The following is a 110218-nucleotide window of genomic DNA, read 5'->3' on the forward strand; positions in this document are numbered from 1 at the left end:
GTCACAGGTTCGATTCCTGGTCAGAGCACATGCTTGGGTTTCAGGCTCCACCCTAGTGGGGTTACATGTAGGAGGCTGATGATGGATGATGTTTCTCTCTCATCGATGTTTCTATCACTCTATTCTTCTCCTTTCCTCTCTCTCTAAAAGTCATTTTTTTAACAAGTGAAATAAAGATGTTTCCCATTTAACAACGAATAAAAAAAGAAGAAGAAGAAGAAGTAAACGTCATAAAATGAGAACATATTTCTAAGTAGTCAGGGTTTGTCTCGAATGTTGTAAGCCTGTGCCAGGAGCTCATAAGGGGGCATAGAGGACCGTTTCTTTGTTTCTGAGCACTCACCGGCTTCTCCCTCTCTGTTCCTAAATCCTCATCAAATGTGTTTTTATAGCATTTGACTCATGGGAGGTCATCATTAGTTCCCGGTTCGTGGCACCATCCAGGCTGCGAGTGCCTATGGAAGAGAAATGGTGTCTTAACTGTCCGGCTGTGCCCAGGGTCTGTTGGTGCCTCAGGTTCGGAAGGTGACCAGGGAGCCACCTTCCTCTGGTCCCTTCGGTGACGGCAGCAAAGATGCTGAGGGTGGTGTGGGTGTGGAGAGGCAGCTGAAGTCATGGGGATTGGGAACAGAACAGATTTTTCCTCCCAGGCAGCCACGGGTAGTTAACAGACATGTGACTCATCCACACCTTTCCCCATCCAGCCCTGTCTGCAGCGTGGGAACCTCCAGCCTCTGGACTGTTCCGTGAGGTTGCTCCCCTCGGCCTCCCTCCCCAGCTGGGAGTGCAGCTGTCACTGTGAAGCACCTGTCCTTACTCAGAACACAGAGTGAGAACAGCCCCGGACAGGTCCCCACAGCTTTCTCGAAACCCAGAGCATGACTCACACACAGCAACTGAGAGAGAGAGAGAGGGAAGTTTCTCCAGAAAGAGAGTTTTTGGAAGCAGAGATCCTATTGGGCCTCTGCTAGGACAGACCTCGGGTTTTGCCCTGACCAGAGGGACCTGCTCCCCACCCCCCAGAACTCTGCCCCTGCCTCTCCCACATCTCCTCTAAGAGCTGCAATCCTGGGCCACCGGCCCAGGACGCTGGGCCCACAGCCACGCTTCATCCCTCCCCATTCCCAGAACGGGAACACTGAGGGTCTGTTCCAGTTTCCAGAGCCCGGTCAGCAGTGCCAGGGGCCAGGTGTGTGGCCCTGAGCGCCAGGTCAGGACGGGAGGACCAGAGCCAGCTGGACAGTCCCTTTTTAAGGTGCAGCTGGAGTTCGTTGGGTGAGATCCCAATAGGGCCTGCCAAAGCCGAGCTGGCTGCCCTGTGGCTGCCTCAGAAGTTGTGCTAGAAACGTCTCCAAAGATTGTCTATTCTCTTCCTCCCTAAGTTGTTGTATTTTCGGTGTGTGTGTGTGTGTGTGTGTGTGTGTGTGTGTGTGTGATTTATTTTTTGTTCTTGAATGAATGGGAACTTGGCTTTTCTCTTCGAACAGCTTCGGGTCTCACAAAATGCTCGCTGCTACCAGGTGGCAAGTTTTCTGGGGCCTCTTTTCCTTTTGTCCATCTAGTTCCCTCCCCCCATCCCTTGATAGTAAAGACATCTAGTAAGGCCCCAGTAGATACTGACTGAGTCAGCGAGGGTCACATTAGCATGGTACTCTCTGTTTTACAAAGCAGTTTCATTTAATCTTCTCAGGAGAGGCAGGCCCGCCCTCTACATTCACGGGTCTGGCAGCTGAAAGTGTCTATTGAGCCCTGGCCTTCTCTGAGGAGGAAGAGAAAACCGGACGTGTGTCCCCATAAGCCTCACCACGGAAATGAAAAGACTGAGGCCACGCTCTGGGGCCTCAGTGACCCGGGACGCAGTCCTTCCACAGAGCTGAGGGGAGAACTACCCTACGGATGTCATATTGGGTGCTACTGTGCGTTAGGCACTACTGAAACCAATTTTTACATTTAATCCACACAGGAGCTTGGCGAACAGGCAGTCTTCCCATTTCACAGATGGGAAGATGGTGGCCCAGAGATATCAGCTCACTTCCCCAGGCTCACACAAGTGAGCTTCAAGACCCGGTCTCACCATCTACAGAGAATAATTTCACGTTTCATTTGATTCTGTTTCTAGCCCATTTTCATTTAGAGCAGGCTCCTCAGACTGCGGTCTGTGGATCAGGGTCTAAAAAATGTTACCCGTCTGCCTAGAGGTAAATACAAAAACTACGACTGACCACTTAAAAGGCAGGGCCTGGCCGGTGTGGTTGAGCATCAACCTATGAACCAGGAGGTCATGGTTTGATTCCCAGTCAGGGGACATGCCCAGGTTGTGGGCTTGCTCCCCCAGTGTTAGGTGTGCAGAAGGTTCTCTCTCATCAATTGTTCTCTCTCATCAATTGTTCTCTCTCTTCCTCTCCGAAATAAAAAAATAAAAAATAAAAACTTTAAAAAAATATATTGAAGGTAGGGTTTTTCAACATCAGCACCAATAATACCTTGAGTCCAACAATTTCTTCATGTGGGAGGCTGTCTGGGCACCTTAGCGACATTGAGCAGCATCCCTGAGATGCCAGTCAGCACCACCCTCTTCAGTGTAACAGCCACAAATGTTTCCAGGCATTGCCAAGCGTCCCCCGGGGGGCCAAGGCACAGCTCCCCACCCCCGCTGAGAACCACCGTTTAAAAGTAATTTGACAGAGGAGTTTTATGTCTGTCTGTTCGATCTAATAATAAAAATATTGGGCCCTGAAGTCTTTGTTGTTTGTTAATTTCATTTTCCCAGTAATTCGTTTTTATTGATTTTATTAAAGTATCGGTCTGCAAGGCATTGGGGAAATAAAAAGCAAAATGAAGCTTCCCTTTCACCATCAATGGTTTGAGAAACCCTGTTTGGAGGAAGTATGCTGCTAGACACCCCAAGTTCTGTCAGTTCCTGGCCTATCTTGATCAGTGGTTGGGTTTGTTAACCTAAATACAGCCTTTCAATATTTTAATTTTCTTTTAACATGCTGCACAGACAGCTAGATTATGTTCAAGCTCTTTGCAATACTATTTTTATTATCTATGTTATCAACTTCAGCTCTGTATATTAATCTCTCTGATTACAAAAGCAATATATGCTTATTATCAAAATCAAATATCAAAAAAAAAAAATCAAATATCACTGAAATATATAACAAAATGTAAAAATACCTTATAATCTCACTCTGCCCTGCTCCTCATCACTCCACTGTGAAGTTAGTCCTCCAGAGTTTTATGCATGTGTGTGCACCTATAAATGTATATGGATATACATATTTATTTTAAACAAATGGAATCATGTTGTATGGTTTGTCCTATAACTATTATTCTTATTAGATAGTAAAGGTTACATACAAAATGCCAAACAAAGGTCTCTGATATTACAACAAGAACAATTCAGAAGAATCTATTTGGAAAGCAAAGAATTCCTCCACACATATCTCCAGATTTTAGATACGTGAACACCCACCAATGTATAGCCATCTGGTAGTGTATTTATTTCCTTGAAGTTCACCCAAAAGGGTTGTTCTCGTGCAGTATTTATTAAAATGTATGTTTTCTAACATTATTGAACAAAACAAATATTTCCCTGGGCCAGCCTAACCATCTTAACTGTAAATTGCATTATGTGAAATGCAATCAATATTCCCCGGGTATGCGGTGCTCCTAACATATAATTCCAAACCACATCAGTCGAAGCAGAAGCCTGCATGAGATGTAACAGGCTTTGTCTTGTCTAGCTATTGTTCAGACTTCTCCATCCAAACCCTGCAGTCTGCACTGAGCATTAATTATCACCGAGAGCGGGGGACATGTCATTAACAAAAAACCACCGGTGACAGTCATAGGCAAAGAAATGGCACTTTCCGCTTAGATACCCAATCAAGCATTCCTTCAAAGAATATGTTTCCAGCATATTTTATATTCTGTGCTCTGGGCTCGGTGTTATCGGAAATGCAAAGATGGTTAACGTGCAGCCCCTGGCCTGGTGCACGTTTCTTAGGAGATGGTGTCTCTCCTTAAGAAAGAAGATACTTCAAAACATGCTACTCTTTGGTGAGTTAAGCGCAGGTACTGGACCTCAAGCAGCAGTTTTCTACTTAGGGACACATTAATACCTCCTGCTCAGTGTAGACGCCTCTCGCCTAACACAGAATAGAATTTCTTTAAGTTTTTTTTTTTAAGTGAATTTATATTAAGTGAATTCTTCTATTTAAAAAAAAAACAAAAACAAAAAACAAGGCTTTCTAGGGGGAAAAAACAAAACACAAACACACACTCACACACACCAGAAAAACAAAAAGCACTATCTCTGAATGTAAGAAAAAAATAATTTAAAAAGCAAGCATCTAAAAACTGCATATTCAGAAATGAGTGCTGAACAGTGTACAGCATTTAGCAAGCACTTAATAAATCTTCATTGTTGAATTAGCATATTAACAACAATAATATTGGCCATACTTTTAAAATCCCCCTTTGTCCACAAAAGGCTCATGCACTTAGTAAAGCTGACTCAGAAAACACCAGCACTGCAAAGGGAGCCAGTCTAAGTTTATCTAGAAAAAGCCCCGACAGTAACCACGTCTCCCTGTTCCACATCCTCGTCCCACCAGAGATATTGTCGTTTCTGGAATTTTATTTAGGATTTGATTAGGTTCTACTTTACCTTCAAGCCTCTGTGCATATTTAGCTGTGTCTCCAAAGCAGTTTTTTAAAATAGGTTTTGCTTTAATTCCTCTTCTAGAATTTAGATTCATCTTACCAATTTATTAAGTAAAGAGATAGTATATAGATAGTTGATTCATTTCCTAAGACTACAGATTCTAATTCCTAAACCTTAATATGAGTAGTCTGATTTCTAAAAACACACCTAGCTTGCCCTGGTCAGTGTGGGTTCAGTTCCCAGTCATGGGCACATACCTGGCTTGCAGGATCCATCGGCCCCAGTAGGTGTGTTTGTGGGAGGCAACTAATTGATGTGTCTCTCTCACTGATGTTTCTCTCTCTCTCTCCCCTGCTCCCTTCTTCTCTTCCACTCTTTCTAAAAATCAATGGGAAAAATATCTTCTGGTGAGGATGAACAAAAATAAATAATAAATAAAATACACCTATTTCTTCACTAACCTGGTGAATCTGACCCAACAAACACCTTTCCTCTCACTGAGGAGGCAACTCAAAGACCTCTGGGACTTTCACCGTCATCACCAGGTGACCAGAGACCATGGGTGCACACAGTCTAATAGAAAATGCACCCTTATGGGTACAGAAAACATTCAAAGCTATCGGAGCGCTAAATTTAAGATGACACATTGTTGGAGCAAATTTTGAAATGAATACTAACTCTGCAGTGCATAACTGAGCCTTTCCTAGTGGTTCTTCACTTTCCCCACAACAGCTTGTATGCTCTCTCTCCTCTTACCCCAGAACTTTGTTAAAAAGATAAGCTTGAGCCGAAACCGGTTTGGCTCAATGGATAGAGCATTGGCTTGGGGACTGAAGGGACCCGGGTTTGATTCCGGTCAAGGGCATGTACCTTGGTTGTGGGCATATCCCCGGTGGGGGGTGTGCAAGAGGCAGCTGATCGATGACTCTCTCTCATTGATGTTTCTAACTCTCTATCTCTCTCCTTTCTCTCTGTACAAAATCAATAAAATATAAAAAAAATTTAAAATAAAAAAATATAAAAAATATAAGCTTGATAATTCACCCACGCCACTCTACTTTTTAAAAAAACAATTTTTTTTTAAATTTTTTGTTTGTTTGTTAATCTTCATCTGTGGATATTTTTTCCATTGCTTTTCAGAGAGAGTGGAAGGGGCGGGGGCAGAGAGAGAGAGAGAGAGAGAGAGAGAGAGAGAGAGAGAGAGAGAGAGAAACATGGATGTGAGAGAGACACATCTGTTGGTTGCCTCCCACATCCCCCACCTGCCACCCCCAACTGGGGGTGGAGAGCAAAACCACTACCCAGATATGTGCTTTTGACCAGGAATTGAACTCACGACCCTATGGTGCACGGGCCAGCTCTCTAACCCAGCGTTTTTCAACCGCTGTTCCGCGGCACACTAGTTGTGTTGTTGCCTGGTGTGCCATAGGTGCAAACAAGACAAGAATTTTATAATTTTATAATTTTTCACTATTTTGTTTACTTAATATTTCATAATAAAGTAATTATAAAATACTTTCTTTGTGTTTATTTGATTCCTATTCAAGAGAATTACTTTATATATAGTCAATATAGGCACAGAGTTAAATTTTTTAACATTTTCTAATGGTGGTGTGCCTCGTGATTTTTTTCATGAAACAAGTGTGCCTTTGCCCAAAAAGGTTGAAAAACACTGATCTAACCACTTAGCACACTGGCCAAGGCTATATATAACTGAACTTTTGATGTCAGGCGCCTGGGGAACACTGACCCATTTGCTTTTTACTCAGGTTGATACATGTCTGTCTGTCTGTGTTTCCCATATCTTCTACCTCCCTCCCCTCTATTTAAGAAGTCTTATTGCTTCCAGCATTTCTCTAGCTTTCTCTATTTTTCTTTCTGCACTCACATTTTATAGCCAACAGCTTGAATCTAATAGGTAGATCAGAGGTTTGTGGAAAAAGAACCCATAAGAAGAGAAAAATAACTTAAACCACTACCATAAATTCACTGTAATCTTCAAATTTATATGCTCAAATTTATAGGGCTTCCATGTTGCAATGGACGTCTGCAAAAATTCTGAGACAGTCAACTGATGGTATCATCACACCTAAACCTTGAACTCACATACTCAGTGCACACACACACACACACACACACACATACACAAACACACTGACACAAACACATGCTCCCACATACATATGCACACGAGCACAATTACACTCTTACACACATTCATACACTCATACACAATCACTTAACATATGAGGTTTGAAGCCTATAGGAATTTAAATAACATTGGCTGATACAGTAGCTCAGACTACCACAATTTTCTGGGCTGGCAAAATCCACAGACAAGAGCCTTAAATGTTTTAACGGTAGCCAGCAGGCTGGTACTACAGTGACCTGCTGAGGAGGGCACCCCATTGGAAACTTCCTTGGGATGTCTCTCCTGTAACAATCCAGATTGGTCCGACAGGTTCTAGGCCCAGGTCCTCCTTCCAAAAAATTTTTTGGGCACCCAAAACTATTACTTACCAAGATCATAAGATGTTTTTAGGGGGAGCAGAAACAGAAAGTGAATCATTATAAGTTTAATTTGGTGGGGAGGGAAGACGATAGATAACTCAAGGTCCAGCTTTGGCATGTTGTTATAGGTTGAATTGTGTCTCCCAAAACTTATGTTGAAGTTCTAACCCCCAATACCTCAGAATGCAACATTATTTGGAAAGAGGTCTTTGCAGAGGTAATTACTTAAGATGAGATCATATTGGTGTAGGGTGGGCCCTTAATCCAATCTGACTGTGTCCTTATGAAGAGGGAAGACAGATACACAAGGAAACTCCATGTGATGATGGAGGCAGAGGCAGAGGAGGAAGTAAGATTCGGATCATGAAGCCACAAGCCAAGCAAGGTTCCAGCAACAACACCAGAAACTGGAAGTGACTAGGAAGGATCTACCTAGAGTCTTAGAGAGAACATGAACCTGATGACTCCTTGACGAGAAAACTCTGCCCAGCTGCAGTGGCTCAGTGGTTGAGTGCTGACCTATGAACCAGGCAGTCAGGGTTTGACTCCCAGTTTGGCCCAGGTTGTGGTCTGCCGATTGATGATTCTCTTTCATCATTGATGTTTCTATCTCTCCCTCTCCCTTCTCTCTGACATGAATTTTTTTTTTTTTAACTAGAAAACTCTGTTTTTGTCTGTTATATTTTGTCTGTTAATTCCATTATGCAACAAGCCTAGGAAGAGTAAGGTGGTGATTAGCTGGGTCATTTGGCATTTCATGTTTCTACTCAAGACAAGTTACTGTACACTCTGATGGCCAGAGTTACAAGTTCAGGAAGCAACGGTAGAAGCAGCACTTATCTTAATCCTCGAGTGGAAGACCCATCAAGGACACATATCATTTAAGATAGCCTAAAACTGCCCTGGTCAGTGTGGCTCACTGTTGGGTGTTGTCCCGTGCACCAAACAGTTGCTGCTTCCATTCCTGCTTAGGACATGTGCCGGGTGAGGTTTCTTTTTCTCCCACTCTCTAAAAATCAGTTTTTAAAGAATCTTAAAAAAAAAAAAAAACTAAGTCTATCTACCGTGTTCTTAAGAACTAACCTTTCTCATTTTCTAGAAGGTCTAAGTGTCTGATAATACTAGCTGTGTTGAACTTGGTATTTGCCTTCCTTTAATTCTTTTATTTTTTTCCCTTTAATTCTTTTAAATCCACAAGTAATTTGTGAATATATTCTCCATTTAAAATATTCAAACAATAAAGAAAACAAATAAAAGATTCATACAATACTACCCTGTTTCCCTGAAAATAAGACAGTGTCTTATATTAATTTTTTCTCCCAAAGTTGCGCTAGGTCTTATTTTCGGAGGATGTCTTATTTTCAGGGAAACACAGTAGATACTTAGGGGAAATGTTGAAAGCCCCCTCCCCTCCGCCTGTCCCCACCGTCCTGCTCAGAGGTAACTACTGGTGATGGCATTTACATGTGTGTACACGTGCGTAGGCACACAGTAAGTTTTTGTTTGTTTGTTTGTTTTAAATAAATGTCACATCTGTTCTAACCCCAAACCTCCATATGCCCGTAGGCCTTCCTTTTCCTCTTAGACACATCCCACATTACACAATCTGCATTTTTTCACAAGATAAGATCATCATGTAGCACTCGAAGAATTCTGTCCTTTTAGGGGTTAGGTTGGGAGTTCAACAGGGGCTATCTGTAAGTGCTATTTTAAAGCAGTTTGTATTTAAGTTTAGGACATGTTCATTATCCAATTACACAGGTCCTGAGACACATGAAAATAGACATTGTAGAGAAGAAGGTAAGCTATACCTCCAAAACCAGCAGCATCTGAAGTCCGCATGAAAGTCCCAAACGTTGTTTATATGTCACTATCACGTCTGCAAATTCAGCGATTAGAGTTAAAAGTTTCCAGCCTGAGTATGGACTTTAAGAAGATTCGAAGATACAAACTGAACAAGTCATCAAAACAGTTCCCTCTTCACTTTCGCTTGTCTCTCCCCCACCCTCCTCTCTTGCGTGTGTAGGCTCGCACGCCCAGAGTTCTTCCAAAATCCTCTTTCCCTTGCTCTCTGCACGCAGCCCATCACCAATGCTCTTCCTGGATGTGTGTTGGCTTCGACCTTCTTTTTCTCCGCAGACCCAGCAAGGGGGCTTCATGGCCTCTCCTCTAAATTGCATCTGCCACGTCCTGACCAGGCCTTGCCTGCTCTGCGCTCTCTGGCAACCTGGTGCCCTTGAAGACCTCCAGGCTCAAATCCTGTTTGCCATTCCACATGACATGAAGTGGGCCGGGCAGTTTTCCGGGGTGAAGAGTTTAGGTACCATGCAATTCTCATGAAAACAATGTGGCCGTGACTTAAAAAGTGGGCCACTCCATCAGAAGGCCCCAGTATTGTTTATAATGAGAATCAGTACTATAGTTCTATGGGAAAGGAGATCCATAATATTCTAACATAATCTCAAGGGAACCTCTGATGCCACAAAATAAGCATAAGAACCACTGACTTTAAATATTAGATTCTCTTCTGGATTTCAACACTGGCCAGAGGTAATGAAATTGGTTCTTCATCCATTTCCTCATTAGAATAAAGTTGACCAGGCCAAGAACTGAATGTGGTCAGGGCTACACAGGAACATGACCTTCCAGGATCAATCCTTCATCAGGGGAGATCACCAGATGAGCACTCTCCTAGGTAGCTGAGCCTTCCTGGGGAAATGCCATGGTTAAACTATGGTTCAAGGTTATGACCATGGCTTTTTTTTTTTAAATATATTTTATTGATTTTTTTACAGAGAGTTAGAAACATTGATGAGAGAGAATCATTGACCAGCTGCCTCTTGCACATCCCCTATTGGGGATGTGCCCGCAACCAAGGTACATGCCCTTGACCGGAATCAAACCTGGGACCCTTCAGTACACAGGCTGACGCTCTATCCACTGAGCCAAACCGATTTCGGCATGCATTTTATAGTCAGGTTATTTTCAGGATTGCATTGCTGACAGAAGCCAAGGTAACTCATAGAATGAGACAGCACTTGCCTGTGAAACTGTTGGAGAATCACCAAGTCTTCCTGGGTCAGAACAGTTGGCAATGTGCTTGACCTCCTGTAATGACTTGACCTCCTGTAATGACTGAATAGTGGCCCCTTCATAGTCCACATGTGCTATGAAAGACGTCTCCATTCGGAGCCTGTGAATGTGACTTATTTGGACAAAGGGTGTTTAGAGACATACTTATGGTTCAGTTGGTTGGAGATCATCAGGTACACCAGAATGTTGTCAGTTCAATTTCCCATCACAGCAAATACCTGGTTGCAGTTTCCATACCTGGTCAGGGCATGGATAGAAGGCAATTGACCCATTTCTGTCTGTCTGTCTGTCTGTCTCTCTCTCAGCTTGTCCTCGGGTGAGGATTACAAAAAAGAATCTCAAGATGAGACCTTCCTGGATTAGGATGAGCCCTACATCCAGTAATAAGCATCCTTAGAAGAGAAGAGAGGCAGTGTGAGGACAGAGGCAGAGATTGCAAAGATGAGTCTACCAGCCAAGGGATGCCAACAGTTGCTGGCAGCCTCCAGAGCCTGGGAGAGAGACAAGAAACAGATTCTCCTTCAAAGCCTCCAGAAGGAACCAGCTTGGTTTCAGACTTCTAATCTCCAGGCCTGGAGAATACTTTTCTGTTCTCATAAGCCAGGCACAGTTGGTGGTAATTTGTTACCAATACCCTAGCAGGTAACCACCCCTCCTCTTTCTGTGGATGCACCATTTTCTCCTGTTCCACTGCTATCCCTCTCAGTCTGTCCTCAACATGACAGCCAGAATCAGAGTCCTCCTTCTGCTAAAAGCCCCTGCTGGCTTCCCTCTTCTCCTGGTTCTGTCCCTGTCACTTCCTTCTCCTTGAGGGGGTGAAGGGGGGAGGTAACCAGAGGCTCACTTCCTCACTCATTCCAGCTGTTTATTTAAAAATGCCCTCTTTGAGATCTTCCCTGGCCACTCTGTTTCAAACTAAACCTACCACACTCCCTAGCTGCTTCCTTTCTTAATTTCCCCTCATAACACTGACTACCATCCAGCACGCTATGTCTTGTAGTTATTTACTTTACTTTGTTGTCTGTGAACCTCAACACAGTGAGGTGGTTAGTACTAGATACGCTTCTGTTGAATGAATAAATGACTTGATGATGTTCATCCAGTAGAACTCTCTGGGTCACCTTTAAAAAAATTTTTTTAATTGATTTCAGAGAGGAAGGGTGAGGGAGGGAGGGAGGGGGGGGGGGGGGGAGGGAGAGAGAGAGAGAGAGAGAGAGAGAGAAATATCAATGATGAAAGAGAATCATTGATTGGCTGCCCCCTACATACCGAAAACTGGGAATAGAGGCCACAACTTGGGCAGATGCCCTGATCTGAAATCGAACGTGGTTCGTAGGTTGACACTCAACCACTGAGCCATGCTGGCTGGGCTCTACATCACCTTGAACTCTTCCATCTCAGTCTCACACCCCACACTGACGTTTATCTAGACTTTCTGATTCTTTATTTCTAATGGCCTCAAATCTATTCCTTCCTCCTTTTGGTCATTGCTGCCACTAGCATTTTGCCCAGTGACCCATAAGTTAGTTTCTTAAATAGTCTAAATAATGCCTTAAGTGTTCTTCCCTTGGTATATCCTAAATCCTAAATTGCCACTGTCATGGTAATATTCCTGAAAATAGCACTTTGATAATATATCTCTCCAACCAAAAAAAAAAGGGGCGGGGTGGTGGCCACAATGGCCCTGAAAGATGAGATTGTGAGTGATATTTAATATATTCTTGTCATTAGAATAAGCTATTGAAACTAAAACCTGAGCCAGTCTGCCGCCATCATGGGTCACATACACGCTCCCAGGAAGGGCCTGTCCCAGTCGGCTCTGCCCTCCCGCCGCAGCGTCCCCACCTGACCGAGACTGACGACGTGAAGGAGCAGATCTACAAACTGGCCAAGAAGGGCCTGCCTCCCTCACAGACCGGTGTGATCCTGAGAGACTCACATGGCGTTGCACAAGTACATTTTGTGACAGGCAATAAGAGCTTGAGTATTCTCAAGTCTAAAGGACTTGCTCCTGATCTTCCTGAGGACCTCTACCATTTAATTAAGAAAGCTGTTGCCGTTCGAAAACATCTTGAGAGAAACAGAAAAGGATAAGGATGCTAAATTCCGTCTGATTCTGATCGAGAGCCGTATTCACCACTTGGCTGGATATTATAATACCAAAAGAGTCCTGTCCCCAATTGGAAATACGAGTCATCCACAGCCTGTGCACTGGTTGCATAAAATATCTATGCACTCGAGCAATAAAATCATTGTTTAACTAGGAAAAGAAAGAAAGAAAGAAAGAAAGAAAGAAAGAAAGAAAGAAAGAAAGAAAGAAAGAAAGAAAGAAAGAAAGAAAGAAAGAAAGAAAGAAAGAAACTAAAACCCCTAAATGGCTCCTTCTTGCCTACACGACAGCTCTCCATCCAAAGTGTGGCCCCTCCCCACCCCCCACCCTTATCTGATGTCCTGAGCCCCCCGGCACTTCCCCTCTGAACAGGCTCTACCCTCTCTGCATACACCAAGCTGAACCCCGATCGCACTTCAGTGAAAAAGTCTCCCTCCAACCCCACGAAAGGCAACCAGATGGGCTGAGCAGTTCCGAAGCACGAGGGGTTACAGATGTGGTCAGATGGAGCACATATGTTACAGTCAAACCTCTGACCAAGTAAGAATCCCCAGCGGCAAACACCCCAGGTCTCAGTTACATTACTCACTCCCAAACTCTGGAACACCTTCCCTCGCTCTATTATTCTTAATTTGAGTTTGGACTGTTGTACTGGTTTTTCTTGTTGCTTGCTTTTTTTTTTTTTAATGCTGGCACGATCATTGGGCTTTACTATTAAATAAACCATAAGAAATCTAAAATGCAAGCCCTACCTCTGATGATAAATGAGATTGATTTTTCAAAACCCTTCAGATTCACCAGAAGCAACTGCCTTTTAACACTCCTCTGAACTCCCACCTAATTATTTTTAGGGCTTTGGGCTAGAAAGCAAATTGCATTATGTTCTTCTAAAAGTATATGCTTACAGAACCGTCTGTAATCCCGTCAAAGCGATCTTTGCAAGTCACTACTGGAATATTTAATGTTATAAATTCTATTAGATCATAGAGTTACAGGGCTGGAAGTGATCTTGAGAACTGACAGATCCCAGATCTGACAGATCCCTGCTGTTCTCAAAACCACATCTGAACGAGGCCAGAAAAATAAATGACCAAATGCATCTGTTCCAACATTCCTTTCTGCTTCCACCTCCCCAAGCAGTAAAAAATATTTTCGTGTCGAATGAGAACAAATCCATAAACATTTAAATTTAATCAGGGAATTGGAGAAGAGCTTTCCAGGGTCCATGGTAATTTCCCTTACTGTGCACATCTGTAGGAACCATAAGTGAACACTCTGAGGCGGGCCCTGCCCTGTCCACTCATCTCGTCACCAGGTAACCAGACAGAGAAGCCAAACATAGTTAAGTGAGTTGACCACACTCATGACAGAAGCTAGCAGAAAGAAGAGACAGAATTGGTGGCATTTATATTAAAACAAGGGCTTCTTATTACCAAGGCTAGACTCATTCTAACTTGGGCAAATGCTAAGGAGCATTTTTCACACGGTAAAGGCAGATCAGGCCCTCTCTTGAAATGAAATGTATACTACCAAGTGACAGCACCACCTTCATTGCCACCCCACTCCCCCACCAAACCCTTGCTTGCTTTCCCCCTCTCTCCTCAGACATTGGGACCTCACAGAACCTTCTAACACCCCTCAGTCAGAACAGCCAGACAGATGCATTCATCGTTCCTTCATTCAGCCTGTGGTTTTTGAGGGCCTCACTGCTCTAAGCACTTGACATAATGTTCTTCTCTCTTCTCATCTTCACAGCGCGACTCACACGTGGATACTGCGGTGATTACCATTCAGTTGATAAGGGAATGGAGGCACTGAGAAGCTTGATAACTTGCCTCCAGTCACAAAGCTAGTTAGCAGATGGAAGAGACTTGCACCCAGGAAGTGCAGCGGCTGGCCACGTGTTCAGGCTGCCTCCTTCCGCCTCCTCACAGGCCTGGGGCCCCCTGGTGGCTGCGAGGAGCAGTGCTCAGTGTTAGGAAGAGGAAGACCTAGAGCTCTTCTGGGGGGTGGAGAATAGCTTCTCCAAGGGCAAGGCATTAAACTGAGGGCCAGCAGACAGGCGACCCAGCAGTGGAAAGAAACAGGCCAGAAAATAAATCCATTCATTCATTCATTCGTCCAGGGTATGACACCACACTGCCAGTGAAGGCTGCTTGTTGGGAGGTGTTAGCCCTGCTGCCCACTCCCTGGGCAGGAAGCAGAGGTTGATAGTCACGTGCTCATTAACCCCGTAACCACGCATTTGCCGACCCCTATGCTGCGCCATTGTTAGGGTCGTTTTGGCAAATGGGTAGGAACCCTTCCTTCCCTTTCTTCCTGAGGTCTTCGCACGAAGGCACTTGGCAGGTGAGGCCAAGTCCGGATGAAGGTCCTTCCCTGGATGTACTGGTCACTAACAGCCTCTGTAAGACAAGAGGCCCGGTGGTTCCTGGTGCCCTCAGAGCGATGGCAGAGCGGGGGTCTAAGGCGCCTCTGCCGCTGTGCGCGGGGCTGCTTCTCCTTTTTCCGCGTCCCGCACACAAAGGGAGAAGGACAGGTTCCCGAGTGGAGGAGCTGGGGATTAAGAAAAGAAAGAAAGAGACAAGAGGCAGAAATAGATCCAAGAGCTGGGTGCTGGGTGGAGACTGTCACTCTGATGGAGGGATAGTCAACACCCACCCCCACCACAGACAGCACAGCGCATTTATTGATTTCCAGAGGGGGTTTAAGGTAAGGTGACCAGATTTTAACATTGACCGGGCGGGGGGGGGGGGGGGGGGGGGGGGGGGGCGGGGTTGATGAAAAATTTGGTCTATATGGAACAACAAAAATTTTCATAGAATGCAAAAATAGTATTATAATATATTTTTTAAAATTTCAACTTAAGTACAATTTACAAATATAATAAATAAAAAAATTATGTATAGTCGTGTCACGTCCAAGGCCAGCGCTAGACTTTTTGCCGCCACTATAAAATATAAATAATACGAGTACTGTCTGCTAAATTCAAGGAAATTTATGTATTTATGAAATAAATTACTTACCTAAATTATCTGAATAGCTGATCTGTAATGACATCACTTGTTTAACTAGCTTACTAGCACGCAGTACGTTGTGTATCGTCTGAGAGACAGATGCAAAATGTTTTCGTCGTTGCCAATCCCAAAAAATGCCATTGTTCATTAAGTCCAAACAATGGTGGTCGAATTCTAACAACTGATCAACATCTCGAACTGCTAACTGTAAAAACGCATGGCTGTGCACTTTCTGTATCTCTCTTCTGCTTGAGTTGAAACGTTTATTTAAAGATCAGGCAATGCAATTTGCTTTCTGGTTATCAGTGCTTCATGGAACCTTGGCCCCGGGACATGTTTTGCCAAGAAGAAATAGATTATAGGTCAAATCGTCTTAATGAAGGCTGCACACAATTTATTTTAGGGATTTTGCAGCGTCAGCTCCAAATGGAGCTCATCGGTCTCAACCCGTCCCTGTCATCACTGACTCATAAACATTCTCCACATCAATAGCCCTTGTTCCATAGTCCAGGCACCGGTACCAGGACCCGTCCACCCCACAGTGTGAGCCCAGAATCTGGGAATTCATTCTGATTCCTCTCTTTCCCTTATCTCCTAAAACGGCATCTCCAAATGTCTTCTCCGTTTTCACTGCCATCACTCAGCAGCACCAGCATCTCTCCTCGAAAACACTACAGACCTAACAGCTCTGCCTCCATCCACCTGAGCAACCAGAAAGATCTCTGCAAACGTGTCAAGTTCACTCCCCTGGAGGTACAGTCCAAAATCTCCCAAAGGAGTCTAAGTTCCATGGAGATTTGACTTCAGCCGGGACTTTGACCAGTTTCTTTAATGTTTCAGGCTCTTGCTTTTGCCACTCATCCCCTAACCTGAGCAGCAACCACCCCCACCCCCACCCCCAAGTCTCTTTGAGGGCATGCACCCCCTGCTGGGTGTCCCTGATTCCCCTCATTGACACGCTGACACCCTTGGTGCCGGCCATGCCTTGCTCAATGTCTGTTTTCTACACAGAATGAACTCCACGGGGCAGAGACTGTGTCTTGGATTGCAGGCTCTACCCCTTTGGAGGCCTAGCTTGGAAGGCATTCAATAAATGCATCTGAATGAATAATAGGAAAGGGAAAATAAAAGGAAAAAAAAAAAAAGCCTTTTATTCATGGCCGGTGAGGCTCGGTGGTTGATTATCGACCTATGAACCAGGAGGACATGAATTGATTCCCGGTCAGGGCACAAGCCCGGGATACAGGCTCCATCCCCAGTAGGAACATGCAGGAAACAGGTGATCAATGATTCTCTCTCATCATTGATGCTTCTATCTCTCTCCCTCTCCCTTCCTCTCTGAAATCAATAAAAATACAGGTATATTTTATAAGTCAAAGATAAATATTTAAAAAGAGAAGAAAAAAAAAAACCTTTACACTTTACATAACTCAGAATTTCCCGAATGAAACTGTCCACAGAATCCTTTTCTCATTCAGCCCACCGGGCTTAGCTTTTCCGAATCCTCCGGGAGAAGGGGGATCCAGCCCAATGCTCTCCTTTCACAGGAGATTGAGGCTCACAGAGGTGAAAAGAGCAGCCCAGTGAAGTCAGCGTCTCAGATGCTAGTATTAACTTAGGTGCCTGCTCCACTTTTCACAGGATGTGGTCCTGGGGAAGCGGTTTACTTTCTCTGACACAACTACCTGATGTGATTGTTTTGAGGGTGAAAAGAGATAATACTAGTAAAGCTCAGATGGTAAATCTCAATAAAACGTTGAAGAGAGCGAGGGGACCGAAGACAGAGGACTAAGACTATTTCTCTAAAGACCTAGAGCTGAACTCCGCCCCCCCTCCCACAACCTCCTTAGCTTCTTGGAGGAGTACCCGTTAGTGCCTGAGGACCTGTGAATTAAGATAACAAAAGGCGGAGTGGTGGTGGTGGTTCGGGAAAGCCAAAGCTTATTATGTATGTAAAGCTTATCCATGCTGGAATATTCAAAGGGATATAAAGCTGATATACCTAATTTAGGAGGGAAAAGGAAGGGAGAGATAAGGCCAAGGTCGGAGGAACAAATGGGTTTCTTTAGGGGAGACAGATGGATTTTCCAGAACAGAGATAAGAAAGCTTGTGATAATGTTGGTCTCTACAAGTTTGAGTGGACTTTCCTGCTTTCTTCGGAGCCTTAAAACTTCCCCAGAGATGGCATTTATGAGTAGACCCACCCAGAGAGGGAACTTATAGCAGCCTCATTTCCCAGAAGCTGCTGCTTTTGGTCAGAGGAGGGAAACTCCAAAAAGCGGGTTTTTTTGTTCATCTGTTGATTCTCAATTGCTTCAGCTCAAAATAATTTTATGCCAAAGTGGCATATTTTCGGGCAGTAGATCCTGATTCCCTCCAAGTCCAATAGCATTACAAAGGAGGGGGAAAATGTGTCCTACCAACTACTAGATAGAGATACCAGCAATGTAATATAAATGTAAATTATTATACAAACTACAATGATTACTACTATATAAATTCCCATCTTAGTCAAAAGACAAAAATCCCCAAATTTATAAGGTTGTCACTAGGATAATTATTAGATATCTTTTATTAAATTTGAGGTTTTCTCTATTTTTCTGAAATTCTCAACCCAGCCTCAATATTCCCAATTTCCAAAGTTTTTCTCACTAATCACAATAGGTAATTAGGAAGTTAGTTTGGGCCTTTTTCCTGGTTTTGTCTTTACAGGAAGAAAGAACAGTAAGTTACTAGAAAAACCCTAAAACATATTAAATAAGAGCTTTTGTTTGAGTAAGTGCAGGAAACCTATTGAACTTTCCCAAAAAATAGTTTAAAAAAAAAAATTAAAAAAAGGTGTGTGTGTGGGGGAGGGGGAGGCAGGAAGGTGGAGGATGGGTGGAGGTGAAAGACGGCATAGAGGGGATAAACGGTGATGGGAAAAAATAAAATAAAACAATTTTTAAAATAAAGTAAAATAAAAATACAAAAAGCAAAACTGTCCTTGGAAAAAAAAATAGCTCATTGCACTATTCCAAAAGGTTTATTTATTACATATATTTCGTATTTTAGTTTTGGGGGCATCATTTCTTTGATATATAAAACCAAGCTTCAGTCTCATATCCTCAGGTCCTCAACCAAAAACCTCGTAAAGGAAATAGCTTCACGTTTTGTTGGCAAAGTTTTCTATGTTAAAATATTGGAGATAATTTCTCAGTTTGTCCTTAAATTTCAAAGGTTTCATTTTCCCAGTCCTTTAAAGAAATGGGTTTTCCCTGCTGTGGGTTGGGGGGGAAACAAACTCATGGGTGATTTAAGCTGCTGGATGCTTCCCTTTTCGCACCGGCGGGTCCCGGGTGGAACCCCAATGCCCAGAGGGGCAGGGGCAGTCCTGCGGGAGCCACCGGTTCGCCTCCCCGGACCCCCTCCCACTCCCGCCCCGGAGGGCAGTGGGGGCACGGGGATTACTGAGGACGGGGCTCGCGGTGATGAAAAGAAGCCCCGGTGGTACCTGCCAGCGCCGGGAGAGGGAGAAGAACGGCTCCTTCCCTCCCCCGGCCCGGCTGCCTCCCGCGGCCACGTGCTCCTGACACAGACCCGGACAGCGGGACCGGGGGAGCTGGGGCGGGAGTCGAGCACGTAACGTGCTCTGCTCGGTCCTAGAGACGGTCCCGCCCGGCTCGCCAGGGCGTGGCTCCCAGCGTACCAGCCAGCAGTCCTCACCCAATCGCGGCTGCCAGAGACCCGCCCCTTTTACTTTTCTATTTAGCTATGCACTACCCACAATGCATTGGAAATGACATGCCAAAAAAAGGTCCGTTGTTCACATAATTCTTAAAAAGACGGCTATAAAAACGGAGATTTTGTTATGTAACATTCTATTTAATAGGAGAGAAGTACACATATTTTTTTTGGTTCTTACATTAAAGCAGTACAAACTCTTCTAACCGTAAAGTGAATCTGAATTGGAACTATAAATACTCATGGACCTACCAGTCATTGCAGTTGGTCCGAAGGTTGTGGGTTATTGTTAAGCTGATTAACATTGTCTCCCTCCACACAACCACACTTGACTGACTTCGTATTTTGCTCTAACAGAGAGCAGCTGCTCTCACTGCTTACATACATTAGTCGAAATACATTTGAAAGTAACTTTTAGTTTATTATCTGAAAAGAAAAAACATTCAAAATAGCCTACTTAGTTATATTTTCTAGTAAAGTTAATTTCCCAGCAGCTGTTAGGCATTTACCTGTGCTGGGGTGGGGGTGGGGGGCAGATTAAAGAATGTATTTGGGTTTTATAAATCTTATCATGGAAATTATTAATTCATAAACAACAATGAATATCTACAAAAATAAAAGCATAATATGCTAATTAGATTGGTTATCCTTCCGGAAAACCTTCCAGACAAAGACAGGACTACAAAGGAAGCTTGGGTAAAAAGGAAGAATATCCTACCATTTGAAACAGCATAGAGCTGGAGAGCATTATGCTAAGCGAAATAAGTCAGTCATATCACATGATCTCACTCATTTGTGGATTATAATGAACAGCATAAAACTGATGAACAAAAACAGATCCAGAGACTGAGAATTATTGATCAGATGCTCAAACCTCTAAGGGAAGAAAGAGGAGGGTGGGGGTAGGGGAAGAGATCAACCAAAGGACTTGTATGCATGCGTATAAGCATAACCAATGGACAGATACCAGGAGGTAAGGGCATGAGAGGGGTTGGGGGCAATGGGGGCATAAGGACACATATATAATACCTTAACCAATCAATAAAAAGTCCTAGCCGGTTTGGCTCAGTGGATAGGGCATCAGCCTGTGGACCAAAGGGGCCAGGGTTTGATTCCGGTCAAGAGCATGTACCTCAGTTGCAGGCTGCTAACTAATCCAGGCCCTGGTTGGGACTTGTACAACCAATCGATGTGTATCTCTGACATCGTTTTCTCTCTGTCTTTCCCTCTCTCTTCTACTCTTCCTGGAAAAATATCCTTGGATAAGGATTAACCAAAAATAAATAAAAGAGAGGGCCTCAAAGAGGATGTCTGTTGGTGCCAGCAGCTGGGGGAAGGAAGACCTACTCTTGCGTGAATTTTGTGCATCGGGCCTCTAGTCTATATACTAATACATAAAACCCTAATATGCAAATAGTACTGAACAACCAAACAACTGGTTGCTATGACATTCACTGACCACTAGGGCACACACATGGAACATGGCGGGTGTCAGCAGCAGGTGGCCAGCTCGGATCTTGGTGGGCATCAGCTGTGGTGGGATGATGGAGCAGGTGAGCGGGGGCTCCAGACCAAGGCAGAGCGCCAGTCACTGTTATTGGCTCATGGGGCTAGCCTCTGGTGGTTTCTTCCGCTCCCATGTACCGCGGTCCTGCCCAGCACTCGCACCTGCTGCCAGCACTGGCCCTGCCCACACCCTCTGCCTGCACCAGGACCCGGGCTTCCCTCCCTCTGGCCGGCCACAGGCACCCAGGACCTGGGTCAGCTTCACCCAGGCCAGCCGCAGCCACAAGGGACTGTGGGCAGGTGGCTTCGCCTGGGACGCAGCCACTGGCACCCGGACCACCGGGCAGGCAGCTTGTCCCTCTCCCAGGCTGCAGCCTGGCTGGTCCTCATTCCTCCCTCCCCACTGTTGAGTGTCTGAGTAGTTCCAGTGTGAGTGTGTGAAGACTATTTGCATATTAGCGCTTTATTATTTAGGATACACATGTGTTTGCAGATGATCAGAAAAAATCTGAAAGATATACACCAAATTACTAAGTGTTTACATAACTCTAGGGCACATGTGTCAAACACAAGGCCCGTGGGCCAAATCCGTCCCGCCAGGCCTTGCAATGTGGCCCGCACCGCGCTGTCATCACTGCACTCCGCTGCGTTTCCATCACAATGACAGTTTATGACTGTTCAGTAAACCATTCGGCCCGCGATTTAGGCTGGATTTTAGATTTTGGCCCCTTCTCTGATTGAGTTCGACACCCCTACGTCTAGGGAGTGAAACGTCAAACAAGAACATTTGAAGAAACTTTTTTAAGATATAAAAACTTTGTTGCTATAAATTTAATAATTTTTTGTTGCTTGCAAATGAGCAGCTAATGTTTACTTTTCCTCATCAGCTTGTTTCTTTGCTTCACATATATAAAATACATAGGTTCAGAGGCCCAGATCAATATCCAATTTAAAGCCAGGTCGTAAAGGAAGTGTAATCAGTTTTCTGCTCTGTGGCAACACTTCCTAACTCCACATTCATCCATCTCTTCTGTCTCCAGACATCAGCCAGCAGTTGTCATCTCTTTAGTTCAATTGCTCTGGGCAGTTAGACTCAATCAACAGGTTCCAGCACACTGGCTTCTTCATTAGCAAATAAAACTTGACTGCGGAGATCCAAGATGGCTGCGCCCAGGTGAACACCTAGCCGCAGCCGCACACAACAATTTCAATAAAATACAACTAAAATATAAAACGGACATTGCCCAGAACTACTGGAAGGTTGACTGACTGGAAATTCTACAGCGAGAAGCAAGGAGAAAACCAGAAGGAGGCGCGGAGGAGCTGGAAAAGCCCAAGGTACGGAGACGCGGCTCGCGGAGAGGACGGAGCCGGAGAGGAGGGAGGCCGAGTGCCTGGCGGGCGTTCGCGAGCGGAAAGGAGAGAAAAGCTCCGACTGTGCTGGGCCCCCAACTGCTCTGAACCCGGTTCTGGGCCAGACCCCGGGGACTCAGGCTCAGCCATAGGGAGCCGGGCTGTAAGGCGGAACCCGGGGGAGAGGCGAAAGGAGGTCCCGGAGGCGCGCACACTGCCGCGGGATTGCCCTGACGGGAAGGAGACAGGGGCTCCAGACTGCTCTGAACGCCACCTCCAACTCCATTTCCAACTGAACTGAACCCCAATACCGGGCTCATTGTGGGAGAGCATAGACTGTTTGGCAGCAGGCGAAAATCGAGGGCACCTTTCTCTCAGAGGCGCTGGCAGCAGCGAGCACTGAAGGACCCGCATAGGGCGGGGCTGACAGAAGCCAAAGCTGCAGGCTCCACCCTGAAACCCCGTCCCATCTGTAACTGCGAAATGCGACAACAAAATAGATCACAAACGAAAGAAATGGAGGACAAAAAGCGTCTGGATATAGAGTTCAAATCTACGCTTATAAGTTTTTTCAAGAGTTTCTTAGAAAAGATGGATAAGGGCTACGAGGATATGAAAAGAGATCAACTAGAATTAATAAGGAGTCAACAAGAAATGATAAGGGATCAACAAGAAATAAAGAATACATTGTCTGAAATAAAAAATATTTTACTGAGTCCTAAAAACAGAAGGGAAGATCGCAAGAATCAAGTCAAAGATTTGGAACATAAAGAGCCAGAAGACACTCCTCCACAGAAGCTAGAAGGCAAGAGAATCCAGAAAATTGAAGATAATGTAAGAAACCTCTGGGACAACTTCAAGCGAACCAACATCAGAATTATGGGGGTCCCAGAAGATGAGAGAGAGCAAGATATGGAAAACATACTGAAAGAAATAGTGACAGAAAACTTCCCCTACCTGGTGAAAGAATTAGACTTACAAGTCCAGGAAGCGCACAGAACTCCAAACAAAAGGAATCCAAAGAGGACCACACCGAGACACATCATTATTAAAATTCCAAGAGCAAAAGACAAAGAGAGAATATTAAAAGAAGCAAGAGCAAAGAAGGTAGTAACCTACAAAGGAGCACCTATACGATTGTCAGCTGACTTCTCAACAGAAACCATGCAGGCCAGAAGGGAATGGCAAGAAATATTCAAGGTGATGAATAGCAAGAACCTACAGCCAAAGATAATCTATCCAGCAAAGCTATCACTCAGAATCGAAGGCCAGATAAAGAGCTTCACTAATAAAAAAAAGCTAAAGGAGTTCATCACCACCAAACCAGAATTATATGAATTGCTGAAGGGGGTTCTTTCAGAAGAGAAAGTAAACAAAGATAAAAATTATGAACAACAAATACATAACTATCAACAAGTGAATCTAAAAACCAAGGAAATTAAAAAAATCTGATGAACAATATTAACTGTTGAATATAATAGAATCAGAGGTATGGAAGGGGAGTGAACTGACGATTCTTGGGGTAAAGGGGAGAGGGGGGCGTGGGAAGAGACTGAACATAAACTGTGCACCTATGGATGAGGACAATGGGGAGAGGGGAAAGGGCAGAGGGTGGGATGGGAACCTGGTGGAGGAGAGCAATGGTGGGTGGGGGGAAAGGAACATTTGTAATAATATGAACAATAAAAACTTATTAAAAAAAATAAATAAAAAAAAAATAAAATAAAATAAAACTTAAAAAAAAAAAAAAAAAAAAAAAAAAACTTGACTGCTTTTCTGAGAAGCCCTCTATTGTACATGTGCTCAAAACAAACAAACAAAACACAAGACTTGGAGTGAAGGCTTTGTTTACTAAGTTTTGATACTTGAAAAGGGCATCCATTGTTAGCACCTACCATTCCTAGCTGGAGAGCCCCTATCACAGCCTACTAGGAGCTTGTTGAAAACGGGTGCTTTGTGTCAGTCATGAACTTAATACTTAAACTAAATCCAGAATTTAAAAGCATTAACATACAAAGTCCCCAAATTCTAGGCACCTGGTATTCCAGAAATGTTAGAATACCAGAATCATGTTCAACATTATAAGCATGATAGGCATTTTAATAATCCATTTCAGATGGTTTTATTTATCAGGCCCTGGCCAGTGCTCTCAGTGGTTAGAACACCACAGGTTCACTTCCTGGTCAAGGGCCAGGGCACAGGCGAATGTTCTAACCATGGGCCAGGACACATCAGTAGTTTCTTTTTTTTAAATTTATTTTTATTGTTAATAGTATTTCAAATATCTCCCATTTTCTCCCCCTGTTCCCCCATCCTCCCAGCCCCTACCTAATCCCCCCCCAGGTCTTCACTACCCTATTGCCTGTGTCTATAGGCTATGCATGTAAGTACATAGGTTCTTTGGTCCATCAGTAGTTTCTTGTTCATTGTAATGAAATGTCATCTCTATCCAAATAGTAGCAAGGCATTGTTTTTTAATTTTTTATGAATGAACAGTTTCCATATCCAAGGATCCATGGTATCAGCTATAGACAGGCTCTAGGTTGGCTTCAGAAGTCATACAAGCACCAGAAGATGCTCAATTTTTGATCTTCAAACTGCTGCAAATATCCATGAAACTCAGCAGGACTGAGGACTGGTCTTAAACTTGACCACTGGAAACTTTGATGAGCTCCCAGACGACTAGTTATGGGACCCTATTATTTAAAAAAGGTGACTTGATTTATACATAGTTGTGCATTATTTAGCAACATACATAATTGCAGGCAAGACTTTTTTTTATTCAAGTGCACATCTCTTAATCCCTAAGAACCTGAATTCAGAAAGGATTCCACACATCTGTGAGCTGGCCCTCGGTTCTCCTTTTTCCATCCTTTACATAGAGGCATAAACACTGTCATTTGAACAAGGAGACTGCCAACAAATATTTATCGGCCCTGCTATTGACAAGCACCGTGGCAAGGAATACACTAGAGAAATGACCTCTGTCGCTGAGTAAATAATGAGATGGACCTGCCACTGTGTCTCTAAAGTACAAAGTGATACCGAATGATGAAGTAAGGTCCCTGTGGCACAGTTTACAAATGAGGAACACCAGACTGGACAGGTTGGGCAGCTCACCCAAAGACTCACCGTGGGGAGAAGTGACCCAATCAGGACTCAGCTCTGGCTTTCTAAAGCACATTGCTTAAATTTTGGGGGAAGTTGTAGAAATATACGTTCAGTCTGTGGAATTTCCAAGGAAAGGGAGAGACTGGTCACAGTTTAAATAAAGAGTTTCTATTCATTTTTATTATTTTTTTAATATATTTTTATTGACTTCAAAGAGGAAGGAAGCCGAAACCGGTTTGGCTCAATGGATAGAGCGTCGGCCTGCGGACTGAGAGGTCCCAGGTTCGATTCTGGTCAAGGGCATGTACCTTGGTTGTGGGCACATCCCCAATAGGGGGTATGCAAAAGGCAGCTGATCGATGTTTCTCTCCCATCGATGTTTCACACTCTCTATCTCTCTCCCTTCCTCTCTGTAAAAAATTAAATATCCACAGACCAATGCTCCATCCACTGAGCCAGTAGGGTTCTATTGCATTTTAAAGAAAATTATAAGCACAGTCCAATTTCTAGCAAAGGTCATTCATTCAGTTTGTGAAAATGACTACAGGGAGAAAAAAATTCTTACATAAAGTTATTTACACTAAATAAATATGTGTTAATGGTGAAAGAATATATTTCTAAAAAAAAAAAAAAAAAAGAGCATCTGCAATTTTTGACTGACGACTGCTGATGGGAAATCCATGCCACTGTCCAGTGCTGGCCTCAGGCTCAGCAGGATGTGCTCCTGACTAGGAGGTTAGTAGAGGGACCCCTAGAGCAGGGGACAGAGGTCCCTGAGGCATACCGGGTCACTGCTCCACAGGGAAGAGAGAGCTGGAGATCTGGCATTATCTCTGTGTGGCCTTCCTTGAAATAATGTGTCATTTCCATTTGCCTCCTCTGGGAGGTAATAAGCAGGATGACCCAGCAGGGCTTAGGTCACATGCCTGTAGCTTCCTGTGCATAGATTCTCAATGGATAGTCTTGACTAAATGAAAACTGCATTCTACACCATAATGCTGTCAGCATCCAATGATGTAACTGCAGGTGTCTTAATCCAAACGTCACATACAGAGAAAAGCCCTGAGTGCCTAGGAAGGCTGATATGTTAAAACCAAAAGACTGTTGCACCTTGCTATGGACTGACTGTTTGTGTACCCCCAAATTTATATAGTGAAACCCAATATGATGGCTTTGGGGGTGGGGCCTTTGGGAGGTGTTTAGGTCATGAGAGTGGAGCCCTCGTGAATGGGATTAGTGCCCTTATAAAAAGAGACACAAGAGAGGTTCCGTCTTCTTCTCTCTCTCTCTCCTTCCTCTTCCTGCCCCCTGCCCTGCCATGTGAGGATGCAACCAAAAAAGACTTTCTACAAATCATGAAGAAAGCCCTCACCAGGAATCAAATTTGCCAACACCCTGATCTTGGACTTTCAGCAACTGTGAGAAATAAATGTTTGCTGTCTAAGCCACTCAGACTACGGTAGTTTGTTATTGCAGCCTGAGCTGAGACACACTTTATCCAATTCCATTCCTGCCACTTGCTAGCGGTGTGATCATGCACAAGTTAGCATTAAAAGGTTCAGTTTTCTCATTATTAAAATGAGCATAACAAAACATAGGCAGTAAGCTCCTTGAAATTGCTCGTGGCAATGATTTTTTAAATTTGACACCAAAGCAAAGGCAATAATAAACACATGGGACTACATCAAACTAAAAAGCAAAGGAAACAATCATAAAATAAAAAGGCAACCTAATGATTAGGAGAAAACACTTTCAAATCATATGTCCAATAAAGGGTCAACAGCCCAAAATATATAAAGAACTCATACAACTCAATAGCCACAAAACATTTTTAATATATTTTATTGATTTTTTACAGAGAGGAAGGGAGAAGAATAGAGTTAGAAACATGGATGAGAGAAAAACATCAATTAGCTGCCTCCTGGGGATGTGTCTGCAACCAAGGTACATCTACTGGGGATGTGCCTGCAACCAAGGTACATGCCCTTGACCGGAATCAAACCCCTGGGACCCTCCGTCTGCAGGCCGACGCTCCATCCACTGAGCCAAACCAGTTAGGGCCAAAAAAATTGCTTTTTTATTAAAAAATGTGCAGAGGATCTAAACAGAAAATTTTCCAAAAGGTCAGATGGCCAACAGGTACATCAAGAAATGCTCAGCATCACTCATCATCAGGCAAATGCAAATCAAAACCACAATGAGACATCACCCAACCTCTTACAATGGCTATTACCCAAAATACAAGAAATAGTAAGTATTGGCAAGAATATGGAGAAAATGTAACTCTTGGTGAGAATGTAAATTGGTGCAGCAACAATGAAAAACACTTAAAAATAGAACTACTATTCAATATATAATCCAGCAATTCAATTTCTAGATATTTTATTCAAAGAAAATAAAAACATCAACTGAAAAATAGATATCTATTTTTATGTTTATTGCAACACTATTTATAATAGCTAAGACATGGAAACACAACTTAAATGTCCATTGATGGATAAATGGATAAAGAAAGTATATATACTAGAGGCCTGGTGTGCAGATTCATGCACCATTGGGGCCCCTCAGCCTGGCCTGTACCCTCTCAAAATCCAGAATCCCTCGAGGGATGTCAGACTGCCAGTTTGGGCCCCATCCCCACAGGCCAGGCCAAGGAACCCCACCAGTGCACGAATCCATGCACGAGGCCTCTAGTGTGCATTTAAGATCTTTGGCTAATCCCTTCCTGCCCTCCCCTCTCCCCTCTTTCCTTTGAGATTCATCAGTCTGTTCTATGTTTTCATGCCTGTGCATTGAGCATCTGCCACTTGATGGTCAGTGCATGTCATAGTGAACAGTCAAACAGTCGAACGTTCACTCAGGCTTTTATATATATATACATAGACTAGAGGCCTTGTGCACAAAATTTGTGAATTGGGGGGTCCCTCTGCCCGACTGGCATCCTCTCCAATCTGGGACTCCTTAGGGATGTCCAACTGCCAGTTTAGGACCAATCCCGCAGGGCCTAAACTGGCTGTTGGACATCCATCTCGCAATCCAGGACCGCTGGCTCCCAACTGCTCACCTGCCTGCCTGCCTGATCACCCCTCACCATCTCTGCGGCAGCCCCCACCACCGTGGCTTTGTCCGGAAGGACGTCTGGAAGGATATCCGGTCTAATTAGCATATTACCTTTTTATTAGTATAGATATTAGAATAAAATACCATTTAGTCATAAAAAGCGACAAGGAAATCTTTGGTGGCATTATGCTAATGCTAAGTGAAATAAGTCAGACAGAGAAAGACAAATATTGCATGATATCACTTACATGTAGAATCTAAAACAAAACCAAACGAAACCAGAGCTCCTAGATGCAGAGAGCACTTTGGGGGGTGGAGGAGAAAATGGATGAAGGTGGCCAAAAGGCCGAAACGACCAGTTATAAAATGAGTTAGCCATGGGGATGTGATGTTACAGCATGGTGCCTACAGTTAATAATACTGTATCGTGTATCTGAAAGTTGCTGAGACTAGATAATGAAAGTTCTCATCATAAGAAAAATATTATAACTAAGTAACAGATGCTAACTAAACTTACAGTGGTGATCAAATATCAAATCATGTTGAAACTATACGTTATATGTGAATTGTCTTTCAATTTTTAAAATAGAAAAAAAAAAGTATATAGTAATAGTATAGAATGATTAGGAGAAAACACAACTGTACTTAGCGCAGACCCGATGAGCAAGAACTCAATTTATGCTATTTATCTACTATAATGATAATGATTATCACCTCCTCTTTACACTCTTTATTTCAGACATGATATTTGCTATATTGCATAGATGAACTTTGTTTTGGTAGAAGATTATTATTTGTTGTTAATCCTCACATGAGGATATTTTTTCCATTGATTGTTATTTTTTAAAGGCTTTCTGTCTTTCTTTTTAAAGATGTTTTTATTGATTTTAGAGAGAAGCCAGGAGAGAGAGAGAGAGAGATGGAAACATCAATGAGAAATTGATTGGTTGCCTCCCACAGTGCCGGGGCCAGGGTCAGTGATGATGGTACCTGCAACCTAGGTACATGCCCTTAACCAGATATCAAACCCATAACCTTTCGGTGCCCTGAGAGGCAGGGGCGATGCTAACCATTGAACAACACACCGGCTAAGGCAGAAGCAATATTATTTGACTCTGTGCTGATTTTAGGGGCAGCAAAGGAACATGTACCTTCTCTGCGGGCCCAGGCACCATGCATGACTTGTTCCTCGTTTCTCAAGCTTATTCTCATGTCTGTTCCTCTGCCCTGGGCCAATCCTGGTGTCTCACCCACCAACTCCGTTTTCCTCCACCCACTCTGGGCCTGGGACCAGGGCCTGGTGATGCCACCGTTCCACCATCCAGACCTGAGGCCTGTGCCTGGGGAATGCCCCGAGGATCACAGAGGGTGCAGGATCGTGTGGTAGCAGAGGCACAGTCTGTGGGTGCAATGAAAACGAAGGCAAGAAAACTCCCCTGCTGACACCCCTAGTCACGCAGGACTCACTGAGAGCCCGGGACAAGGCCCTGGAGCTGGCTTTGAAGCTGAAGGAGAAAGATGAGTGAGAACGGAGGCCATAGCAGCCAGGAGGGCGAGTAGAACAATGGCCACAGCAGTCAGAAGGATGGGTAGAGCAATGGTCACAGCAGACAGGAGGACGGGTAGAGCAATGGTCACAGCAGTCAGGAGGACGGGTAGAGCAATGGTCACAGCAGTCAGGAGGACGGGTAGAGCAATGGTCACAGCAGCCAGGAGGGCGGGTAGAGCAATGGTCACAGCCGTCAGGAGGGTGGGTAGAGCAATGGTCACAGAAGTCAGGAGGACGGGTAGAGCAATGGTCACAGCAGCCAGGAGGGTGGGTAGAGCAATGGTCACAGCAATCAGGAGGGTGGGTAGAGCAATGGTGCTCACAGGGTCCCCCACAGGGAGGGCCTCACACAGTCCCCCTTCCAGTCTGTTGGGCCTGAAATCGTTCTCATTCCCACTGTCCAGAGGAAGAGAGCGAGACCCAAAGGGACGAGGTGCCTGCACACCGCCAGGACCGGAAGGTTGGCTGCAAACACGGGCCCGAAGCCCGCCCAGCCCTCCCCACCCTCCTGCCCCTGGAGCTGGGACCTGCCCCAGAGGGGGTGCTCAGGGAACAGGTCTGGGCAGAAACAAAGCGGCCAGTCCGGAGGAGAAAGGATCACGATTTTAAAACATGATTTTAAAAACCCGTCCAAACCAGCACGCAGGAGGAGCTCCTGTGCCAGGCCGGGGCTGGGCGGCTGCCTCACCTGCCACCGGAGATTCTGCAGAGCCAGTGCCTTCCCAGGACACAGGCCGGCTTGTTCCCTGCAGCTTGTGGCTCTGGGCTCCTCACGTCCCTGCCCTGACCGGGCCCACAGGCGCCACAGCTGCGAGGGAAGTGCCAGGTGGAACCTATTGAGAGGGAAGCTTCTAAAGGCTGAGCTGGCCCATGAGGGTTGGGGTGGGGGGAGTCAGCTGTGGTCCCACCCGCCTGACCCTGCCTGTCCCACAGCCCACCCCAGCCACAGGCCGGCCTTCTGTCCCTGGCCCACACCCTGTCACCCTTGCCTATGAATAACAAATACCCTTCAAAGAGAAGACTAATGTGGAAGGAACGCCAGGAAAATACGGTCGTTCAATCTGACTTTTCCCTTTTTCAAGTTAAAAAGCAATGCCCAGAAACCCACAGCTCAGCTTTGCAGAAGGCCCGTGACACGCTCGCCGCTGAAAGTCCTTCTCCGGGTTCATTTTGGGCCAGGGGAATCCCTTTGAAATCAGATATAGGTGTGTCTATGGGGTTACTGGCACCATATGGGAACCTGTTTGCTCTGCTTTTTTTCATCCTCACTACCTGAGTAGCTGCAGCAAGAGAGTGAGATTTCTTATTACCACACGGACAGCTCTGAAACACTGTCTAATAACAACAGGCCGTTCCCAGTATGTTACACCTGTGATGTTCATCTTCCTTTGCTCTTATTTGTTGTGGTGTCAAACCCTGGAGTCAAAAATAAGACCACCGGAGGCTAATGATTGATTAAAAAAAGCAGGCAAGGATTTATTGAGCAGTGACGGTCACGAGAGCACCACACACAGGAGGAGTCCACCCTCAGGACTCCACTGTTCCAGGTGTAGGCAGTCCTTTTAAAGGTCTAAACCACAAAAACGTTCCTTTGTTCTAAATTCTAAATTCCTGCTGGACATTGGAATGTGGCCCTATCTTGTGAGAGCAGGTAGTACAGAGACAGACCTGAGCAAAGTTAATCTCTAAAGGTTATCTACAGTTCCTACCCCTGGAGCTACTGAGTCAGTGGGAATCAAACTCCCGTGGTCCGGGTCCCAGGCCCAGGAAAACTGCCTTAGCCTCCAGGTCTCCATCTGGAAGCTGAGGCAACTACCCTATTGTTTAAGCAAGTGAGTGAGTGCCGAAGCCAGAATAGCAGGGTTAAAATTCAAGCAGCAGTTTTTACCTACGTATGGTTGCTACCATACTTCATTATTCCCATGCAATTGTCTGCTTCCCTGCCTGCCATTGGGCGGTGTGCCATCGCCAGGGTGGGTGGGTGAGAAAAGGCCAGGGAGCCATAGCCATTCTCGGGTCTGGAAAGCACAGGCCACAGGCCATGGGCAGGAGCGGGGGCGGCCTGCAGAGACAGACTGTGGGAGACAGAACCCAGAGGAATTAGGGGATGGATGGTTTCCGGCATGTTCTGAACAACGAATGGCACAGGTTAGCACGTGAGACATTTTCACCCCTATGGCCCCTGTGACCCAGTGGCCCATCTCCCTAAAGAAGTGCTGTTTGTCCAGGAAGACCAAACCCAACTGTAGAGAGGGTCAGTTAGGACGTCGACCCTCCCCCTCCTCGGAAGCCCTCCTTCCCCGTCTCCCAGCGCTCACCCTGGGTGCCCGGTTTTAGGGCCTGGGTCTCTGCACCTATGAAGCTCCAATTTGAAGTCATAGATAGTCTGTCTCTGCCATTTGAAATACACCTCATGGGTTTTGTGAAATCCAAGTCTCACTGTAATGGTTATTTACACAATATTTTCTTTCTTTTTTAAAATATTTTTTATTGATTTTTTTCTTTTACAGAGAGGGGGGAGAGAGAGAGAGAGTTAGAAACATCTATCAGCTGCCTCCTGCATACCTCCCACTGGGGATGTGCCCCCAACCAAGGTACATGCCCTTGACCGGAATCAAACCTGGGACCTTTCAGTCCACAGGCTGATGCTCTACCCACTGAGCCAACTGGGCAGGGCAACACAATATTTCCTTTAAATAAATGAATTGAATACATGCTTCCTTCTGTCCTTGAAAACTTCAATTCACTTTAATGTTTACTATTTTGAAATGTGAAGGTTTTAAAAACGGGAAAATAACGATTTGACAGGCAAAGGTCATATTTATTGATCATTTCCTAATCCTCCTCTTCCGGTTGATGTGGGATTTCTTACCTGGAACTTGGTGAGGGTCCTTATTGCTAATCGGGGAGGGGGCTTTCCCTCCAGCCACAAAGCCATCGGGAAGAGACTGTTCTCAGAACTTCGTGACAACCTCTATAAAGCAGCAGCCGTCTTTCTCGAAGGTGAAGGACCGGCTGTATCAAATTTGACACAACTATTTGACTGATTATAACTACTAGGAATTATTAGAGGAAAAAGTCTAGGAAATAACAAGGATGCATGAACACTGGGTAGTGTTCTCTAGGAGCTCTCTAGCCAAAGCTCTCTGTACAAAGTGGACGGAGAGCGAGTCTTCTGTGTATTACTGCCACCTGCTGCTTTGAATCAGGAAGGCATTTTACAAATCATGGGAAGACGATGAAAAAAGAAAAACCAACGCTCCTTTTGTTGACACAAAAGATCTTATATTTTTATTGCTAAACATTTGACCCAAGCATGTTCTTTATTTTTTTTTTCCTGTGATCCTCCCTGAGTGCCTCACCTCATTGGTGGGTGACGAGATGCTTCCATTTGGTAATTTGCTTCTGTTTCCCATCATGCAACTATTGTACATTCACCTTGAATATCCGTTTGTGTTAACCTGTTTAAAATCCAAGGAAAATCATCGGACATGTATTGCTTTCTGTAGCATTATATTGTGTTGTCCGTATAACATTAAATCATTTTTTTAAAAATTCTTAAAACAACTCATCGTAAGTTATTTAGAGTAGCTACTTAAGAGACTTATATATTGAAAGTGAAAAGGGTTTTTTGGCTAGTCCGACAGTAGTGGGTTATCAGAACTTAACTAAAGTTAGTGTCACTAACCCCCCCACTGCTAAACTTGACTGGCTTTTACCATTTGATTTTTGTATTCAGTTAAAATACAAAGCAAAATATTTACTTTGGGGGGGAACGTTCTTCAATGAATGCACGTATAACAACTAAGAAGAGAATCATTCTGTTTATGGAGGAAATAATACATCTGTTTCTTTTTCATTTTCCTGCAGTGGAAAGAGTCCGAATACCAGGGTCATTAAGGCTCTTCTATCTGAATAGTGTTTTCTCAGTTGCCTAGACTGTGACCTCTGCTCCCCCAGCATGTGATATGTGTATGTGTGTGCGTGTGCGTGCGTGAGCATGTGTAGGATGAGTGTTCCAGACACCAGCACAGCAAGAAGAGTGTGCACATCTCAGGGACCTGCACTGCTTCTCTGTGTGGTCCCTTGAGGGCCAATAATTGCGTTGATCTGGATATCAAATGTCGTGCTCTCCGGGGGCCAGAATGGAAACTGATTCCTTATAGAGATGCATGCTTCTAGGGCCCACCTCTCTGGTCCTCCCACCCCCTCTCTGAGATCCCAGTCACTGCCTTTAGCAAAAACACCCTACCCAATCCGGGCAGAGTCTCTGGGCTGACTTTATCCTGCTACCTAATGCCTCATATTCTCATCATCCACCCTTTTTTCTGCCCCCGCCCCTGGCAACTACAGAGCAAGCATTTCCCAAGTTCTTTCAAACATGCATCCCTGCACCCAGCACCCAAACCCCGGCTTCTCAGATACTCAAGAAGTGTTTTTAGAATAAATGAACAACTGAGTGAATAAACATTTCAAAAAACTCACTGACTTTAATATACAAAATCTTCCAGGCCTTGGTAGAGTCCAGTTATTCCTGATGAATGGGCTAAGCCACGGGCCCCTCTGCAAGTCACAAGATGGCGGTAAATGACAGGATTCAAGGGGTGGGAGGAGAGAAGGACAGAATGCAGTGACAGCACAGAAGACAGCATGGTCTCTCCGGGGCCCAGGGTTGGAGGGACCAGATGGATGTTTGTAATGCTCCTCTCCTGACCCCACACCAATCAGCAGCAGCTCAGAGCACCTTCATAGCCTAAATCCAAAACACTGACAACACCGAGTGCTGAGGAGGACCTGGAGCAACAGAAATGCCCTAGCTGTTTTGGCTCAATGGATAGAGTGTCAGCCTGTATACTGAAGAGTTCTGGATTCGATTCCAGTCAAGGGCACATGCCTCTGTTGTGGGCTCAATCCCTAGTAGGGGGCGTGCAGGAGAATCAATCAATGATTCTCTCTCATCATCATTCAAACTCACCATTGATGTTTCTTTCTCTCTCTCTCCCTCTCCTTTTCTCTCCTTTTCTCTCTAAAATCAATAAGATATATTAAAAAAAAAAAAAAAAAAAAAAAAAAAAAAGGAATCCAAGATGGCTGCACAGGTAAACACCTAGCCGCATCCGCACACAACAATTTCAAAAAAATACAACTAAAATATAAAATGGACATTACCCAGAACTACAGGAAAGTCAACTGACTGGAAATTCTACAACGAGAAGCAAGGAGAAAACCAGAAGGAAGAGCAGAGGAGCTGTAAAAGCCTAAGGTACGGAGACACGCGGCACAGGGAGAGGACAGAGCCGGAGAGGAGGGAGGCTGAGTGCCTGGCTGGCGTTCCCTAGCGGGAAGGAGATAAAAGCTCCAACTGTGCTGAACCCCAGACCCAACAGCGCTGAACCCCAGTTCTAGTCCAGGGAGCCGGGGCTGTGAGGCGGAATCCCAGGGGAGCGGCGAAAGGCAGAGCCCCCGGAGGCCCGCACATTGCGCGCAGAGGAGGGACTGTTGACTCTGCTGCCAGATTGCCCTGCCGGGAAGGAGACAGCGGCTCCGGACTGTGCTGGGCCCCAGTTCCGACTGCTCTGAACCCCAGTTCTAGGCCAGACCCCAGGACCCAGGCTCATCCATAGGGAGCTGGGCTGTAAGGCGGAAACCCCAAGGGAGCGGGGAAAGAAGGTCCCGGAGGCGCGCACATTGCGCGCAGAGAAGGGACGGTTGGCTGTGCTGTGGGATTGCCCAGGCAGGAAGGAGACTGGGGCTCCAGACTGCTCTGAACACCACCTCCAACCCCACTTCCAACTGAACTGAACCCTAGTTCCGGGCTCATTGGGGGAGAGCCTAGACTGTTTGGTAGCAGGCGAAAATAGAGGGCACCTTTCTCTCAGAGGTGCTTCCAGCGAGTACTGAAGGACCCTGGGGATTACTGAGACCCAGGAGCCGCATAGGGTGGGGCTGATGGAAGCCAAACCTGTAGGCTCCACCATGAAACTCCGCCCCAGGGAAGCTGCGAAAATGCAGAGACAACAAAATAGATCACAGACGAAAGAAATGGAGGACAAAAAGCAACTGGATATAGAGTTCAAAACCACACTTATAAGGTTGTTCAAGAATCTCCTAGAAAAGGCCGATAAAATAAATGAGACCTATGAGGATATGAAAAGAGATCAACTAGAAATAATAAGGGATCAACAAGAAATAATAAGGGATCAACAAGAAATAAAGAATATATTGTCTGGAATAAAAAATATTATACAGAGTCCTAAAAACAGAATGGAAGATTGTAAGAATCAAATCAAAGATTTGGAACATAAAGAGCCAGAAGACACTCCTCTGCAGAAGCAAGAAGGCAAGAGAATCCAGAAAATTGAAGATAATGTAAGAAACATCTGGGACAACTTCAAGTGAACCAACATCAGAATTATGGGTCCCAGAAGATGAGAGAGAGCAAGATATCGAAAACATAGAAAGAAATAGTGACAGAAAACGTCCCCCACCTGGTGAAAGAATTAGACTTACAAGTTCAGGAAGCACATAGAACTCCAAACAAAAAGAATCCAAAGAAGACCACACCAAGACAAATCATAATTAAAATTCCAAGAGCAAAATACAAAGAGAGAAGCAGCAAGAGCAAAGCAGGTAGTTACCTATAAAGGAGCACCTATACGATTGTCAGCTGATTTCTCAACAGAAACCATGCAGGCCAGATGGGAATGGCAAGAAATATTCAAGGTGATGAATAGTAAGAACCTACAGCCAAAAATAATCTATCCAGCAAAGATATCACTCAGAATCGAAGGCCAGATAAAGAGCTTCACTAATAAAAAAAAAAAGCTAAAGGAGTTCATCACCACCAAACCAGAATTATATGAATTGCTGAAGGGGGTTCTTTTGGAAGAGAAAGTAAATAAAGATAAAAATTATGAACAACAAATACATAACTATTGTATCAACAAGTGAATCTAAAAACCAAGGAAATTAAAAAAATCTGATGAACATTAACTGTTGAATATAATAGAATCAGAGGTATGGAAGGGGAGTAAACTGATGATTCTTGGGGAAAAGGGGAGAGAGGGATGGGGAAGAGACTGAACATAAACTGTGCACCTATGGATGAGGTCAATGGGGAGTGGGGAAAGGGCAGAGGGTGGGGTGGGAATCTGGTGGAGGAGAGCAATGGAGGGGGGGAGAGGAACATTTTTAATAATATGAACAATAAAGGTTTATTTTAAAAAATAAATTTAATAAATTTTTTAATAAAAAAAAAGATAAATTAAAAAAAAAAAAGGAACCCTCATTCAGTGCCAGTGGGAATGCAAAATGGTACAGCCACTTTAGAAGACAGTTTGGCAGGGTTTTTTTTTTTTTACCAAACTAAATATACTACTATTCTTACCACATGATCCAATATCATCATGCTCCTTGGTATTTACCCAAAGAAGTGAAAAACCATGTCCACACACAAACCTGCATATGGCTACTTACAGCAGCTTTATTCATAATCACCAAAACTTGGGAAAAGTCCCTCAGTAGGTAAATGGATAAACTGTGGTACACTGAGACAATGGAATATTACTCGCTCAGTGCTAAAAAGAAATGGAAAGACACGGAAGAAACTTAAAAGACATATTACTAAGGGGAAAAGGCCAACATGAAAGTCTATAAGCTGTATGATTCCAACCACAGTAAATGACAGTAGTCATATTGGAAAAGGCAGTATTATGGCGACAGAAAGGATTAGTGGTTGCTGTGAGTTAGGCGGGAGGGAGGGGTAAACAGGTGGAGCAAAGAAGATTGGAGGGCAGTGAAACCACTCTTCGAGTATAGGAAACTCTAATACCCGTCATCATACCTTTGTCCAGACCCGTAGGACGAACACCAACGGCAAACGCAGCGTAAATTAGGGGCTTGGGGAGATGAGTGATGTGTACTTTGTGGATTATAACTAACGTGCCTCTCCAGCTCAGAATGCTGATAGTGAGCAAGGCTGTGCCTGTGGCAGCAGGGGGTAGGCACCTTGGAAATCGCCATATTCTGTTCTTACAATTTTCCTTGAACCTAAAACTGTCCTAAAAATAAAGTCTATCAAGAAAACAACAAAACAAAACACAACACCGTAGTCCCTGGGGGCTGTGGTTCAGCTGGTTGGCGCAGCCTCCTGCACACAGAGGGGTGGTGGGTTTGATTCCCGGGCAGGGCACACACCCATGTTGCGCCTTGGATTCCTGTCTGGGCAGAGTGGGAGACAATCAGTGTTTTTCTCTCTCTCCCCCTTCCCCTCTCTGCCTCTTCCTCTCTCTTCCGTCTGGCTGGCTGGCAGGCAGAAGCAGTTAGGGGCAATCAGGAAGGCCTAAGCAGTTGGGAGCCAGCAGTCCTGGATTGTGAGAGGGATGTCGGACTCCCCGATAGACGGAGGTTTAGATATAGGGGTGTCGAACTCAATCAGAGAAGGGGACAAAATCTAAAATCCAGCCTCAATCGCGGGCCGAATGGTTTACTGAACAGTCATAAACTGTCATTGTGATGGAAACGCAGCAGAGTGCAGTGATGACAGCGCGGTGCGGGCCACATTGCAAGGCCTGGCGGGACGGATTTGGCCCGCGGGCCTTGTGTTTGACACATGTGGTTTAGACCGACTAAATGGGAAGTCAGACATCCCTCAAGGGGTCCCAGATTGGAGAGGGTGCAGGCTGGACGGAGGGACATCCCCACCTCCCCCGGTACAAATTTCACGCACCAGGCCTCTAGTATATTTATAAAATATTATATATAAAAATATTTTCAAGTGGAAACTTTTTTTTTTAAACTTGTTAATTGTTTTAAAACTAAAGGACGAATGAAGGAAGTAGTGATTATTACTGATGATTACATGAATATTACTGAAAATAATTTTATCCTACGAAAGAGAGTTCAAAATGATCCGCTCTGGGGCGGGGTGGGGGGTGTCAGGTAGTCGGTACCTGCGACTGACCCTCGAAAGAAAAAGGCCCGAAAGCCGCGCTGCGTGCCCATCGGTCTCTGGTCACTTGTCTGGGTCCAGAGCGTCCGCCCCGCCCTGGGCTAACCTACAAAGGGGTGCGGGGCCGGGCACCTGTAATACTCTCACCAATAAAGATACACTTTAAAATATAGAATAATAAGAGAAAGAAAGGCGCCCTCTGGTGTTGGGGCCGCTCCTCCGGGGGGGCGGAAAAAGCAGGCAGGTTCCCGGTCGCGGTACCGCTGCCTGCGGCTGCCGTGCGCCTTTTCCCATAGGCCCACTTTTCCATCTCACTGCTAATACGCAGTTCTTTTTGCAGCCTCCGTGGACGAAATTCGCTCGCCTCCCTTTCTGTTTAGATGGGGGACCCCCATCTTCCTCCGGGGTGATTGCCTGAAATCCTCTCCAGAAAACGCCCAGCCTCTCAGAGATTGACCGCTGACCGCGCGGCTGCATCGCACCCAGAACCGCCGGGACCGCCTTTCTGATGCTAGTGGATGTGACCCGGGATTGTTTTGCATGGAAATATCCCACAATGCTCCAGGAGGGCTATCCGGTGCTCCTTCACCTCCACTGGAGAGGAAAAGGCTCTTTCCTTGAGAAAATTCCTATATATAATGCTTTAATTTAAAAATGTATGGTTTCTTTATGATATGTAGGTTTATGCTTTGAAAAATAACCTGTTACAAGCAATCACCATAACTGGAAAATGTATAGATCTTGAGATCTTTATATATGCAACACTGTAAGTGTATTTTTGGCTGGTCCGAGTGCAGTGGTATCTACAATTAATTGATCACAGCCAGTTACAGATTTCTTTGTTCCTTCTCCACCCCCACTGCTTCACTTGACTAGCCTTTTGCTGCATAGAAGGATAAAGAAAAAATTTTTTTCTAGGTCTTGCCTGACCGTAATGCATTGTGCATGATTTCCTGCCAGCAAAGACCAGTGGACAGCAACAGATTCAGCTTTCATGAGTCTACTGAAAAGGGAAGTCCCCTTGTCTGGAGTGCTCTTTGAGAAGAGGTTTAAGTGACCTAAGAAATGAGCCATGTCTCATGCACCTTTCTATCCAGTGTCAGACATGAAATATTAGCTTACGCCATGGGTCCACCAAACTTTGCTTTTCTAGTAAAACGTAAAGATTTGGGGCTAAAAAAAAAAAAAAAAAATTTCCATTCTCTTCTCAAATACAGGCTTTTGCAAACCAAGATTCTTTTGGCTTCAAATTATGGTGTATGCAATGATTGCAGGGCATACCATGCAATATTTAGGATATATTCATACTAAAAATGACTTATTTGAAATTCAAATCTAACTAAGCATCTTGTATTTTATCTGTTCACACAAGTTTTAGAAAATAGCTAACCCCACCTATCCCACCCCCCACACTTTTATTATCTATGCTTTCCTTCCTTCCTTCCTTCTTTCTCCTTCCTTTCCTTCCTTCCTTCCTTCCTTCCTTCCTTCCTTCCTTCCTTCTTCCTTCTTTCCTTTCTTCCTTTTTTTTGGGGAGGGCGGGGGCAATGTTTCTACTGCCTGGGACACCACAGCAATTGGTTTTATTTGTTGCCACTCTTTCATTGTGGGTTTTTCATTATGGAGTAGCAGAGAGAACTCTTAAAGAAGGAAGATTATTCTGGCCCTGAAAGGAATGATCTCTGGCTGGCCTTGAGCTGCCCATTTGATCTCTCAGAAGCTCAGTCTTTTCATTGTAAAATGAGTTTTCCATACCAACCTAATTGGGTTGTAAAAAAATATTAAGTTAAATAAATAATATAAAAATACTTTGCACCTTATGAAACACAACACAAACATAAGGTTTTTTGTTTTTGTTTTTTGGGTGTGTTTTTTTGTGTCAAATACAGAACACTGGCTGTGCAACTGGACTGTTATTTTCTCACAGTACCACTTATGGCCAGTCCTCACAGAGTCCTGTTGCTAGTGTGTGATTACAGCATCATTAATTGGCTTGAACAATCCACTGTAACTAAGGTGGTTCATGTCTCAATATATGCCCTTTACCGAGGAAACAGTGAGCTGTACCAGAAAGGGGGAGAGATCTAGATTGGGAACACCCACAGGGAGCACTTGGTCTCTCTAAGTCTAAGCCCTGGGTGGCGGTCCTAAAACCTCAGTGCCTCTGGGTCAGGTTGCTGCCAGACTAAATAGGATGATACCCATGGAACTGCTAGGGAAATCCAATGATCTCAGGGTGCCTTGGGTTGTCTGCACCTGCAGGGACAACCCAAACTGTTTCCTTTACTAGATATATACCCTGTTTCCCCAAAAATAAAAGTGTCTTATATTAATTTTTTTCTCTCAAAGTTGCGCTATGTCTTATTTTCAGGGGATGTCTTATCTTTCCATGCGCTAGGTCTTATTTTTGGAGGATGTCTTATTTTCGGGGAAACATGGTACCTATTTGTGGCATCCATCCCACAATGCTACTCCTAGTTCTGATGCTGTTAGGGGACTGCACTTCCATCTCACAAATGAGGAAAGAGGATCGATCGTTGTTCTGACCTCACTTTCAAATGAGGAGGCAGCTTAAGGTTACACTAAAAGCTAAGTGCAGAACCAAGAGCAGGAAGTGGCTTGGAGGCCTGATCTGGGTATCCCAAGAGATGCTCTGCCTTTCTCTGCCTTCTCCTCTAGTTGCAGACTCTTGTCTTGGACTTGGTTTTTCTTCCTGCAAAATGTTTTCTCTATCTTCAAATTTTGATAGCATTTGCCAACTTTGAAATTTCTCCTAATTTTGTTTGTGTTGTATCATCAAATATTAGATTTTCATCCTGGCCCGGGGGCTCAGTTGGAGTTGGGAACACAGAATTCTAAGCTGAGGGTTTTTACCAAAACCGGTTTGGCTCAGTGGATAGAGAGTCAGCCTGCGGACTGAAAGGTCCTGGGTTTGATTCCGGTCAAGGGCATGTACCTTGGTTGTGGGCACATCCCCAGTGGGAGTGTGCAAGAGGTAGTTGATCGATGATTCTCTCTCATCGATGTTTCTAACTCTCTGTCCCTCTCTCTTCCTCTCTGTAAAAAATCAATAAAATAGAAATACGTTCCTTGGATCACTCCTTTCTGCTGCTGAACGCCGCGGTCGTTTGAATCCCCCCTGTTGCAGGCATCATGTCTAAGTCTGAGTCTCCCAAAGAGCCGGAGCAGCTGAGGAAGCTCTTTATTGGAGGTTTGAGCTTTGAAACAACCGATGAGAGTCTGAGGAGCCATTCTGAGCAATGGGGAACGCTCACGGACTGTGTGGTGATGAGAGAGCCGAACACCAAGCGCTCCAGAGGCTTTGGGTTCGTCACCTACGCCACTGTGGAGGAGGTGGATGCAGCCATGAACGCAAGGCCACACAAGGTGGACGGGAGAGTTGTGGAACCAAAGAGGGCTGTGTCAAGAGAAGATTCTCAAAGACCTGGTGCCCACTTAACTGTGAAAAAGATTTTTGTCGGTGGTATTAAAGAAGACACTGAAGAACATCACTTAAGAGATTATTTTGAACAGTATGGGAAAATAGAAGTTATTGAAATCATGACTGACCGAGGCAGTGGCAAAAAGAGGGGCTTTGCTTTTGTAACCTTTGATGACCATGACTCTGTGGACAAGATTGTCATTCAGAAATACCATACTGTGAATGGCCACAACTGTGAAGTAAGGAAAGCCCTATCTAAGCAAGAGATTGCTAGTGCTTCGTCCAGCCAAAGAGGTCGAAGTGGTTCTGAAAACTTCGGAGGTGGTCGTGGAGGTGGTTTTGGTGGAAATGACAACTTTGGTCGTGGAGGAAACTTCAGTGGTCGAGGTGGCTTTGGTGGCAGCCGTGGTGGCGGTGGATATGGTGGCAGTGGGGATGGCTATAATGGATTTGGTAATGATGGAAGCAATTTTGGAGGTGGTGGAAGCTACAATACAATGATTTTGGCAATTACAACAACCAATCTTCAAATTTTGGGCCCATTAAAGGAGGAAACTTTGGAGGCAGAAGCTCTGGCCCTTATGGTGGTGGAGGGCAATACTTTGCCAAACCACGAAACCAAGGTGGCTATGGCGGTTCCAGCAGCAGCAGTAGCTATGGCAGTGGCAGAAGGTTTTAATTACTGCCAGGAAACAAAGCTTAGCAGGAGAGGAGAGCCAGAGAAGTGACAGGGAAGCTACAGGTTACAACAGACTTGTGAACTCAGCCAAGCACAGTGGTGGCAGGGCCTAGCTGCTACAAAGAAGACATGTGTTAGACAATACTCATGTGAATGGGCAAAAAAACTCGAGGACTGTACTTGTGACTAATTGTATAACAGGTTATTTTAGTTTCTGTTCTGTGGAAAGTGTAAAGCATTCCAACCAAGGGTTTTAATGTAGATTTTTTTTTTTTTTTTTGCATCCATGCTGTTGATTGCTAAATGTAATAGTCTGATCATGACGCTGAATAAATGTGCTGTGTAAAGTTAGTTTGCTCTGAAGCCATCTTGGTAAATTACCCTGACAGTGTGAAGCTAGAATTCCTTCAGGGTGATGCCAGGTTCCATATGAAATTTACTCACAACCTGCCGTTGTCTTCAGAAACTTTGGTGTAGTTGAATTGACAGTTACTGTGTTGTGACCTGGAGTTCATCATTAAAAGGGTCACCCAAGCAGAGTCGTGGAGTTCATTTGGTTATTAATGATTGTTGGCACATCCTATGCAATATATCTAAATTGAATTATGGTACCAGATAAAATTATAGATGGATATGAAGCTTGTGTATCATCCATTATCATGTGTACTCAATAAACGATTTACTATCCTCAAAAAAAAAAAATCAATAAAATATATTAAAACAAAAAGAAAAGTTGAGGGTCTAATTCCCAGTCAGGGCAAATTCCTGGGTTGATGGGAGGAGATATTTTGTTAATTAGATTCCACATGTGAGTGAGATCATGTGATACCTGTCTTTCCCTGACTAACTTATTTCACTTAGCCTGATACTCTCCATGCTGTCTCAAAGGATAAGCGATTCTTGTTTTTTACTGCTGCATACTATTCCATGATATAAATGTACCACGGTTTTTTTAATCCACTAATCTACTGGTGGGCACTTGGTCTGTTTCCAGATATTGGCTATTTTAAAATGTGCTGCTATGAACACATTCTTTCTGATTGGTGTTTCAGGTTTCTTAGGATATATCCCTATAAGTGGGATCACTGGGTCAAATGGCAATTCCATATTTAATTTTTTTAGGAAATTCCATACTGTTTTCCATAATGATTGCACCAGCCTATATTCCCACCAGCAGTGTATTAGGGTTCCCTCATGGTCATTTTAATTTGCATCTCTCTGGTGATCAGTGAGTTTGAGTATGTTCTCATATGTCTCCTGGCTTTCTGTATGTTCAGTTTGAAGAAGTGTCTATTTAGGTTCTTTGCCCATTTTTAAGTTGGATTGTCTTCTGTTGGTTAAATTGTATGAGTTTCTTATATATTTTGGATATTTAACACTTTACCAGATATATCGTTGCCAAAGATGTTCTCTCATACAGTGGTCTCCTTTTTATGCAAAATGGCTAGTCAAATGCAGCAGTGAGAAGGGAGGCATATATAGAAGGAGGACTTCAATCTGTAACTGACTGTGTACAACCATTTGTGATAACTCACTACCTCCGGACCAGCTCAAACCCTTTGCAGCTACTTGAGTTATTTAAATCCCTAAAATTTGTTAATTTTTAAGTTACAGTGATAGTTCCAGTTTTAGTAAATAACTATATTCACAGTATCAATTATATGTTTCCTCCAAGGATCTCCCAAGAGCATCTACTTACCAACAGATAGTGTTAAATATTTGTCTTTCACAAGAACCAGCAGCACTGCTGGGCATCCTGGGAAAAGACATACAAATTAGCATCTCGCCAGTAAGGCTTCCTTTTTTTCTCTTGCAGTTTGCCTGGACTGGCTCAGCAGGCTCAGGGACCTGAGAGCTGCCCAATCAGCGCTGACTGCCTTTGTCTATTTACCACGTGTGACCTGCTCAGGACGGCTCTGTGAAATCTGGAGAAAACTCTAAGCTGGAGTAGATGGAGCCTTCTGCTTCCCCACATCTGCAAACCTCCGCTGCGCTCCACCCTGGAAGCAGCCGCTCCCCGCCTGGGCAGTCTGTGCCCTACCGAAGGGCAGAGCTACTGCCCAAGATCACCGGCCTCCTCGTTAAAGCCGAACTGATGAGCCCTGACCTGCATCTGATGGAAACCATAAACCACCAGCATGAGGACCACAGATTCTACAGGGACAAGAGACAGAAGCAAAGGTGCCTACATGAAGGCCAGTGGAACATATTTTTGTAAAAGCATCAGAGAAGCAAAGCTCAGAAAGATCTGAAGATTGCCCTGACGGAAAGAACAGGGAAGGAGAAGTGTGTGTGTGTGTGTGTGTGTGTGTGTGTGTGTGTGTGTGAGAGAGAGAGAGAGAGAGCGCGAGCGAGAGCGCTAGAGCAGGACTATTTTGGGGGCAGCCAGTGGAGGGGCAGCAGACTTCTCAGCAACCAAAAAGAGCTGCCCCCATTGTAAGAGTTGGGGAGGATTGGCAGTATTTTGTCTAATTTTATGGTGGAGAATAGGAGGCTGGGAGAATTGGTTCAGGGTTTGCCCTGCTAGTAAGTGAAGTGGCCACACTGGGTTTTGATCAGTTAGCCGGCCCAGTACCCACCATCCAATGCACCCTGCTTGCTGTCACAGGAGGATGGAGGTGTGCCCCCCTGCCACCTCACCACCTCGCCCTGAGGCTCAGAATCCTCCCTTAGAGGTGAGGTGGGAGTCCTATAGCTCTTATGAGCAGCCAAGGGAGCTTCTGCCAAGGTTTTTGTTTTTTAATATCAGAGATGAAGGGAAAGAGACATCAATGATGAGAGAGAATCATTGATCGGCTGCCTCCTGCACACACCCTACTAGGGATCGAGTCTGCAAACCTGGTATGTGCCCTTGACCAGAATCGAACCCAGGACCCTTCAGTCCACAGGCCCCCGTTCTATCCACTGAGCCAAATCTGCTAGGGCTCTGCCAAGGTTTATGCTCCCTTGACCTTGTGGACCTGGTCAACTACATGGAGTGTGCAGTGTGGGCAGGGAGAGCTCTTCCTTCTCAGAAGGCCTTGTGTGTGCACTGAACACAGTGTGTGCATGTGTGTGTCAACCTTCAGGGGGAGGTCCCTGTGGCTGAGGCAGTTACCTAAAGTTATCTTAAACAGGCAATATAGGTATTTATTGAAAACCTTTTTTACTATGTGTGTCTTAAGGTTCTAATCAATTAATTTAAAGCAAAAAGAATGGAGTTTTTCTTTATTTCCTCCAAAACACCCCTCAAGTGCTTTATGAGGATTTCTTCCCATTGCCCATCTATGTATTCTCCCAGGCCAAGTGGCATTCTTTCAAGCTTTACTTCCCTCCCTTCATTCAAAACCCACCTGTGGCCGAAACTGGTTTGGCTCAGTGGATAGAGCATTAGCCTGTGGTTCTAGGTTTAATTCCCGTCAAGGGCATGTACCTTGGTTGCGGGCACATCCCCAGTAGGGGGTGTGCAAGAGGCAGCTGATCATGGATATTTCTAACTCTCTATCCCTCTCTCTTCCTCTCTGTAGAAAATCAGTAAAATATACTTTAAAAAAAATAAAAATAAATAAGAAATTTTAAAAAATGTCATTCTTTAAAACAAAAACAAAAACCCACCTGTGGAGGGCCCCATTTCTGCCACATATCCCCCCGCCTTTCCAAGATGGGGGACCTACAATCTGACAAGATTATTTGTCTTCATATGAAAAGTCAGGCGTTTCTGCCACACACTTTGCCAGTGTTCTTCCAGAATCTGGTTTTTCAAAGTCCCCAGAAGCTGGTTTCTCAAAGTCTCAACTGCCGTGTCTCTGGGGCTGGGGCTGGGGCTGGGGCTGGGCTAGGTGAGTGAGGTGCTTGGGGCACTGGCTCACTCCCTGGGTCTTAAAGAACAAGGATCCTCCTGTATCTCAGCTGTTCTCAGCCTCTTCATGGTACTGACCCGGATTTTAGGGGAATCAAAATAAACCAACAAAAAAACAAAACAAAAAAAAGCCTGTGGAAATAGTTAAAATTGTATGAATAATAAAAAGTAGGGCACAGCCCTAACCGATTTGGATCGGTGGATAGAGGCAATATCTTGGTTGTGGACACATCCCCACTGGGGAGTGTGCAGGAGGCAGCTGATCAATGTTTCTCTCTCATCAATGTTTCAACTCTTTATCCCTCTCCCTTCCTCTCTGTAAAAAATCAATTTTTTACACAAAGAAGGGCACAGATAGGCCATGTCCTTTTCTTATGATTCACCAACATCCACCTGGAGAAACTGGCCAGAAATCAATCATCACTCTTCTGGAGCCTTACCCAAGGGTATTTTTCCATTGATCTTTAGAGAGTGGAAGACAGAGAGAAACATCGATGTGAGAGAAGCACATCGATTGGTTGCCTCCTGCACCAGCCCCAACCAGGGGCCGGACCGGGGAAGAACCTGAAACCACTGTACTTACCCTTAACTGGAATTGAACTCTGGATCCTTTGGTCTACAGGCCCATGCTCTATCTACTGAGCCAAACCGGCTAGGGCTAGAGCCTCCTGCTTTTGAATTGTGAAAATAAAACTAACAAAAACACACAAATGAAATAAGATACCCTGGGGTTTCCACAGTCTCATGGGAGGGAGGGAGGTCTGCCTTCAACACCAGCTGACGAAAGCCCTGTGGGTCTGAGTGGCCTCCTGCAGTGCACTTCTTTGGGCATGAAGGTTATGTAGTAAAATCTGTGACGCAAAAGTGGGTTTCACTTAAGTCTACAGTTTTGTTTTTGTTAATCCTCACTTGACGATATATATATGGGGAGAGATAGAGAGAGGGGAGAGAGAGAGAGAAGGGAATGGAAGGGAGTGGGGAGACACACACACACACACACACACACACACGCACATATTTAAAAAAAAAAGAATTGGCCAATGAATGCATAAACATGTGGAACAACAAATTGGTGTTTCTCCTTTCTCTCCCTTCCTCTCCAAAATCAATCAATAATTTTTTTTTTTAATTGGGGGATTTCACACAATGTCTGGCTTTTCTTTAAAAATCTGAACAGCAACAGCAGGACCAGATTCCCATGGACAAGAAGTACCCTCCCCAGGTGGAATGCAGAATCTCAGAGTATGCCCGGTCACCATCACTCCCTATTGCCCACATCCAGCTGTTATTAACCTGCCTGCTGGGTTCCTTGAACACTGGAGTTTTCAACCTGGACTCTGAAGGTCTCTTGAGACTCCAGTCCCCCAAATAGCTATGATTTCTGAGGGCACTTTTGTAGCAGGTGGGAAGAGAGAGGATTTGATTCCCATCGCACCCAAGGCTGAGGCGTCTGCTTTCAATCCAATCAGAGCCGAGCCCACTTTCCTTCATGAGAAAACCCAGGGAGACAGGAGAGCTCCTTTCTCACATGATTCCTTCTCCAAGCCATTGCCACCTCTTTCTAAAAGGCCCCTTTCTCAGTCCTTGTAACAAGTGGTCTTTTGTCCTCTCTCTGCCACAGTATCCCACAGTCTAACATGGGAAGGTATTGAATTAGAGAACTGTGCTCCATGCAGGGTGAGTTGTGGTCCAGGGGGACCTGCATCGGGGGAGGCCCTCACACTGGGTGGACCCAAGATCTCCCGTTCTCCACGGGGTCGTCCACACGGTATTTTGTTACCATGTGCACGGCCCTCTGGGGCTCCCCGTGGCTTTCTTTCTTTCTTTTTTAAAAATATATTTTATTGATTTTTTACAGAGAGGAAGAGAGAGGGATAGAGAGTTAGAAGCATCAATGAGAGAGAATCATCCATCAGCTGCCTCTTCCACACCCTCTACTGGGGATGTGCCCGCAACCAAGGTACATGTCCTTGACAGGAATCAAACCTGGGACCCTTCAGTCCGCAGGCCGACGCTCTATCCACTGAGCCAAACCGGTTTCGGCTCCCCGTGGCTTTTGCTTTCCCAGCCCTCCCCTTGGCACAGCCAAGTGTCATGTGGGTAACAAGGCAGACTCTAAGAAGGAGGGTTCTTTGCCTTAGTACTGGTCCCACAGATGTATTTTACTTTTTCAATATATTTTTATTGGTTTCAGAGAGGAAGGGAGAGGGATAGAAACATCAATGAAGAGAATCATTGATGGGCTGCCTCCTGCAAGCCTCCTACTGGGGATTGAGCCCATAACCTAGGCATGTGCCCTTGACGAAAACTAAACCTGAGACCCTTCAGTCCACAGGCCGACATTCCATCCACTGAGCCAGAGTGGCTAGGGGCCCACAGATACACTTTAAATACCTACCTCTGATCTATAATAATAAAAGTGTAATATGCTAATTAGGCCAAACATCCTTCTGGACGTCCTTCCAGACAAAGGGTGCTGCAAAGGAAGCTGATGCCCGCAGCAGGGGAAAGGAAGGCCTGCTCTTGCGCAAATTTCAGGCATCAGACCTCTAGTTTATTAAAATATCTAATCAAGGAATTACAGTAGAGATACCCTTTCAGGGCTTCATCTCTTTTCCCCACCTGACAGCGTCAGAGATGGGGTAAGATACCCTGTAACTTGCTATTGACGTGCACTGGGATGGGCTGCAGGGTCAGGTTTGACCAGAAGAGAGAGGGATAGGTAGAATACAACTGAACCGACCCACCCAATTGACCCTCATCATTTCTGCAATGAGTTCAAGATGTGGGGACAGGAATGCTCTAGAACAGTGTTTCCCAAAGTGTGGTACGTGTACCCCCAGGGGTACGGGAAGAGTTTGGTGGGGGTACGTGTTGCACCGGAGTTTGGTGGGGATATGCACTGCACCGTGCTTAGCTGCGCCTAATCCTATGTTCTCATGGGTACAAGAGGTACTCAGCGTCACAAAAAATTATAGAAGGGGTACACATATGTCAAAAGTTTGGGAAACACTGCTCTAGAACAAGACTTAAGAGACGAAGTGCTGCCGAAACTGGTTTGGCTCAGTGGTAGAGCGTCAGTCTGCGGACTGAAAGGTCCCAGGTTCGATTCCGGTCAAGGGAGGGCACATCCCCGGTCGGGGGTGTGCAAGAAGCAGCTGGTCGATGTTTCTCTCTCATCAACGTTTCTAGTTCTCTCTCTCCCTTCCTCTCTGTAAAAAATCAATAAAATATATAATAAATAAATAAATAAATAAATGAGTCATAATTACATTAAAAAAAAAAAAAAGAGAGACAAAGTGCTGACACTGTTTGCCGATTATTCAAACGGACCAATTGTAAAAAGGTGTTTCTGAGGAAATGGGGGAAATCCGATTATAGACTGGGTACTGAATAAATTCTTGTTTATCTTAGCTGTGATAAGGTACTGTGGCTCTGTAGAAAAATGCGCTCAAAAATGTAGGGGCAGCCTAACCGGTTTGACTCAGTGGATAGTGTGGCCCTGGGTTTGATTCTGGTCAGGGGCATGTACCTTGGTTGTGGGCTAGATCCCCAGTAAGGGGTGTGCAGGAGGCAGCCCATCGATGATTCTCTTTCACTGATGCTTCTCTCTATCCCTCTCCCTTCTTCTAAAAAATTTAAAGGGGGATGAACAGTTAAAGAAAATGTAGCAAAATTTGGTAACTGTCTCAGGTGGGTGTTGGTTATATTATGTCCTTTGGCTTTGTGTATGGAAACGTTCCATAATTAAATAACAAGCCGGAAATCTGGATGCCACCCAGTCTTCTTTGGTGGACTCACCCACCCTCCACTTCCAATCAGCTGGAGCCCTGGAGACCCCTCTGCTCACCCTGCTAGAGCCCACCCACCTTCTAACAGAAACGCAGCAGTCTCTGCAGCTGCAGAGAGCCACCTGGCAGAATGAGACCTGGGGCTACCCGCCCTCTGCCCCCCACCCCTTCAACTGTAACATGAACACACTTAGAAACCACCTCACTTAAATGGGATGAACTAGCAAACTGTTCACACGGGGTCTGGCTTTTACTAAATGGCCAATAAGTGTGAACAGTCACTGTCATGATTAAAATCTCACTGATATCACTTCCCCACCAAGTTCTAGTATAAGGCCAGACCCCTTAGAACAAAAAGACCCCCGGCCTCTGGCCCTACCTCTTCCAGCCTCAATTCCCACCCTCACCCATGCTTCCCTCTACTTGGGGTTTTTTAAACACCTTGCAGATTGATGTCTCGGCTATGCCTCCACTTGAAAAAGTCCACGTCCTCCTCCTTTTGGCTCCTGCATCAGCCCCCCTTAAAAGCTGCTCCAGGCTCTGGGCTGTGACAGTCCCCTCTGGGCCCTGCACATACATTCTCCACTGCGCAAACCCGACTGTAACTCATCTACTTGTCCATCCCCTTCCCTGGTCCCTAACCAGGCAGGTAGATTCCTTCACAGAAGGCCTACATTCTGCAGTCAATACAGGGATCGCTTACTCAGTTAAGACTTCCCCAGAGAACCTTGTCTCCAGACTATATTTCAGAAGAGGGTGTATTTTTGATTTCTGCCAATGTGCCCATGCAATAATTCTCTTGGGAATCTTCTTAAAATGCAGATTCGGGTTAGCAGGACTGCGGCCCCACCCTGAGATTCTGCATTTCAGACAGACATCAGGGAGTGCGAGGTCACAGGCCCCTGGGCCACTGAGAAGCCAGCATCACTCCTCTGCTTTCCTGAGCTCAAGCCTTGCTCACCCCTGGGTCTCAGCTCCGTCACCTAAGACAGAGGGGCTTTCCTGAGGCCATGCCGTGCTTCCCTCCTGGTCGGCTTCGTGCACGTCGCAGATGTTTCCCCGACCAGACCCAGAGCTCCCGGGGAGAGGGGCTCCTGTTCTCCTGCGGGTGCTGGATAAAGAAGCCTCTCAGTTAAAGGCCATGAGCACCACACCCACATCTCCTCCTATGAGCTTCTGGCACCGAGTGCCAGGGTGGGGGTGCTCCTTCTCCCGACAGAAGAGGAAAGAGGGCGCCGAGGGCACATACATCCTGTCCACTGGAGAGCCTGAGAGCTGACCAGACACCACTTCCCACAGGCCCGTCCTTCTCAGCCAGACTCAACGTTAGAGCAGATCACTTAGAAAGGCCCACCTCGCTGCCCCTTCCAGGCCTGCTAGCTGCCCCCATCCCAACCCTGCAACCATCACGCCAGTCACAGCCGAGAGCTGCCACCAGCTCAAGCAGCTTCCACCCCACCACCTCTGCTGCAGTCAAACCAGGAGCAGGTGGCAGGGCAGGGAGATGTAACATCCGGGGTCACAGCTTCGGAATGGGGCTCACACCACACGCAGACCCCCACCATCTTTGGAAGGGCTGGTCCGACATCCGGCCCGGGCCTATCCCCAAGCCCAGCCGCACAAGTGCTCGGCAGGTTCCTTGTCCTCCATCCTCATCCCCCGTCCTGATGGATGTGTCACTGCTCACCTCCACACAGCCTAGAGCTGAGGCCACCAAAGCCCCACCCCTGGGCCTCCGTGACCCCCCCACTCGCCCGTGTTGAGGTGTTAGATGGGAAAGCGCTCCCAGTCCACCCAGGTCGGGTCTCTCCACCTTCAGCTCCACCGAGGCTCTGGGTGGAGCTGGTGCCCCTGACATAGTCATGCGGTTCATTTTCAATATTTCTTTTATTCCATCACAACAGCCTACCCAATCCTTACCATCCCCTAAAGTACCCGCCTGTGCCCTAGGCCACCTCTCCTCTGGCCACGGCCCTTCTGGAGAGTGGGTGGCCTCTCCCTCTGGGAGGAACCTCAGTTCCTGGCTCGAGGGGCCTGGGGCCCGGGAAGAGGGCCTCGTCCTGTGGTCCCGGGGGAAGGCGGGTGACACACAGTCCCCTTTTGACGGCAGCACGGCTCGGCACTGCTCGTCTGGACTGCGCAGCTCAGAGGTCGGGCCGAAGCTTGGTCCTTGGCAGGTTGCTCAGCGAGGGCTCTCACTTCGCACAGTAACAGGAAGAAACAGAAAATGAAAGCATTCCAACTAGTAATTCCTCAGACGACAACAAAATTAAGGGCAAAAATCAACATGATTTGGCAAGAGTTTTTAAAATTTTTAAATTAAAAAGAAAAAAAACATTCACACAGAAGAGATTTAACTTGTCTGCTTCGAAGAAATATATTAAAGAAAGTAGAAAGTTAAAAAAAATAACCTCCAAATAAGGATAAAAATAGATGTAACCTCTGTAAAAATCTGGGCAAATCTACTGAATCATTCATATCTATTCAGTATTCAGAGCATGAGGTGAAATATTTGAGTATAAAAAAAAAAAACAGCAAAAAACTCGACACTGCCCTTGTGCTCCGGCCGCCGGAAGCGACAGTGTGTCGGGTCCCTGCTGCCTTCCTGCCCTCAGAGCTTAAAGGTCTTCCCTGGTCCTGCTTGGCTTTGTGGCATGTTCGTCTATAAACTTGCTCAAGTGTTCCAGGTCTCTGTTTCCGTCCTCAAACTTAATTGGGTTCTTTTTGTCCCCGCTGGGCGCGAAGTAGATGGTGGGGAAGCCCTCGACCTTGTAGCGGTCGTGCGTGATGTCATTGGCGGTGGCGTCCATCTTGGCGATGACCAGGTTCTTGTGGCTCTTGTACTTCTTGCCCAGGGAGGTGTACACGGGCTCCAGCTGCTTGCAGTGCCCGCACCAGGGCGCATAGAACTCGATGAGGACGTCCTTCTTGGGGTCCATCACGATGGACTCGAAGGTCTTGCCCACCACGACCTTGACGGGCCCCTTGTTGTTCTTGGGCACAGGCTGGGATTTGATAACCGGCTTCAGTTTTCCTGCGGAGGAAAGAAAGCAGGGGAGGTGTGTGAGTGATGAGAAGGCCCCGGCCCTGCCTGGACTGGGAAGGGCCTTGTCTCCAACAGCCCATCCTTCGGTTTCCGGTCCCCTCAAATCTACTTTCCCAGCCCCTGCAAAGGCCAGAGAGGGGCAGGTGGCCCCACCCAGGCCTCTTGGGCCACTGGGTCCTGTCCAGGGAGGCGATCACAGAGGGATCTGTGAGGAAAAGCATTGAGCAGGGCGGCAGACAGGGAGGTCTGCCCATGACAGGCTGGCGCTGTGGACTGGGCCATGGGCTCAACCAGACCAATAAAGACATGCATGTAATGCCTCAAAGAAATTTCCACAAACACCAAAAGCCTGTTTTAATTAAGTAAGACTCCTTGACATTTCCTGCTATTTTTCCTATTACAAAATAATAATAATAATAATAATAATAATAATAATAAAATAATAATAATAAAAAGAAAGGGGTTTCTCTGTCTCCATCCTCCCTGAGAAACCCAGGGAACAAAGCAGGTTTGGGCTCAGAACAAGTGATGGGATTGAAGAGCGCCCTCACCTGGACGCCAGGGGCACCCACAGCCCGCCGAGGCTCACGCAGGAAAAGCCCGGCCACACGCAGCTCACCTTTTTTGAAAGCTTTGACGAACTCTCGGAGGGTGTCAGAGTCAAACTCTTCAGGCTCCATGGCAAACTTCCGCCCGCCCTCGTCCAGGATGGCAGCATTGACGTCCTCCCCGCTCTCGCTGAGCCCCAGGTCCCTCACCTCCGTGGCAAAGTCGTCCTCGTCAGCCACGGCGAAAGTGTACTCGGGGAAGTCCTTGGCCACATCCAGCACCTTGCTCCGCCAAAACTGAGTAGCTGAAAACAGGACGGAGGACTGTGAGCCTCAGAGATGAAGGTTAAGATTCTGCCCCTTCGATTCTAACAAGGCTTAAGCTCCCATCAGAGAGAAAAGCATTTCTGAAAAAGCCACCTCTGTGAACAAGGGACCTTGGTCGAAAGCTCAACCAGCCCAGGAGGCCCGTGCCTGGTGGCATTAGCCCCTGCCTGGAGCGCAGGACAAATGCCCCGAAGCCATAAAGCAAACACACTCCCGACCACCCGCGCACAAGGCCTGGGCCCCTCACCCGCTCTGTAGTCAAAGCTGAAGTCCACGCTGTAGTAGACGACCACCAGGGGGCGGCGCGTGTAGCGCTTGGCGTCGTTGGAGGGCTTGCGGTGGCCCACCAGGGGCAAGGTGTGCTTCAGCACGAAGTCCTTGACGGCAGAGCCCTCCGGGGCGCCCTGCAGAAAGGGAGGACAGGTGAGGGTCGGCCTGACCTAGCACTCCCACCACTTGCTGCCACTGTTAATGAGTAAAGACGGGAAGGAGCAGGGGAAGAGGGGATCACTGAAGGTGAGATGCTCTGGCCTCACGCAAGCACTCCCCAGTAACGCTTTCTCCGGTGAACCTTGAGCTTGTGGGGTCCTCCGGATGGACGGTTGTCAACACGGCCAACTGAGCGGAGGGCACGTCTTCCCCACCTGATCCTCACGACTGCCCTGTCAGGACATGTCAGACAGGACACAGCACGGAGGTGCAGAGGGGCCAAGTGCACCCAGCTGGTGAGTGGCCACGATGGGCTTTGCGCTCCGCCTAGAGAAATCACCCCCGTGACTGCCCACTCCAAAGGACAGCGTGGTCTCAGGCAAGAGCATGGAGCCACAGCTGTGACTGCCCCGAGATGCGGCAGTGTGGAGACTCAGCTCAGACTGGCACCCAGGTAACTTCCAGGTAAGATGGAGCAGTGTGAGGCCCTGGCATTACACAGAACCTGTGCTCGGCTGGGCACAGCGGTAATCGCTTAGGGACACTGAGCCCAGGCTGTCAGAGGTGAAATGACTGTCCTGAGGGACGGGCAGTGTGTCCTGACACAGGGACTCACACTGAGTGAGGATCAGAGCCAGGTGCACGCTGAGGGTGGGCACAGCCACTTCACGTTATAGATGAAGACCCCGAGGGGCAGAGAGGTTAAGGGGAGAGGTTGTACAGCTGCAAGTGGAGGACGAACACCATACCTTCCCCCACAGCCTGAGTCCCACCTGGACAGGACAGTCAGGGCGGTGGCCCTGTGCAGCCCTGAGGATGGGCAGGACTTGCCAAGTGACAGGAAGAGCAGGAAAAAGCAGGGGATAAGGCAATGAGGCTCTGGTCCTAGGGTACCAGGAAGGCGGCAGGGGTGTCACCCAGAAGGCCATCTCAAAAGTAAAGTGGCAGTGCCCTGGCCAGTGGGGCTCTGTTGGTTGGGGCATCATCCCATGCACAAGAAGCTCACAAGTTCGATTCCCCGTCAGGGCACACACTTAGGTTGTGGGTTCGGTTCCCAGTTGGGGTATGTATGGGAGGCAACCAATCGATTTTCTCTCAGATCAATGTTTCTCTCTCCATCCCTTTCTCTAAAAATAATTTAAGAAAAAAAAATTTTTTTTTAAAGCCCTAGCTGGTTTGGCTCAGTGGATAGAGCATTGGCTTGTGGACTGAGGGTCCTGGGTTCAATTCTGGTCAAGGGCACATGCCCAGGTTGCAGACTCAATCCCCAGTAGAGAGCGTGCAGGAGGCAGCCAATTAATGATCGTCTCTCATCATTGATGTTTCTATCTCTCTCTGCCTCTATTTCCTCTCGGAAATAAAAAATATATATATATTTTAAAAACACTACCTTGTTAAAAAAAAAAAAAAAAAAAGAGAGAAAGAGAGAGGGGGAGGGAGGAAGGGAGAGAGAGTAAAGCAGCAGTGACAGCAGGCGAACTTGCCAGAGTTGAGCACACACCCGAAGCTGAGCCTTAATGTGATTGATATCTTTCCAGAGCAGACAGACAAGCTTCACCTTATCTGTCTTGCCCTTGACTTTCCTTTGTCCTGATTTCTAAATCCACTTTTTAAAAACATTGCTTTGCCGAAACCGGTTTGGCTCAGTGGATAGAGCGTCGGTCTGTGGACTGAAGGGTCCCAGGTTCGATTCAGGTCAAGGGCATGTACCTTGGTTGCGGGCACATCCCCAGTTGGGGGTGTGTAGGAGGCAGCTGATCGATGTTTCTCTCTCATCGATGATTCTATCTCTCTATCCCTCTCCCTTCCTCTCTGTAAAAAATCAATAAAATATATGAAAAAAACAAAAACAAAACAAAAACATTGCTTTTCATTATATTGTGTGAATTTTTACAAAGTAGCCTTATGTAACTTTTGGAACAAAGGTGGTATATGAATACCAATCCATTTAAAATTTTAAAACGCAGGCAAAAGACAAAAGTGGCAGTGATACATACACCAGACTGGACTGCGAGGACCTTAACACCTCTGAAGACAAGGGCCTCTTCAGGAATCTGCCAAAAGCTACAGACTCCTTTCCTGGGAACACGGACACCACACAGGCTGAGCCCAACTCCAGAGGTCACTGCTCCACAGTCATCAGGGCCCCTCTTTGGACGAGAGACTTCCAGAGGAGCAATGGGAGTCAGAATCAGGGCTGTCTCCAAGGCCCTGCTCCCCGTTCATAAAAAGACCAGAAGGGCACGGCTGCCCCTGCAGTACACGTCCAGGGGACTCAGTCCCACAGCACATCCTCCAGGGCCCACCGGAGCCCTCAGCCCAAGTGGTGAGGGTCACGGCCCCAGGGCGCAGCCTGGTCCAGGAAGAACACCTGTGTTCTCCCTCAGTTCTTCTAACTGGCCGTGGGACTCAGGGTGAGACAGCTCACTTCGCTGCATCCAGTCTCTCTAGGAAAACAAAAGCTTCGGGTTCAAGATCAAAGGTCTCTTCCAAGCCTGAAGATCTGCTCCCTGGAGCACTCAGCCTGCTGAGCTGGGACCTCCCTTCCTTCTAGAGGTGAAGGTCAGATCCTTCAGGAAGGTGGGGGGTGGGGGAAATAGAGGAAAGAAAGGCCAAATCCACAAGCTACGCTGCACAGTTTCACAAAGTGAACAGAGAGGCCTGCCATTGCCCCCCAGGCAGCATGTCCTGGCCTGGAGCAAGGCAGACACACAGGCCGGAGCCTCAGTGGGGGGCACCTATGGGAGGCTGCTGCCAGGAGGTCTGAGTGGAGTGAGAGGTGGACCTCTCTCTGCCAGGGGCCAGGGCGCTGCACCTGCCGGGTGTGTGAGCTGCCTGGGTCCCTCATGTACCTCCTGACCAGGAACCTTCCTGCTGGCTGTGCTCCAGGGCCCAGAGCCTTCGGTGGAGAGAAATCTCTATCCTTCAAAACCCCTGAGGTGGCACCACCAGGATCCTCATGCCAATAGCACGCCCAGGGGCTGGCACTTCAGAGGGGCCATTGAGGCCTGAGCGCCCTCACCCACCTGGATGTCCATCATGTTGCTCTTGGGCTCGTATTTGGACTGGAATTTCTCAGGCTGCATCATGACCAACTTCCCTGGGGAGACTTTCAAGAACTTTGCAATTTCAGTGTTGAAAGTGTGGTGGAATTTGTAATCTTCTCTCAGGTTGTTAGCTGAAAAATAAACCGAATGATAAATATATGATTCATTAAATTGCTTAAACAATCAAGTTTTGCCATAACCGGTTTTGCTCAGTGGATAGAGCGTTGGCCTGCAGACCCAAGGGTCCCAGGTTCAATTCCAGTCAAGGGCATGTACCTTGGTTATAAGCACATCCCCAGTAGGGTGTGTGCAGGAGGCAGCCAATTGATGTTTTTCTCACCAATGTTTTTAACTCTCTCTCCCTCTCTGTAAAAAATCAATAAAATATATTTAAAACACACACACACACACAACAACAAACAATCAAGTTTTAATTCATGACCCACATCAACCAGAGCAAAGGCCCTGAAAATAATGTAATGACCACCTGAGTTCTGTGTGGACAGCACCTCAAGGTTAAAGGTTGGGTTTTGAAACTTGGTACAGGCCTAATACCTTAAAACTTATATCTCAGAATTTATTAAAAAAAATCTAACAAGCCAAAACCGGTGTGACTCAATGGATAGAGCGTCGGCTTGCAGACTGAAGGGTCCCAGGTTCGATTTCAGTCAAGGGCATGTACCTTGGTTGCGGGCACATCACCAGTGGGGGGTGTGCGAGAGGCAGCTGATGAATGTTTCTCTCCCATCGATGTTTCTAAGTCTCTATCCCTCTCTCTTCCTCTCTGTAAAAAAATCAATAAAATAGATTAAAAAAAAATTTTTAACAAACTGAACATTAACAGAAAAACTTAGAGCTAATCTGTCAGGTGTTCCGGTTGACTCCAATTGATCACAGACGTGACGGTGAGCATCGCACACTGCTGTGCGCACATGGTGAGCTTGCACACGCAGCACCTTTTGGGGTCTAATCTCTCCTCAATGTGTGTGTGTGTGTGGGGAGGGGGTGGGAGCTGTTGGTGGGCTGGGGTCCTAAATGTGGTTCCCTAACTATATATTTAAATCTTGTCAAACTCACAAAATTAAAGCCTGCTGTCTGAATACTTAAGAACTTTTTCCAGAAAGGACCAGACAGTGAATGCCTGTGTCTTGTGGGCCACATTGCCACAACCACTCCATTCTGGGCTCACGTGTGAAAACAGCTAAACAATGTGTGAACAAGTGAGTGCAGCAGTGTTCCAATAAAACCCCAAATCCAGGTGAGGCCTCTTTGTCAGCCCTGCCCTCAATCTGGGTGACCAGACCTCAGTCCCTCTGCTGTCCTGGCTGAGGAACCTAGACATCCCCCACCCCACCTAAGGCACCTAGCACATCACATGACTTGGGGGAGGCAGGGAGGCAGCCTGGAGATGCCATAGCTCTCAGAATCAGACAAAGCCAGATTCAAATCACAATAGTGCAGCCTGCCAAAGGTGTGACGCCAGACCTGCTCATTGTGCACCTGCCCAAGCCTCGGTCCATCCTCTGTAGAAACTGGAGTCCACCGCATAGATCACTGTGAGCACCAGGAGGCAGCCCACCCACATCCACTCGCAGGCTAGTCTCCCACCCTGTTCTAAGCCTCCCGGTGCCCCAGATATTGGCAGTTGGCCGTGAACAAAGAGACAAAATTGCCTCAAGAATTTGGTTAGCGGCCCCCATACTCAGACCCCCTTCTCCCATTATCCAGACTGCCCTGCATCCCTAGGGCTGCCTAGCTCCTTCCACGCAGCCCAGTGAACAGGAATGGGCAGCATAGAAGGCCCAGTGACTCCCTCTCTGCCTGCAGCCTAACCAGGCCGAGCCTGTGAGGCACATCTGTCTGACTTGAAGTGTGGGGCCTGGACTGGCAGCGTGGGCAGCACCTAGCCCACCCACCAGCCAGCCTACTGCCCCAGGCCTGAAGGATCACAGACACCACATCCCTCCCCCCAGCATGTGCACGCGTGCACACACACACACACACACACACACAGATGTGACTTGGGTCTAGAGTTCCCTGTGCAAGTTTCTTCCTGATTATTTAGGAGTGGATGACAGGGTTACCTAATCAACGAAGACCAAGGAGCATGAGGGGAATTTAGCTCTACTGTAAGTTGTACTCCATTAATCTGCATTTGACATGTGCCTGACTGTTACAGGAGTCAGCACATTGCAGCAGTGCATTTAAAGGATGACAATCAGTACTCTAAAGCAGAAAAATGAGCCCTTTTTGGTGTGAGTGCAGGGAGAGGATAGAGGGTATTCAGAAGGAAGTGATGGGGATAGAGAAGATCCTGAGTGCCCCTGAATAAACCAACTTTCATTCACAACCTAAGGGCCATCCTGGAGCCAGACGTGGGCAGACAACTGTGCCCACCCCCACAAAACACTACTACTGACAGCTGGTCGTAACAACTTCACTTCTCACATTAGCAAGACTAGTACTTAAGGGTGCTTATTACCAGGCACTTGCTGGCACTCCGTTTACATTATCGCAGTTAAGATAACAACCCTTGAAGTAGGAAAGGTCACCACGGTGGATAAGAGAACACCAGGTTGATCAGGTCACAACGGCAGAGCCAGGACTCAAATCCAGGTCTGATTCCCTCACTTTCTGGGGAAGAGCCACCCCTTGCAGAGAGGCTAGCTTTGGGAAGGGGGTCCTGGAAGGGAGGTAGACAATGAACTTGGATGAACTTCACTGTGTCCTCACTTACTCTCCATGCATAATTAAAGGCAACAGAGAACTAACCTCCAAAGCTGACCTGTGGGAAAGCTAAGCCTGCTCCCATAGATGATATGCAATCCATCAAGCCATCCCCTAGATCGACGGCCAGGGCAGTTACGCTAAGGCAGCCCGCTCCCCGGCGGCAGTCTGTCCAGTGCAGAGGGCCACTACTCACCAGCATCCTGGTACAGCTGGTAGGCCGGGTCACTCTCTGCCTTGAAGACTCCGATGATGACGACATCATCTCCATCCTTCAGGAACTCTTGGACCTGCTTCAGGGCCAAAATCTCCTTGGAGGGCGGCCCGGACTGCTCAATCATGTAGTCAACGATCCCTGGGAGCAGAGCTGGGGCTGAGGAGGGGCTGGGGCTCTAGGGCGCTCTGCCCCCCGCCCACATTCACCAGGGAGCTTCCCCACCCCGATGAGCTTGGAGAAGGAAGTGGTCCCTACCGTATTTCTCCCTTGGGCCATTGTATTCAAAAGGCTTTCCTTTGCGGAAGATCTTCAGGGTGGGATAGCCGGAGACACCGAACCTCTTGGCCAGGTCTGTTTCTGCGATGGCGTCAACCTTTGCCAGAGGGATTGGGGGAGAGCGTTTGCTCAGCTCCTTGGCGGCCTTCTCGTACTCAGGGGCCAGCTTCTTGCAGTGTCCACACCTGCCAGAGCAAGCCAGTTTGGTCAGGAGCCTGTTCCAGTATGGACACATCCTCGCAGTTACACTATGTGTAAAACCCAGCCTGCATTCCTGAGCAACTCAGTGCGATCCAATGACCTCTGAATGTCTCTGGGTGAGGGCGCTGAGCCAGGCCCCTCAGAGCCAGCTCGACATGGCTTCCTCCGTGGCATACACACACGAACACACAGATGCACACAAACACACACAGGCACACACACACACAGGCATACACACACACACACACACACACACACACACAAACACACACACATACACCAGAGTGCAACTATGAAATGGAGTTAAGATGTGGGAAAGGCCAAGACAATGTCCCAGAAAGGAAGATTTGGATCAGGCAGGGACACAAGTCAGGGACGGCTTCTTACAGGATGTGACAGTTGAGCTGGGACACGAGGGACAAATAGGAAGTGGACAGGAGCTGATAAAGGTGGGTGAGGGGAGGGACACACGGCAGGAAGGGTGTGGGAAGCCTGGGGCTCTAGCATGAGAAGGGCACACATGTCGAGTGTGCAGCAAGGCTGAGGGTCATCTTCCAAAATTCACTTTGGAATCAATAGCCATGAGCAGAGACAAAGACAGATAGAACCCTCAGGAGGGAGACAGTGAAGCAGGGATGACAACCTGCAATAGGTAGAGCAAGGCCACCAGATGCCACCCCGATCTTCACCTCTGCTCTTTTCTCTCTCCCAGCTGGTGAACTTCCATGCACAGCACTCCAACCCCCTACCAGAGGTGAAAGATGTCACGGCTCTCAGTGCCTAGAGAGCCACACGCTATCAAAGTGCTTTCACACATGTTTGCTCAGAGATGCTCTCTGGTCGGAGTAGGTGTGTGGTGATGAACATAAGCATGGGCCAGGTGCTCAGCCGTGTCCTCCAGCCTTGAGGGACCTGGGAAGCCCTTTCATGTGGGTCATGTGGGCTTCCCCCATACCCTAGGCTGATGTTCAGCCTCATCATACCCCCAGGAAGTCTGTAAAAGGCCACCCCTTTCCGGGACACTTAGCAGCTCCATGTCGCCCTCGGTGCAAGGTGGGGATGCTGCCCTCAGGCCATCTCTGCCACCCCGCCCAGTGCTGGCAGGGTACCCAATACAGGATGGGCCTAATGAATCTCTGAATGACATGAGACCAACGTTATCTTACCAGGGGGCATAAAACTCCACCAGAATGATGTCTGCGTCGTTTACCACTTCATCGAAGTTATCGTTGGTCAGCACAAGTGTGACTTCTGGTGGAGGCGTCCAATTGGGCTGGGAGATCTCTTTGACCTTGGCAATAATTTCTAAAAGAAACCCAAGACTGAGCACAGGCAGATTTCCCAAAGCCAGCCTGACAAATGAGACTCTATCCTTGTCAGACTACAGTACCAACTGCAAGTTAACACTGAGAAGTCACCTCCCAGGGCTGGTCAACAGTTTTGGGAGCATCCCCTTAACATGTACACGCCCAGCACTAACACTTTACGGCATCACAAAACATTGAGGAAAATGGAGAGCAGCGGCTCCCAAATGCTTGGGCTAAACTGCATCACCTGTGATGAAGAGAACCTTGAGACCCAGTCCAAGCGACTTCCTCTCCTTGATGTAGAATCCAGGTCCGACAAGGGGAGGCACTTGTCTAGGACACAGGGCTACTGCATGACTAAGACCCAAACCTTATCCAGTGCTATTAGCCCCGGAAATGAACAATGGAGCATGGGTGTTTATTAAATCGATTAAAAGAGCCCTAGCCGGTTTGGCTCAGTGGATAAAGCTTTGGCCTGCGGACTCAAGGGTCCCAGGTTCGATTCCAGTCAAGGGCATGTGCCTTGGTTGTGGGCACATCCCCAGTGGAGGATGTGCAGGAGGCAGCTGATTGATGCTTCTCTCTCATCGATGTTTCTGATTCTCTCTCTCCCTTTCTCTCTGTAAAAATTCATTAAAATATAAAGAAAAAAAATAATAAATCGATTAAAAGAGATATGCTCTTCCTAAAGGGTACCATGATTTTATTTGTTCATTCGTGTAATAAAATTTATTTAGTGCCTAATGTGAGCAGGCTGGGATGCACAGGCCTGGTTTAAGAGAACCTCCTGGCTCCCCCCACCATGGTCCCCAATGTGAGGTCTGGGCCCGAGGCCTCAGCAACCCCTGGGAAATGCAAATTATCTGAAACTTACTGAGTCAGGGAACTATGGCGATGGGGCTCTGTGTCTGTCTTAAATGATCGCCCCTCCCGTTTTGGTGATTCTGATACAAGATGAACACTGAGAACCACTGCTCTAGGACAGTGATTTTCAACCTCTGTCATCTCATGGCACACAGAGACTAATTACTAAAATGCTGCAGCACACCAAAAAATATTTTTTTTTGCTGCTCTGATAAAAAAAAAAAAAGGCAATATTTTGATTCATTTACACAAGACAGCCTTTGTTGTGTTGCATGTTGTCATATTCTATCTCTTGTATCATTTCTTGTAAAAAAAAAAAAAAAAAAAAAAAATTCTGCCCTAGGTGGTTTGGCTCAGTGGATAGAGTGTCCCAGTTCAATTTTGTTCAAGGGCATGTACCTTGGTTGCAGGCTCAATCTCCAGCCCTGGTCAGGGCACATGCAAGAGACAACCAATCGAGGTATCTCAATCAATGCTTCTCTCTGTCTCTACCCCTCCCTACCACTCTCTCAAAAAAAAAAAAAAAAAAAAAAAAAAAAAAAAAAAAATCAATGGGAAAAATATCCGGGGGATAGGATTAACAAAACAAAAAAATTTCAATTACAGTTTATCTTATGTCATTAATTAACACATCTATCCCAGATCTTGTTTCATGGTCTGAAATTGGAAGATACCACTCCCACCCAAGGACAAGTTTATTTTGATCTTGGTTAGCTCAAATATACCAGAAAGGATCACTCTCAGAAGCTGGTGCTCTGAGGGTTCACTCCCAGTCCTCCCAATTTGTCTTCCTTACTTTTTTATTTTTATTGATTTCAGAGAGGAAGAGAGAGGGAGAGATAGACACAGCAATGATGAGAATCACTGACTGGCTGCCTCCTGCATGCCCCCTACTGGGGATCGAACTCAAAACCCAGGCATGTGCCCTTGACTGAAATTGAACCTGGGACCCTGCAGTTCACAGGCTGACACTATGTAGTGAGTCAAACCAGCTGGGACTTGTCTTCCTTCCTATTACTCAAAATCTCCTCCCCAGCTTCTTCCTGCAGCTCAGGTACCACTCACCGTCCTGGGTCCTGGAACCTTCGTAGTCAACAGCCTGCCCCTTCTTCAGGATCTTTATAGTGGGGTAGCCGCTCACATCAAACCTGCTGGCCAGCGCCGACTCTGAGGTTGCATCAATCTTAGCGACAGGAATGGGAGGGTCGTTCTCCTTCAAGGTACTGGCAATTTTTTCATATTCTGGAGCGAACTGCTTGCAATGTCCACACCTAAGAAGGTTTGGGGAAAGATGAGCAAGTTGATTGTACCTCTGGCAGCTTAACTCCAGCAATGCACACAAAATTGGGGCATCAGGGCGGGGAAAATCTGCAGTCAAGAGGAGTCACACGGAATATCATGGGGAGGCCAAGCTGGCTGGAAGTCAAACAGATCAATTTTCAGCTTCCAGCTCTGTTTTAGATACAGACTGTCAATGTATTTAAACCTTATATTTTCATTTATAAGATTCCCAAAATTTGGTCCAGAGACCCCTTGCGAGAGGCCTATGAGTGACACTCTTTACATAAACATTTTTTGTTTTCACTCATTCTCTAAGAAGTATATTGTGGAATTTTCCACTGACTGACAATGGTATCAGCATTTGGATGTTATCGTGCAATGGGTTACTGTTACTTAAAAATGAGTACTTTTTATTTGTTTATTTTAAAATATGTTTTTATTAACTTTAAGAGAAAGTGGGATGGAGAAGAATAGAGAAATAGGCGTTGATGAGAAAGAAATATCCTGCGCGCCTCCCACTGTAATCAAGTCTACAACCCAGGCATGTGCCCTGACCGTGAGTCGAGCCGTGTCCTCTTGGGTTCTTGGGTCTATGCTCAACCATTGAACCGTATCAGCTGGGTAAAAATGAGTGACTTTTAAATTTCTGTTTTAATTCCTAATATGGTAAATATGATAAACATGACCCACATGAAAACTATTTGGGGGTCCTCAAATTTTAAGTGCTAAGGGAATCATTCCCAAGACTAATGTTTGAGCACTGCCTTGGCTGTAGGTCAGCTGGTTAGAGAATCATCCCGCTACAACAAGGTTGCCTGTGGGTTTGATTCCCAGTCAGGGCACATGCAAGAATAAACAGATGAATGCATAAATAAGTGGAACAACAAATCAATGTGGGGTTTTTTCTTTCTCTCTCAAATAAATAAATAAAAATTTAAAAATTAGTTTGAGAACTGCTGATCTATAAAATAGGATTAAAACCTCACAGACTTGTTCATAGAACTGTTGAAATTTTTATACAAAGTACCTATACTATACTCGAACACCAAGCACTGGACACACATGTACATTTTGACTATTATGTTTTCAAAGTGAACCAAGGAGGGTGGGTAACAGAGGAAAGAAGAGATTACGAGATAACAGAAGAGAGATGGGTGGAGGCATACAAGATTGATAACATACTGCACTGTGAGAGTGAAAGACAGGAAAGGGAGTGGGCACCTTCTCTGCCTTTCCCGGGGCTGTGTCAGGCCTACACATGGGAGCCGGCCTGACCACAGGCAGGAGGGAGGTAGGTGGCCTTGACATGGGTCAGATGTCTGTCACCAACACAGGTTTCCATATCACCAGTTTGTTAAACACCCACCCCTCCCCAGGTTCATATCTGAAACCCCTTATATTCCATAAGGGCTGAGTGCTTATGGGATGTGCGGTGCAAACTGGCAGAATTCGGAGGTCCTGGTGATCCTGAACCAAGGGCTGGCATTCCTGCACCCAGCCACTCCCACCCTGCCAGGGTCAAGCACGGGAGCAGAGCAATCTCGCACCCACCCTAAAGAAACCAGAATGTGGGTCCTTACCATGGAGCGTAGAACTCCAGCAGCACCGTGTCTTTGTCAGCCACAAAGTTATCAAAGTTTACGTCATTTAGGACTAAGACACCATTTTCTTCCTTAACTTCCAAGTCATCTTCCTCCTCTTCCTCCTCTTCCTCCTCCTCCTCATCTTCCTCTTCAATAGCTTCTTCTTTATTAGAATCTGAACAGGAAATATCCAGAATGGTTAGAAAACTGGTGACTCTCCTCTTTAAAATTTTTCCTAGAAACCTAAATCCTTCAAAATGTGTCGAGAGTCCGGAGTAGTCTCTGGGAACTCCCACTAGATAGGGTGGTGACATCATGACTTTCCACCCCAGAAATTCTGCTTTGAGTTTGCATACTGGGTGGCTGCTTAAGATTTAATTTAAAGGAAGGCCATCCTATATAATAAAAGTGAAATATGCAAATCGACCAAACAGCTGAACAATGGAATGACCATTGGGATGACACCTGGGACCACGCTATGACACCTACTAACGCCAGGCCAGCCCAGGCGGATGCAATGCGATTGGCTGGGGCCTGGCCATGACCCCATGATGGCCCCGCAGAGGGAGACCCAGGCCCAGGATGGAGGGAAGCCTGGGACCTAGGTGCTGGAAGGAAGCCAGTGCTGGCAGCGGGGGGAAGGAAGGTCTACTCTTGCACGAATTTTGTGCATCAGGCCTCTAGTAGTTAAGTAAAATGCCTGAACACCAGACCTAGAAGTTAAAGTCTAAATACCCCAGCTGGACCGCCCCCATCCTTAGAGGTAGCACCCCTTGCTGACCCCAACATCAGCCCCCTGCTGTTCTGTACTGAGATCTAACTCACTATCCCTCAGCAACCCCCTGCAGTCTCTAGGCCATGGCTCCTCTACTTTGCCTTTTAGGAACACCTCATTTTAGGGTTTCTTCTAGTTTGTACTCCAGGGCATTAACTTTCACCTACGTGCTTCCAGCCTAGAAGCAAATCTCTCTTCCCAGAACACAGAATCCAAGTACATCTAATTTCAAGGTCCAGTTAACTTTTTTGCCGAACTACAGATACAAATTGGCATTGTGGGACCAATCACAGTTCTTATTATTCAGGTTCTCCAGCTTCAGTCACACCAGCAAGTGCACTTGAATCAAGCACGAGGGCTTCATTAACTCTGAAGCCATAACATTTCAAGGGGCCAATTATTTGTGTTTGGAGATGCATCCCAGGAGATAAACCAAGATGGACAGTTTCCAAGTCTGGTGCTGAGGATGAGATCAAAGCATGAAAACCTTCCTTTGTTTGAAAATACAAACCAAGCAGACTCCCCTGTTTCTTGGGACAAGTTCCCTTCCCTGTCTTCAGCTTTCCTCCTAGCCCACACCTTGCACTCTGAACCACAGCTCTGCAACATCCCTTCCCCTGGCCACCTTATCACCCCCTCCTCCGTGGCAGCTCTGTGGGGTAGACAGACCTGCAGGGGCCCCAGGCCCCCAGCACTGTCATCAGGCAGCACCAAAAAGATCGAGGCTTCCTAGATGTGAAGGGGACCAGAACACAGGGGAAGACATCTTTTGCAAGTCCTACCCAAAATGACCTGCAGGAGGGGGCTTGATGCGGGGTGCTCTGCTTCAGCTGGGGTGCCGCCTCGGAGGCACCACCACCCTGGCCAGGATCGGGGAGCTCACTTGGACTGGATGACCTGCTATGGGCAGTGAGGTAGGGCTTGCGGGCCGTGCATATACTCTCTCACCGCCTGGCTGCTCTGCCCAGTCAGACCTACTTGAAGAGCATCAAATTCACTTGCAGGCAAATGGGAAGACTGGAGGAAGGTTGAAAGAAAGCACTGGGGACCTAGTCTGCTCTTCAAGCTAGGAAATACAGCTAAGCGGGAAAGAGGGACTTGGTAATCTGCTCAACTCACAGGGATAAGGTGAATTTTACAAAAAGGAAAAGCAAAGATGCTCCCTGCCTATGCTGGCCCCGAAGTGGTCTGTGAGCACTAGTGATGGGGCTCTCGTGATTAAATGGGTTCGTATCCATGAGTCACCGTGGGCCAGAGCTAAGTGAACTCCTTTCTTGGATTTTATTTTATTTATTTATATATTTTATTGATTTTTTACAGAGAGGAAGAGAGAGGGATAGAGAGTTAGAAACATCGATGGGAGAGAATCATCGATCTGTTGCTCTATCCACTGAGCCAAACCGAGTTTCGGCTCCTTTCTTGAATTTTAAAAATATGCTTTCCATTCCTCCCCAACTCACAAAGGACTGAATCCCCTTCACTTTGAGAAGGTGCTGGCTCTGTATTTCCACCAACTAGAAACTCACATTTCCCTGCAAAAAAAGTATCTACTTTTTAGTGGGGAGACCACTCTTCATTGGGCTTCACTTTTAAGCCCAATGGATAAAAATACAGCCAAAGCCTTCCGGCACCTCTGGAAGCATGCCATCCTCAGGCCTGGGGCGAAGCAGCCTCAATAGTGCTGAGCCCAGGTGGCGAGGCCACGCCTACAATGGGCCCCTCCTCTAACCAGGTCACTGCAGCGCCTGTCCACTCCCAACAGCACTTGTGGTGCTAAGAATGGGTCCCTGCCCAGCCCGGATGCTAGCAGCTCCTTGCAGGATGTCCTCATCAACTTCCTCAGCCGGCTGCTTCCAATCCCCACTACAGATGTCCCTGTAACAGTTGGATAAACTCTGCCATGAGGTCAATACTGAGTGGTTTATATGAAACATGGAAAAGAGAAACTTGTTATCAGATGTAACATTCTAGCTGATATGGTTGAGAGGACTGTGCTGAGCTCTTAAACATTCCCTCACTCTTTGAGGGAAACACATTCCATGCACTCGCAGGCGAAGAAACTGAGGCACAGAGAGCCCAGGTCACCTGCCCAAGGATCACAGAGCTACTCAGTGATGGCTCCTAACCAGTCCACTTCTGTACTATATTGTCACATGAGATTTTCTTCTCAATAAGGTTTACGATTACTTCCTCAGGAATGAAAAGAGAGAGGCAGTTGAAGAGTTCTTTAATGCTTGTGATTTTCAATTTAAAATCTAAACCCATCCCAAATAAAAGCAGGCATCAAAATATCTTCATTCTGATAGCTGGAAAGACGTAAAAGAGAAGAAATGACGTCTAATTTGAGACATGAGCTGCAAACTGAGGCTTAAGTCATCAGAGCTCAAGCTCCGTTAGAGACTGTATTTTGGCAGGGGTGGGGTGGGGGCATCTATAGAACCCAGACACCACTGCGCTGTTTGCATCTAAAATGTAGAAAAAGCACACAAAACTGAAAACCCTGCAGACCTGGAATATCTGGGGAGGAGGAAAGTGTGGCCCCAAAATAAGTCCACAGGACAAGTTATCTGTGAAAGTGAAGGGCCAGGGATCCCCATAGGGATGGGCAAGAGTCCAGATGAGGGCTAGAAGCTCCACTCCACCCCAGAGGATGCCCTGGGAACCTGCCTTGGCCATGACAACTCCAAAGGCAACTGCTTCCCAAGCCTCCACTGCATTAGGGACCTGTGACCCAAATGATAAACGTACTGGTCATCAGTAGCCCTTGGTATCCAAATGATTTGCTTTTTAGCTACATAAATTCCAAAAAGTACCCTCCGTCCCCACTGGTCCTCAAACTTCAACGCACCTCCCCAAGTTAATGCTGTGAGTCCACGAAGATAGTGTTTGAAATGCAGATCCCAGCCCTCACCCCAACTTCCGCTTTGGTGTATTTTTGGGGCTCTGTATTTAAATAAGCACCAGGTGATTTGGATAAAGGTCCCAAGTCACACTTGTAAGGCCACGCTGCTACACAGTTCCTTTCGGCAGGTGTTTTTCACCGGGTGCTGGCTTTTACTTCCTTTTCTATTTGGGTAGAGATTCGTGATTCAGTGACCCCAGAGAAGTTACTCAATCTGTTTGAAAGAGTCTAAAGTTCACACTTCCTTACACACTAACCTTAGAAAAGGGCGTTATTTATATTGGAACGAACTCAATAGGAAAAGAAAAAAAAAAAAAAACTAGTCGTGGGCAGAAAGACGAGAGGAAGAAAGCTGAGACCAGTAACGGACGCCCTGTTCTCTAGGAGTAGCTCCCTTTGCTTGCATTGCACTTTCTAATTTTCAAAGTTCCCTTAGCCATGTGTTCTGAGCTCGCTGATTTCAAAGCAAAATGCAGGACCGATGACCAGTGGCTGCCTATCGTTCCAGCGAGAGGAGGTGTTTCATTCGTGGGCACGGGCCACAGGCCTCATCGTGGACTCCCAGGCCCAGCGCGGTGACTGGCACACAGTAGGTGCAGAATAAATGTTCGCTGAGGCACTAGTACCTCCGGTTTTTTAAAAAAAGATGCAAACCAAGCTATCCATTTCTCCCACCAACCAGAACAGAACCCTCAGGTTACTTGTTTCCAAATTTAAAGACATTAAAGAAAAAAAAAAAAAAGTACAATGCTTGCTGCCCACGACTCCTCGGGGCTCCCACTTGGGCCTTCACGCCCCGGCCTTCTCTGAATCCTGTTTGCAAAACATTGGCCCCCCTCTCCTCCACACTGTCCCTGGGCGTGTTCGCCTGGACAGTTTTAGCAATTCCCAAACTCCCCTTCAAGGCAGCATGGACCTGGGGAAAGTCTGAGCAGAATCGGGACGAGGAAACCAATTGCAAAGAAGGCACTTTGCACCCTCCCCCCTTCGGTCCAAGCCTCGGCGGCAGCCCCGACCAACCCCTTCCCCGCCCTGCCATCCCGGGACCCGTGCGATGCTGGCCACCCGCAACCGTCCCTTAGACTCCAGCTTGCCGGCGCCGGCGTCCGTCTCGGAGGGGCACCGCGCGGAACCCGCTGGGTTCCGGGTCGCACCCACCCCGGATCGCGCGCGAGACGCGCTCTTCAGCCCGCAGGCCCGGCTCACCTGCGTCCGGGCCCCCGGCGCTCGCCACGGCCAGCAGCTGCACCAGCGCCAGGAGGAGGACTAGCAGGCAGGCTCTCCGGAGCCTCATCGCGACGGCGTGAGCGCGGGCTCCCAGCACAGGGAGCAGCTGAGCGGTCCCGGACCTGGGGCTCCGGCCTGGCGGGCGAGACGCGAGGGTCAAGAAGAAACTGCCCCCTCCCCGCTCACGGAGTCCTCGCGGGAGATTGGCTCGGGGCGCGAGCCGGCCAATCCCAGCGCAACCAGGGGCGCGGGCCGCGGGCGCCTCGCTGCGCGTCCCAGCTCCCGGCGCCGCCCTCCACGCCCGAGCTCCGCCCCAGCCTCCTCCGCGCGCGGAGAGGGGGCTCCGGCGTTTAAAGCTCGGAGCCCGACCGTGAGGTGCCCCCTTCTGATTGGCTGCGCCGGGACCGCCAATCAGCAGCTGCCACTCGGTTTGCCGGGAGCGCACAGGCTTAGAGAGCGAGCGGGGGAGAACAAAGGCGGCCGGCAGGAGCCTGAGGGGCGTGGCCGTGCTACGTATCGCGGCGCGATTGGGCATCGGTGAGGTGGGCGGGGCCGTGCGTGCGTGCGGGGCGGAGCTCCGGGGAGGCTGTTGTGCTTTGCAGGAAGAACACGTGTCCTTAGCAGAGCGGTGAAGAGCGTGAAGGCTGACTGTGCGACCGGGCGGCGGTCCCCGGAGGCTAGGGATGTGTTCGGCGGAGGGGTCCGAACCAGTCTGCTGATGGGAAGAAGAAAACGAGACTCCCCAGTCGGTCCCATGCTCATGATCTTCTTGTGTTTTTTCTTCTCCTTGAGCAAATAAAAGCTTGCATTTCTTTCCTGGGCGTGGAGAGGGGATGAGCAGGTTTCTTTAATGCCCGAGTTTTAGTATGCCTGAAGAGTTATAGAAGACAGGAGAAAAAATAAAACACAAGAGTGCGAGAGTATTTTTCCGTGAGGAAGAAGGAAAGCAGGCCTTTCACAGGCTTGAGTAATTAGAGGTTTTTTGTGTTTTTTTGTTTGTTTGTTTTTGTTTTGTTAATACTCATCTAAGAATATTTTTCCATTGATTTTTTTTTTTTTAGAGAGAAAGTTGAAGGGAGGGGGAGTGAGAGAGAGAGAGAGAGAGAAAGAGAGAGAGAGAGAGAAACATTGACCTATGGAAATCAAACCCAAGACCCTTTTGTGCCAGGGCTGATGTTCTAACCACTGAGCAGCGCTGGCCAGGGAAACAATAAGAGTTTTTAAACTTAATATATTCTTATTGAGCTCCTGTGGACCTGATGGTTCCCCCTAATTTTTGAAGGGTAGAAAGACCTCAACACCAAGAGTTTATTAGAATGCTATGAATATAGAATGTAAAACAGTTAAATGTCTTTTTTTTTTTTTTTACCCTTCACCCAAAGACATGCTTATTGATTTTAGAGAGAAGAGGAGAAAGAGAGAGACAGAAATATTGATCAGTTGCTTCCCATACTATCTGGGGGTCAAACCTGAAACCTGAGTATGTGACTTGACCAGGAATCAAACCTAGGAGCTCTGGGTGCACTGGACAATGCTCCAACCAACTGAGCTACACTGGCCAGGGCACAAAAGACAAAGGGTGGAGGGGAACATGACTAGTAGCTGTCATAGTGGGGAGGTCTGGTAGACATAACCTTCATTAAGTGATCAACGTGAACATCACCAATTGTGGAACAAACAAATCACGTGCTACCTAAATAAGATACAATGAAAACACAGCATCACTTTTTCAGCTATCCCCTCCCCCGTCCCCACAAAAATAAGTAACCTGAGCCAAATAATGAAGGCACATATTGGGGGACATGATACAAAATAACTGCCCCATGTTCCTGAAAAGTATCAAGGTCCTGACAGCCCAAGGCCAGTCTCTGTTTTTCTAGAAGCTTACTGAGGGCTGAAGCCAGCATACTGCAGAACCTATGCTTTTAAAACTACCTGCCAGGTCCCCGGTGCTTCATCCAGGTCTGAGTCCCAAGATACAACTGGAGACAGTTACTATCTAATAAAGGCTGCCAACCTCTCAGGCCAGAGAAAAGTCAACTCCAACATTAAGGAAATGTTACTTATCCAGGGATAGTGTAAGTTCACGTATAGCTCAAATAATGTTAACAGAACAAGGTTTCCCTGGCACTCAGTTCCGTTTCCATGTGTTTGGCAGTTCTTAGAGGACTACATCCTTCCTCATTCATATCCAGCAGGAAAGAAGATGTCTTTCCCCATGTAACTTGAACAGAATAAGGAAATTATGACATGATTTTAAATAGTAAAATTACAGGTAAGTTTTTCTTCTCCCTGCATGAAAACTGGAGGAGAATTGTGGAAGAGGATAATTTTATACTCTTTCACCACTATGTGAATCACTCACTATATAACTCTGCATCTTCAACTGCAAAAGAGATGTGAAAATACATATCCATGATGTTATAACTCATTGGCTATGCCCTAGCTGGTTTTGCGCAATGGGTAGAGTGTCAGCCCTCAGACTGAAGGGTCTTGGTTTTGATTCCCTTCAAGAGCACCAACCTTGGTTGCAGACTTGATCCCTGGTCCAGATTGGAGTGCGTGTGGGAGGCAACCAATCAATGTGTCTCTCTGTCACATCAATGTTTCTGTCTCTTCCCCAATCTTCCACTCTCTAAAAATCAATGAAGCCGAAACCGGTTTGGCTCAGTGGATAGAGCATCTGTCTGCGCACTCAAGGGTCACAGGTTCAATTCTGGTCAAGGGTCTGTACATTGGTTGCAGGCACATCCCCAGTGCGAAGTGTGCAGGAGGCAGCTGATCAAAGTATCTCTCTCATCAATGTTTCTAGCTCTCTATTTCTCTCCCTTCCTCTCTGAGAAAAAAGCAAAATATATATATATATTTTAAAAATCAATAGAAAAAATATCCTCAGGTGAGGATTAACAAAAAATAAAGGTCATCAGATGGGTAGGGCAGGAGATCCTGCTGATAAAGAAAATTGCTGTCCATGAAAGAAAGGCCAGCCAAGCAGCAAACAGAAAGAGCAAATGTCCTGCAGAGATTTGTGACTTCGGGAATTATTCTCATTTTTTCAATAAAAACATGATGCCTGGAGAGAGAAATATCTCTTATTTAGGCATTCACTGGTTCATATTTATATGTGCCATGCTGGGGATTGAACCCAAAACCTTGGTGTATCAGGATGATGCTTTAACCAATGAGCTAACCAGCCAGGGGTATTGTAGGGTACTCTCTGATGCTCATCAGATTCTTGTACTCTTGTGCTCAGAAACAGATGGCCAGGCACATCATCAAAGGGCACTCCACCTGGACCCATGAACACATTTTCTTTTGTCTCAGGATGGCTTCATACCTGCCCTTACCAGTAATGGTTATAAGTCTTCTACCTTTGTTTATATCACATAAGGAGTTCCCAAAAGGATCTTGAGAAGTCAGACTTTTCGATATATAAAACAGGCAAGGTTTTGGTGACATAATACCAGGAAGAAGTTGTAATCATTCTGTTGGTCCTCTTTGCAAAAGTTAACATTGGCTGCAAACAAATCAGATTCATACCCAGGAAGAAGCGGATCACTGAATAAATAGGTTTTTTTACAGGCATAGTGGGGAGAAAACATAAAGAAGGAAATCACCACAACCTCAGAAAACACTCATCTACAATAATAAAAGCGTAATATGCTAATTAGACTGGATGTCCTTCTTGACGACCTTCCTGATGAAGCTGGGGCTGCGAGGAAGCCCAGGTCCTGGGTGCCAGATAGAAGCCAGTGCTGGCAGCTGGGGGGAAGGCAGGCCTACTCTTTCACAAATTTCGTGCATCAGGCCTCTAGTTTCTAACTAAAGAAACAGGACCCAAAACTAATACTTTGATTCATTAAATGAACACAAACCATAAGACCGTCTTATAAGCAGTGGGTGAGTCTTGTAGGACATAGTAATGTAAACATGTTATAGTACTATGTGATAAAGTTGGCATAAAACTGTCTTCAATGCTTTCTGTGTGATACCTTAAAAACACTGTGTTTCTAAGAAAGAAATACAGAAAGTTACATCCTCAGAATCTTCTACAATTGGTACTGTTTTCACTCCATTAAAATGAAATTTAAATTGAAAAGTGACTATTTGCCCACAAGAACACATTAGACATATCAGAAAGAAATGATGGATCATCAATTAACTTCTTCAAAACTTTTTGCACCCAAAATCAAAATATCACTTCCCTAGCAGGTGACAAAGAGGAGTAAGGAAAATGGCCCATAGCTTCCTGGTAAGCTGAAAAATGTGAGAAAGAAGCTTGGCTAGGCAGCCACAACCCCAGGAAGCAATACTGTGAATAATATTTAATATTTATTAAAGGAAAGAAGTTCCAACAGATATTTGCTGAAGGCAAGGAGGAAGAGCACAGAATAGGAACTCCAGAAACCTAAGCTGTATTTTCTATTACTAGCTGAAGTGATCTGGAGCAGTCATTTCAACCTGTTTGTAACTCATTTTCCTCTGATAAAGGAAATTGCATGAAATGAAGACGTTAGCTTATGATCTCTAAGGATTCTACCCTGAATACTATTTATCTATCTATCTATCTATCTATCTATCTATCTATTTTTGTGTTTGTGAAAAAGACAATAAGAAATTGTCATATTTCTTGGGAAACATTGTTTCAATTCAGGCTAAAGGAAACTGAGTTCCTGTCGCCCCAGGGGTTCTTTAAGAGACTTAAAACTAAAATAAGAGTTGCACCCATTGTTACCATACTCTGAAGAACTGTTATTAAAGTGACAGTCCTGATCACTGCAATTTAGTATGGTACTACATATGTCCCTCTCTGGGACTCCTTTTTTTTTTCTCAGCCATAATGCCTTCTGTTCTTTCTTCCATTCTATACCTCGCCAACAAGCTGAGTTCCAGGAAAACATGAACACTCTGAAAGCCCTGGGTTGACTGTAAAATCGGCCATGAAGTGTAGGACTCTCATTAATCCATGGATTGATTCAACGAGTGTTCACAGAGCGCCCTCTGGGGGCCACACGCTGGATGGATAAAGGTAAAAAGTCCATGCTCCCACCCCAGACAGTTCCCAGAAGCTTATGGGAACTGTCTGGGTGGGAGCATGGATTTCCCTGCACTGCCCTCCGGGCCCCAGCGCGGGAGCTCCAGTTTGAAGGCTGGGCCAGGGCTCCTGCGCGGGCCACCCTCTCTGCCGGGCCCACATGTCACCACTCCCACCTGATGGTTCTGCAGAGTCCTGCAGCCGGAGCTTTCCAATACCTGCCCGGCTCCGGGCTCTGGGCTCTGGGGTGGGAGGCCCTGGTGTCCTGCGGTGCTCCGGGCGGAGCCTGCACCTGTCAGCCCCGTCTGGCCAACTGGGGGACACGCAGGGCATCCTGGGAACGTTCAGTTCTTTTGTGTTTCTACAGCCAACAGCTTCCTGTGATTGGTAGCACTGTGTATCTTTTTGTTTCTTTAAGCATTTTTAAAAACTCATTTATTCTTTAGAGAAAGAAACATCGATTTGTTGTTCCACTTATTTATGCATTCTTTGGTTGATTCTTGCATGTGCCCTCACGGGATAGAACCCAAAACCTTTTTGGTATATAGGAAGCCTCACCAACTAACTGAGCTCCAACCAATTGAGCCACCTGACTAGGTCTGATCTATTTTCTTCTTTTTTAATTTTTAAAATATATTTTATTATTATTATTATTATTATTATTATTATTTTTTTACAGAGAGTAAGGAATAGTCAGAAACATCAATGGGAGAGAAACATCGATCAGCTGCCTCCTGCACACCTCCTACTGGGGATGTGTCTGCAACCAAGGTGCATGCCCTTGAGTGGAATCAAACCTGGGACCGGAATCAAACTCCAGGCCAACGCTCTGTCCCACTGAGCCAAACCAGTTAGGGATTCTTCTTTTTTTAAATCCTCACCCAAGGATATGGTTTTTTTGTTTTGTTTTGTTTGTTTTTGAGATAGAAAACATCAACGTGAGAAACAATTGCCTCTTCTCTGTGCCCCACCTGGGGATCAAACCTACATCCTAAGTATGTGCCCTGAATAGAATTGTGACCTTACAATTCTATTAAACCAACTAAGCTATAATACACCAGCCAGGGCAGTTCCTATTTTGAATGGAGACAATGACCAGCCTTTGTGAACAGGGTCTTTTTTCTTATTTCTGATTCTGTTGGGTGTTCTATAATATCAAGATAATAATATAGTGCATTTCATAATTTTTAAATATCTTTTTATTGATTTCAGAGAGGAAAGGAAGGAGAAATAGAAACATCAATGATGGGAGAGAATCACTGATCAGCTGCCTCCTGCACATCCCACACGATCAAGCCCACAACTTGGGCATGTGCCCTGATTGAAAATTGAACTATGACCTAATTCATAGGTTGACACTCAACCACTGAGCCATGCTGGTCGGGCTCCATAATTTTATTGGGATCTTTCCCCCCCTCCCCCATTATGTCCCTTTAATGTGATCTTCACTATTGGGCTCTTCAGATTTATTACTTTGAAGGACAAGCATGTCAAACCCATGGCCCACAGGCCCGCATGCCCCATTTATTTGGCCTGTGCTAGCCTTTTGAGTTTGACATGCTTGTAGGAGATAGGCTTCTTTGGGCTGGCGGTGATGGGGTTCTTGTAGGCATCCTTACTTATTCTTGAAGGACTGGGATTGCACCAGCATATCTCAGCACTGATTTTCCTTTGAGGAATTGGGGCAGAACAGGAAGGGGAGTTTTACGAACCTGTGCTTATGCCCCGTTTCCCAGAAGTCCCTCTATTCTTTAAACATTGCTCTGGCTTCTTTTTCATTGCCAGTGTGGGCAACCTGGGGCACTTGGGTTTAGTTGGGACTTAGCATTTTTCTCAACTTCCCCCAAAACATGCCATTTCTAACAAAATTCAAACACTGTGGATCTCTTAACACCTCTGAGTTCCTTCACTTAGGACAGTCTGCGAGAACACCAGCCTCGAGTCCCTGGCATGCAGTTTCCTTCAAAACCACTACCTGGTTCACAGTCACAGTCTCTTCCTCCAGGTCCCCACACTGCAGTGCTCCTCCGGAGCAGGCCTTTCCCCTTCTTAGCTATGCTGAGCCTATCTCTACGCTTTATGAGGTTTGCAATGCTGTGAACACAACAGACATCAGTGCATCTCTGAGTGATCAGAAACCTGCCTAAATGACACCACCTCTTAATATTATCAATCACCCTTGTTAGTGTCCCATCACTTAAGGAGACATCGGGTGCTCTAAAACTATTCAAGTTTAATCTGACTTAAAAGTCTTTTTTCTTTGTTCTCTAAAACCCCAGACCTTATTTCCTGGGATTCTCCCTCTTCTGAACAGACTAAGGGTTATTTTGTTGGAACTAGGACTATTCTTTGGTAATGTTTTTAAAAATGAGTCCTGTGGGAGATTCATTGATCACAGTGTTTAAAAAAACAAACAAACAAAAAAAACGGATCCCAAGGCCAAGTATATTCAGAATATGATCACAATATGTCTTCCCCTTGTGTGTGTGGGAAGAAGGGTGAGGGAATTGTTCAACTTTATTCAAACTAATTGGCCATGTCACTTTTTTTTCCTTAAATAAGAGTCTCTTTGGAGCTAGTGTTCCACAGAAAATAATCTGTGACATTGTTTCATAGTAATATCTATTACAGTTTACGGACAATCTCATTTTCTATCAGCCTTCAGAATTACAAGTCAGCCATTCTGTTACATGAAATGTGAACCCTCTAAAAGCCAGGAATTCTTTGTATGAAATAAAACTCTTTCCCTGAAGTGTAAACATTCTTCATGCACATAGAACCCTCACTTAATGTACCAAAGGTGGTATTTTTCTGGACCTCTACTTGTATTGTGTTTACTGTTACTTGCTTGAAAACTCTCCACACTAAGCTGTTGCTGCCTGTTATTTTTTCTCAGCTTGGAACTTAGTCATCTGCTAAATGGGGTGAATGGGAATCCCATTTACTCTCTCAGCTTCAAATGGCATCTTTGTTCTGGAACTCCCGAATCGACATCTTTCCCAATCTCTTAGCTAAATTCTAGTCCCATACATTTTAGCACCTGCAGTTTTATATTTCTTCAACTCAGATTAGCCAAATCTTGCTGAAATTAGCAGCTTTTCCTTAGGGGAACTATGCACAATCACTGTGGAACTGCTGTGAAACTTAAGCACTCTCTCAAACTATTCAGAAAACTTGTTTTATTACTATCAGTTTCCAAACAAGTCAATCTAACCAAGTCTAATGTCTGCAACAAAACTCATTGGATTGAAACACCCAGTTTAGGATCATACTATGAAAAAAGAAAAGGGGAATTGACATGTAACAGCCAGTACTAGATGGGTTTCCTGTCTAAATTCAAGCTGGAATTTCAAAGCTAGCTAAGCATTTTGGGGAAAATTGCCACATAAGATGGTAGGAAAAACAAATGTCTCTTTTCATCAATGCATAGAAAATATAATTGGTGACTTAAGAAAGAAAATTCTTGAGTGGGATTATCACAAGGAAGAGCCTGAAGAACTTACGAGAAAATATGAGGCTCAACTCTATATTCTTCAACAAGCCCGAAGGGATCCACTTATCAAACACATTTCTGATAATCAAATACTGCTTCAAGAACTGGGTCCTGGAGACGGGATCGTGATGGCGTTCGATAACATCCTTCAGAAGCTGCTGGGGGAATACGGTAGCGATGACACGAGGAACGTGAAGAAAGCCACGGAATATCTGAAAACATCCTGGATCAATCTCAAACAAAGCATTGCTGACAGAACAGACAGAATTCCTTGGAGGCTCAACTGAGGGGCAGTGCAGGCCTCTCGCATGGACCTGGAGAATTTCCTAAAGTGGCTACAAGAAGCAGAAACCTAAGTGATGTACTGACTGATGTGTCTCAGCGGGAGCATGCTCCTGATAAAATCTTCTGAGGAGGCTAGTGAACTGTTTGAAGAAAATAGAGCCAAACTACATTTATTAAGACCTATTACTTAATACAGGTCTGTGATACTTTGCTGTATCTTAATATTGAGTGGCACTTTAGCCTTATGGAAATTTTGGTAAATTTAAAAGAATAGTTTAGAATAATCTTTCAGAGGTTACTTAAAAACTGTGCTTCTCTTTATAGCTAATTGTTGTTGTTTTTCCGATTTGAAAAATTAAAGCACATCTTCAAAACTAAAAAAAAAGAAAAAAAGAAAGAAAATTCTTGCCAAAACCGGTTTGGCTCAGTGGATAGAGCATTGGTCTGTGGACTCAAGGGTCCCGGGTTCGATTCCGGTCAAGGGCATGTACATTGGTTGCAGGCACATCCCCAGGGGGGGGTGTGCAGGAGGCAGCTGGTCAGTGTTTTCCTCTCATTGATGTTTCTAGCACTCTATCCCTCTCCCTTCCTCTCTGTAAAAAAATCAATAAAATATATATTTTTTAAAAAGATGAAGAAACTCAATGGGTACAATACCTATGAGTGTTATAAAAAAAAAAGAAAAAAAAGAAAGAAAATTCTTAGTGGTTTCTTATATTCCTAACTTGTATTACATTCTTACATTCTTGCTCCAAAAAGGGCCCTTGTTCCTCAAACCTGTGCCTGGAGCGTGACAAGAGCTTCCCCTGAGCGGCCTGCTGGAGGTCCACCAGCGGTGGGTTCAGCTATGGTTGCTGTGGACCCCCGGACACCATGAACCCGATGGATGACTGCTTATCTGGCTAGCTGCCACTGTCTCAGCTCCAGTCGGCCTCGATCATTGCAAACAGCTGGCTGAGCCGTTTCTGAATGTCAGGCCCACTCGGAGCACGACAGGATTTTGTGTGCACTCGGATGTGCTCGGCAAGTTTGGACTTATAAATGAAGCCCTTCCCACAGTCGCCACAGGCAAACGGCCTTTCTGGCCTGTGGATGCGCTGGTGCCTCAGCATGTGTCCCTTTTCCCGGAAGGTTTTGTCACACTCGGGGCAGCGGAAAGGTCTCTCCCCGGTGTGCAGGCCTTGGTGGCTGAGCAGCTGTGCCTTCAAGCGGAAACTCTTGGCGCATTTCGGACACCGAAAAGGCTTCTCCCCCGTGTGCGTCCTGATGTGCTCCACGAGTTTTGACTGCTTGGCAAAGCCTTTGCCGCACTCGCAGGAGAACGGCATCCGCCCGCTGTGCAGCAGCTGGTGGGCCTTCATGTCGGCCTTCACACGGTAGCTCTTGTCACACTGCGGGCACTGGAAGGGCCTCTCCCCGGTGTGCAGGCGCCGGTGGCTCAGCAGCTGCCCCTTGAGGCGGAAGCTGCGGCCGCAGTCGGGGCACGGGAAGGGCCGCTCCCCGCTGTGCACGCGCAGGTGCTCGGTGAGCTTGGACTGCCTGGTGAAGCCCTTGCCGCACTCGGCGCAGGAGAACGGCCTCTCGGTGCTGTGGGTGCGCTGGTGGGCCTTCAGGATGCCCTTCAGGCGGAAGCTCTTGCCGCACTCGGGGCACGGGAAGGGCCTCTCCCCGCTGTGCACGCGCAGGTGCTCCCGGAGCTTGCACTGGTGGGTGAAGCCGCGGCCGCACTCGGTGCAGGAGAACGGCCTCTCCCCGCCGTGTCGGAGCCGGTGGGCTCTCAACATGCTCTTCAGACGGAAGCTCAGCTCACACTCGGGGCACTGGAAGGGCTTCTCGTCCGTGTGCAGCCGCTGGTGCCTCAGCAGCTGTCCCCTCTGGCGGAAGTGCCGGCCGCATTCGGCACACCAGAAAGGCTTCTCCCCGCTGTGCACACGGGCGTGCTCGGCGAGTTTGCACCGTTTGCTGAACCCCTTGCCACACTTCCTGCAGGAGAAGGGTCTCTCTCCTCTGTGCACACGCTGGTGGGCCTTCAGCAGGCCGCTCAGGCGGAAGCTCTTGCCACACTCCAGGCACGGGAAGGGCTTTTCCCCCTGGTGCACCCTGCCGTGGCTGGTGAGCTTGGCCTTGGTGGAGAAGCACTTGTCACATGCCGTGCAATAGAACGGCCTCTCTCTGGCAGGGCAGCGCTGGAGGACCAGCTCCGTACCCCCCATCAAGCGGCAGGGCTCCTCAGGAGGTGGGCCTGGGCCTGGGCCTGGGCCTGGGCCTGGGCCTGGCCTTGGCCCCGAGTGCACACCGCTGAGCCCGGCCTTCTCACAGGAGGCCCTGCCACCTTCTCTCCAAACCACTGGCCTCAGCCCGCTGTGCTGGCCCTGGTGAGCCTGTATGCCGGTCTTCGGGAGAAAGCTCGTGTCACATCTGGGGCACTGGGAAGGGTCCTCCCCCTGGTGCAGAAGGTGGTGGCTCAAAAGGGTCCACTTGTGATGATGGAAGCATGCATTACCTTCAGGGCACTGCAGTGGGCTCTTCCCTGTGTGTGTGGCCAGATGTTTAAGTAAATTCCGCTTTAGGCAGAAGCTCCTCCCACATTCATGACACCGGAAGCACCTCTGTCCCCGGGGGATGCTCCACTGCTGCTGCCGGTCAGCTTGTTTACTGAATTTCTTCCAGGCCCCACACGCCTGGTCCTTCGAGTGGTTCCCCTGGTGCTTCTCATGATTCTTCTTCCCAAAGCTTTCCCCACAGAGAGGGCAAGGATGTGGGGTGCCCTCCCGGGAGGGCACCTCCTGGAGGCCTGGGGGACCCAGAGTTCTGGGGTTTGGGGTTCTTTCTCTGTGGGTGGGTTCCCAGGAATGGTGGGCTGCTGGGAGGAGAGCCTGTGGATCGTGTGTGTCTGGCTTCACGAAGGGGATGCCTCGGTCGGGCCTGAAGGAAACATCTCCACTTATTCTTAGTAAGTATTCAGAGGAATCCTGGCCCTCAAGAGGATCGGCCTGAAAATGGTATTCAGATTCTCTTGAATTCACAGCTTGCTGGCTTCCTGAAATTGAAAACAAAAATTCAGTCAGAATTCATGATCAAAGGCTAGGTCACTAGGAAAGTGAACCACAACAAAAGTTCTGGTGGCCTGGAATCCAGTTTCCATGGAACTGTACACGGGCCACATTTCAGTTTGGTTCTGTTTCATGACCAGGAGTTTGGTGAGTCTGCTCAGAGTAAACGGAACAGACTTACTCAGAATTTACTGAAAAGAGGAAAACACAGGTCACAATGTAGGGCCTAAGCTCTGAGTCCAGAATGTCTGGGTTTGACTCCTATGTGTCCATTGAAACTTTTGTCAAGCTACTTTGGCTTCAGATCCTTCTCCTGTAGAAACAGGGAACAGTGAGCCTGCTATGAGAATGAGAGGAGCTAATGTGTGCCGGGTGCCCAGCGTGAGCCTGGCGGACTGCACGTCCTGTCAACATTCACCATGGCCAAGCCTGCAGAACATCTGACTTGCCCCATACTGACGTGCACATTCCTGGAGTCAGGAAGGAAACCGCACGGACAGCCCTGACTGACGTGTGGCTCTGTGTGATCCACAAGCTGCCCTAAGCCAGGCCCGCAAGGCCTTGTGTCTGTTCCTCCCTTTTCTAACTTCCTTCTATTCCTTCTAACCCTCCCCCCCGCCCCCCGCACCTTCTTGTCTTTTCTTTCTTCTTCTCTTTTCCCTTCTAACTTTTTAAAAATGTTTCTTGAAAGAAAAGCAAGTGGCAAAAATAATTTGTGCAGAAAAACTTTTATTCTCCAGAAAGCAGCAGCTAAAAGCTAAACAAATTACTGACAAGATTTCTTGGAATGATGCCCACATTTGACTTCATTCCATACCTAACACTGACTCTGAGGAGTCCACAAGTCCCAGACTCTCCATCAGGAGAGGAAATAAGAGGAGAGCTAAGGTTTAGCCAGAGACTACAGTCTCTAGACGGGAGAAAGCAATTTTCCTCCACCCCTACTCAGAATCGATCACACTTACTGAGCTCTTACTATGTGCCAACTATCATTTTAACACTTTAGCCCTATAATGTATGTACTTTTATTACATTCATGTTATAGTTAGGAAATGAAATACTGAGAGGCTGAATAACCTGCTCAAGGTCACTCAGAAAAGGCAAGATCTAGACTCAGGCTCCAGAACCCAGATGCAGGCCTCAGCCCAGCCAAACAGGAAAAGATGAGATAATTAGAAGAAAGAAACCTGAATGTGACCATCATAAGGACAGGGCCCTGATTTCTTTATACTTACTCCAAAGTGGCTGTCCCTCAATAACTGGATCGAAATGCAAATCAGCAGGGTTGAAAACTGTGCTTCCTGACTTCTGTGGTTCTCCTAAATTCCTGAAGAGCTCTCTCCCCTGTTCAATCCGGGATATCAGCTCCGGTTTGGGAAGTCCACCATCTGTACAGAGAAGTCAAATGGGAGTTTGGTTTCCTTGAGTGTGAAATTTAAAGCACAATGAATTTATTTTTAAATTTCTTAAAATTTACTCGGGACAATGTAGGAGAAGAGATTTCAAAAAATAAGATTGTAGCCCAGCTGGTGATGCTAAGTGGTTAGAGCGTCGGCCCATGCACCAAAGGGTCTCTGGTTGATCCCCAGCCCAGTCAGGGCACATGCAGGAGGCAACCAATCCATGTGTCTTTCTCCTCCCTTCGATTCTCTCTTAAAATTGATGGAAAAAATATCCTTGGATGAGGATTAGCAACAACAACAAAAAAATAATTTACACAAAGAAGAACAAAACTTCCCACACATAGCATGAGATAAGCTGTCTTTTGTCTTTGTCCCCATATATCCAGCAATGCTGTGTTTTGTCATGGATTTCATAAAATACACTACGGTAGTAGTATGCTCTGAAAATGGTGGGACAACTGGAGACTCCTGGGTACCTGGGAGGTATACAAAAATGAGAACTGAAATGGTTGTCCCTGGAAATTTCAAGGTAGGTGGCTCCAGCAAAAATTCTCTCAGAAGTATTTCCAGTGACAGTGCTGACGACAACCTAAACCATGGCTAAGTTCTGCCAGAATAGAGTGGGCTGCGATGAATAAAATCAATGAAATAAAAGTTACAAGATTCTTTCCGAAACCGGTTTGGCTCAGTGGATAGAGCGTCGGCCTGCGGACTGAAAGGTCCCAGGTTTGATTCCGGTCAAGGGCATGTACCTTAGTTGCAGGCACATCCCCATTAGGAGGTGTGCAGGAGGTAGCTGATCGATGTTTCTCTCATTGATGTTTCTAACACTCTATCCCTCTCCCTTCCTCTGTAACAAGTCAATATCTTAAAAAAATAAATCTGTGATGAAAGGAGACAGAAAATTTACAGCATAAGTGGCTAATGCCTTTTTTTTTTCATAGTAATGAGTTCATTAATGCTGCTTAAACATGATAAATCAAAAAAGAGGTGTAAGCCTGAGTTTTACAGATAGAAGAAAACCACAGTAGGAACTAAAATAGAAATGGTTAGCCCTAGCCGGGTAGCTCAGTTGGTTAGAACATTGTCCTGACACACGAAGGTTGGGGGTTCAATTCCTGGTCAGGACACATATGAGAATCAACCAATGTATGCATAAATAAATGGAACAACAAATCAATCTCTCTTTTTCTCATCAATTTAAAAAAGAAATGGTTAAAAGTGGTTGTCTTTAGCCAAAACCGGTTTAGCTCAGTGGATAGAGCATCAGCCTGTGGACTCAAGGGTCCCAAGTTCGATTCCGGTCAAGGGCATGTACCTTGGTTGCAGCTGATCGATGATTCTCTCTCATCAATGTTTCTGACTCTCTATGCCTCTCTCTTCCTCTCTGTAAAAAATCAATAAAATATATATATATATATATTTAAAAAGTGGTTGCCTTTAGGGAATTAACTGAGGGAGTGAAAATGAAGTGATTTTATCATTTGATGCTTTTAAAAAAAATATATTTTATTGATTTTTTACAGAGAGGAAGGGAGAGAGATAGCTAGAAACATCGATGAGAGAGAAACATCAACCAGCTGCCTCTTGCACACCCCCTACAGGGGATGTGCCCGCAACCAACGTACATGCCCCTGACCGGAATCGAACCTGGGACCTTTCAGTCTGCAGACCGACGCTCTACCACTGAGCCAAACTGGTTTCGGCATCATTTAATGCTTTTCTGAAAGACCTGAATTTTTAATAAATGTATTTGATAATAAAAAGAAATATAAAGACCAAGTAAGCAGCAAGACTAAAAAGAACACCCATTTAATCCTAGAGAGCTGCTGTTCAACATGCCCGTGGACAGCCTTGTCAAATCTTGTTGCAAGAGAAAGTAATATTGGCGTGCCCAAGGCATATGGACACCCCTGGAAAAAGCGACAGACCAGAAGACCCAGGTTAAAATATCTGGGTACTTTATGAATATGAGCTAGGCATGTGCCTATGTGGAAAATCCTGGAACCTGAAAGTATGGTATGCAGTGACTAAATGCCCTGAAATGTACTTAGTCACTCCTAACCACCTTACATTCCATGCTGTGTCAAATATTCTCATGTAACGTTGTCTACCCTTGAGTAAGGATCAGCAATGCTGATAGGTATTGATAGAAGAATATGGGGTAAAAGTGGTTTTCTGAGTTACTTTCTGAGAAATCTGGCTACCGGGCCAATAGGAACATCATACAGTACCCAGTTCCGTGATTTACCCACAAAAAAAGTTGAATACTTCTTACCTAGAGAAACCAGAATCTCATAATTGGTTCTCATCACACACTTGTAAAGCTCCTTCTGCCAGGCCTCTAGATCTTGCCACTCTTGCTCAGAGAAGTAAATGGCAATTTCCTCAAAAGTCAGAGGTACCTGAAAGTACATACATAATACACGTACAATCATGATTGCTTCGTAATGACTCTAGCTGCTTCTCATCCATTCAAAAGACTTTTGGAGCGAACACAGGTTCTTAATGTTTGGCAGCTTCTTTCTTGGGAACAGAACCAGTGTTCTGTTGTTAACCACAACTCTTCCACATTCCAAAAAGAATCCAGCACTTTGACCCTTGCTAATAAAACATTTATTTACACCTGTGCCAGCACAGGATGTCCTTAAGACATATGTTTTTGCCAATGCGATGGATAAGAAAAAATTGTATTTCATTGTTCTAATATGCATTAATCTGTGAGACTTCACATCCTTTTCATATTTTTTGGGGACAATCCACATATCTTTGTGCATGACTGTTCATATCCTTTGTTCAGCATTCTAGTGGGCTCTTATAATTTGAATGAACTTTCTTATATTAGGGTTCTTTCATTGACTAGCAAATGTTTTCTCCCAATATATCAATTGTATCTTGACTTATTATATGCGTGAAACATTTCAAGCCTTTCATTTAGTTAAAAATCTGAGTCTTTTCCATATTGTTTCATTTGAAGTGTTTCCCACATTGTAAGTTTATACAGAGATTCTACTAATATTTTAGACTTACAGTTTAATTCTATAGAGGCTATTGGTATTGGGTCGGCAGCTAAGTAATTGCGGGTTTCACACATATATGGCTTCAGTTGAATTTTTAGGTTTGCAGACGTAGTACAAATGTAAAACACATTTTGTTATTTGATAGTTGGCTATTCAGCTGTTAATCAGTGAAAAAAGTTTTTTGATCTGTTTTGTAGTTTTCGTTTGGCGTTCATTGAAAAATGGAAAATCAAAAGGAACATTTTCGTCATATTTTGCTTTTTTATTTCCGCAAAGGGAAAAACACATCGCAAGCTCATAAAAAGTTATGTGCTGTTTATGGTGACAAAGCCTTAAAAGAACGGCAGTGTCAAAATTGGTTTGCCAAATTTCGTTTTGGTGATTTTTCACTCAAAGATGAAAAACGCTCTGGTCGTCCAGTTAAAGTTGATGACGCCCTAATCAAAGCAATAATCAATTCGGACTGTCACAGTACAACACGTGAGATTGCAGAGAAGCTTCATGTATCACATACATGCATTGAAAATCACTTAAAACAACTTGGCTATGTTCAAAAACTCGATACATGGGTTCCTCACGAACTGAAAGAATCACAGTTAACGCAACGCATTAGCAGCTGCGATTTGCTAAAGAAACGTAATGAAAATGATCCATTTTTAAAACGACTGATAACTGGCGATGAAAAATGGGTTGTTTACAACAATATCAAGCGGAAAAGATCGTGGAGCAGGCCAGGTGAACCAACTCAAACAACATCAAAAGCTGATATTCATCAAAAGAAGGTTTTGTTATCAGTTTGATCGGATTACAAAGGAATTGTCTACTTTGAACTCTTACCACCCAACCGAACGATCAATTCTGATGTCTACATTGAACAACTAACAAAATTAAACAATGCAGTTGAAGAAAAGCGGCCCAAATTGACAAATCGAAAAGGTGTTGTATTCCATCATGACAATGCAAGGCCACACACATCTTTGGTCACTCGGCAAAAATTAATGGAGCTTGGTTGGGATGTTTTGCCACATCCACCATATAGTCCTGACCTTGCACCATCTGATTACTTTTTGTTTCGATCTTTACAAAACTCCTTGAGTGGTAAAAATTTCAATAATGATGATGATGTCAAATCGTACCTGATTCAGTTTTTTGCTAATAAAAACCAGAAGTTTTTTGAACGTGGGATTATGATGCTGCCTGAAAGATGACAAAAGGTCATTGATCAAAATGGGCAATACATTACAGAATAAAGTTATTTAGTTCCATGAAAAAATTGTCTTTGATTTTTTTTAAAATCCGCAGTTACATAGTTGCCGACCCAATATATGTATTTACATACATATGGAGAACCAATCATACAACACTATGAAATACAATAATCTTTCTCCTTAGATTGAAATACCAACCTTCAGCCCTTGCAGATATAGTTGACCCTTGAATCATCCCTGGGTTAGGGTTGTATCTTTTGTGTACAATTTATGTATCTTTTCCACTGCTTGGGAGTTCATCAACTGAGCCACACCAGCCAGGGTTAAACATTTAAAAAAAATCTTTATTGTTTAAAAGTATTACATAGGTCCATCTTAAAAAAAAAATCTTTAAGTTTTAGAGAGAGAAAATAGAAGGGGAAAAACCCTAAATTGATTTGTTCTTTCATTTATTTATGCATTCATTGGTTGCTTCCTGTATGTGCCCTGACCAGAGATCCAACCAGCAACCTTGGCATATAGGGAGGATGTTCTAACCAACTGAGCTACCGGCCAGTGTTTCTATCTTTTTAAACATCTCACTGACAAACTTTTTTTTTATGTTACTGATTTGAGCCAGCTGGTATGGTGCATGGTTGAGCATCAACCTATGAACCAGGTCTCGGATTGATTCCTGGTCAGAGCACATTCCCGGATTGCAGGCTAAATTCCCAGTGTGGGATGTGCAGGAGGCAGCCAATCAATGAGTCTCTCTTATTGTTTTTATTTCTCTCTCTCTCTCATTTCCTGAAATCCATTTTTTAAAAGTTATTGATTTGAGAGAAAGGGAGAAACATTGATTCATTGCCCCACCCATTCAGGCATCCACTGGTTGATTGTCGCCTGTGCCCTGACCGGGGACAGTACCCAAAACCCTGACATATTGGTTAACACTCCAGTCAAGTATGCCACCTGGCCAGAGTCACCACTGACAAACTTTCTGAGTGTTGTGTGCTTAACATCGTTTCTCCATTAAGCTGTTTTTTGTTTTTTTTTAAATATATTTTATTGATTTTCCACAGAGAGGAAGGAAGAGGGATAGAGAGCCAGAAACATCGATGAGAAACATCGACCAGCTGCCTCCCGCACACCCCTCACCAGAGATGTGCCGCAACCAATGTACATGCCCTTGACCAGAATCGAACCTGGGACCCTTTAGTCCGCAGGCCGACGCTCTATCCACTGAGCCAAACCGATTTTGGCAAGCTGTTGTTTTTATTGCATGATTTTACCTGGCACTATAATTTTTTGAAATGTGTATGATATAGTATAGCAGCACTGAATGTTTTAATTTGTGTTAAATACACTTATTCTCTTCTCTATAGTAATTTCCTTACTTTTAAATATATTCTTATTGATTTCAGAGAGGATAGGAGAGGAAGGGAAACATCAGTGATGAGAGAGAATCATTAATTGTCTGCCTCCCACATGCCTCACACTGGGGACTGAGCCACAACTGGGTATGTGCTCATATGCATCTATTGTACATATGAACCAGACTGTGACCTGGTTCATATGTAGATGCTCAACAACTGAGCAACATCAGCTGGGCAGACTTCTTATTTTTAAATAGATGTTTTTCAAAAAGGCTCAAAAAGCCTTTATTGTTTTTTAACTTTCAGTTTACAAGATCCCCCCCCCCAAAAAAAAAAAAATCAGACTGTAACAAGCATCCGTGTATTTACCATTGACCTAACAAATTTAACATTTTTAATAAAAACAGAATATAACAGATGAAGCTCAAGTCTTCTTGGTCTACTCTTCAATCTTGTTCTTTTCAGTCAGTCTTATTCTCCTCCTCTTGGAGACGTAAACAATATGAAATAATATGTATTCTAAGGTTTTTATATCCTCTTCTATTTTTTCCCAATGCTCACCATCCTACCTTCTTACATTCAACACCAACTTCAACGTCAGCGGCTGAATTCTGACATGTAAGCCCCTGCCAAACACCACTGCAGCCAGGCGGAACCATAATCTTTGGTGACAGTGCTGGTTCTGAATTTAGCAATTAAAGCTGGTTGAACCGTTACACAGCCCCAGAGCCCCCTCCGTCGTCTGCCTGGTCCGCCCCGGTGCCCGGGCGCCCCAGCTCGCGCGGCCCGCTCCCGGCTCTGCCAGTTCTCGCTCGGCTGCGTTCGGGCGTCTGTCGGCCCACGGAAGAGCCCCCAAACCTAGCGGGGCCCACACTGCGCCCCACCTGTCCGAGACCGTTCTTACCGGAGCCCGCTCGGCCATGGCCTTCCGCTGCTCCGCCCGGCCCCGCGGCCCGACGCCTCGCACTCCGCCCCGCCCAGCGGGCCAGCCCTGGCGCGGTGCACGCTGGGACTTGCGGCGGCCGCCGCTCGCCCTAACTGCTCCCCCTGCTGCCGGGAGGAGCGAACGCCAGCTGCAGGAGCCGCCCGAGGTGTGGGTACTTGCGGAGGGGCACAGCCTGGCTGCCCAGGGAAGCCGCCGCCTGTCTGGACGGATCCTGGCACTCTCTTGGAGGCTCAAGGGCGCCAGACAGAGACCAAGGCGAACTGAAAGAGCTGGAGAGGGATGAAGACGGAGGTGGAAATGCAGTCAAGTGGAAATGGATGGAGAGGAGACAGGGATGGGGTCAGGTCTGGTTCCTCCCCAAAACCGACCCCAGCCATCTGCGGGGTGACCCCAGGTATCAGATTGCTAGGAACGTCAGACAATTAAGGGGTATTAACAAGCAGATCCCCGTGTGGATAACTGGGAGTCCACCCTCAGGGAGACCCTTTAAAAATAGATATTATTGTCGATAGTATTACAGATGTCTCTCATTTTCTCCCTTTTTGCCTTGCTTCACCAGAGGGGGACTCTTGAGTATGTAGACCACTCCGCAGAGTTGTATGGGTGAGGGCAAGGAAGCTCAGTGGTTATTCTCAGAAGTCAGGCAGACATGGCATCCTGGATCCCAGGGACTTAAATTAGAAAGGAGTGATTGTCTATACAGTCCAAGTAATAGTCTTATAATATAAATATGAAATGGATCTCAAATTTACGCTGCCTTTTACTCTAAACAGTCAGTGTGGTTGAACACTTGGGTTTATGGAATTGCTATTCCAACCCTAAAGGTTTTCTTTTTAAAAATTACATATATATATAATTTAACAATAAAAAAATTTAAAAAGCCGATCATAATTCTGATACTTTAATGTAAATGCTCTATTTTTTCATGAAACTTCCAGTCACTGTTACAAGAACAGTTTTCCTTCCTATAGTCTCTCTACTCATCAGGTCATATGCTCTGCAACTTTAGTTGTACAAGATTGTCATTCACTACCTCTCAGGAGGGTCCCAATGGTCTGCATTTAAAAAAATATATTTTATTGATTTTTCACAAGAGGAAGAGAGAGGGATAGAGAGCTAGAAACATCGATGAGAAACATCCATCAGCTGCCTCCTGCACACCCCCAACTGGGGATGTGCCCACAACCAAGATACATGCCCTTGACCGGAATCGAACCTGGGATCTTTACAGTCCACAGGCCAACGCTCCATCCACTAAGCCAAATCAGTTTCGGTCCAGTGGTCTGCATTTTTAATGCGTATCCCAGGCCAGAACAACTGAAGTACATGGACAAGAAGCCAGTCAGCACTGACAGCCAGCTCTAGAGGCAAGGGTCTTTTCCTTTGCACAAAGGCACCATTGACTAAGAGGCTATACCGACAGGAACATATCAACCAGAGGTGGCACCTCTCCTTTGTTTAGCTAGGGGTGTCGAACTCAATCAGAGAAGGGGCCAAAATCTAAAATCCAACCTAAATCGCGGGCTGAATGGTTTACTGAACAGTCATAAACTGTCATTGTGATGGAAACGCAGTGGAGTGCAGTGATGGCAGCGCGGTGCGGGCCACATTGCAAGGCCTGGCGGGACAGATTTGGCCTGCGGGCCTTGTGTTTGACACATGTGGAGACACTATGATTGGTAGAACGCCCTTAATCCCAGCTGATTAGTTCAGATAATCCAGGACCACATGTCGTGCTACAAAGAATACTTTTTTAGGCCTTGACGATCTCTAAGGAAGGAAATCTATGTATTTCTATCAGAATAATGTTAAAGATTGACAGTCCAAAGGACAGGTGAAGGTTATATCATTTAGGCACGTGTTTTGACCATAGGTTCAAGCTTAAAACTATAGCTGTTGGCAATAATTGTGCTGGGAGGGCTCTGCCCTCCAGGCTGGGACTTGCACATGGCCGAAAGAGGTCTGTGTCCTCTCGTCAGTCCAAGGCTTGATTGAATCTGTCCAAACACTGTAGCTGCGTCTCACAGTTTTATTTTCACTTAAAAAAAAATCAGTTCTACGTTAGACAACTGTTCTCACAGTAATAACTGTGTAAGTTTTGAGGTTTAAGAAAGGAGCAGAGAGCTCTGAAATATGTGCCTCAACCCTCTTTGGTTTTTTTTGGATCAACCATATGTAAGATTTCAAGATGTTACCCCCTCAATCTGAGGACACAGGGAGATCTAAGTATGTCTAAGAATTATAAAAGTTCTAGAAACAGCTAGAATCCTGACCCCTCTACATATACTATTTATTCACATGATCACAATTTCTATTCTTACAATCCAACCATTTGAAAAGATAATATAAGGAATAAGTACAATTATATAAAAATTAGCCTAAAATTGTTGAAGAAAACTCAAAAGGTGCCCGTGAGACAGCCAAAATTGAGGAGGGTAGGGGTGAGACAAAGTTATGAGGGGAAAAATGCCTCCTAGGTCCTAAAAATAAAAGTTTTCACTCTTTAAAAGCTGTTATTTATCTTTAAGAGAATCTTCTTTTGCATGAAGGAAGGTCATTCTACTAATGTTTATTTGGTAAGTAAGCTAAATATTTAAGCATTTCCTCCCTAATAGTTCTATAAATTATCTCCTAAAACAATGTTTAAAGGAAAAACTTTAAAGGTTAAGATAGTAAAATGATTTAGAATGATAAATACTTTATTCAGCAGATAGTTTTGCAGTTCCATTTGTAATTATAATAAAAGAAAATCTCTTGCTGGCTATTATGTTTTACTTAAATAGGTTCAAGGAAAAAAATGTTAAATTTCAAACCTCTAAAGCTATATTCCATATAAATATATAAATATATACATAGATGTGTGCATATATCTACTCTTCTATATGAACCATTCAAAACAATTTATAAGTCATTCTTTTCTGTATTTAAAATTGTCCTCTCAAATATGTAGAAGTTCCACAGGTGGCGGCTTCAATGGAATTTTCCCCAGGGTAAATTTCTGGGCCTGAAATTGCCCCAGTTCTTCTGCTGTTAGTTGGTGCTTGGGTGTGAATAATTCATTACCTGTTGTCGTGCTGCCATTTGAGATGGGGACAGAGGTGGATGTGCTGCTATGTCCATCATGAGTGCCACTGAATGACTTGGAAAAAGAAGGGTGAGAATGTGAGCCTGGACTACCAAAGCCAGCCACAGGACTGTTGTTTCCGAAGGCGGGGGCCCCTGGAGCTCCCACAGGGCCTGCTGCCATGGGAGCTGGGAATCCAGAAAACCCGGCTGAGCCAAATCCCGAGGCTGCAGGGGTTTTAAAGGAAAATGAAGCAGCAGATGTGATTTCGGGTTTCCCAAATCCAGGAGCCGGAGTAGAAGTAGTGATGGCAGGACTGGTAGAGGGAACAGCTCCAAATGCTGGAATATTCCCGAACACAGAAGGGCTTCCAGAAGGTGCAGTGGCAAATCCAGAGCTTGTAAAACTAGAATTCTGAGCATTATCACTCGTGCTGTTATTCACTGGAAAACCTAAAAAAAAACCAGATTGTCAGAAAATGTAGCCACATTTCCCGCCAGCTCCCCACCCCCGGGGGCAATTTCTTCCTTATTCCTGCCCTGCTTGGGTGTTGGGAAGAGAGAAGATTACTATTATAGAAGGAGAGAAGGAAAATGAGAAGCTAGAACAAACCCACCAGACCTTGTTGTTCTGTCTTTCTGCTACTGCTACACTGATCCCATTTGCACCATAATTACCTCCTCTCCCTGCCGCCCATCCAAATCTCACCAGAGCTGTCACTTGAGGATGATATATGTTATTATACAAGTGACAAGAAAGTTCTCAAAGGTGCTGCTTCCCTATCAAAATCTTGAAAACCATTCCTAAAATATACTTTTAAAGCTTGAGCCATAGGGTCTTCAATGTTACTTAACATATCTTCAGTCTTAATGATTTGAAACCTATAAAGTCCTATTTTTCTAAATCAACGAAGTCCTGCATTACTGTATCACTCACCTGGTGGCCCAAATGTTGCTGCTTGTCTACTGCCAAATCCAAATGCAGGTTCTGCTTGATTTATTCCATCCTTTATATCGGAGAGCTGTAAAAACAGGCAAATAATAAAGTACTTGATAAATAATTTTCAAGTACTTTTTCTATAAACTTTAGAGCCAAATTCAATGTTTAAAATATGCACTTAAAAATGTGAAGTTAAATGTTTAACATAGAAAAATGCCCACAATATGAATATACATTAAAAAAAAAAAAAAAGTAAACCAAGCTCAAAGATTAAGAGTAATTGGTTAATGAGTTATGGTTTTAATTTTATTCTTGCTTTTAAACATTTTCTAAATTTTCAAATGAACACATATTAAAATAAGAAAATTTTAAATAATATATTTCAGTGTCTATAGGCTGATCTGGATTTGTCAAGAAACCTAGTTACTAGGTAAGGACCTTTAGAGTTCCCATTCTATTCACTCTAACACTTGAACTGAAGTTGATTCACACTACTGAACCTTACCACTAACATTTATTAAACATTTCCCATTGCCTGCAAATACTTTATGCTCTTGCTACTTCCTGCTCTATTAGGTCTAGTAATAATTAATGTCGTTTAATAATACTTTTAAAAATCTAATTTATTTAAACAATACAACAAAATTTAATCAACAATATAGTTGCCGTTGTTTTCTACTACTTGTGCCCAACGCTCAGGAAGCATTTTAATCCCTCTGTTGTAAAATTCTTGTGATTTTGATGCAAAAAATTCGGTCAATGCATTTTTGAGGCATTCTTCATTATTAAATTTTTTTCCAAGAAGAAAGTTTTGCAAAGAACGAAACAAATGGTAATCGGAAGGGGCAATATCAGGAGAATATGCAGGTTGAGGGAGAACTTCCCATTCCAACTGGCGCAGTTTTTCAGCAGTGATTCTTGCAGTATGCAGTTGTGCGTTATCGTGGTGAAGAATTATGCCCTTCCGATTAATCAGCGCGGGTTCTTTTTCTCTTAAAGCTTGGGCTAACCTTTCCAATTGGGCACTATACACTGCACTTGTAATGGTTTGGTTAGATGGTAAAAGTTCATAATGAAGAATTCCTTTAAAATTCCACCAAACACACAACATCACTTTTTTCGCATGCAAGTCAGGTTTTGGCGTGGGCTGCGGAGCCTCATTTTTGTCCAACCATTGAGGCTGCCTTTTCAAATTAACATACAGCACCCATTCTTCATCTCCGCTAACAATTTGCTCTAAAAACGGCAAACGGTTTTGACGAGAGGGGAGCGAACTGCAAATTGTGACTCTTTGATTACGGTTGTTGTCGGTCAACTCATGAGGAACCCATTTTCCAAACTTTTGGACTTTGCCAAGTGCACGCAATTGATTGGAAATTGTTTTCTGTGAACAATTTAAAGTTGTCGCAAGCTCTTGTTGGGTAATTTGAGGATTTTGCACCAAAAGAGCTTGAAGAGCTTCTTGATCAAAATTGGACACACGGCCTTGACTACTCGTCATCTAACGAAAAATTTCCCTCGCGAAATTTCTCAAAACAACGCTGGCATTTTCTGGCGCTAACTGCATCTTGACCAAGAGCAGTACAGATGTTTTTTGCAGCCTCACTTGCTTTTCTTCCTAATTGGAACTCGTAAAGCATGCAGTGCCGAATATGCTCTTCATCTGCCATCTTCTTAGCCCTAGTTTTGTAACAAAAACCAAACACAAACTTTTTCAAGCAAAACTTGTTAATTGCACTTCACACGTTCTGTAGATACCACGTGTTTGAAGGTTATGTCAATACAAGTCAACGCCAAGCAAGATTTTAAACGAATGTTTAAAAACGACATTAATTATTACTAGACCCGATAGAAATGTCTTCATCTCTGCTTACTGAAATCTTAATCTCCCTTTTAAGAAACCTTTCACTTACCCCTTCCTCAAAAGCCTTTCCTAATCAACTCAAACAGATATAATTTCTCTCATTTGGAAGCCCCAATAGCATATTTAACCCTTTGCACTCCGAACCATTCTGGACATTGGCTACCAGCTACTCGACGCTACTTTGCGGCGGACGCGTGCGTTGAATTAACTCAATTCCCCGTAATCACTAATAAACTGCAATGTCCCCCGAGAGGGGACATCCGAGTGATATGCTAGAATTCCGATGTCCCCTGAGAGGGGACAGCGGAGTGCAAAGGGTAAAAATTAAACCCTGTTGAGATAGTTTTCATACAATAAAATACATCCATTTTATATCTATATATTTATAAAATATATATATTTCAATGAGTTTTGACAAACTTATAATTACCATTATCAAGATTCAGAACATTTCCATCACCCCTAAAAGTTCCCTGTGTCCTTTTCCAGTCAGCTCTTCCCCAACTCCTGGCCCCAAGAAACCACTCATCAGCTTTCTATCACTATAGACAGGTATGTCTTTTTTAGTTTCGTATAAATGAATTACTAATTTGAACTCTTTTATTTGTCTAGCTTCTCTCTTTTAGTGTGATATTCATTAATAGGTAAATGGATAAACAATGTACATTCATTATTCATGTCATTTTCCAAAGCAATTTATTTTTAATTGCTAGTAACTTGAAATATTTGAATGTATATTATATTTTCCAATTTCAAAATTAGTACTACCAAAGTTAAAATTCACTCTAAAATTTTTTTAAAAAAAAGCATGATTTCCTGTGTTTTTCTGACTGAAGAATGGAGAGAAAGCAATTTCAGGGCCTTGCCTCTAAATGATGATACAGTTCTTGAGAATGTGTATATCATTATTTGTGTTTGTGTTTTTAAAATATATTTTTATTTATTTCAGAGAGGAAGGGAGAGGGCGAAAGAGAGAGAAACATCAATGATGAGAGTCAGTGATCAGCTGCCTCTTGCACACCTGCTACTGGGGATCAAGCCTGCAACCTGAGCATGCACCTTGTCCAGGAATCAAACCATGACCTACTGATTCATATGTTGATGCTTAAGCATCGAGCCACACCAGATGAGCTTAACCTTGCTTTCCAAATAGAGAGTAAAATTCTCTGCAAAAAAGCAATAGATAAGTCACTTCCCGTAGCAAACTCTCCAATACTCACCAAAGCTATTTTAGTTGATGTATTTAGGGTTTTCAGTTCATTTACCCTGTTCCTCCACTGATTTTTTAACTGTTGAACAGAATTTAGCTGAAGAGAAGACAAAAATAATGCGTCAATATTGAGTATTTAAGTTAATCTCTTAAATGACAACTTCATGTCTTTGCCAAAATCACAAAAAGTTTATGAAACATTCTTATTGTCCATAACTTGTAAAATTCGTATTGACCTGCCCCTATTTTCCAAAGATATTCCAGTTACAGTCCCCTCACCCTGTTTTTCAACTCCTTGTATTTTCTGGTTAAGAATCCTAAGTATTTGGCAACAGAGAGTTAGTTATATTTGGATAGGAGGCAAACATGTGTGCTAGTTAAAACGCATGATCATGACTGATGACAACAAAAAATACAGACTTTATTTCATTTCCTTTAGTACCAAACTTATTCAAGCCCAGCTTTTTTATTTTTGATATATGATATGTGAGAATGTTAATCCAGATAACAGATTGCTTTATTTAACTTTGTCTTTCTCACTTTTTTTTTGTAATTAAAATCTTTTTATTTTTTTATTTAAAAAAAAATACATTTTATTGATTTTTTTTTGCCCCCCTCCCTCCCATACATACCATCTTTCTAACTTTTATCACGATATCTGCACCTAAGAAATGCTCTATAAATGTTTGTCAAATGATGAAAGGGAATGATTGCTGGATAATTTGTAATGAAATAATGACATTCCCAGTTACTACTTTAGATAACCAATCAATTTTAAGGAAAGTAATTTAGGAAAAAAAAAACCTGTCCTGAAAAACTTGTAGACCTCACCCACTTTGCCAACACAAGCAAGCCTTGACTACAAATAGAGAAGATAGTAATTATCAGCTAATCTGTTATTGAGATAGATGAATAGGAAATAAACTTACATAACTCTGTAAGTTATTGCTGGTTAAGAAGTTATGGTATTCAAGCCTCAACTCCTCTGGTGAAATGTCTGTAAAACCTGAAGTGAGGAATCAATTTGAATCTTTAAAATAAATGCCAATACTTTCAAAGTATAGTAAAGCTAGAGGTGCTAGACAAGAAAGTATGCTAATGCTGATCATTAGAAAATTTACATAATTATAAGGAGCCTGCACTCTCACGTTTAAATAAGTATAAAATTAAAATAAAATGTAGTTGGTTATTTGATCTTTGAAGGGGAACTTTTTATAAAGATAAACAGAGAGGAAAGAATAACAAAATGGACAGGAAAGAATAAGAAAGAGAAGAAAAAGAAAGTTGACTACATATACATTCAAACTTCTGTCTAAAAAATATCCTATATGTTAGAAACAATAAGCAAAATTAAAAGGCAAATGATAAACTGGGAAAACCATAATTGCAACATGACAAGAGAAGAGCCAATGTTAATATATGAATCAAATTAATAAAAAAAGTTAATCTGAGCAAGTATAATAGGCAAGTTACAAAAATTCAAATAGCCAGTAAATAAATGAAATAAAGTTAAAGTTAAAAATATAACTTAAAATAGAGATAAATTGCAAAAATGAAAAATGAATATTTATTGTTATTAAGAATGTGGTGAAGTGGACTTTCTCTTAAGCTGACATTAAGGGAATTAAAAATATACAACTTATTTAGGAGGAAAATTGTCAATAATCATCACTATCCTTAGAAATGTTCACACCTTCTGACCTTAATATAATTTTTAGGATATAACCTCAGGAAACAATTAAATGCATGGAATCTGTTGCAATATATTGCCTGGTTGCAGTGTCTGAAGAAAACCTGTTCTCACACAGATACGTAGTTGGGAAAGGATTAATTTAATGGCCTTTTCAGATAATTGTGAATATTCTTCTTTGATATTGTATCAAAACTTGACAAGTAGTAGTTTCTTTTCTTTTTTCTTTTGTTTAATCCTCACCCAAGGATATTTTCCCATTGAGTTAGAGAGAGTGGAGAGGGAAAGACAGAGAGAAATATGTATGTGAGAGAAACACAATGATTGGTTGCCTCCAGTATGTGCCCCAACCAGGGCTGGGTCTGGGGAGGAGCCCACAACCCTAAAATGGAATCCAGGACTCTTTAGTCTACAGGCTGATGCCCTATCCACTGAGCCAAACTGGCTAGGGCAACAGGTAGTAATTTCTAAAGGCTAGTTGCTACAATGTGGATGCAAAATTTTTGTATAATTATATTAAATCCCCTGGTTTATCTTGCACTTAGAAAGGATTTTTTTCAGCCATGTATAATTTTGTAACATTATAGATTGAGCATTTGGAAGTTCTACTGAGTTATCTAGAACTTCCAAATGTTGGCAAATGTCATTGTATAATTTTAAAATATTGATATTTATTAATGTCATTATCCATCTCATCAGACGAGACTTAAGTATCAAGAAGTCATAAAGCTCACATTAGCAGAAAAGTTTTCCATAATCTATCACTTGAAAGGCTGAATTTTATCATTGGCAATAAAGTCAGTTGTTTTCTATGAAGTGATAGGCTCACTTCATTTATTTTTTTTAAAGAAAATGCTACCAAACACTTAAGTCTAAATAACCATAGTTCTCAGTCATTCTTTCAAATAAAAATTGTCCTGTGGGGGAAGAAAAGTGGCTGGTTCAGCTCACAAGTCAGTGACCACATGAGTGCTTTCCTGCAACATAACCATCACACATGAGCACGTGGCAGAAGCTCTTCATTTGCGCTTCCCATTTTGTCACACAGAATAGCAAAAAGGTTTCCACTCAAAGGTCAAGATTTAATAAAAGCAATAACTTTCACCATTTCATCAAGGACATTTAGTCAATTATTTTTTAATTGACTACTATGTAATTTGTTAATATAGTTTATTATCTTGGCCTTGATGTATATTTACTACAATGTAATGTGTTTTATGCATTAATGCTTTTGCACCAACTGTGCTGTTAAAACAGTGAAAATGGCAATTAATGTGTTAGTATTATGATGAAAATACCTTTAAATTTTTACAGCCCTTGAAAGGGTCTCGGGAATAGGATTGCCAAATTTAGTAAACAATACAGAATGCCTAAATTTGAATTTCAGACATACAACAAATACTTTTTTAATGTAAGTATGTCACAAGGGCTATTCATATACTAAAAATATTATTCTTTGTTTATCTAAAATTTAAATTTAACTGGGCACTCCATAATTTATCTGGCAACCCTACTTAGGAATCTACATTCCACATTTTGAGAACCACTGCTTTAGGGCATTTAGTAAGCATTAGGTTCAATTCTGAAATGACTTTAAAAGGCTTAGTAGTTCTTTATTTTCTTTATAGAAAAATCATTATCTGAAATTCTCTTATTTATTTGTATTACTTATTGGCTCCCTCCCTCAAGAACATAAGCTTCAACAGGGAGGGATCTTGTCTATCTTGCTCATCACTATATTTCAGCACTTAGAATAGGGCCTGGCACAAAAGAAATTCAGTAAGAATTTGTTGAATGATTGAGTAAATAACTATCTAAGGCACATGTGTCAAACACAAGGCCCGCGGGCCAAATCCGTCCCGCCAGGCCTTGCAATGTGGCCCGCACCGCGCTGTCATCACTGCACTCCGTTGCGTTTCCATCACAATGACAGTTTATGACTGTTCAGTAAACCATTCGGCCCGCGATTTAGGCTGGATTTTAGATTTTGGCCCCTTCTCTGATTGAGTTCGACACCCCTAAAGGAGTTGTGTGCACAAATGCTCACAGAGAATGAGCAGGTGGAGCTGACACACAGCAGAGGCCCCAGAGTTCTGAGGGATTGCACGGGCTTTCATCGGCGAGGCACCTGCTATTTACGCAATAGGGCAGAAGCCCAGGACCACCCAGAGTGGGCTTAGAGAAGTGTGGTGTCTAGGTTTCAGCCCAGAAAGGACTTAGAAACTGTGGACCAAAGAAAATGGGAAGAAAAGGGTTATCTACAGAAATGCTATCCGTATAGCCCAGCTAAAACTCTTTACCTTCAGACATTACCTTCAGTGTAGGTCTTCACATGCTTTTTGAAAACAACTATCCTTAAAAGGAAAGATAGGGAAGCAAGAGAAGAAAGAATCAGACGGCCAAGGCCTTAGCAGCAGGCAGCCTATGACTCTTCTGTTCACTGCAGGGGCAGCCAAGAGGTTCTGAAGTTGTACTTGAAAGGAGAGAAAGCAGAGCCGCTGCCCGGGCTTACAGAATGGGGACTGGTGGGTCCTGATTGTACTGAGAATTACATATCTTAAAAGAACTGTACCTTCCAAACTCAGCCTCTGAATCAAGAGGTTCTACTATAATACTCAAATACTTTGAACAATGTTAATTTATTTATTTGGCATGGTCCTGGTTTTAGAAAATAAGAGTGGTAAAACATATTTAAAAAACACAATTTCTCAGTTACCTGAAATACTAGGTTTCTTTTTCATTGGTGAATAAGCAGAGAACATCCACTGCCCTGATGATTCCCAAACCTCCATATCTTTCACAATTCCTTCCCTGACAAAAAAAGAGAATCTTTTTCATCTGCTGATTCAAATTTATCATTTATCATTTTCAATGACTGAAATTTTAAGTTGTAGTAAATACGTAATTTTATATTTTTTTCCATTATGTTTCCTCAAGTGTTTATTACAGTAGAAGCTTATAGAATATAAACTACACTTTATGTTATAGATATTATAAGACTAAAGAAGTTCATAATATTGGTTTTCCAGTACATGGAACCATTAACCAATTCAATTAACTGAGCACTACTGTACAATATGTATTAAGGAACTAAAATACAATCTAATATACAACTTTAATCTTTTTGCTCATTATCATAAACATAAATGATCATTTAACTGATCATTTATACATATATGTTATGATGTTCACTGACCACCAGGGGGCAGATGCTCAGTGCAGGAGCTGTCAAGCCACAGCAACTTTGCAGAGTGCCCTCTTGCATTCCAGGGGGATGTTGGGGTTGTTGGACTGCTGGTTTCAGCTCAATCCCCACAGGCCAGGCCAAGGGACCCTGCTCACTCCACAGACACCCTTTGAGCCCTCGAGCCACCTCAGGTGTGACTGGCTGGAGAAGGACCGCAGGAGGTTGGTTCCACCATGTGTCCAGCCCATCTTGCCCAGTCCTGTCCCATAGGCTACCTTCTAATTAATTTCCTTTCAACGTGCACAAATTCATGCACTGGGCCTCTAGTGTAATATAAAGCATAACATTTTTAAATGGGTAGGACTTTAGAGATCATTTTGTCTAATTCTCACGTTTTTCAAAAGTTAATTTGTGCCGAAACCGGTTTGGCTCAGTGGTAGAGGGTCTGTCTGCGGACTGAAAGCTTCCCAGGTTCAATTCGGTCAAGGCATGTACCCGGGTTGCAGGCACATCCCCAGTAGGGGGTATGCAAGAGGCAGCTGGTCGATGTTTCTCTCTCATCAATGTTTCTAGCTCTCTCTCTCTCTCTCCCTTCCTCTCTGTGAAAAATCAATAAAAATTTATTTAAAAAAAAAAAAAAGTTAATTTGTTGGCAAAGCTGTGGATAGAGTCAGCTCTAAATTAAATCCCCTCCTGCCCTGTCCAGAATGCTACAATTAATAAAATGATAGATACCACAGAGAATCTATATTAAATTTAGGATTTTTACAAAAATATCAAATATAAGAAGGAGAGGCTCATTTGTTATTTCTTAAAAAAAAAATCAGTAGTATAATGGTACATAGCTTAAAATGTTACCATTGGTTCTAATTTGGTTATATGGAAAGTAAAAGACTAACAAGTATATTTTTGTCCTGGGAACCAGAAGTTGAGGGAAGTTACACATAGCCAGGCACTGATTTGGCACCAGTTGTAACTTCTGCTACAAATGTTCTCAAAAAATGTTAACAAATTTAACTCCACAAAAGGGAAGGGAATCAAATTAAATCAAGTTGAATGACATAAATGAAGTAAAAGTTTTAAAAAGAAAAATACAAGATGCTATTTGACCTCTAAGATCACAAGTTGCTTTAAATTACCTCATATTTTGTAAAGGTCTTATAATTTACAACCAACTTAAGAGGACTTACCTTCAAAAGACATTCACAATATAGTGTTATCAACAGAAAAGTGGGAAGAACATCAGTAGCTCTAAGAAGGCTCTGTACTGATATGGAATGATGATACATTTTTAAATGAAATAAAATCTAGTATAGTAGTATCTATGCAAAATAGTGGTTATCTCTGAGTGATAGGATCGTCAGTGCTTTTTCTTCTTTTTGCTTATTCTGATTTTTTATTTATTTATTTATTTTTTCTCATTTTTTTAAATTAAGGTATTATTCTGATTTTTTAAATAATGTATTATTTCTTTAAAAATATTCGTAATTAAAAAAAAAAAGAAAATATGATAGATAATTTTTCTGAATGCTTTCACTTACAGAAGTTTCTTTTCGTCTTTCTGTGCATCAGAGGTAGGTGAAGTACCAAATGGGTTCTGAGATAATCCAAACCCTCTGTTCCTGTTAGTTGAATCTCCAGAATCAAAAGAACCAAAAGATGGTTTTTCTTGCTCTCTGCTGCCGCCCCATGGCGTAGATTTGGAGAAACTGGATGGCTGGATAACATTGGAGTATCTCTGACTGGTGGCATTCCATCCACGTCTGTTACCACCTGAAATAAAAAATAAAATAAAATTTCCAGCAACTCATCTTTTAAATATCTAAAAATTTAATTATATTTTGTCTTATTACACACAGACATTATGCAAAGACTCAACATTTCCACTCATTTTTAAAGCACAAAACTCTTCATTTTTTCCTTATATACTGTAGTTCAATGTAATATCAACCAATCACATAATAGTCTAATTGGATTTCTGGTTAATAAAATTGAGGACACTGTAAATCCTTAGAAAAATAATGATTTTATTACTAAATTCAGCTGACATAAGCTTATTAGGTAAACAATTGCTTGATAGTACTGTGAATAGAGGACATTTATGCTAAATCATAAGCTCCTTCAGGATAAAAAGCTATCTTTATTATTTTTGCTCTCCCAATGGGCCTAAAATAGTAATAAAGTCTGAAAAATTAGGAATGTACTAAAAAGTCTGTTGAATATAAAAGATTAGATTCTACCCTCTGTCTTTGAATAGATGCTTAAATCTATTTGACTCAGTATTCTCTCTGGAAAACAGCCACCTCTTTCAGGGGGAGATTATAAAGATGATTGGCATATGAAAAGTACATTGAGTTCCTCTATTATGAGCATATTACTAATATTTCATAATTATCAAAATGAGCCAACAGGACTCTAACCTGTTTCTATATTTAAAAAATCTTATCACTTAAAGTATTTCAATTACCCAACTTCCTAGTTGGGTCCAAGATAATTCACTGAATTAGAGATATTCCATTCAATATATTAAAAATCGGAATGATGGGAGATATAGTCCTTTATGAAAATTCATCTACCAACTCTAAAACTCCTTAATAAAACCAAAGAGAAAAGGCTGCAGATGGCTGGACCAGAAAGATCCCTCAAGCAGGGATTAATGATATTTCATTTTTCTAAAGTTCCAAATCCTTTGGAGAATGACACCACAGAAGTTCAATTAATCTTTTGTATATAGCTTTTGGTCTTCATACTTCTTGATTTCAAAAACATTTTGTTTCAGGTAGCTAAATACACTATGTGATGAGTTTTATTACACTTTCCATCAATTAATCTATCCAATACTTTCTGTTGTTCATGGAAGCACACTCACATTTATCAGATTCCGAGGCCTAATTTTTGGTTTGGAGTAATTCATTACAGCTATTGTGGGTAATGCAAAAAAGACTGCCTTCAAGAAGGGGGATCAGGTATGAAGCCACAATGCAACTTAAAGCTGAAAGGTAAGATGAACATCCCTAAAAAAAGGGAGGGGGTGAGAGTGCGGGAGGTGGTCAGCATCTTTTGATCCTTTAAGGACTAAGTTCCAATTCTAAGAAGAGAAAACCTCTTCGTCTGACCCTTTAAGAGCTTGTGTTGTACTATGGCTTCATGTTCGATCTCTCCTCTCCTTGAAGATGGTTCTTTTTTGCATCATTCATAATTGGTTTAATGAAAACATTCCCAAACCTTCGTTAATGACTTAGGCCCAGGGAGCAGGTCCACCTGGTCCTCTACACTCCGTTCCCTCATAGCCCCGAGTTCTTAATTGGGCACCCCATCCTCCCAGTTTTACCCCAAATTTTATGAGCATAAAATTATTCCAAACCAACTTTGTGGCTCTGTAAACTTATTGTATTTCCAAAGGAGTTCGCGACTTCCCCTAAGTTAAGAGCCCTGACTGATCCAAGTTGCTAGCCTCTCCCTCGGAAAAAAAAATGTTTAGTAAAAATTATATTCGAGTCAAAACCGGTTTGGCCCGATGGATAGAGCGTAGGCCTGCGGACTGAGGGGTCCTGGGTTCGATTCCGGTCAAGGGCATGTACCTTGGTTGGGGCACATCCACAGTGAAGAGTGTGCAGGAGGCAGCTGATCCATGTATCTCTCTCAGCGATGTTTCTCTCTGTCCCTCTTCCACTCCTCTCTGTAAAAAATCAATAAAATATACTTTAAAAATTATATTCGAGTCAAGGGCGGGGAGGAGAACAAATACTCAGAAGGGTAGAGAAAGGCAAGGTAGCGTTTGGGCCGACCTCCCGAACCACTGCCACCCACCGAAGGGGTAGCTGTGACACGGACCTCTGACTTAACCCTCATTGTTCGGTCTCAGAACCGGGACCACGCCCCCGGCGTCACCCGCTCAACAGAGGCTGACCGAGTGCCTAAGGGCGGATAAAACCGTCGGAAAGAAACCGAGTGGCGGGCGCTGCGCGGAGTCCCAGGCGGGAGGCCCGTTCCTTCACCGCCAGACCCCATCCCGGCCCATCCCATCCCATCCCATCCCGGCCCGGCCCAGCCCGGCCCATCCCGGCCCGGCCAGGGGCAGCGGCGGCGGGCGGAGCGCGAGGTCACCTGAGTGCTGCTGGTGCCGCCCACCGCCCGCACCCCAGGCGCCAGGGTGTTCGTTCCAGCACCGCTCCCCAAAGCGACACCGGCCCTGGAGGAAGAACTGACAGACGGTCATGGCGGCGGCGTCGCCGACGGAACGGTCCCAGAGCACCGGACCCGAGTGCAGAGCCTAAACAAACCGAAAATTCCGGCCCCGCCTCCGTGACGTCATCTTCTGGCGCCGCGTCCCGCCTTCCGGCGATGAGAGGCGTGGGAGTCACCCAATAGGAATCGAGAAGAGCGGAGGGCCCCTAGAGAGCCTGGGAAGGCGGAAAGCTTGAATAAGTCCTCAGGGAAAGAGGCGGGTTTAATTAACCTGATGTGGCGCCTCCGGCTGCGAAGGAGGCTCGAGCTCGGAAGGAGATGACAGCGAGTCCAGCAAAGCTGGGACCTGAGCAAGGCCCCGGGAGGAGCATTAGCTGTGGTTGGGGAGGCTGCATTAACACTGGCAACAGCTGAGAAAGGAAAAGGGTGCCCAGCCGTTCATCAGGATGGATACCCATGTCAGGGAAAGGCATCTGTAACGTTAACAGGGAACGGCGTTTCTTTTAAGGACAGTCTGAATGAAAGGTATTATAACCGCCCCCAGTTTTTGGACGAATACTATGTTCTTCAACAGCAGGAAGCCGCCGAAACCGGTTTGGCTCAGTGAATAGAGCGTCTGCCTGCGGACTGAAAGGTCCCAGGTTCGATTCCGGTCAAGGGCAGGTACCTTGGCTGCGGGCACATCCCCAGTAGGGGGTGTGCAGGAAGCAGCTGATCGATGGTTTTCTCTTATCGGTGTTAGACTCTCTGTCCCTCTCCCTTCGTCTCTGTAAAAAATCAATGGGAAAAAAAATAATGTAAAGTACCGGGGAAACCTTTTAAGTCCACCTAAAAGTTGGTATTTGTAGGACTAGCCTGGAGGATCTAAGACACGAACAGGGGAGCAGTCCCGATTTCTACCCAGGAGTGGAGCTCAGATAAGGGGTTCCTGTAAAGAACATCTCATATTCTCTTCACTTTGTAGTTTCCAATGAAAGGTGAGCCTACACACCCACTTCTCAGAACAAATCTGATGTTGCTTTTACACACAACGGCTTTGCTTTGAGCCTGTCAGTAGTATTTCACTTAAGTTTTACCTAAAGTGCACCTTCCCCACAAATCCTACAACTCTCTTTTGTAGAGTGAGACACCCTACAGTACCTCTGGTGTTGAAACGCGGAAATTAAACTGAACCGCGTGGTTTTCCTCTGAGCAGGATGCAAGGCTGATTTTCCAGGTTCTTGTTCAGGTGGAATGAAGCCACGGACAAAAGGTGGTATGAGGAAAGGTGGACATTTTTTGGGAAACAAGCACAGACTCCCACATGGGGAAGGGGTCCCAAAGGGTAGCCCACTAAGCCCCTTTTTGTTCATGCCCTGATGTTCTTCTCTGATTGGTCACTGTAGCAGCGATAGAGCTCAAACCCTACATGGGGTCCCCCTTTATTTTTCTCCCCCTCCTGTGGTAAAATCCTCTATTCCCTGTGAAAATCTGTTTTCCTCTTTGTCCTGTTTTCCCCGTTGTCTTCTGTGAATGGGTATTTTCCTTGCCCTTTAGGCTGTGGAACCTTTAGTTCTTGGTGAATGTATGCCTTTTGGCAGCCCCCAGCAAACACTGCCTCTCCCATGGACCCATCACTATTTTGTAACTACCAATTTGTACTTTTTAATCTCTCCACCTTTTTTACCCAGTTCTTCAACCCCTCTCCCCTCTGGCAACCATCAGTCTGTTCTCTGTATCTGCGAGTCTATTTCCATTTTGTTTGTTCATTTGTTTTGTTCTCTAGATGCCATATATAAATGAAATCATGTTGTCTTTGACTTATTTTACTTAGGATAACAACCACCAGGTCCATCCATTTTGTCACAAATGGTGAGGTTTCATTCTTTTTTATGGCTGAGTGGTATATATGTAATTTCACCATTTTTTTAAAATCCACTCATCTATTAATGAATACTTGGGTTGCTTCCATATTTTGGCTATTGTAAATAATGCTGCAATGAACACAGGGGTGCATGTATTGTTTCAAATTGGTGTTTTGGATTTCTTCAGATATATACCCAGAAGTGGAATTGCTGGGTCATAAAGCAGTTTTTTTTTTTATTTTATTGATTTTTTACAGAGGAAGAGAGAGGGATAGAGAGCCAGAAACATTGATCAGCTGCCTCTTGCACACCCCCTATTGGGGATGTGCCCACAACCAAGGTACATGCCCTTGACAGAAATCGAACCTGGGACCTTTCAGTTCGCAGGCAGATTCTCTATCCACTGAGCCAAACTGGTTTCAGCAAAGCAGTTTCATTTTAAAAATTTTTGAGGAACCTCCATACACTTTCCCATTGGGGCTGCATCAATCTGCATTCACACCAACAGTGCATGAGGGTTCCCTTTTCTCCAAATCCTCACCAACACTTGGTATTTACTTATTTATTTGTTTGTTTGTTTAACACTTGGTGCTTATTCATAGATGATAGCATTCTAATAGGTGTGAGGTGATCTTGTTTTAATTTTCATTTCTCTGATTAGTGACATTGAGCATCTTTTCATATGTCTATTGGCCACCTGTATGTCCTCTTCAGAGAAGTGTCTGTTCAGGTCCTCTGCCCATTTTTTTTTTTTTTTTTCTAAGTTGGATTGAGTTTTTGGTGTGGAGTTGTGTAAGTTCTGTGTAATTTATGGATATTAACCTCTTACCAGGTGTATCATTGGTGAACATCTTCTATTCAGTAGATTGTATTTTCATTTTCTTGATTTCCTTTGCTGTGCAAAACCTTTTCAGTTTGATATAGACTTCATCCCCCCCCCCCCTTGCTGGAGGAGATATATCAGAAAACATATTGATGAGAGATGCCAGATTTGCCTATGTTCTCGTTTTACCGTTTTGAGTCTTACATTAAATCTTTAATCCATTTTGAGTTTATTCTTATATATAGTGTGAGGTGGTCTAGTTTCATGTTTTTGCATGTATCTGTCAAATTTTCTCAGCAGCATTTATTGAATAGACTATCTTTACCCTATCGTATGTTCTTGTCTCCTGTCATTGACCATATATTGCCTTACTCATATTACTTTAGTCTCCTTCATTCTGGAATATTTCCTCAGTCGTTCCTTGACTTTCATGACCTTGACACTATTG

The 110218-nt window shown here is 44.8% G+C and overlaps 3 protein-coding genes, 1 long non-coding RNA gene and 2 pseudogenes across 7 annotated transcripts; 3 read left to right on the forward strand and 3 right to left on the reverse strand.

Moving 5' to 3' along the window:
* Window positions 1–12039: 12039 nt before the first annotated feature.
* LOC118714192 lies at window positions 12040–12540 on the forward strand (annotated as a pseudogene).
* Window positions 12541–41786: 29246 nt separating this feature from the next.
* On the forward strand, window positions 41787–43464 carry LOC118714197 (annotated as a pseudogene).
* Window positions 43465–52277: 8813 nt separating this feature from the next.
* On the reverse strand, window positions 52278–71503 carry PDIA4 (protein disulfide isomerase family A member 4). Its single transcript, XM_036429176.2, has 10 exons — window positions 71143–71503; window positions 66257–66434; window positions 64461–64666; window positions 62391–62529; window positions 61003–61208; window positions 60727–60885; window positions 57783–57934; window positions 54575–54731; window positions 54072–54305; window positions 52278–53440 (listed from the first exon to the last, which is right to left on the reverse strand). Exons 1-10 carry the CDS (start codon window positions 71228–71230, stop codon window positions 53025–53027), a joined length of 1935 nt encoding a protein of 644 aa, XP_036285069.1. The 5' UTR covers window positions 71231–71503; the 3' UTR covers window positions 52278–53024.
* Window positions 71504–79363: 7860 nt separating this feature from the next.
* On the forward strand, window positions 79364–80716 carry LOC123651904. Its single transcript, XR_006740890.1, has 2 exons — window positions 79364–79665; window positions 80682–80716. It is a non-coding gene; the product is annotated as an uncharacterized LOC123651904 (long non-coding RNA).
* On the reverse strand, window positions 80665–91007 carry ZNF786 (zinc finger protein 786). Its single transcript, XM_045577900.1, has 4 exons — window positions 90920–91007; window positions 86711–86837; window positions 84265–84417; window positions 80665–83016 (listed from the first exon to the last, which is right to left on the reverse strand). The coding sequence occupies exons 1-4, from the start codon at window positions 90935–90937 to the stop codon at window positions 80894–80896; spliced, it is 2421 nt and encodes an 806-aa protein (XP_045433856.1). The 5' UTR covers window positions 90938–91007; the 3' UTR covers window positions 80665–80893.
* A 2635-nt stretch (window positions 91008–93642) lies between these two features.
* NUP42 (nucleoporin 42) lies at window positions 93643–107228 on the reverse strand. 4 transcript variants are annotated; one of them, XM_036429184.2, is made up of 7 exons: window positions 107023–107228; window positions 104457–104685; window positions 102445–102539; window positions 98968–99044; window positions 98049–98135; window positions 94962–95046; window positions 93643–94477 (listed from the first exon to the last, which is right to left on the reverse strand). In XM_036429184.2, exons 1-7 carry the CDS (start codon window positions 107132–107134, stop codon window positions 93900–93902), a joined length of 1263 nt encoding a protein of 420 aa, XP_036285077.1. In that variant the 5' UTR covers window positions 107135–107228; the 3' UTR covers window positions 93643–93899. The 4 variants fall into 4 exon arrangements, with proteins under 4 accessions (XP_036285077.1, XP_036285076.1, XP_036285078.1 ...); XM_036429183.2 differs by having other exon boundaries at window positions 104457–104688; window positions 107023–107227; XM_036429185.2 differs by lacking the exon at window positions 102445–102539 and having other exon boundaries at window positions 104457–104688; window positions 107023–107159.
* Between the last annotated feature and the right edge of the window lie 2990 nt (window positions 107229–110218).

The sequence above is a fragment of the Pipistrellus kuhlii genome, unplaced genomic scaffold (assembly GCF_014108245.1).
Source record: "Pipistrellus kuhlii isolate mPipKuh1 unplaced genomic scaffold, mPipKuh1.p scaffold_m20_p_10, whole genome shotgun sequence".
Lineage (NCBI taxonomy): Eukaryota > Metazoa > Chordata > Mammalia > Chiroptera > Vespertilionidae > Pipistrellus > Pipistrellus kuhlii.

Coding starts and splice junctions, on each gene's coding strand:
- PDIA4 (XM_036429176.2), bottom strand. CDS start 71,230: ATGAGGCTCCGGAGAGCCTGCCTGCTAGTCCTCCTCCTGGCGCTGGTG. Junction 66,435..71,142: donor CGCCGGGGGCCCGGACGCAG/GTGAGCCGGGCC, acceptor TTTCCTGTTCAG/ATTCTAATAAAGAAGAAGCT. Junction 62,530..64,460: donor AGGTTCCAGGACCCAGGACG/GTGAGTGGTACC, acceptor GGTTTCTTTTAG/AAATTATTGCCAAGGTCAAA.
- ZNF786 (XM_045577900.1), bottom strand. Junction 84,418..86,710: donor TGAGATTCTGGTTTCTCTAG/GTAAGAAGTATT, acceptor TTCTCTGTACAG/ATGGTGGACTTCCCAAACCG. Junction 83,017..84,264: donor TGAGGGACAGCCACTTTGGA/GTAAGTATAAAG, acceptor TTTCAATTTCAG/GAAGCCAGCAAGCTGTGAAT.
- NUP42 (XM_036429183.2), bottom strand. CDS start 107,134: ATGACCGTCTGTCAGTTCTTCCTCCAGGGCCGGTGTCGCTTTGGGGAG. Junction 99,045..102,444: donor AAAGAAACCTAGTATTTCAG/GTAACTGAGAAA, acceptor TCCTCACTTCAG/GTTTTACAGACATTTCACCA. Junction 95,047..98,048: donor CATCAACTAAAATAGCTTTG/GTGAGTATTGGA, acceptor CTGTTTTTACAG/CTCTCCGATATAAAGGATGG.